This window comes from Cherax quadricarinatus, chromosome 40 (genome assembly GCF_038502225.1).
Source record: "Cherax quadricarinatus isolate ZL_2023a chromosome 40, ASM3850222v1, whole genome shotgun sequence".
Classification (NCBI taxonomy): Eukaryota; Metazoa; Arthropoda; class Malacostraca; order Decapoda; family Parastacidae; genus Cherax; species Cherax quadricarinatus.
This window is the reverse complement of record NC_091331.1, coordinates 41,378-185,556: the sequence shown is the minus strand read 5'-3', so window position 1 is coordinate 185,556 and position 144,179 is coordinate 41,378. Positions and strand designations below refer to the sequence as shown.

Below are 144,179 nucleotides of genomic sequence, written 5' to 3'. Positions count from 1 at the left end.
AGGTTACCTGACTGTTATAATTGTAGTTGTTCATACATGGGATGAAAATGTGTCCTTTGTTCAATATGTGTTGGATAGGTTTAGGACATTTAAAGTAAATGCAAATGACTTCAAGTCATATGTTGGCCATTTGAATACCACTTTGTTGGATCTGGAAGGTAGTGGGAAAGTGCCATGTAAATTTGCCAAAGTGTTTGTTATTAAAAAATAAACACTCTGCCTGTGTGTGTCCCTCCCTCCCTCAGCCTGTGAGTGTCCCACCCCCCTCTCTGCCTGTGGGTGTGTCCCTCAACCCCCCCTCTGCCTGTGTGTGTCTCTCCCCCTCATCTGCCTGTGGGTGTCCTTCCTCTCTCTGCCTGTGTGTGCCTCTCTCCTCCCCTCTCTGCCTATGTATGTGTCCCTCCCTTCCTCCACCTCTGACTGTGTGTGTCCCTCCCTCACCCCCTCTCGGCCTGTGTGTCTCCCACCCTCCCTCCCCCTCTGCCTGTATGTGTCCCTCCCTACCCCTTCTGCCAGTATGTGTCCCTCCTCCCTCTCTGCCTATATGTGTCCCTCCCCCCCTCTGCCTGTGTATGTGCCCCACCTCTCCCCCTATCTGCCTGTGTGTGTGTGCTTCCCTCTCCCCTCTCTGCCTGTGTGTGTGTGTGTGTGTGTCCCTGTCATGTGGGTTTTCGATACGTGGATAGGGTAAGACACGAACTAAGCCAGGAAGCTTTCCAGCTACCTCAAGTGTCCAAGGGTGCTCTGACTACCTTGAGTGCTGAGCCTATCCCTGCAATGTCTGCTAGTTCAAGTAGTAGTTTCTCCACAGGGGACGCCTTGTCGGAAAACAATTACTTGCAACTAGTAATGCCATCTCTTGTTGATGTCACATGCTGTCTGCAGAAAGACGTTTCTGTCGCAGCTAGTGCCCTCACTAGAGTGTCTGCTAGTTCACGATGTACCAGGTGTTGCACACCCTGGTATGGATCGTTCAGTAAAACAAGCCAGATTGAAATACTTTTGGCCTCTTATGGCAACTGATATTTCTGAGTATGTTAAGAAATGTAGCGTCTGCATGCAATATAAAGGTAATGCTAATGGCCCTAATCCAATCCAAGTGTATCCAACTACTAGCGAACCGTGGGGAAGAGTTGCGCTAGATTTGTTAACTAATTTCCAATGTTCCCTCCAGGGCAACAAACATCTATGTGTTATGGTAGACCATTTCACCAGATATTGTGAGTTAGTTCCTATTGCAGATAAGACTGCCGAGACAGTAGCTAAAGCATTTAACCCTTTGAGGGTTTTCGTCGTACTAGTACGTCTTACGAGTAGGCTTTTTTGACGTACTAGTGCTCATAAATTCTAGCGGCCTCAAATCTATTGGGAGAAAGCTGGTAGGCCTTCATATGAAAGAATGGGTCTATGTGGTCAGTGTGCACAGTCTAAAAAAAATCCTGCAGCACACAGTGCATAATGAGAAAAAAAAAACTTTGACCATTTTTTTTTAATAAATCAGCGACTTTGCAGTGTATTTTCGTATGGTATTTATTGTTGTATTCTAGTTTTCTTGGTCTCATTTTATAGAATGGAAGACATATTACAGAAATTGAGATGATTTTGACTGGTTTTACAAAGAAAGGTGCCTTGAAATTGAGCTCAAAGTAGCAGAAATGTTCGATTTTTACCAAACTTCAAAAGTAAACAAATCGTGCCAAGCGTGCAATACACGTCAACTGGTGAGTCTAATATTCTTTCACAAGTGCACCAATAATATTTATACCATTTTTTACACTAATGCAGTAGTCTGCATAACAGTAAATCTTATATTTTTTGTGAAAATAAAAATTCAAAGTGGAAAGCAAAAGAATATAAGAGGGGCCTTGAGACATGACTAATGACTAGAGGAAATGTCATTTTAGTGCCAGGAATGTCTTTCTTGTTTATTCTGGACCCTATTCGGAAATTGGCATCTTTTGAAATTTGTGTGAAATTGGCAAAATTGCTAAATTCTGACCACTGTACTGGATAGTTGAATTTCATAAATGAGTGGTTTCTTGCACCCATTTGATAGAAAAAATGGAGTTCTAGCGAAATATTCATGTTTTTTGTCGACTAGTACAGTGAAATTGGCTGAAAATGGGGCTCAAAGTGGGCAAAATCGCCGATGCGTAAACATCGCCGAGACCGCTAACTTTGCGAAAGCATAATTCCGTAAGTTTTCTATCAAATTTCAAACTTTTGGTGTCTTTATGATCGGGAAAAGATTCTCTATCTTTTCATAAGAGAAAATAATTTTTTTTTTTTTAAATTTGGCCGACCCTGAGAACGAGTTTCGGAGAGGGCCTGTCGACCCTCAAAGGGTTAAAGAACGCATTATCTGCAGGCATACCACCCCTAAGTCCCTAGTAACAGATAATGGAGGTGAATTCTTACATGTAATGAGATTCTTGAAAATTTGTGTACCTTGTACAAGATCTCTAAATCCACCATTGTTCCTCATCATCCTGCCAGCAATGGGTTAGCGGAACATACCAATAAGAAAGTACTTGATGTCTTGAGAGCCACTATCAATCCCAACAGTGAAACTTGGGATGAAGTTATACCTGATGTGCAGTGTGCTATAAATTCTGCTTATAATGTTTCCATAGGTGACACTCCACATTATGCATTGTACAGTGTAGATAAACGTTTGCCTTATGAGTTGTTATATTCTAATCCGAAACCAAATTACAACCCTGATGATTTCATAGCAACTCGTACCAGCTTAGCTCAAAGTGTTTTTAGAAGAATCCGTGAAACACTTCATAAATCAACAGCATATCATAAAAGTCTTTGAAAGGGTCCTAAGAAGCAAGATCACCACCCATCTAGAAACCCATCAATTACATAACCCAGGGCAACATGGGTTTAGAACAGGTCGCTTCTGTCTGTCTCAACTATTGGATAACTACGACAAGGTCCTAGATGCACTAGAAGACAAAAAGAATGCAGATGTAATATATACAGACTGCAAAAGCCTTCGACAAGTGTGACCATGGCGTAATAGCTCACAAAATACGTGCTAAAGGAATAACAGGAAAAGTCGGTCGATGGATCTATAATTTCCTCACTAACAGAACACAGAGAGTAGTAGTCAACAGAGTAAAGTCCGAGGCAGCTACGGTGAAAAGCTCTGTTCTACAAGGCACAGTACTTGCTCCCATCTTGTTCCTCATCCTCATATCTGACATAGACAAGGATGTCAGCCACAACACCGTGTCTTCCTTTGTAGATGACACCCGAATCTGCATGACAGTGTCTTCCATTGCAGACACTGCAAGGCTTCAGGCGGACATCAACCAAATCTTTCATTGGGCTTCAGAAAACAATATGAAGTTTAACGATGAGAAATTTCAATTACTCAGATATGGCAAACACGAGGAAATTAAATCTTCATCAGAGTACAAAACAAATTCTGGCCACAAAATAGAGCAAAACACCAACGTCAAAGACCTGGGAGTGATCATGTCGGAGGATCTCACCTTCAAGGACCATAACATTGTATCAATCGCATCTGCTAGAAAAATGACAGGATGGATAATGAGAACCTTCAAAACTAGGGATGCCAAGCCCATGATGACACTCTTCAGGTCACTTATTCTATCTAGGCTGGAATATTGCTGCACACTAACAGCACCTTTCAAGGCAGGTGAAATTGCTGACCTAGAAAATGTACAGAGAACCTTCATGGCGCGCATAACGGAGATAAAACACCTCAATTACTGGGAGCGCTTGAGGTTCCTGAACCTGTATTCCCTGGAACGCAGGCGGGAGAGATACATGATTATATACACCTGGAAAATCCTAGAGGGACTAGTACCGAACTTGCACACGAAAATCACTCACTACGAAAGCAAAAGACTTGGCAGACGATGCAACATCCCCCCAATGAAAAGCAGGGGTGTCACTAGCACATTGAGAGACCATACAATAAGTGTCAGGGGCCCGAGACTGTTCAACTGCCTCCCAGCATACATAAGGGGGATTACAAACAGACCCCTGGCAGTCTGAATCAAGCTGGCACTGGACAAGCACCTAAAGTCGGTTCCTGACCAGCCGGGCTGTGGCTCGTACGATGGTTTGCGTGCAGCCAACAGTAACAGCCTGGTTGATCAGGCTCTGATCCACCAGGAGGCCTGGTCACAGACCGGGCCGCAGGGGCGTTGACTCCCGGAACTCTGTCCAGGTAAACTCCAGTGGGGGGGGGGGTGTTGCCAGGGATGGGATTTAGTGATTATTCCTACTGCAGCTTTTTGTTGGTTATTATTGGCTTTAGGTGTGTTGCTGTAGTTGAACCCCAAGCACAGATAGCATAGGTGAGGTATGGATATATAAGTGAATGGATATATAAGTGTGGTAGTGTGGTTGGCTCACATATGAAAATCAAGGATCAAACCCTGGGTAAGGCAGGATGTAAGATAAAATTTGTTGGGATATTTAACACTGGGAAGGATTAGCCACCCAGGATAACCCAAGTGGCCTGTCTATCTTTTTTCCATTGGGGTCCTTCAGTCTTGTCCCCCAGGATGCGACCCACACCAGTCCATTAACATCCAGGTGTCCACTTGCTTGCTAGGTGACTGGGGACAGCAGGTGTAGGGAAACATGCCCAGTGTTTCCACCCTTGCTGGGGATTGAACCACAAACACTCAGTGTGTGAAGCGAGAGCGTTGCCTGCCAGGCCACAGGACGCTATCCACAGTACAGTAGGACCCCCGTATCCACTAGAGATATGTTCTGAGCATGTGCCATGGATGCTGAAAACACGGATTCAAATTCCAATATTTATTTCCTTGTAAAGCTTACAAAGTGTGGTTTACATGTTATAAAATCTTAATTACAAAGAGGACCACTATTGTGCCTAGGCACTTCAGGCAAACTAATACTAATTCTTACTCTATATTGATATAGGTTATAATTGAGCAGTACATTTGAACATATTAGATATGTAATTAGATACATATCCACTTAGGTACATACATAATTAGGTTTAAAATAATTAGGTAGTACAAATCATATAATAATATTAATAATAGTAATATTAGTATCAGACCCTATATAGGTCATTTTTCATTAACATGCATACCTATTATAAAGTTTAATTGATAAATTGCACACAGTAAGTGGAGAATTATCACTTTTTCACTGATGGGAAGCAATTCATGGCTTCTCTTAGGCTTTGAAGAACTTCCACCATCTCTACTTTTGCACTTTGAGGCCATTATTAAGCAAAATTAAGGTTTATTTTCAGGCCATGGTAAACCGCAGATGCCGGACCCTCTGATACAGGGGTCTTGCTGTATATTCTTTTCCAGATAGAAAACTATGCCAACAATAATGAAAAAAGATGTAGGTGCAGATGAAGATTTTACTTTGAAAACATTTCACTCTCCATATCATTTTCAAGTTAATGATATAATAAAGCTCATGTACATAGAGCAGAATGTTGCCACGATGAAAGCTCAATCTGTACATTAACAGACAAAAATATATAATGATAACAGTCTAGCTCAGTAGAATTGCCATATAAGTCAGAGTGAGTAGAGGCAAGTGGTTTTTATGACCTCACATGCTATGAAGGGATTCAATAACACTAGTTAACCAGACTCGAGTTCTGGAGATAGTAAGTACAGTGCCTGCACTCTAAAAGTGGTGTTAGGATGTTACCATCTGAACTGTGATGTCAGCACACTTCTGATAAGACAGCAATAGAATGAATGACGGTGAATGTGTTTCCTTTCATTTTTGGGTCACCTTTCCTTGGTGGGAAAAGCCAGTGCTAAATATAGTTTCATAGAAAATTTTTGATACTTAAATGTTTTGAAAATTATTACAGCTTTGAATTTTGACAGATTAAACATGTCATGGCTATTTGGTATGAATCAGCGACCAGAAGACTTTTCACAATTTGTGCCACCAGCTAGTACTGTTGGTGGAGGAGGGCTTGATGGATCAGGTGACTCGGGAGATGGCAAGAGAAAAAGCAGTGCAATGGAAGCTTATCATTTTGATTCTGCTGCTCTAGAGTGAGCTGATAAAGCTGCCAAGGATCTAGAATCTTCAAGTATGTTTTCATTACTGTACCTTGTTTAAATAATCTGGTTTTAGCCACTTTTCTCAAATATGGCCTCTCCTCACTTAACGACGGAGTTCTGTTCCTAAGACCATGTCGGTAAACAAATTCATCACTAAGTGAGGAACATACTATAATGGTAGTGGGTTTGTGTCAACCATCTTTGATATTATTTTAATGTCACCTCTGCAACATTTATAACATTTCTGGCATATTTTTAAATGTTAACTGTATATTGTAATAAGCAAAATAGAGGAAATCAGCTCTAATATACATTATTTAGGTATGCATACTGTTCAGAGAATCCGTCGTCAATCCAAGTCATCGGTAAATGAGTACGTACGTCACTAAGTGAAGAGAGACTGTATATGCAGTAGTTAAAAATATCTATTATTTCATGTCTTACATCTATGCAGGTTATGGTTCTACCCCATAGTTTGTGATGTTTTTTTAAAATCTCTATACAAATTGACTGCTATGTTCACTTAGTGTATAATCTTCCAGAATGAAAAGTAATGGCAGGGCTGAAATATATCCAAGTATTTTTAACATAGTCTTATATCTCTAATACTGTAAAAGTAACTGGCTAACCTATTGACCAGTTAAAATAACAGACAGATATACACCAATATTTTATAATTGTTTACGAATTTGGTTGCATATACTTGCTTCCATTGAAGCTGTGGGCATTATGCCATATATCACATAAAAATAGTACAGGTCCTCCATCACAAATCTGGCATCATTGGGACCTGTAGTGTGCCGGATTACTAAGTTTGCCGAATTACAGAGTGGTTAGGTTAGAATACACTTAATAAAATTAACCAACTTGACTTGCACAGTTCATTAAACATTGGCAAAAATCAAACTTTTCTGCTACTTTGAGCTTAATTTCAAGGTACTTTTCGTCATAAAAGCAATCAAAATCATGTCTGCTTCTGTAATATATCTTCCATTCTATCAAATGAGTCCAAAAAAATGAGAATACAACCATAAAAACCATATGAAAATATACTGCAAAGAGGAGGCTAATGGCTGAGAAGTTAACTCCCTTATTTATCGTCCATCTTTTTTTATTTTTGTTGTACGTTAAGAAGCATCTTTCCATTATACATTGCCCAAGTTTCAATGAGATTTTTTATTTTTATTATCACACTGGCCGATTCCCACCAAGGCAGGGTGGCCCGAAAAAGAAAAACTTTCACCATCATTCACTCCATCACTGTCTTGCCAGAAGGGTGCTTTACACTACAGTTTTTAAACTGCAACATTAACACCCCTCCTTCAGAGTGCAGGCACTGTACTTCCCATCTCCAGGACTCAAGTCCGGCCTGCCGGTTTCCCTGAATCCCTTCATAAATGTTACTTTGCTCACACTCCAACAGCACGTCAAGTATTAAAAACCATTTGTCTCCATTCACTCCTATCAAACACGCTCATGCATGCCTGCTGGAAGTCCAAGCCCCTCGCACACAAAACCTCCTTTACCCCCTCCCTCCAACCTTTCCTAGGCCGACCCCTACCCCGCCTTCCTTCCACTACAGACTGATACACTCTTGAAGTCATTCTGTTTCGCTCCATTCTCTCTACATGTCCGAACCACCTCAACAACCCTTCCTCAGCCCTCTGGACAACAGTTTTCGTAATCCCGCACCTCCTCCTAACTTCCAAACTACGAATTCTCTGCATTATATTCACACCACACATTGCCCTCAGACATGACATCTCCACTGCCTCCAGCCTTCTCCTCGCTGCAACATTCATCACCCACGCTTCACACCCATATAAGAGCGTTGGTAAAACTATACTCTCATACATTCCCCTCTTTGCCTCCAAGGACAAAGTTCTTTGTCTCCACAGACTCCTAAGTGCACCACTCACTCTTTTTCCCTCATCAATTCTATGATTCACCTCATCTTTCATAGACCCATCCGCTGACACGTCCACTCCCAAATATCTGAATACGTTCACCTCCTCCATACTCTCTCCCTCCAATCTGATATCCAATCTCTCATCACCTAATCTTTTTGTTATCCTCATAACCTTACTCTTTCCTGTATTCACCTTTAATTTTCTTCTTTTGCACACCCTACCAAATTCATCCACCAATCTCTGCAACTTCTCTTCAGAATCTCCCAAGAGCACAGTGTCATCAGCAAAGAGCAGCTGTGACAACTCCCACTTTGTGTGTGATTCTTTATCTTTTAACTCCACGCCTCTTGCCAAGACCCTCGCATTTACTTCTCTTACAACCCCATCTATAAATATATTAAACAACCACGGTGACATCACACATCCTTGTCTAAGGCCTACTTTTACTGGGAAAAAATTTCCCTCTTTCCTACATACTCTAACTTGAGCCTCACTATCCTCGTAAAAACTCTTCACTGCTTTCAGTAACCTACCTCCTACACCATACACTTGCAACATCTGCCACATTGCCCCCCTATCCACCCTGTCATACGCCTTTTCCAAATCCATAAATGCCACAACGACCTCTTTAGCCTTATCTAAATACTGTTCACTTATATGTTTCACTGTAAACACCTGGTCCACACACCCCCTACCTTTCCTAAAGCCTCCTTGTTCATCTGCTATCCTATTCTCCGTCTTACTCTTAATTCTTTCAATTATAACTCTACCATACACTTTACCAGGTATACTCAACAGACTTATCCCCCTATAATTTTTGCACTCTCTTTTATCCCCTTTGCCTTTATACAAAGGAACTATGCATGCTCTCTGCCAATCCCTAGGTACCTTACCCTCTTCCATACATTTATTTAATAATTGCACCAACCACTCCAAAACTATATCCCCACCTGCTTTTAACATTTCTATCTTTATCCCATCAATCCTGGCTGCCTTACCCCCCTTTCATTCTACCTACTGCCTCACGAACTTTCCCGACACTCACAACTGGCTCTTCCTCACTCCTACAAGATGTTATTCCTCCTTGCCCTATACACGAAATCACAGCTTCCCTATCTTCATCAACATTTAACAATTCCTCAAAATATTCCCTCCATCTTCCCAATACCTCTAACTCTCCATTTAATAACTCTCCTCTCCTATTTTTAACTGACAAATCCATTTGTTCTCTAGGCTTTCTTAACTTGTTAATCTCACTCCAAAACTTTTTCTTATTTTCAACAAAATTTGTTGATAACATCTCACCCACTCTCTCATTTGCTCTCTTTTTACATTGCTTCACCACTCTCTTAACCTCTCTCTTTTTCTCCATATACTCTTCCCTCCTTGCATCACTTCTACTTTGTAAAAACTTCTCATATGCTAACTTTTTCTCCCTTACTACTCTCTTTACATCATCATTCCACCAATCGCTCCTCTTCCCTCCTGCACCCACTTTCCTGTAACCACAAACTTCTGCTGAACACTCTAACACTACATTTTTAAACCTACCCCATACCTCTTCGACCCCATTGCCTATGCTCTCATTAACCCATCTATCCTCCAATAGCTGTTTATATCTTACCCTAACTGCCTCCTCTTTTAGTTTATAAACCTTCACCTCTCTCTTCCCTGATGCTTCTATTCTCCTTGTATCCCATCTACCTTTTACTCTCAGTGTAGCTACAACTAGAAAGTGATCCGATATATCTGTGGCCCCTCTATAAACATGTACATCCTGAAGTCTACTCAACAGTCTTTTATTTACCAATACATAATCCAACAAACTACTGTCATTTCGCCCTACATCATATCTTGTATACTTATTTATCCTCTTTTTCTTAAAATATGTATTACCTATAACTAAACCCCTTTCTATACAAAGTTCAATCAAAGGGCTCCCATTATATTTACCAAAAATCATATATGGCAAGCCCAAGCCAGGTACTGGAAATAAGTCACTTTGACTTTTCTGGGTTATCCTAGGTTCTCTATACATACACTGCTATGTATGATAATCTATGTAACTATATTTGTGTATACCTGAATAAACTTATTTACTTCTAGTCTGTCAACTGAGTACAAGAAACCGCCCATTCACTTATTTCAACTACCCAATAAAGTGGTCAGAAATTGGCAATTTGGCTGATTTTACACAAATTTCAACAGATGCCAATTTCAAAATAGGATCCAGAATAAACAATGCAGACATTCCTGGCACTAAAATAATATTTCCTCTGTTCATTAGTCATGGCTACAGGATCCTCTTATATTACTCTTGCTTCTCATTTGAAAGTTTTATTCACAAAAAAAAATAGAAGATTTACTGTTATGCAGACTGCTGCATTATTGTAATAATTGTATAAATAATGTCAAGCCATTCTTGAGTCCGTACTGGAATTTGGACTGGCAGGCGGACAGGTATTAGACAGTGACGTCATTTGTTTACTCTTGAGCTTCGCTAAAGAATAGAACATTTTCGCTACTGTGAGCGCAATTTCAAGGTACTTTTCGTCATGAAAACAATCAAAATCATATCTATTTCTGTAATATATCTTTCATTCTATAAAATGAGACCGAAAAAATGAGAATATAACCATAACAACCATACAAAAATATACCGCTAAGTGGCCGCTAATGGCTGAGAAGTGAACTCCGCTATTTATGGTTTGATTTCTTTCATTTTTGGTGTACGTGAAGAAGTATCTTTCCATCATACATTGCCCAAATTTGAATAAGATAACCCAACAAACAACTGAGAAAATAATATAATATAATGGGAGTTGACGTGTCGGCGGATGGATTTATGAAGGATGAGGTTAATCATAGAATTGATGAGGGAAAAAAGGTGAGTGGTGCGTTGAGGTATATGTGGAGTCAAAAAACGTTATCTATGGAGGCAAAGAAGGGAATGTATGAAAGTATAGTAGTACCAACACTCTTATATGGGTGTGAAGCTTGGGTGGTAAATGCAGCAGCGAGGAGACGGTTGGAGGCAGCGGAGATGTCCTGTTTAAGGGCAATGTGTGGTGTAAATATTATGCAGAAAATTCGGAGTGTGGAAATTAGGAGAAGGTGTGGAGTTAATAAAAGTATTAGTCAGAGGGCAGAAGAGGGGTTGTTGAGGTGGTTTGGTCATTTAGAGAGAATGGATCACAGTAGAATGACATGGAAAGCATATAAATCTATAGGGGAAGGAAGGCGGGGTAGGGGTCGTCCTCGAAAGGGTTGGAGAGAGGGGGTAAAGGAGGTTTTGTGGGTAAGGGGCTTGGACTTCCAGCAAGCGTGCGTGAGCGTGTTAGATAGGAGTGAATGGAGACGAATGGTACTTGGGACCTGACGATCTGTTGGAGTGTGAGCAGGGTAATATTTAGTGAAGGGATTCAGGGAAACCGGTTATTTTCATATAGTCGGACTTGAGTCCTGGAAATGGGAAGTACAATGCCTGCACTTTAAAGGAGGGGTTTGGGATATTGGCAGTTTGGAGGGATATGTTGTGTATCTTTATATGTTTATGCTTCTAGACTGTTGTATTCTGAGCACCTCTGCAAAAACAGTGATAATGTGCGAGTGTGGTGAAAGTGTTGAATGATGATGAAAGTATTTTCTTTTTGGGGATTTTCTTTCTTTTTTGGGTCACCCTGCCTCGGTGGGAGACGGCCGACTTGTTGAAAAAAAAAAAAAAAAAAATTGTAGGTAGTAGGTTGGTAGACAGCAACCGCCCAGGGAGGTACTACCGTCCTGCCAAGTGAGTGTAAAACGAAAGCCTGTAATTGTTTTACATGATGGTAGGATTGCTGGTGTCTTTTGTCTGTCTCATAAATATGCAAGATTACAGGTAAGTCTTGCTACTTCTACTTACACTTACGTCACACTACACATACATGTACAAGCATATATATACACACCCCTCTGGGTTTTCTTCTATTTTCTTTCTAATTCTTGTTCTTGTTTATTTCCTCTCATCTCCATGGGGAAGTGGAACAGAATTCTTCCTCTGTAAGCCATGCGTGTCGTAAGAGGCGACTAAAATGCCGGGAGCAAGGGGCTAGTAACCCCTTCTCCTGTATATATTACTAAATTTAAAAGGAGAAACTTTAGTTTTTTCTTTTGGGCCACCCCACCTCAGTGGGATACGGCTGGTACGTTGAAAGAATAATAATAATAATAATATCTTTATTTACTACACGTACATGTACAAGGTATACAGGCCTAGCTGACATCAGTGACATACTACTATATAGAAAGCCGCTTGTTATGCAGAGTATTTCAAGAAAATTAGGTCAGTGTTCCAGGATAACACCCATACTAGTCGGCTAACACCCAGGTACCCATTTACTGATGGGTAAACATAGACAACAGGTGTAAAGAAACACACCTAATGTTTCTACCCTGGCTGGGAATCGAACATTTACCAAAAATCATATATGGCTAACCCAAACCAGGTACTAAAAATAAGCCACATTGACTTTGGGTTATCCTAGGTTCTATACACATATGCTGTTATATGTAATAATCTATAGAGAGAAAATAACTTTTTTGTTTCATGTTTATGGTGGAGTACGAGTGTATATCACAATTAGTCCTGTGCTACACTCCGTTTTCTCTAATATAAGCCACCAAGACAGGGATAGGAGAATGGTATTTGTATACCATATCCTCTTCATACCTCCGTTGAACTGTTCGGTATTATGCCAAATATTATTTATTCTGGAGTATTTAACATGTTTAATGTTATTTATATTGTTTATGTCATATTAGATCAATTGTGATAGGCAAATAAGCTGTAGTGTTGATATTAGTATAATAAAGCATATTCTGCTTCATGAGACTGAATTCATGACAACTTATCTTTAATGGATAATGTACTGTGTAGGTGCTTTACATAATGAGAAGCATTTCTTTTATTCATTGGAACCATGGCTAGGGCTAAAAGCAAGCAGGTTAAAACAATAAATGGAGAAAAAGAAATTAGAATGACTTATGCAGCAAGTAGTGCCACCAAACATTACAAGCAGGTTGGTGTGGCGATCCTGGAAATTTGAAATTATGCTAGCCAAAATTAGTGCCGAATAACTGAAGGAACTGAATAACCGATTGCCGGATTTGTGATGGCGGACCTGTACCTGGAAGCAGTCCCTCTACATAAGATAACAGCTCATGTAGTCTTAAGAGCTTTGATGAAGTTCTTTTTTTCATGTTGGTTTTCCTCAAGAGATGCAAACAGACCCAGGGCCTAATTTTACCTCAGAGTTGTTTAGAAATGTCTCCTACAGGTTTAGTGCTTCCCCCTTGATTATAATAATAATAATGTTTAGAAATGTTTAAAGGGATTAAAAGTAGAGCTTAACTTTTCAGCTGTCTATCACCCTCAATCTCAGGGGAAAATAGAGAAATTCCATCAAACCCTTAAGACAATGCCACAATGAGAGGATCCCTCTTTTGGTATTTGCTGAGTGGGGAAGCACTCTGGAATCTCTGAGCTGTTGGCTTGGAGGGATGATGATGCTCCCCTCTAGGAGCTTTTTCTCAGTTCCAGACACTGGCTCGTATGAAGTGAATGGTACCAGTGAACGTGCCCATCAACCAGACCAGGATGATGATGAGAGACCGTAGTGCTCTGGAAGCCGGGGAGAAGGTGCTGGCATTGGAGCCAGTTCATGTGAAAATCTGTATGGCAAGTTGCTGTGACCTGAACATGGTGTGGGGAAAGTTCTCAGGTGTAAGGTATAAAACCCACACATACGAACAGGAAAAGAATGAGTGTAGAGTACACAGTAACCGGTTAAAGGGTTTAAAGTTATATTAGAAATCCAGAGAGATGAATATTTTAATGGAATGTAAAGGGGTGCAAAACAGTAATCTTATGTAATAGCAAAGGTGTCTTTAACCTTTTGACTGTCGCAAGATCATTTCTGAAACTGTCATTCTGTGAAAAAATATTCAAAATAAAAAAAAATTATTTTTTAACAAAAGGTTAGGATTATTTTGCTGCATAGCCCTTGTGGTTTAGTGCTTCTTTTTGATTATAATAATAATAATAATATTTTGCCGAGTGTTTTAAGCCTAAAAATTTTTTTTTGCGGTCAGTACTTGCTGAGATATAGAGGCATGAAGTTGGCAGAAAATGAACCACATATGGCAAAAGCGGTAAATTCTGCTCACCTGGTATACAATATTGTATACTGTAACTGATAGTAGTTTCACCCTCTATTTTCTTAATTCTTTGATTATATAATGTACAAGTATAAAGAAAGATTTAAAGAAAAAAAGATTCATTATATTAAATGTTATGGATAATATCTAGTGAAAATAGGGGTGCTGCAGTTCAGCAGGGACCCCACACGAGCTGCCACTGAATTTAAGCTTGACATCTCTTGGTGTATGTCTTTTCAGCATAAATGTTGCAAACCTCGACTTTTATTCACTATGCACAACACACACACATCTTTACTTTCCTTGGTCCAGGTTAGTGCTTAGTTTGACAATGTTATTATTACTGGAGGTCCCTGTTTTCATAGCTGTTATGCTCCTGAACCTTGCTGATAAGTGATAGTTGTTGGCGAATGGAATTTTTTTTTTTTTTAATATCAAAAGTGTCTAAAATGCCCAACAACATGCTTACGCTATAATAAGTGCTCAGTACAGCTAGGCATAAAAAAATCACATACAAAAGTAAAATAAGTATAAAATACATATACTTAAAACATGACACCGGTACTCTTCCCTGACACATCTGTTGTGCAAAGAAGCGGAAAAAGCACCAAAGAATAACTAAATTGAAAATGCTGAAAAAGCGAGAACAGTAAAGAGGGAACAGAAAACACAGGGCTTTCCTATATTACTTTCCTTTGTGTTTTGTAATACATAGTTCTTAATCCTATAATATTTCCTTTCCTACCTAGGAAGCCTGGTCTGTGACTGAGCCCAGGGGGAGATAATCCCCACAGCCACCATATAATTTCCAACTTTTTTTTATTCAGCTTTAGTGAATGATTAATTAGGCTTCCAGGCATTTTTGACATTGAAAGTCATCACAGGACACAACTTTAGATGTTATATTGATGGTAGAATTACCGACAGTATACTAGATAAATGGACACAAGTGCAACTAATGTGACATTTTATTTTAGCAACATTTTGCTCTCCAGGAGCTTTGTCAAACCATTACAAACAATACATGGACACAGAGAGTATATATAGGTAGAGTGTAAGGTGCAAAGCATAATATAATCATTGTAGGTGGTGGTAGTAGTTGTAGTACTATTGCTACCACAAATACTACTGCTATTACTTACAATGATTGTATTATGCTTTGCACCTCACACTATACCTATATATACTCTCTGTGTCCTTGTTCGTAATGTCTTAACAAAGTTCCTGCAGAGTGAAATGTTGCTACAATAAAAATGTTGCATTAGTTGCACTTGTGTCCTTATATCAAACACAACCTTAGATTCTGAAAATGCCTGGAACCTTGATTAATTGCAGTCGCTGCAACTGGACAAAAAAGCTGATTATAATATGTACATGGAAAACACTGACACATCTGATACTCAACCAAGACCTGTCCACTACATGATGTAATTGTCAGTTAACTTCAAAGGTTACCTGATGCTGTCTCCTACCTCACTGGTCAGGTCATCACCTTACACTCTTGCCAGTATGTGTTGTTCTCAAACCTGTGTTTATTAGAGACGATCATAGTCCCAGAGCACACATATTTTCTAGATATTCAAGTTTGCTTGTGTGTCTCCCCTCAAGGAAAGTTCCTTGATGCTGGTGAGGGGCTCTTGATCTAGGGAATTGGATGTGTTCTCCACATCCCTGAATTAAACCTGAATACCTTTCACATCCCCCCCAGGAGCTGTATAATCCTACGGGTTTAGCACTTGCCCCTTGATTATAATAATGCTCATGTCTCTTTCTCAACCACTTTCCTGCATCTACTGAAGTTGATGCTAGTGTTGGGCACTTGATGCAAGGAACTGGACTTTTTCCTCTCTTGGATCCTCTCAAGGAAGGTTCCTTGATACTGTGAGGGGCTCTTGATTTAGGGAATTGGATCTGTGCTCCAGTTCCCTGAATTGAGCCTGAATACCTTCAATCTTCCCCCCCCCCCTGTGTGCTGTATAATTCTACAGGTTTAGTGCTCCCCCTTGATTGTAATAATCCTTTCTTGGATTGAATTGGCCTGCTTCTCATTGACCCTTGTGGGTTTAGCTCTTAGTTATGATAATTGCCTCCCATTTCCCAGGCACACTATGACCTCTGTCGGTTTTGTGCTTCACCGTCGGTAGCAGCGCTGTATAGCCCTTGTGGCTTAGCGCTTCTTTTTTATTATAATTCGCCCTCGGTAACAGAACGAGTTAGCATCACTTGCTGCAATAGGTATCTAAGTAAAAGTTAATGAAAATGGCACCAGGCTGCCATCTACTGTAGGGAGACCCCTGAGGGAAGATTCCTTGATGTTGGTGAGGGGCTCTTGATTTAGGGAATTGGATCTGTGCTCCAGTTCCCAATTACATTTGGTGTCCCACAGGGAAGTGTCCTTAGCCCTCTTCTCTCTCTCCTATACATAAATGACCTACCAAATGCTTCGCAATTACTCAAACCCACACTATTTGCAGATGACACTACATATGTCTTCTCTCACCCGAGCCCAGTCATGCTAGCCAATACTGTAAATACCGAATTACAGAAAATATCTACCTGGATGAGGACTAACAAACTTACACTAAACATTGACAAAACCTACTTCATTCAGTTTGGTAACAGAGCTACAGATGTCCCTCTTAACATAATGATAAACGGATCACCTATCACAAAGCTAACAGAGGGAAAATTCTTAGGAATCCACCTTGATAATAGACTCAAATTTCATACACATATACAACAAATTTCTAAGAAAATTTCCAAGACCGTAGGCATACTATCAAAGATACGGTACTATGTTCCACAGTCAGCCCTCCTGGCCCTTTATCACTCTCTTATTTACCCCTATCTCACCTATGGAATTTGTGCATGGGGCTCAACAACAATTCACCATCTCAGACCACTAATTACCCAACAAAAGGCTGCAGTCAGAATAACAAATTCCCACTACAGGCAGCACACTCCACCAATATTCAAAACACTAAACCTACTTACCATACAAAACATCCATACTTATTACTGCACCTATTACATACATAGAACACTTAACTCTGATATTAACCCTCCCCTCAAACATCTTGCCAACCTCAACAGAACACATGACCATAACACAAGGCACAGATCACTCTTTGATGTTCCTCATGTCCATCTCATGCTATGCAAAAACTCAATGCACATAAAAGGCCCTAAAATCTGGAATTCATTACCTGTAAATATAAAAGAAACACTACCTGTTTATAAATTCAAGTCTCTTCTCAAACCATACCCCCGGCCGGGATTGAACCCGCGGTCATAGAGTCTCAAAACTCCAGCCCGTTTGTTTGCAATCGTGTCATTACGATTTCTTGAGTCTCTTCTCAAAGAACACTTTCTCACCCAAAACCAAATAATGAATAACTGAACCTTATAAATTGTATATCTTAATGTTTCTCACAATTATATCACATAAATGTTAAACCTAAGTCCCAATCTAACTTTATTTTTTAAATACACTACCTAACAGAATACTCCATTCGACTGAATGTACAGCAATGCATGCAACCATATGACCTGTCTTTGTAATACTCATTTGTGCTTTATTGTTATCTGTTTACAATAATGTTTTATCACTGATTACATCATTGCTTAGTTAATCTTAAGTTAATTGTAAGCCAGCCCATAATGCTATGCATACAAGTGGCTTTGGCATGCTGCTCTTACCTGTATTTTTTTTATTTTTTTGTACCTCTGTATGTATGCTCAAATAAATAAATAAATTAAGCCTGATTGCCTTCCACATCCGCCCCAGGCGCTGTATAATCCTACGGGTTTAGTGCTTCCCCTTGATTATAATAATACTGTAGGTAGAATAAACTAAATTTTTTGCACAATACATGGCACTAAAAATTGAAAATGGCACTTGGATGCAATCTATTGTAATTATTTACTTAATTGCCATCTATTGTTTTAATTATTTACTAAAATCTAGTTCAGTTTTTGCATAATAGATGGTGCTTATGTTAATGAAAATGGGAAGATAAACTAAATATTTTTTTAGTTCACTTTTTGCTCAACAGATGGCAAAAAGAAAAATTGAAAATGGGAAGATTAATTAGGGGAGACTGAATAAAATATTTTTAGTTCATAATTCTCACACTAGATGGCATCCAAGTGCCATTTTCATTAGTAATTTTCAGCACCATCTATTGTGCAAAAAATGAACTAAAAGTTTAGTTCATATTATTATTATTATTATAATCAAAAAGAAGCGCTAAGCCACAAGGACTATACAGCGCTGCAGGGCAGGAAGGAAGCGAGGGCATCAGGTGGCAAAAGGGAGATGGATGAGTAATAGGTTACGGATAACAGCGGGGCAGTGGATGGTGAAAGGGTAAAGGGCAGCAAGAGACTGAAATAGAAAGGGCTGAGGGGAGTGCGAAAAGCATCATCAGAGTTTGTGGAGTAAATCAGTCGTTGTCAAGAAGTCAATGAGAGAGTCAGGATTAAAGGAGGGTCCATCAGCAAGAAGGGAAGGTAAAGAGAGAGTAGTAGAACGAAGACGACATTGGAGGTAAATTCTGCGTGCTCGTTGATAGAGAGGGCAGTCTAACAGAATGTGGCTAATCGATACTGGAACTTGACACTGCTCACAGAGAGGAACAGGGTGCCTCTCCATGAGATACCCATGAGTAAGACGAGTGTGACCAATGCGAAGGCGGGAGAGAGTGGTCTCCCAACCTCAGCACTGATGACAAGAAGACGGCCAGTAACCTATGCTCGGTTTAATAGAATGAAGTTTGTTACCGAGCAGAGTTGACCAACGGGTGCGAAGGTGGGTAGGTATTGCAGCAAAATAGTCCAGAAATGGAACACCTCGATAGGAAATTGGTAGGTCATATACTGCTGACCGCGCAGCAGTGTCTGCCTGTTCATTGCCCTGTACGTCGACATGACCAGGGACCCAACAAAAAACAATATCTTTATGTTTGGTAGAGATACTGCGTAGCCAAAGTTGGATACGGAGAACTAGGGGATGAGATGTATCAAATTTTCGTATAGCCTGTAGAGCACTAAGGGAGTCTGAGACTACTACAAATGATGACACAGGCATAGATGCGATACGAATATGTGCTGCAAGAATGGCATACAGTTCAGCAGTAAAAATGCTAGCTGAAGATAGTAAATGTCCCCGCACGACGCTGTCCGGAAACACTGCTGCGAATCCGACGCCGTCTGAAGACTTAGAGCCATCTGTGTACACAGCGGTGGCATGAGAATGGGAGTGGAAGTGATCAAGAAAAAGAGAGCGGGAAGCCACCGTAGGCAGTTGAGCTTTCGAGCAAGGGAGTGAGAAAGAACAGACCCGAACAGCTGGAACTTCCCAGGGGGGTAGGTAAAAGTGAGATGCTACATGAACATACAAAAGGTGGTAACTGAAGGGAAGACAAGAGTGAATGTAGGCGAAGAGAAAAGGGACGGAGCAAACAGGGGCGGCGAACGAATAAAGAATGTCTACTAATATCGGTGACCATTCTATAAATGGAAGGATTGTGTAGATCGTGAGAGCGTACATAGTAGCGAAGGCAATGGGCATCACGGCGATCAGACAAGGATGGAACATTCGCTTTTGCATAGAGACTCTCAACAGGGGAAGAGCGAAAAGCACCAAGGCACAAACGTAATCCTTGGTGATGGATAGAGTTAAGGCCAGAGAGAGTAGCAGGAGAGGCCGCGGAATAAATCTGGTCACCATAATCGAGTTTCGATAAAACGAGGGCTGAATGTAGGCGAAGCAGAGTTCGACGATCAGCTCCCCAGGAAAGATGAGCAAGGGTTTTAAGAAGGTTTAGCCGGCTGTGACAAGTTGCCTTCAGAGAGGTTACGTGAGGTTTCCAGGATAACCGACGGTCAAAGAGAAGGCCTAGAAACCTGACTATCACGTTCGGGGATACGGGAGCCATAGAGATACAAAGGATGATCGGAGATAACAGAGCGTCTAGTGAAAGTAATTTGGTGAGTTTTGGTACTTGAAAATTTAAACCCATGCGTGGTGGCCCAAGTGGAAACACGGTCGACCGCATGCTGGAGAGAAACTGCAATAAGATGACAGTCAGCGCCTGCACAAGCAATAGCGAAGTCATCAACATAGAGTGATGACCAAATATTGGGTGGAAGAACAGAGGCCAAATCATTTATAGCAAGGAGAAAAAGTGTTGTGCTTAGAACACATCCCTGAGGGACACCTTCAGCTTGGACGAAGTCCGGGGAAAGAACATTATTGACTCGAACACGGAAATGTCTGTCAGTTAAAAAGTTCTTAAGGAAGGATGGTAGATTGCCTCGGAGGCCTAAGGAATGGGCCTGGGTCAAAATATTATACCTCCAAGTTGTGTCATATGCCTTCTCAAGGTCAAAAAATATGGCAATAACTGAGTGATTATTCGCAAAGGCATTACGAACATACGTATCCAAGCGTAGTAAGGGGTCTATGGTAGAACGACCCTTACGAAAGCCATATTGACTAGCGGAGAGACTGTTGTGTGTCTCTAAATACCACATTAAACGTCGATTTACGAGACGTTCCATCACTTTGCAAACTGCACTAGTAAGAGCGATGGGGCGATAGTGGGAGGCATCATGTCCTGTAGTACCCGGTTTGCGGAAAGGGAGAACAATGGCAGATTTCCACAGCTGGGGAAGAACTCCTTGTGCCCAAATAAGATTGAAGAGGTGTAAGAGGACTACAAGGGCTGACCGATGTAAATGTTGTAACATACGAATACGAATGTCGTCAGGCCCAGCTGCCGATGATCGGCAAGCTGAGAGCGTTGCCTCCAGTTCTTGAAGTGTAAAAGGCACATTATACTGTTCTTCTCTGAGAGAAGATAAGTCCAAGGGTACTAACTCTCTGGCAGACTTTGAGGAAAGAAACGAGGGGCATAGATGGAGCCCTCGGGAAATACGGACCAGATGTGTGCCAAGTTCAATGGCAACGTCGAGAGGGTTTGCTACATCAACACCAGCGACCCGTAGAACAGGAGCTGGGTCAGGAGAGTATTTACCACTCAATTTCCTCACTTTTTTCCAGACTGCACTCATAGAAGAAGTAGAGGTGATGGTGGAAACATAGTCTCGCCAACAAGTGCGTTTAGCTTCACGGATGACACGGCGAGCGATCGCACTCTTCTGCTTAAAATCAAGAAGTCTCTCAGCGGTTCTATTGTACCGGTACCTGCCCCATGCAGCACGTTTCAAATGTACTGCACGAGCACAAGCGGGAGACCACCAAGGCACGCACTTCTGAGAATGCCTGCCTGAGGTTTGGGGTATAGAATGAGAAGCTGCGGTATAAACTGACGTCGAGAAGATGTGTAGGAGCTCATCAATGGAGGATGAAGAAGGAACCTCACTAAAAGCAGTGAGGTGTGAGTAAAGATCCCAATTTGCCCAATCAAATTGCCAGCGAGGGCTACGGAAAGGTGGTGAATAGGAAGGAGAAGTAAGAATGATCAGAAAATGATCGCTGTCATGTAAGTCTGGTAGAACAGACCAGGTGAAGTCTAGTGCAGTGGAGGAAGAGCAGACTGATAGATCGATGCAAGAGAGAGTATGAGTACGAGGATCAAAATGGGTGGGAGTACCCGTATTTAAAACATGAAGGGGGTGAGAGGCGAGAAAAGCCTCCAACTGAATGCCACGTGAGTCACAATGAGACCCCCCCCCCCAGAGGAAATGGTGGGTATTAAAATCACTAAGTAACAGAAGTGGTGGTGGTAAGGATGAAACAAGAAAGGCAAAGTCTGGGATAGAAAATGCTCGAGAAGGAGAGAGATATAAAGAACATATTGTAAACCACTTATTCAAGTGGATACGGGCTGCAGTGTAATGCAGCGAGGTATGGACAAATAGTTGACAGTACGGAATATCATTGCGTAGAAGAAGGGCACTTTCATTAAAGGTCCCATCTGAGAAAGGATCCGAAGAATACAATAAATTATAGCCTGAGATAGGTTGGAAAACAGCCGAGTGTAATTTTGGTTCTTGTAAGCAAGCACCAACAGGGGAAAACCTGGAAAGCAACATCTGAAGCTCACCCCGATTACCCCTGAGGCCGCGGATATTCCACTGTAAATAGGCCATGATTGGCGATGAAGAAAATATCAGGAATCTGTAGGTAAAGGCACCTACGGACTAGAGGGGTTAGAAAAGTCAAAGTGTGGTGGCATTGGAAGACGTTCAAGTAGCGAAGGAACGGAGCATTGCGAAGAATGGGGTTGTGAAGATGGAGGAGAGGGAAGAGAAGGAACAGGAAGTGAATCAGTGTCCATTGAAGGTTTAGTCTCTGCAATATATTCTGAAATGGCTTCAAGTGTTTCTGAATTCAAAGATGTATGGGAGACCATATTGGAGATAGAAGGAGGAGGGTGAGTAAAGATTGGGACAGTAATGGACTGTACCAAAGTAGAGGGGGAGGGAAGAGTGTAAGGGACTGGAGATGAAGTGTGGGGGGGGGGACAGAAGAGGCAGAAACCTGGGAGGTGGTAGAAGAGGGAGAAACTTGGGAGGGGACGGGGGTGGAAGGCATAGTACGAGGAGGAGGGTGAATCTCCACACTTGTAATAGAGCCAGAGAGAGGGGAAGAACTAGGCAGAGACTGGAAAGGTAAAGTGTGGAGGTGGAAGAAGGGAAGGAAGGGGCAAAGAAGATTTGAGCAATGTGGATTTTTTGGACTTCTGAGTAGAGGGGCGATTGGTATTAGGTGTCGTACGAGGTCTTGTCGATACTGGGGCTTGTGAGGAAGGACGCGAAGATGTGAGAACAGACTGAGTTGTAGTCGGGACGTCAGAGCCAAGGACAGCAAAAGGATTAGATGCCGTAGTGGCTATGGGAGGGGTAACAACAGAGGAGGCTGCAGAAGATGGGACCCCAGAAGTGGGGGGATGTTTGGAAACACGAGAATAAGAAACACGGGGTAGTCTCCCTTGGAGGCGGAGATAAGTAACTGCCATAGCATAAGGGAGACCTTCTGCCTCTTTGAGGCAACGGATTTCACGTTCATTTAAGTAGACCTGGCAACGGCGGGAGTACGAAGGGTGAGCTTCATTACAATTAAGGCAAGATGGAGGTTGACTACAAGATGTATTAGAATGGTCGTCGGCGCCACAGACTGGGCATTCGGCGATAAATCTGCAATATTTCGCTGGGTGACCAAAACACCAACAATTTCTACATTGTTGTGGTGTAGGTATCACCTTTCGAACTTGTAACCGATGTCCCGCGACATATACAGAGGACGGGAGTTCTCGACTGTCAAAAGTTAAACGAGCCACATTGCAAGGGTAACGTCTCCGCCCCCGGGCAGGAAGGACATAAGTGTCTACTTTGAGGATTGGTAGATCCTGGAGTTCCAGCTGTTCAAAAATGTCATTGCCACATGACTGGAAATTCTGTTGGACTATGGTATGGGGCAGAATGACAGTACCACTACAAGAATTGAGAGAAAGATGTTTTTCAATAGTGATAGGAGTAGTATCGATATTCGAAAGGAGAGAAAGATCATGAGCTTGGGTAGCATTCTGGACAGTGACGATGCGCGTACCGCTCTTGAGAGCATGAAATGAAATATCTCTGCCAACATGACGCAGGAGCGCTTTGCCAATACTATGGTCAGAAAGGTAGGCAGAAGAAGAAGTCGGTCTTAAAGTAAAGAATTTAGTCCATTGTGTGGTCTGAAACTGAGCGTGGAGAGGGAGTGCTTGACGTGTCGGTCTTTTCCGAGTAGAATGGGAAGGTAACGAAGGAGCATCATCAGGAGATTGACGTTGGCGTTTAGGAGTAGGACCGGAGTTGGTCCGGCGTGAAATGGGCGGGCGATTCAAAAATTGCTGTACCGTAGAGGGAGAAGCCGGAAGCATAGTTAACCCTTTCAGGGTCCGTCCCGTAGATCTACGGCTTTACGTTCAGGGTCCAAACCGTAGATCTACGCCATGAGCTCAGCTCACTCTGATAAACTGTGAGTTTTACATTTGGGCCTAGATATGAGAGAATACATCTATGTGGTATGTGTGCACCACATAAAACAGATCCTGCAGCACACTGTGCATAATGAGAGAAAAAAAATGAAATCATGATTTTTCGATTAAAACAGCAACTTTGCAGTCTTTTTTCGTATGTTTTTTATAGTTGTATTTGCGATTTCTTGGTCTCATTTGATAGAATGGAAGACATATTACAGAAATAGAGATGATTTTGATTGGTTTTAGCATTGGAAATGGCTTGAAACTGAGCTCAAAGTAGCGGAAATGTTAAATTTTTGCCGATATTCAAGAGTAAACAAACGACCTCACACGTCTAATACACATCAGCTGGTGGGTCTAATATACATTCACAAATATGGTGATGATATTTATACAATTATTACAGTATTGCATAACAGTAAATCTTCTATTTTTTGGTGTGAATAAAAATTCATTATATGAATAAAAAATCAAAATGGAATTTATTTGTAAAGCCTCAAAACATAACTAATGAACAGAGGAAATGTTAGTTTAGTGCCAGGAATGCCTACATTGTTCATTCTGGACCCTATTTTGAAATTGGAATATTTTGAACTTTGTGTTAAATTGGCCAAATTAACAATTTCCGATCACTTTATTTTGTAGTTGAAACAGTTGACTTGGTGATTTCTTGTGCTCAATCGATAGAATAGAAGTAATACTAGTGAAATAGCTAAGAATTTGGTTGATTGGAATAATGTACTTGGCGTAAAATGGGAGTCAAAGTAGGCAAAATCGCCGATTCGTAAATATCGCTGACACATCAAAATTCGCGAGAGCATAATTTCGTCAATTTTCCACCAATTTTCGTACTTTTTGTTTTATTACCTTCACAAAAAGATTCTCTACGATTTCATAAGAAAAAATAACAAATTTTTTTTTTGAAATATCTTGGACACTGGTGCGTGACTCCAGATTTGGGCCTTGGACCCTGAAAGGGTTAAAGGAGAGCGGAGTTCAGACAAATCGAAGGAGTCAGTCGAAGCCCCGGTACCTGAAGCAGGTGAGGAAACAGCACCAGCAAGAGGTACAAGGGCATCAGGAGTGTCCGAAGAGTGGTCTAAACACAAGGCAGGGTCAGAATGGGGTGCGGTATCAAGAAGGGGCCCGGGGGTAGTGGGTTCATGGACTAGGGCTGCCATGGTTAGGTTACTCCTTTGCTTTTTGTTTTTAAGAAAAAAAAAGAAAGAAGAAAATAAAATAAAAATAAAAAAAGAATAAAAAAAGGGGGGAGCGGGAGGAATAGTTCCCAGGAGGAATGAAAGGGCCGGAAATCTCCCTCCGCACCCAAGAGGACCTCAGCACCGCTAGTAGCGCAGATGCAGCATGGAACCCGTGCCATACCCTACCCTTCATGCCAGTAAACCAGCAATCCGGGATAGCAACCTCACATCTGCCGAGCTACCTCGGTGGACAAAAGAGAGGGCGGCCGGATATCCGCCACAAAGCATACCTCCTTTGGCCACCACCCCCGGAATCCGAAAGGTGGCTTCCAGAGATACACCCGTCGCCCGAAAGACACCCAAAGCTACTCCGGGATACCGGAGAGGGATCGGGACATCCCCAGGCAATCCAGATTCCACGGCAAACTACGCCACCGCCAAGAACCTCAACGGAATGGGATGGACCCCGGTGTCCTTTCCCCTACCTAGGAACTAGCGCGCCTGTGGGAGAAATCCCAAAGGCCAAAAAGAGGAAGGGCAAAAGGGAGGGGTGAGGAGGAGGAGGATGGGATAGGGGAGGGGAGAATGGGGGGTAATTAGGTTCGGTCTGAGGAAGAAGACCGACAGGGCTAATTCCTCAGACCAAGAGCCTCTTCACCACGCCAAGGAGCCCCCCTTGAAGAGGAGTTTAGTTCATAATTCTCACAATAGATGGCAGCCAAGTGCCATTTCCATTAGTAATTTTTAGTGCTATCTATTGTGCAAAAAATAAAGTATTTTATTTAGTCTCCCCTAGTTTATCTTCCCATTTTTCAATTTTTTTCACCATCTATTGAGCAAAAAGTGAACTAAAAAAAAACTTAGTTTAGTCTACCATTTATCTTACCATTTTCATTAACTTACAGTGCCATCTATTATGCAAAAACTGAACTAGATTTAGTAAATAATTACAACAATAGATGGCAGCCAAGTGCCATTTTCATTAGTAATATTTAGGGCCATCTATTACCTGGAGTTTACCTGGAGAGAGTTCCGGGGGTCAACACCCCCACAGCCCGGTCTGTGACCAGGCCTCCTGGTGGATCAGAGCCTGATCAACCAGGCTGTTGCTGCTGGCTGCACGCAAACCAACGTACGAGCCACAGCCCGGCTGATCAGGAACTGACTTTAGGTGCTTGTCCAGTGCCAGCTTGAAGACTGCCAGGGGTCTTTTGGTAATCCCCCTTATGTGTGCTGGGAGGCAGTTGAACAGTCTCGGGCCCCTGACACTTATTGTATGGTCTCTTAACGTGCTAGTGACACCCCTGCTTTTCATTGGGGGGATGGTGCATCGTCTGCCAAGTCTTTTGCTTTCGTAGCGAGTGATTTTCGTGTGCAAGTTCGGTACTAGTCCCTCTAGGATTTTCCAGGTGTATATAATCATGTATCTCTCCCTCCTGCATTCCAGGGAATACAGGTTTAGGAACCTCAAGCGCTCCCAGTAATTGAGGTGTTTTATCTCCGTTATGCGCGCCGTGAAAGTTCTCTGTACATTTTCTAGGTTGGCAATTTCACCTGCCTTGAAAGGTGCTGTTAGTGTGCAGCAATATTCCAGCCTAGATAGAACAAGTGACCTGAAGAGTGTCATCATGGGCTTGGCCTCCCTAGTTTTGAAGGTTCTCATTATCCATCCTGTCATTTTTCTAGCAGATGCGATTGATACAATGTTATGGTCCTTGAAGGTGAGATCCTCCGACATGATCACTCCCAGGTCTTTGACGTTGGTTTTTCGCTCTATTTTGTGGCCAGAATTTGTTTTGTACTCTGATGAAGATTTAATTTCCTCATGTTTACCATATCTGAGTAAGAGAAATTTCTCATCGTTGAACTTCATATTGTTTTCTGCAGCCCACTGAAAGATTTGGTTGATGTCCGCCTGGAGCCTTGCAGTGTCTGCAATGGAAGACACTGTCATGCAGATTCGGGTGTCATCTGCAAAGGAAGACACGGTGCTGTGGCTGACATCCTTGTCTATGTCGGATATGAGGATGAGGAACAAGATGGGAGCGAGTACTGTGCCTTGTGGAACAGAGCTTTTCACCGTAGCTGCCTCGGACTTTATTCTGTTGACGACTACTCTCTGTGTTCTGTTAGTGAGGAAATTATAGATCCATCGACCGACTTTTCCTGTTATTCCTTTAGCAAGCATTTTGTGCGCTATTATGCCATGGTCACACTTGTCGAAGGCTTTTGCAAAGTCTGTATATATTACATCTGCATTCTTTTTGTCTTCTAGTGCATTTAGGACCTTGTCGTAGTGATCCAATAGTTGAGACAGACAGGAGCGACCTGTTCTAAACCCATGTTGCCCTGGGTTGTGTAACTGATGGGTTTCTAGATGGGTGGTGATCTTGCTTCTTAGGACCCTTTCAAAGATTTTTATGATATGGGATGTTAGTGCTACTGGGCTGTAGTTCTTTGCTGTTGCTTTACTGCCCCCTTTGTGGAGTGGGGCTATGTCTGTTGTTTTTAGTAACTGTGGGACGACCCCCGTGTCCATGCTCCCTCTCCATAGGATGGAAAAGGCTCGTGATAGGGGCTTCTTGCAGTTCTTGATGAACACAGAGTTCCATGAGTCTGGCCCTGGGGCAGAGTGCATGGGCATGTCATTTATCTCCTGTTCGAAGTCATTTGGCGTCAGGATAACATCGGATAGGCTTGTGTTAATCAAATTTTGTGGCTCTCTCATAAAAAATTCATTTTGATCTTCGACTCTCAGTCTGGTTAGCGGCTTGCTAAAAACTGAGTCATATTGGGACTTGAGTAGCTCACTCATTTCCTTGCTGTCATCTGTGTAGGACCCATCTTGTTTAAGTAGGGGCCCAATACTGGACGTTGTTCTTGATTTTGATTTGGCATAGGAGAAGAAATACTTTGGGTTTCTTTCGATTTCATTTATGGCTTTTAGTTCTTCCCTGCCTGCACTCTGAAGGAGGGGTGTTAATGTTGCAGTTTAAAAACTGTAGTGTAAAGCACCCTTCTGGCAAGACAGTGATGGAGTGAATGATGGTGAAAGTTTTTCTTTTTCGGGCCACCCTGCCTTGGTGGGAATCGGCCGGTGTGATAATAAATAAATAAAAAATAGTTCTTCCCGTGATTCCTGACTCCTAAAGGATTCTTTTAGCTTAAGTTCAATGCTTTCTATTTCTCTGACCAGTGTCTCCCTACGCATTTCAGATATATTGACCTCTTTTAGCCGCTCTGTTATTCTTTTCCGTCGCCTGTAAAGGGAGCGCCTGTCTCTTTCTATTTTACATCTACTACTCCTTTTTCTTAGAGGAATAAGCCTTGTGCATACATCGAGTGCCACCGAGTTAATCTGTTCTAGGCATAAGTTGGGGTCTGTGTTGCTTAGTATATCTTCCCAGCTTATATCAGTTAGGACTTGGTTTACTTGGTCCCACTTTATGTTTTTGTTATTGAAGTTGAATTTGGTGAATGCTCCCTCGTGACTAATCTCATTATGTCGGTCTGGGGCTCCACACATACATGTCTGAACCTCAATTATGTTGTGATCTGAGTATATTGTTTTTGATATGGTGACATTTCTTATCAGATCATCATTGTTAGTGAAGATGATTATTATTATAATCAAGGGGGAAGCGCTAAACCCGGAGGATTATACAGCGCCTGGGGGGGAGGATGTGGAAGGCATTCAGGCTTAATTCGGGGAACTGGAGCACAGATCCAATTCCCTAAATCAAGAGCCCCTCACCAACATCAAGGAACCTTCCTTGAGGGGTAGTGAAGATGAGGTCTAGTGTATTCTCCAGTCTAGTAGGCTCTATTATTTGCTGGTTTAAATTGAATTTTGTGCAGAGATTTAAAAGCTCGTGTGAGTGTGAGTTTTCATCAGAGCTGCCTCCTGGTGTTATTACTGCAACAATATTATTTGCTATATTCCTCCATTTTAGGTGCCTTAAGTTGAAATCCCCCAGGAGCAAGATGTTGGGTGCAGGAGCTGGAAGATTTTCCAGACAGTGGTCAATTTTTAACAGCTGTTCCTGGAATTGCTGGGATGTTGCATCCGGAGGCTTGTAGACTACCACAATGACTAGGTTTTGGTTCTCGACCTTTACTGCTAAAACTTCCACTACATCATTTGAGGCATTAAGCAGTTCTGTGCAAACAAGTGACTCTGCAATGTACAGGCCAACCCCCCCCTTTTGCCTGTTCACTGTCACATCTGTATAGGTTGTAACCTGGGATCCATATTTCGTTGTCCAAGTGATCCTTTATGTGGGTCTCAGTGAAAGCCGCGAACATTGCCTTTGCCTCTGCAAGCAGTCCAGGGATGAAAGGTATTTTGTTGTTTGTTGCTGGCTTTAGACCCTGTATATTTGCAAAGAAGAATGTTATCAGACTGGTAGTATTGTTGGTACTGGGGGTGGGATTTTTTTTCCGGCATTAGTATCTGTATCTGTTGGTTTGGAGTGGAGGCCATCGACTGTGGTTCCACTCCAGGAATGACTGGATTTGGTGTACGATTTCTGCCATTTCCTGCCATTTTTTTTTCCTTCCTGGCACTAAAAAACCTCTCCCTCTTGAGTGGCTGTGGCTACCAGGTTTTCCCATGGCCTGGATGTTTTGTATCTTTTTGTCCCCTTTAGATGGTATGCCTGGCAATTTAAGTTATAGCACAGTCTTTCCTATACTGAAGAGGTACACAGTTCAGAAAAAAATTAACTGTTTATTCTTCCAACAGATGGCAACCTAGTGCCATTTTCATTAACTTTGTGCCATTATCAAAACTAAGCGCTAAACCCACCCGGGTCATACAGTGCTGTCTCCCTGCACTAGGTGGCACCCCGAATGCAGTATAGCAACTAACTCCAAGCACTATCATTTTCCTTATACCTGGAGGAGGCTTCAGGGGTCAACATCCCCGCGACCCAGTCCGTGACCCATACAGTAAATCCTCAATTAACATCATCGATAGGTTCCTGGAGACTAAGCGAAACAATTATTGTATGATTATCACATACTTTATGAATTCTAGGGTTACAATAATTTATAATTATATTCATTCAATTTTATTATCACATCAACGTTATAAGAAAACGATGTTATTCGAGAACCTGCTGTATTCTCATCCTGGGCCATTTATTTCCTTCTACCGACCCCATCACTCATAAAAACCACAATATTTTAGTCACAGAACATGCAAAATCTGTAAGAGAGGCAGCCATGTTGTATATGAATGGTATACAATACCATGTACATGAATGGTATACAATACCATGTTGTACATGAATGGTATACAATACCATGTTGTACATGAATGGTATACAACAATACCATGTTGTACATGAATGGTATACAATACCATTTTGTACATGAAAGGTATACAATACCATGTTGTGCATGAATGGTATACAATACCAACAAGATAAAGAATTAGATCATACCATGGGCGGGATTTGAACCCGCGGTCAGTCTCAAAACTCCAGACCGTCGCATTAGCCACTGGACCAGCTAGCCACAATAAGATTCGTCCAACAGGTATATTTCTACACCATAGGAAGGTTAGCATAGGCACCACTGTGACCACAAATGCAAGTTTTTACAGACGAATCTCCAGCTAGCATGGCCGTGACGAGCTCTAGCTCAAGTCCCCTCACTGCCGTCAACATGACTAACGAAATTGTAATAACACGATTGCAAACAAACTATACCATGGGCGGGATTTGAACCTGCGGTCAGAGAGTCTCAAAACTCCAGACTGTTTACGATTTCGTGAGTCAAGAATTAGATATTCAGATGTACAACATCCGGGTATCTTTATTTGTAAATGTTGCACCATCCAGTGTCTTTATCAATACAAGAACATATGTCCTTGCATTAATAAAGTCACTGGAAGGTGCAACATCTACAAATAAATATAATCATATGTTGTATGTGTGTCTGATTCTTTCATCTACAAATAAATATAATCATATGTTGTATGTGTGTCTGATTCTTTAACAATAATGTCATGTTTGAGCTGAGGACCGGACACACCTTCAATAACATACATTACAATAAAAGCTAAAACCACATGGGTTATATAGTGACAAGGTGGATATACAGTGGACCCCCAGTTAACGTTATTTTTTCACTCCAGAAGTATGTTCAGGTGCCAGTACTGACCGAATCTGTTCCCATAAGGAATATTGTGAAGTAGATTAGTTCATTTCAGACCCCCAAACATGCACGTACAAACGCACTTACATAAATACACTTACATAATTGGTCGCATTCGGAGGTGATCGTTATGCGGGGGTCCACTGTATGTGGTAGCGGATAAAGGAGTGGAGGGTTAGTGCAAGTGTCAGGTGGGTATCACAGTGAAGGGTTAGTGCGAGTGTACAGTGGGAAGCACAGTGGAGAGTTAGTGTGAGTGTAAAGTAAGAAGCACAGTGGAGGGTCAGTATACAGTGGGAAGCACAGTGAAGGGTCAGTATACAGTGGGAAGCACAGTGGAGGGTCAGTATAAAGTGGGAAGCACAGTGGTGGGTCAGTATAAAGTGGGAAGCACAGTGGTGGGTCAGTATAAAGTGGGAAGCATAGTGGAGGGTCAGTATAAAGTGGGGAGTACAGTGGAGGGTCAGTATAAAGTGGGAAGCACACTGGTGGGTCAGTATAAAGTGGGAAGCACAGTGGAGGGTCAGTATAAAGTGGGAAGCACAGTGGTGGGTCAGTATAAAGTGGGAAGCACAGTGGAGGGTCAGTGTAAAGTGGGAAGCACAGTGGAGGGTTAGTATAAAGTGGGAAGCACAGTGGTGGGTCAGTATAAAGTAGGAAGCACAGTGGTGGTTCAGCATAAAGTAGGAAGCACAGTGGAGGGTCAGTGTAAAGTGGGAAGCACCGTGAACATAAGAACAACTTAAGAAAGAACACTGCAACAGGCCTACTGACCTATGCAGAGCAGGTCCATGCACCCCCCCCCCAGATTAACCCAATGACCCACCAAGTCTGGTCACCTCCACTCAAGGAAGGAGCATGGCACCAGACCCAGCAGCACAAGCTAGTCAGGTCCAACTCACACCCATCCACACCCACTCATGTATTTATCTAACCTATTTTTAAAACTACACAACGTTTTAGCCTCAATAACTGTACTCGGGAGTTTGTGAATGAGTGGAACAAACTCTTACCAAAACAGTGCTTTTTCTATATCCTTCCTGAATCTGAATTTTTCCAACTTGAAAACACTGCTGCAAGTCCTGTCTTGGCTGGAAATTTTCAGCACGCTATTTACCTCCCTTTTATTTATTCCCGTTTTCCATTTACACACCTCGATCATATCCCCCCTAATTCTACGCCTTTCAAGAGAGTGCAGATTCAGGACCCTCACTCTATCCTCATAGGGAAGATTTCTGATACATGGGATCATCTTTGTCATCCTCCTCTGTACGTTTTCCAGAGCATTTATATCCATTCTGTAATACGGTGACCAGAACTGAGCAGCATAGTCTAAATGAGGCCTAACAAAGGATATATAGAGTTGAAGAACAACCTGGAGATGGGAAGTACAGTGCCTGCACTCTGAAGGAGGGGTGTTAATGTGGCAGTTTAAAAACTGTAGTGTAAAGCACCCTTCTGGCAAGACAGTGATGGAGCGAATGATGGTGAAAGTTTTTCTTTTTCGGGCCACCCTGCCTTGGTGGGAATCGGCCAGTGTGATAATAAAAAAAAAAAAAAAAAAAAAAAGAACAACCTGAGGACTTCTATTACTTATACTTCTAGATATGAAGCCAAGAATTCTGTTAGCTTTATTGCAAACACTAATGCACTGTTGTTTTGGTTTTAGATTACTGCTAACCAGAACTCCTAAATCCTTTTCACAATCAGTAGTATTAAGATCTACATTATTTAGTTTATATGTCGCATGGTTATTTTCCTGTCCAACATTTAGAACTTTGCATTTGTCTATATTAAACTGCATCTGCCACTTCTCCAACCATTGCATCAGCCTATTCAAATCATTCTGGAGTGCTCTAGTGTCCTCATTAGAATGAATTGGAGTGGAGGGTCAGTATAAAGTGGGAAGCACAGTGGAGGGTCAGTATAAAGTGGGAAGCACAGTGGAGGGTCAGTATAAAGTGGGAAGCACAGTGGTGGGTCAGTATAAAGTGGGAAGCAGTGATGGGTCAGTATAAAGTGGGAAGCACAGTGGTGGGTCAGTATAAAGTGGGAAGCACAGTGGTGGGTCAGTATAGTCCTATGGTTCTAGTCCTAATCAAACGGTTAATTACATTTACATTAAAAATATTTTGGGAACTTAAATAATTGCAAACATAAAAAAAGATTCTAACATAACATTTTTACTGCTATTTATTACCATAGGTCAGTATATAATGTCTTTCTAACTTCCTGGTACTGTTATACAGCCTCTCATCACTTAACGATGGAGTTCCGTTCCTAAGACCATGTCAGTAAACAAATTTGTGCCTAAGTGAGGATCATACTATAATGGTAGAGAGTCTATGTCAACCATCTTTGATATTGTTTTAATGTCGCCTCTGCAACATTTATAACATTTTTAGTATATTTTTAAATGTTTATACAGTAGTGTACTGTATACTGTAATAAACAGAATAGAGGCAATCAGGTCTAATATACATTATTTAGGAATGCATACTGGACACAGAGCCTGTCATAAGTCCGAGTCGTCAGTAAACAAATCCTACCATCCGACTTACGACCGAGTTCGGTTCCGAGAAACCGGTTGTAAGTCGAAATGGACACAAGTCGAACTTTACTACCGAATATCAACATCACATTTTTTTAATGACTTTATTTTATTGTTTTATTTTGGTATTTCATGTTTTACGTACTTTACTTTTTATGCTGTTAGTACTGTATTTTATACTGTAAGGTTTAGGATAAACACTGTGTACAACACAAATAGTGGTTTATTTCCAAGAAATTTGGCATAAAAACCACGGTCGTAAGTCGAGTGGTCGTATGTCGTACAGGTCGTAAGTCGGATGGTAGGTGTACATCGCTAAGTGAGGAGAGGCTGTATTCTTTATCGTCTTAATAAAGTTGGGTAAAATTCTAATAGATCTTTAATCATGTTTATTCTGCTCAGTATTTTAGGGACATATCAACACCACTGTTATATACAAACCTCATAATTAATATTATATAATACTGATATTAAAATCTGTGGGCCTACTAGATCCACACTAACCAAAGTACAGTGGTACCTCGGGATACATACATTATACAGTGGTACCTCGGGATACAAACATTATACAGTGGTACCTCGGGATACAAACAGCTCAAAATTCGAATAATTATGCAAGTGTATTTATGTAAGTGCTTTTTGTAAGTGTATTTTTGGGGGTCTGAAACGGATTAATCTAATTTACATTATTCCTTATGGGAACAAATTCATTTGGTATCGGCACTCAAACAGCCTTCTGGAACTAATTAATTTCATATCCCAAGGTCCCGCTGTACTGTACTATATTGTATACGTCTATACCATTACTATGACTTGTAAATGATAAATGTATAGGTAATCCTGGTTTTATACATCATTGTTCCATGACTAAGACAACTGTACCACACTGCTATGCCAGCAACATCTAAGCATAAGAAAATAATTTTTCCTCTGCAAGTCATGCATGTCATAAGAGGCTACTAAAATGCCAGCAGCTAGGGGCTAGTAACACCTTCTCCTGTATACATCACTAAATATAAAAAAAAAAGACTTTTGTTTTTCTTGTTAGGTCACCCTGCCTCAGTGTGATATGGCTGACACATTGAAAAAAGCTTCTGAAAATTGTGAGACGTTTACCCACTCTACCTGAGGCATCCCAGCCAGTGAACCTGTCTCCTGTATTATCCCAGTGCTTAACAGAACATGGAATGGCATAAGAGGGTACAAATAAAAATGGGAACTATGGCTATAGTTTACTTTATAACATAAAGAGTGAGAATACAACATATCCTGATGGAAAATTACATAATATAACAATTGACCTATGAAACTTATTACCAGGGAAAGGGTAGATGTTATCAGTAACACGGACTTGTACTCTTAATTCAATGACCAGCTGACCCGAGATTCGCAATGTGTGGTCCACTACACACATGACTGTCCAGGGCTCCCGCTCACTGGACCTGTCACCAACCTCCCTCCCTCTCTCTCTAGCTGTTTCCTTGAGCTTACATGGTCCTTAAAGCACCCCCCATCGCCATAAGGCATAGACCATGTGTTACGGCCTGACACCAATTCAAGAACTTACTTAAGCCAAGAGGCATGTCTAACAACTATTTGTCAAGGCAAGGTGTGTGACACTTTACTGGAGTTGTCTCCCTCAGTGACCTCACAAGCACTACATCACAAAATGGCACTGATTGTACAATGTTGTTGTATAATCCTGAATTATGAGAAAGGCAAAAGAATGCTGTTATTCATTACCTATATGAATTCAGAGATATACAGTGTCATGTTGATGCCCTGTAAAGCTTAATATATGGAAGATCCTCATCCTACATATTTATACACATTATCATGCACACAACTGTGTGGCTAAATAAATACATCATTGATTATCCAGCAATTAGTCATCTGCCATTCAAAACTGTGTGGCAGTCTTTTTAATACAGACACCCGAAAAATAATACAGGAAAAGAATATATATGTTTTGTTTACATATCAGTCGTCTCTCACCATGAAGGGGCAATGAAATAAAAGGGAAAGACATTCACCATCATTCATTCAATAGCAGTCTTGTCAGAAGGTATGCAATATCATAGTTAATGTGACCCCTTGAATTGTAACATCCTCACCCATCCTTCAGAATGCAGGTACTGTACTTCCCAACTCCAGAACTGTAACATCCTCACCCATGCTTCAGAGTGCAGGTACTGTACTTCCCACCTCCAGGACTGTAACAGCCTCACCCATCCTTCAAAGTGCAGGTACTGTACTTCGCACCTCCAGAACTGTAACATCCTCACTCATCCTTCAGAGTTCAGGTACTGTACTTCCCACCTCCAGGACTCCAAGTCCCACTAACCAGGTTCTCTGAATCCCCTGATTAATCCTACTTTGCTAACAATCTAACAACACCAGAACATCAAAAAAACAAAATGATGAAACTATCATGTTTTTGACTCTAGTTCAACCCCAGCCAAGGATGCTGCATAATCGAAGATCTATTCATTTGATCTTATATACAAACCATCTAGCAGACAATAACATTTGCCTGTTTGATGTGAGGACAGGGGAGCAGTGGCTACAGTACTCCAGAGATGAACATCCTAGCCAGGAAAAATTATGGAAAATGCTGAATCTGTAGAGATCATCTGAGTATAACCAAGCCAGGTGGTGTATAGTCCAGCCAGGTGTTTTATAGTTCAGCCAGGTGTTGCACAACCAAGCCAGATATTGCATAAGCAAACCAGGTATGTATTGCATAACCAAGCCAGGTGTTGTATAACCCCTACAGCATTTACAAATATACATGAACCACAAACAATAAATACATACATCGTTCTCCTTTTTAACTTTGAAACACATACAAAAAAATTCCTGTGATAAAATGGAGTGTCCTCAAACACATGTACTAGAGCAGTATTCCTGCAATAAATGGCTATTCTTTTATCACTACCATACACTACAAGTGCACCTCAACTTGCAATGATTCGACTCAGGATATTTCAATTTGACGATGGTGTGGCAGCAATTACTTTGTAGGTGAAACTTGAGATAATTACCCAATATGAAGGCAACAAATCCATAACGTCCCAGGTAGTAGGTTGGTAGACAGCAACCGCCCAGGGAGGTACTATCGTCCTGCCAAGTGAGTGTAAAACGAAAGCCTGTAATTGTTTTACATGATAGTAGGATTGCTGGTGTCCTTTTTTCTGTCTCGTAAACATGCAAGATTTCAGGTATGTCTTGCTACTTCTACTTACACTTAGGTCGCACTACACATACATGTACAAGCATATATATACACACCCCTCTGGGTTTTCTTCTATTTTTTTTCTAGTTATTGTTCTTGTTTCTTTCCTCTTATCTCCATGAGGAAGTGGAACAGAATTCTTCCTCCGTAAGCCATGAGTGTTGTAAGGGGCGGCTAAAATGCCGGGAGCAAGGGACTAGTAACCCCTTCTCCCGTATAAATTACTAAATTTAAAAAGAGAAACTTTCGTTTTTCTTTTTGGGCCACCCTGCCTTGGTGGGATACGGCCGGTTTGTTGAAAAAAAAAAGTATAAAATGTATAATATACTAAATTTCTAAAGTTCAACCTTATTTTTAACATTCAAACACGTATTTGGTTTGCTGTTTGTGTGGCTACACTTTTCTGTAACATCAAAAACATACCCAAGGATGCATCAGTAAGTTTCACAGTTAAGGATGACCATTTGGGCTTCTCCATTTTATTCTTCTCCAATTGGTTGAGAATTACTGAACAGGTTTGAGATTAAATACTTGAAAGATAAATTCAAATGTGGCAATTTTTGTTTTTTTGCTAGCTATGATTCTTGACACTGAAGTATTCAGTGCAAGACAAATACTACATCATCATCATCATCCTGTGATGAAATAACAATACAGTGGACCCCCGGTTAACGATATTTTTTCACTCCAGAAGTATGTTCAGGTGCCAGTACTGACCGAATTTGTTCCCATAAGGAATATTGTGAAGTAGATTAGTCCATTTCAGACCCCCAAACATACACGTACAAACACACTTACATAAATACACTTACATAATTGGTCGCATTCAGAGGTGATCGTTATGCGGGGGTCCACTGTACATGTAATTTTTTTTCTTTTTTTTTAACACACTGGTCATCTATCCACGTAGGGCAATCCGAAAAAGAAAAAACTCTTTAAACATTTAGAGTACTCTTATCACTGTCTGGCTAGTGGTATGCCAATACGACAGTTTAGATGCCTCTCCAAACTGTAAATATTCCTACCCATCTCTTAGAGTGCAGGCATTTTACTTTCCACCGCCAGAACTCAGACTCCGCTGTGTCAGCTCCAAATGTAATGAACAAAATCCAATTGGGTAAATCGTACTTTTAACTCCTTTATTTTCAATGTTTATTGCAATATAACTGAAAATTGTGTGCACAATACAATGTCAGGTATACAGTATACTTTCTAATATAATTCTGATTTAACAGAAATTTGGACACTCCCCCCCCACCTCCTCAGTAGTTCATTATATTGAGGATTTAACACAACTTGCTTAATCCTTTTGCTGTCTTGCATAGATCTACATCACTGAGACCAGTGTTGCTTATTCAGATCTACATCTTAATCATGGCTCCCACAAATATGATGTGATCGGTAAATCTGGACCATGACATGAGAGAATGGGTCTGTGAGTTGGGCATACACAGCATATAAAACAGCTAATCTCTGACCCCTGTGTTTGGATTAAGATAGGAACTTTGAAGTATTTTCTAGAGTGGTTTTCATGGGTTTATTGGCTGTTTTGTTGTGTCAGTTAATACACCAGAAATTAAAAAGATTTTGCCTGGTTTCAAAATGGAAGTGACCTCAAAGCAAAAATATTAAATTTAAATCAATTTTCCTGAGTAAGGGAAAGTGCCCATCAAATCCCACCTTCCTTCTAATATGATTTTGTATTTTATTAGGTCTTCCTCATTTATTTTAATAACTTAAACCACGAATAATTATTTCTGGTTAAATTTTATTAGCTGAGATCCAGGGTAAAACTTAGATTCTTTTGTGATGATGGATTCAAAATGGAGGGCAAGTTATATAGGAGAGGCCAGGGAATGTGATTAATGAACAGAGGAAAGATTCCTTTAGTGGTTGGAATGCCTACAGTATTTATTTTGGACTGTTTTTAAACTGGAATTTGTTGAATTTTGTGTAAAATCTGCAAACTTACTGAATTCTTGGCACTTTATAGGGTAGTGTTGACAGCTGAATGGGCAGGCAGTTCTTGTGGTCAATCAATAGAACAGAAGGCATACTAGCAAAATAACCAGGAAGTGAGAACTGGAATTAGCATAAGATAGGCCTTAAATTAGACAAAATCACAATTGTATAAATTGTTCCCCGACCTCCAATTTACACCAGAGTAATTCTGTAAGTTTTCCATCCAGTTTCACATTTTTGGTGTCATCATCTTCAGAAATAGAATGTTTTCAGATACTTGGGAGTTGACGTGTCGGCGGATGGATTTATGAAGGATGAGGTTAATCATAGAATTGATGAGGAAAAAAGGTGAGTGGTGCATTGAGGTATATGTGGAGACAAAAAATGTTATCTATGGAGGCAAAGAAAGGAATGTATGAAAGTATAGTAGTACCAACACTCTTATATGGGTGTGAAACTTGGGCTGTGAATGCAGCAGCGAGGAGGCGGTTAGAGGCAGTGGAGATGTCCTGTCTAAGGGCAATGTGTGGTGTAAATATTATGCAGAAAATTCGGAATGTGGAAATTAGGAGAAGGTGTGGAGTTATTAAAAGTATTAGTCAGAGGGCTGAAGAGGGGTTGTTGAGGTGGTTTGGTCATTTAGAGAGAATGGATCAAAGTAGAATGACATGGAGAGCATTTAAATCTGTAGGGGAAGGAAGGCGGGGTAGGGGTCGTCCTCGAAAAGGTTGGAAGGAAGGGGTAAGGGAAGGTTTGTGGGCGAGGGGCTTGGACTTCCAGCAAGCGTATATGAGCGTGTTCGATAGGAGTGAATGGAGACGAATGGTATTTGAGACCTGACGATCCGTTGGAGTGTGAGCAGGGTAACATTTAGCGAAGGGATTCAGGGAAACCGGTTATTTTTATATAGCCGGACTTGAGTCCTGGAAATGGGAAGTACAATGCCTGCACTCTAAAGGAGGGGTTCGGGATATTGGCAGTTTAGAGGGATATGTTGTGTATCTTTATACATATATGCTTCTAATATGTTGTGTTCTGAGCACCTCTGCAAAAACAGAGATTATGTGTGAGTGAGGTGAAAGTGTTGAATGATGATGACATTATTTTCTTTTTGGGGATTTTCTTTCTTTTTGGGTCACCCTGCCTCTGTGGGAGACGGCCAACTTGTTAAAAACAAAATATATATATATATATACATATACATATACACAGTGGACCATCGGTCATCGGCTGTAATCCATTCCAGAAGGTCGGCCGATAACCAAAATGGCTGAAAACCAAATTAATATTTCCCATAAGAATTAATGGAAATACAATTAATCCGTTCCAGACAAAAATATTCACAAAATAATAATTTTTTTTAACAATTATGTAAGTTTTACATACCTTTATTGAAGGCTAATGCTGGCTTCTGGAAGATACGGAAGAGGAAAGAGGGAGGAGTTAGTGTTTGGAAGGGAAATCCCCCTCCATAAAGACTTTAGGTAGCAAAGCCCTCTCTGGGGTTACTTCCCTTCTTTGTCTTTTAACCCTTTCAGGGTCCGTCCCGTAGATCTACGGCTTTACGTTCAGGGTCCAAACCGTAGATCAACGTCATGAGCTCAGCTCACTCTGATAAACTGTGAGTGGTACACTTGGGCCTAGATATGAGAGAATACATCTATGTGGTATGTGTGCACCACATAAAACAAATCCTGCAGCACACTGTGTATAATGAGAGAAAAAAAAACTGAAACCAAGATTTTCGATTAAAACAGCAACTTTGCAGTGCTTTTTTGTATGTTTTTTATAGTTGTATTTGCAATTTCTTGGTCTCATTTGATAGAATGGAAGACATATTACAGAAATAGAGATGATTTTGATTGGTTTTAGCAATGGAAATGGCTTGAAACTGAGCTCAAAGTAGCGGAAATGTTAAATTTTTGCCGATGTTCAAGAGTAAACAAACGACCTCACACGTCTAATACATGCCAGCTGGTGGGTCTAATATACATTCACAAATGTGGTGATTATATTTATACAATTATTACAATATTGCATAACAGTAAATCTTCTATTTTTTGGTGTGAATAAAAATTCATTATGTGAACAAAAAATCAAAATGAGATTTATTTGTAAAGCCTCAAAACATAACTAATGAACAGAGGAAATGTTAGTTTAGTGCCAGGAATGCCTACATTGTTTATTCTGGATGCTATTTTGAAATTGGAATATTTTGAACTTTGTGTTAAATTGGCCAAATTATCAATTTCCGATCACTTTATTTTGTAGTTGAAACAGTTGACTTGGCGATTTCTTGTGCTCAATCGATAGAATAAAAGTAATACTAGTGAAATAGCTAAGAATTTGGTCGACTGGAATGATGTAATTGGCCTATAATGGGAGTCAAAGTCGGCAAAATCACGGATTCGTAAAGATCGCTGACACATCAAAATTCGCGAGAGCATAATTTCATCAATTTTCCATCAAATTTCGTACTTTCTGTTTTATTACCTTCACAAAAAGATTTTCTACCATTTCATAAGAAAAAATAACAAATTTTTTTTTGGAAAATTCTTGGACACTAGACACTTCAGATTTTGGCCTTGGACCCTGAAGGGGTTAATGCTACTAGGACCAGCTTGAGAGTCACTGGACCCCTGCCTCACAACAAATCTGTCCATAGAGGTCTGTTTCTGGCATTTCTCTAAGATTTCCCTGAAGTGGGACAAGGTTTTGTCACTGAACATGTTACAGATATGGCTTGTTTCAGCTTGGTCAAGGTGGTGTTTCTCTGCAAAAGCTTGCACCCTAGTCCACATTGCACACACCTCTTTAAAAATAACTATGGAGTTCTTACTGAAAAAGAGAATGAAATGTGCTCTATTCTTAACCCTTTCAGGGTCGAGAGGCCCTCCCCTAAACTCGTTCTCAGTCGAAAATTTTTCGGAAAAAAACAAAAAAAAATCTTATGAAATGATAGAGAATCTTTTCCCGATCATAATGACACCAAAAGTATGAAATTTGATGGAAAACTTACGGAATTAAGCTCTCGCGAAGTTAGCGGTCTCGACGATGTTTACGCATCGGCGATTTCGCCCACATTGAGCCCTATTTTCGGCCAATTTCAGTGTACTAGTTGACAAAAATCATATCTATTTTGAAAGAATTCCATTTTTTCTATCAAATGAGTACAAGAAACCATCCATTTACCAATTTTAACTATCCAATAAAGCGGTGAGAAATTGGCAATTTTGCCAATTTTGCACAAATTTCAGAAGATTCCAATATCCAAATAAGGTCCAGAATAAGCAAGACACACATTCCTGGCACTGAAATAACATTCTCTCTGTTCATTAGTCATGTCCCCAGGCCCCTCTTACATCTCCTTTGCTTTACACTTTGAATTTTTATTCTCACAAAAAAATAAAAGATTTACTGTTATGCAGACTGCTGCATTACTGTAGAAATGGTATAAATAATATCAGCGCACTTGTGAAAGAATATTAGACTCACCAGTTGACGTGTATTGGACGCCTGGCATGATTTATTTACTTTTGAACTTTGGTAAAAATTGAACATTTCTGCTACTTTGAGCTCAATTTCAAGGCACTTTTCATTATGAAACCAATCAAAATCATCTCAATTTCTGTAATGTCTTCCATTCTATAAAATGAGACCAGGAAAACTAAAATACAACCATAAATACCATATGAAAATACACTGCAAAGTCACTGTTTTAAACCAACAACACAGTTGGAGTTTTTTTTTCTCATTATGCACTGTGTGCACACTGACCACACAGACCCATTCTTTCGTACGTAGGCCTACCAGCTTTCCCTCACTAGATTTGAAGGTGCTAGAGTTTAGGCGTACTAGTACGTCAATAACCCTGGTGCGTAAGCCATACTGAAAGGGTTAATAATTATTTTCTCTCGGATTTTACTCAGGAAGACACTAATAATATCCCAATAATTAGGTTTTTTAGTGGGCCTGAAGAAGATAAATTATGTAATATCACAGTCACTAGCGAAATGGTTATCAAGCAGATAGATCGGTTGAAGCAAAATAAATTGCCTGGTCCTGATGAGCTTTTTGCAAGGATTCTTAACCCCTTCAGGGTCCAAGGCCAAAATCTGAAGTGGTGCCCCAGTGTCCAAGAATTTTCCAAAAAAAAAATTTGTTATTTTTTCTTATGAAATGGTAGAGAATCTTTTTATGAAGGTAATAAAACAAAAAGTACGAAATTTGATGGAAAATTGACGAAATTATGCTCTCGCGAATTTTGATGTGTCAGCGATATTTATGAATCGGCGATTTTGCTGACTTTGACTCCCATTTTAGGCCAATTACATCATTCCAGTCGACCAAATTTTTAGCTATTTCACTAGTATTACTTCTATTCTATCGATTGAGCACAAGAAATCGCCAAGTCAACTGTTTCAACTACAAAATAAAGTGATCGGAAATTGGTAATTTGGCCAATTTATAACAAAGTTCAAAATATTCCAATTTCAAAATAGCGTCCAGAATAAACAATGTAGGTATTCCTGGCACTAAACTAACATTTCCTCGGTTCATTAGTTACGTTTTGAGGCTTTACAAATAAATTCCATTTTGATTTTTTATTCACATAATGAATTTTTATTCACACAAAAAATGAATTTTTATTCACACCAAAAAATAGAAGATTTACTGTTATGCAATATTGTAATAATTGTATAAATATCATCACCACATTTGTGAATGTATACTAGACCCACCAGCTGGCGTGTATTAGACATGTGAGGTCGTTTGTTTACTCTTGAACATCGGCAAAAATTTAACATTTCCGCTACTTTGAGCTCAGTTTCAAGCCATTTCCAGTAATAAAACCAATCAAAATCATCTCTATTTCTGTAATATGTCTTCCATTCTATCAAATGAGTCCAAGAAATTGCAAATACAACTATAAAAAACATACGAAAAAACACTGCAAAGTTGATGTTTTAATCGAAAATCTTGGTTTCAGTTTTTTTTCTCTCATTATACACAGTGTGCTGCAGGATTTGTTTTATGTGCTACACACATACTACATAGATGTATTCTCTCATATCTAGGCCCAAGTGTACCACTCACAGTTTATCAGAGTGAGCTGAGCTCATGACGTAGATCTACGGTTTGGACCCTGAACGTAAAGCCGTAGATCTACGGGACGGACCCTGAAAGGGTTAAGGAATGCAAAATGTAACTCTGTGAACCTTTAACTAATATTTTTAATTTATCTCTTCAAACAGGTGTAGTGCCTGATATGTGGAAGATGGCTAATGTAATTATTATTTTTAAAGCAGGAGACAAGTCGTTACCATCAAATTACCGCCCAATAAGCCTAATCTCAACTGTAGGCAAATTACTAGTCAATTATAGCCAATAATATAAGAAGCCATCTTGATAGGCATAATTTGATTAATGATACTCAACATGGATTCACCAGGGTCCGTTCCTGCCTAAATACTTTATTAACCTTCTTAAACAAAGCTTTTGAGGCTGTTGATCAGTATAAAGAATTCGATATTGTTTATTTAGATTTTAGTAAGGCTTTTGATAGAGTACCACATCAGAGACTGTTGAAGAAAGTGGCTGCTCATGGCGTTGGGGGAAAAGTGTTGTCATGGATCGAGTCATGGCTCACTAATAGGAAGCAGAGAGTGTGCATAAATGGGGTTAAATCTGAGTTGGGGATCTGTAACAAGTGCCGTTCCACAGGGAACAGTTTTAGGGCCATTGTTGTTTATAATATATATATAAATGACCTTGATGAGGGAATTACTAGTGACATAAGCAAATTTGCTGATGACACAAAGATAGGTAGGATAATCGATTTAGACCTTGATGTCTCGGAACTTCAGGAGGATTTAGACAAACTCAATTCGTGGTCAGAAAAGTGGCAGATGCAGTTCAATGTAGATAAATGTAAGGTTTTAAAGCTCGGAAATGTTCATAACCCTAGCACCTACCAGCGTAATAATGTTGAACTTAGCCGTATAGAATGCGAAAAGGATTTGTGGGTTATGGAAAGCAGCAACCTTAAACCAAGACAGTAGTACTACCTAAGCATGCGTAATAAGGCAAATAGATTGCTGGGATTTATATCAAGAAGTGTAAGCAACAGAAGTCCAGCGGTTATACCTCAGCTTTATACATCATTAGTAAGGCCTCACCTAGATTATGCAGCTCAGTTCTGGTCTCCATTTTACAGAATGGGCATAAATTTGTTAGAAAACATTCAGCGACGAATGACAAAATCATTTCATTGAATTAGAAATCTTCCGTATGAAGAGATATTGAAGTCCCTTAAATTACATTCACTTGTAAGACGAAGAATGAGGGGAGACATGATCGAAGTGTACAAGTGGAAGATGGGTATTAATAAAGGGGATATTAATAAGGTCTTGAGGATATCTCTCCAAGAAAGAACCCGAAATAATGGATTCAAATTAGGCAAGTTTAGATTTAGAAAGGATTTAGGAAAGTATTGATTTGGAAATAGGGTAGTTGATGAGTGGAACAGTCTGCCTAGTAGGGTTATTGAGGCTAAGACCTTGGGTAGTTTGAAATTTAGGTTCGATAAATACATGAGTGAGAGGGGTTGGATTTGAGTGGGACTTGCACATGAGTTAATAGAATTATCAAAGCTTATTCCTTGGGTAGAATTGAAAATTGAGTTGGGCAAATATTCTGTTAGTGGGATGGATTGTGAAGGGCCTGCCTAGTATGGGCTAACAGGCCTGCTGCAGTGCTCCTCCTTTCTTATGTTCTATTCTAGAAGGGACTCTGAAACATGCATTCTCAAATCCATCCACATACATTTGCCTAACCTATTTTCTATGCTACCCAAGCCATATCTTTCATAACCTTTCTTTCTTATGTACCAGCTGACTTTTCCACCACATGTATAACTACTACTATTACTCAGTACATGGGCAATATTCTAAGATTCGACTTACATCCATTTTGATTTACAACCGGTTGGTCGGAACCAAGCTTGGGCATGTCGGAAGGTACCTGTATACTGTAATTCATGCAACCCAGTTTTCTTTGGTATACATATAGTAAATACATGGTAATAATTTAATTTAGTAAAAGTAAACTTAAATGTATGGGTACTCACCAATAATGAATGATACCAACTGAATAAATTTATACAGTATTATATTTTACTTGGAAATTTTGCTGAATTTACATTAATATTTACGTTACAAAATTATTAAATTATATTTTTCTTAATATTTAGCATTGAAACACATAAAAAGTTATATTTTGCCACAGGGATTCCTGCAAACGAATATTAGTTAGTTTCTAAAGAAAAATCTGCGAATTACTGAAGCCGCGAATTCGCGGTTCTGAATTTGCGGGGGTCCACTGCATAGTACACTACTGTATAAACATTGAAAAATATACCACAAATGTTATAAATGATGTAAAGGTGACATTAAAAAAAATCTAAAGATGGATGACACAAATGCACTATCAGTATAGTATGCTCTTCGCTTAACAACCAATTCACTTACAGACCTACTCTTAGGAATGGAACCCTGTCGTTAAGTGAGGAGAGGCTGTATACAGTACTTACTTTTCCACTACTTATTCAAAGGCGAATTCTGAAAGAACTGAAAAAAAGAAATAGTGAATATTTCATATCTATTAAGTGTATCTGTAATTAAACTCATCAATATTTTTCTGTTATACATGCGTGTACATAATACAGGTATTATTTTCTATCAGAGAATTTAGTATATTTCAGTTATCTGTAGCAGATACATGTATCTCATTGAATAATTAGTGAAAATGACATGATGCAAACATGAACCCTTCAACTGTGTAATAATTGTAATGCATTTAAAATACAAGACTTTACTCTATTTAGAACTTACTCTGCAAAGTCTGGAGATTTGGAGATGACATGCTCAAACTCAGCAAAGGCCAGCATACCATCATCATCTAGATCAGCTTCCTCTAAAACTCTTGAAACCAGTGCCTGGAGAGAGAAAAATAAGAGTGAAGACATACAGTAGGACCCCGCTTTATGGCATTCCGCTAATACAGCGATTTCAAATTATGACCAAAATTTGCTATATGCCAAGTGGTCTTTCAAATACGGCACCCCCACCTGGTTTGTTTACATTCTTCGTGAGCACATCTATTTGTCTGGAAACTTTCCAAAATTTCAAGTGTTTTAAAGTTATTGCGCATTTTATATGTACTCTGATAATTATGCTTATGTGTACCTGTACCTAAATATACTTACACACTGTGCTGGCATGTAGGTACACATTAAAATCACTAAGAGTCTCCCTACTCATGATGCCATAGTAATACTATGTAATATTAATCTCTCTTGGGCACATTAAATGTCTTATTTTACATTAATAAAGACATTTTCATTAATCCATCTATGATACTTTCTTCAAAATTATATAAGAAACACGTTACATAGCATATAAACATTATACATACACCCACAGAATAAAAATTGACATAAATACGAGATTTGTTTACAAAGCGGCTCTGTAGGAGTGTCGGAAGAATGACGTTTTCTCTAGTCAAACACTGGGGGGATAACTGTAGATAAATATTCCTTTCGTATGCCTTCCCTCTATATATATAGCAATTCATGACTCTTGTGGGTTTAGTGCTTCTTTTTTATTATGATTATAATAATAATAACTTGCAATAATAATTTGTAATAATAACTTGTAATAATAATAATTTTTAATAATTTGTAATAATAATAATAATATCAATAATTTGTCAGAGCATCATTCCTTCTAAAAATTACATAAGAATGGAAGTGTTGGTCTTTATTTATTCTACTGTATCATTGTGGAAACAACTTGTACACAATGTAAGGCGTTTGTATGAAGGTTTACGAACCACAACCAGACGCATCGTCTGTTGGTTTATATAGTGGGTGGGGTGGACAGGCTGGCTTCCCTACACTACCTTACCTACCACACCACTTTCTACAAATAAATACTTTTCACCTTTCACCCTACATTAAGACTACAAATATTTTAAGGTAAGTAATGAGTGTACTGTATATGCATTTTATCACTCTATTTAAGCATCGTCGTAGTATGTGTGGTTGGGGGTGGCCAGGAGGGCTTCCACACCTAACTTCTTATAGTAAATGGTACTCACCTTTTGCCCTACATTAAGACTACGAATATTTTGAGGTAAATAATGAGTGTACTGTGTGTGTATTTTACTTCTTATTGTTTTTTAATGCATAAGTTCTATTGCTAACTTAACCCTTAAACTGTCCAAACGTAGATCTACGTCTTTTCAACATTTGAAAGTATGTAAAAGAAGTAGATCTTCTTTTCTTTTTTTACATTTGAAAACGTGTAAAAAACTTTGATCTACGTTTTTTTTTTTGTTATATTTGAAGATATGTAAAAAAAACGTAGATCTATGTGGTAATCAGTCCCTCAGCCTTGAGTCGATGTGGTCAGTCCATCAATCTTGAAAAGAATACAGCATATCTTCTTCGTATAGACTGATGAAGCCACTGTGTGGCAAAACGTTTCCTCAATAAGATACCCAAGTGTTGCATATGTATCTAATTAATCAACTTGTCGGTTCTCTGAACCATTCATCTACATTCCTGTCTGACACAGCAACATCTTGTGATCTTAATACAGGGAATTCTTCACTCGCCTAACCCTTGGGCATGACCTACTTCCACACTGGACAAATGTGATACCACCTACAACTGCTGCACCTCTCTTGCCTACGGTATATAAGCTACTTCTCCGGAGATATGCTGCATTCTTTTCAAAATTGATTGACTGACCACATCGACTCAAGGCTGAGGGACTGATTACCTCATACTCCTCCTGTTCTTCACCATTCTTCTTTGTATGGACTGATGAAGCCACTGTGTGGCAAAATGTTTCCTCAATAAAGATACCCAAGTGTTGCATATGTGTCTAATTTATCAAGACAAAATTTACACTGGTTATGAGAAATGACCATGTTCAGTTTCCATAATGCCAAAGTCATCACTTTGAGTGGAATGCCCAAATACTTTGCATAATGAGGAGCTTTCCTTAGAATATGCAATTCCACTGCAACCTCCATATATTCTAATGGAAATACAGTAGGGTCCCACTTATACGGCAGGTTAGGCTCCAGGCTACCACCGTAAAGTGGAACACCCTTTTTTTCCACTTATAAATGCATACAAACACTAGATAACAAGTTTACACTAACATATATTAAGTTAGCAATAGAACCAGGCATCAAAAAACAATAAAAAAGTACAATACACACATAGTGCACTCATTACTTACCTTAAAATATTTATAGTCTTAATCTAGGGTGAGACAAGTAGTATTTATTGTAAGAAATCAAGTGTAGTATGTATGGTAGTCAGCCGGGCTACCATACCAGGCCACATAATATTCTATTACATTTAAACATCCTAGAGCGATAAAATGCATATACAGTTTACTCATTACTTACCTTAAAATATTTGTAGTCTTAATCTAGGGTGAGATGAGTAGTATTTATTGTAAAAAATCAAGTGCGGTATGTATGTAGTCAGCCGGGCTACCATACCAGGCCAACCCACCCACACATACTATTCTATGATATTTAAGCATCCCAGAGCAATAAAATGTATATACAGTTCACTCATTACTTACCTTAAAATATTTGTAGTCTTAATGTAGGGTCAGGAGTAAGTAAATGAGATAAAACGTATAAATGAGAGAGAGAAAGAATGAGTGCATGAGAGAGGACAGGCGCAGAGTTATGTAAACAAACCAGGCGAACGTAAGTTTTGTAAACCAAAAAAGTGTACACGTCTGGTTTGTGTACAAGTTACATTGTGTACAAGTTGTCTCTACATTGATACGGTAGAATAAATAAAGAACACTCCCATTCTCATGTAACATCATTTTGAGAAGAAATAATGCTCTGAGTGAAGGCAATGGAAATAAGTCACTCTGACTTTTTTGGGTTATCCTGGGTTCTCTACACATATATTGTTATGTATGATAATCTATGTAACTGTATTTGTGTATACCTGAATAAACTTGCATACATACGAAAGGAATAATTTTCTACAGTTACCCCCAGTAACACATTTTCTCTTATGTTAGATTAGAGAAAATGTTATTCTTGGCATCACATGTACAAGTTATCTGGCTACCACATCTCATATTTATGTTTATTTATTCTATTGTGGGGTGTATTTATCATCGTTTTATGTTATGTATAGTGTTTATTATATAATTTTGAAAAAAATATCATGGATGGATTAATGAAAATGTATATATTAACGTAATATACGACATTTAATGAGACTCGGTGATTATTATTATTATTTCTAATATGGCGTCACTTGTGCAAGTCGTCTGCTACCACATCTCACATTTATGTTTATTTATTCTACTGTGGGGTGTAGTGATCATATTTATATGTTATGCATCGTGTTTATTATATAAATTTGAAAAAATATCATAGATGGATTAACGAAAATGTGTATATTAACGTAATATACGACATTTAAATGAGACTCGATGATTATTATCATTACTAATATGACGTCTGTAGACCTAAGAGACTCTTACTGATTTTAATGTGTACCTGCATGCCAGCACAGTATGTAAGTTTATTTAGGTACAAGTATACATATGTATAATTATCAGAGTATATATAAAATGTAGGTAGTAGGTTGGTAGACAGCAACCACCCAGGGAAGTACTACCGTCCTGCCAGATGACTGTGAAACAGAAACCTGAAACTGTTTTGCATGATGGTAGGATTGCTGGTTTCTTTTTCTGTCTCATAAACACGCAAGATAACAGGGATATCCTGCTACTCCTACTTACACTTTGGTCACACTTCACAGACACGCACATGCATATATATATACATACATCTAGGTTTTTCCCCTTTTTTCTAAATAGCTCTTGTTCTTCTTTATTTCTTCTATTGTCCATGGGGAAGTGGAAAAGAATCTTTCCTCCGTAAGCCATGTGTGTCGTATGAGGCAACTAAAATGCCGGGAGCAATGGGCTAGTAACCCCTTCTCCTGTAAACATTTACTAAAAAAGAGAAGAAGAAAAACTTTATAAAACTGGGATGCTTGAATGTGCGTGGATGTAGTGCGGATGACAAGAAACAGATGATTGCTGATGTTATGAATGAAAAGAAGTTGGATGTCCTGGCCCTAAGCGAAACAAAGCTGAAGGGGGAAGGGGGGTTTCGGTGGGGGGAAATAAATGGGATTAAATCTGGAGTATGTGAGAGAGTTAGAGCAAAGGAAGGGGTAGCAGTAATGTTCAATGATCAGTTATGGAAGGAGAAAAGAGAATATGAATGTGTAAATGCAAGAATTAAGTGGATTAAAGTAAAGGTTGGATGTGAGAAGTGGGTCATAATAAGCGTGTATGCACCTGGAGAAGAGAGGAATGCAGAGGAGAGAGAGAGATTTTGGGAGATGTTAAGTGAATGTATAGGAGCCTTTGAACCAAGTGAGAGAGTAATTGTGGCAGGGGACCTGAATGCTAAAGTAGGAGAAACTTTTAGAGAGGGTGTGGTAGGTAAGTTTGGGGTGCCAGGTGTAAATGATAATGGGAGCCCTTTGATTGAACTTTGTATAGAAAGGGGTTTAGTTATAGGTAATACATATTTTAAGAAAAAGAGGATAAATAAGTATACAAGATATGATGTAGGGCGAACTGACAGTAGTTTGTTGGATTATGTATTGGTAGATAAAAGACTGTTGAGTAGACTTCAGGATGTACATGTTTATAGAGGGGCCACAGATATATCAGATCACTTTATAGTTGTAGCTACACTGAGAGTAAAAGGTAGATGGGATACAAGGAGAATAGAAGCATCAGGGAAGAAAGAGGTGAAGGTTTATAAACTAAAAGAGGAGGCAATTAGGGAAAGATATAAACAGCTTATGGAGGATAGATGGGCTAATGAGAGCATAGGCAATGGGGTCGAAGAGGTATGGGGTAGGTTTAAAAATGTAGTGTTAAAGTGTTCAGCAGAAGTTTGTGGTTACAGGAAAGTGGGTGCGGGAGGGAAGAGGAGCAATTGGTGGAATGATGATGTAAAGAGAGTAGTAAGGGAGAAAAAGTTAGCATATGAGAAGTTTTTACAAAGTAGAAGTGATGCAAGGAGGGAAGAGTATATGGAGAAAAAGAGAGAGGTTAAGAGAGTGGTGAAGCAATGTAAAAAGAGAGCAAATGAGAGAGTGGGTGAGATGTTATCAACAAATTTTGTTGAAAATAAGAAAAAGTTTTGGAGTGAGATTAACAAGTTAAGGAAGCCTAGAAAACAAATGGATTTGTCAGTTAAAAATAGGAGAGGAGAGTTATTAAATGTAGAGTTAGAGGTATTGGGAAGATGGAGGGAATATTTTGAGGAATTGTTAAATGTTGATGAAGATAGGGAAGCTGCGATTTCGAGTATAGGGCAAGGAGGAATAACATCTTGTAGGAGTGAGGAAGAGCCAGTTGTGAGTGTGGGGGAAGTTCGTGAGGCAGTAGGTAAAATGAAAGGGGGTAAGGCAGCCGGGATTGATGGGATAAAGATAGAAATGTTAAAAGCAGGTGGGGATATAGTTTTGGAGTGGTTGGTGCAATTATTTAATAAATGTATGGAAGAGGGTAAGGTACCTAGGGATTGGCAGAGAGCATGCATAGTTCCTTTGTATAAAGGCAAAGGGGTCAAAAGAGAGTGCAAAAATTATAGGGGGATAAGTTTGTTGAGTGTACCTGGTAAAGTGTATGGTAGAATTATTATTGAAAGAATTAAGAGTAAGACGGAGAATAGGATAGCAGATGAACAAGGAGGCTTTAGGAAAGGTAGGGGGTGTGTGGACCAGGTGTTTACAGTGAAACATATAAGTGAACAGTATTTAGATAAGGCTAAAGAGGTCTTTGTGGCATTTATGGATTTGGAAAAGGCGTATGATAGGGTGGATAGGGGGGCAATGTGGCAGATGTTGCAGGTGTATGGTGTAGGAGGTAGGTTACTGAAAGCAGTGAAGAGTTTTTACGAGGATAGTGAGGCTCAAGTTAGAGTATGTAGGAAAGAGGGAAATTATTTCCCAGAAAAAGTAGGCCTTAGACAGGGATGTGTGATGTCACCATGGTTGTTTAATATATTTATAGATGGGGTTGTGAGAGAAGTAAATGTGAGGGTCTTGACAAGAGGCGTGGAGTTAAAAGATAAAGAATCACACATAAAGTGGGAGTTGTCACAGTTGCTCTTTGTTGATGACACTGTGCTCTTGGGAGATTCTGAAGAGAAGTTGCAGAGATTGGTGGATGAATTTGGTAGGGTGTGCAAAAGAAGAAAATTAAAAGTGAATACAGGAAAGAGTAAGGTTATGAGGATAACAAAAAGATTAAGTGATGAAAGATTTGATATCAGATTGGAGGGAGAGAGTATGGAGGAGGTGAATGTATTCAGATATTTGGGAGTGGACTTGTCAGCGGATGGGTCTATGAAGGATGAGGTGAATCATAGAATTGATGAGGGGAAAAGGGTGAGTGGTGCACTTAGGAGTCTGTGGAGACAAAGAACTTTGTCCTTGGAGGCAAAGAGGGGAATGTATGAGAGTATAGTTTTACCAACGCTCTTATATGCGTGTGAAGCATGGGTGATGAATGTTGCAGCGAGGAGAAGGCTGGAGGCAGTGGAGATGTCATGTCTGAGGGCAATGTGTGGTGTGAATATAATGCAGAGAATTCGTAGTTTGGAAGTTAGGAGAAGGTGCAGGATTACCAAAACTGTTGTCCAGAGGGCTGAGGAAGGGTTGTTGAGGTGGTTCGGACATGTAGAGAGAATGGAGCGAAACAGAATGACTTCAAGAGTGTATCAGTCTGTAGTGGAAGGAAGGCGGGGTAGGGGTCGGCCTAGGAAAGGTTGGAGGGAGGGGGTAAAGGAGGTTTTGTGTGCGAAGGGCTTGGACTTCCAGCAGGTGTGCGTGAGCGTGTTTGATAGGAGTGAATGGAGACTTCTAGACTGTTGTATTCTGAGCACCTCTGCAAAAACAGTGATAATGTGCGAGTATATATAAAATATGAAATAACTTTTAAAAACACTTGAAATTTTGGAGATTCCGGACAAAATGGAGAGACTTAGTGCTTACAGATCTCACAGAGAATGTAAACAAACCGGGTGGGGCACGATGACCATATTAGAAAGTCAGGTGGGGGGAGCCATATATCGAATTTTGGTCATAATTTGAAATGACCGTATTAGCGGAACGCCGTAAAGCAAAACGCCGTAAAGCTGTATTTATCTTTTTCTTTTAAGATGTCACAAGCGCAGTAATATATACTATGGCAAGTGTCTGCAAAATTGGCACTGATGAGTTAATATTTGATAAGAATCAACCTAACTTTAGAGTCCTCTTAAATACCAATGATTTTTGAACTCATTTATCTACTGAAAATTATTTAATTTGCACTTACCTCCATATCTCCTGGTGAAAAACGCTGTGGGCTTACAAGCTTTGTAATGGTCTCTTCAAGGTCTCTCCGACCTAGATAATCATCACCATCGAAGTCTGAAACATCACAACAATTCCGAGTAATTTTTGTTCCATGCATCTACATGTATCACGAGTTAATTGAAGATAAAAATAACATCAAACTTCTTCTTTAACACACCGGCTGTTTTCCACTGATGTAGGGTGACCAAAAAAAAAATATTTTTCTTTTTTTTTTCATTTCGTAAGAGGTTACAAGCACCAAGTTTGTGGCCTTTTAGTTGCCTCTTTCAACATGCATAGCTCATGGAGGAAGGATTCTTCTCCATAAGCCATGGAGACATTCAACCTTAGATTAATAGAAAAAAAATTAAGACTTTATGCTTTCAACATTAGTACTTTTTTTATAAGGTATAGCAACATGCATCTACACAGTAATAATTAGTACAGCATTTTATTTTACAAATGTACGTAAAATAAACTACACATTTAGATCAATGCTGTATGACCCTTGTGGATTTAGTGCTTAATTTTTATTGTAATAATAATAATAATTTTTTTTTTTCAACAAACCAGCTGTATCCCACCAAGGCAGGGTGGCCCAAAAAGAAAAACGAAAGTTTCTCTTCTTAAATTTAGTAATTTATACAGAAGAAGGGGTTACTAGGCCCTTACAACACGCATGGCTTACGGAGGAAGAATTCTGTTCCACCTCCCCATGGAGATAAGAGGAAATAAACAAGAACAAGAACTAGAAAGAAAATAGAAGAAAACCCAGAGGAGTGTGTATATATATATGCTTGTACATGTATGTGTAGTGTGACCTAAGTGTACGTAGAAGTAGCAAGATGTACCTAAAATCTTGCATGTTTAAGAGACAGAAAAAAGACACCAGCAATCCTACCATCATGTAAAACAATTACAGTATTCCGTTTTACACTCACTTGGCAGGACGGTAGTACCTCCCTGGGTGGTTGCTGTCTACCAACCTACTACCTACAATAATAATAATAATAATAATAATAATAATAATAATAATAATAATACAAATTAACATTTTTTTATTAACAGGAAATAACTGACATCGAACAATAGTGTTCAAATACAGTGATGTATAAAAACCATTTCATACATTCATACATTTTTGCTGAACAGATATAAGAATAAATATCAAGTCAGTCATTCAGCAGTTCATATACAGAATCAAGTACATAAGTATGCCATTTAATTTTTGTTTTTATATATAAAAATGTGATTACATTAGAAAGTGTTTATAAAGGAAATTCAGTGCAATAAAAAAATAATAAGGAACATAAACTGGTTGAAGTTAGATCTAAAGACAAAGGTTTTGATTATTTATTCAACATGCACTGTGGGGGGGGGGGATATTGCAGTTACAAGGGTCATTTGCTGTGTGATGCCTCTGCATTTCTGTCAAGCCAGCTAGAGAATGAGCGATGGTGAATGGTTTCCTTCTTTGCATCACCCTACATTGCTGGGAAATGATGAAAGTGTTAAAACAATTTGGTGTACTAATATGTATATGAAGTACTGTACTGTTTACATTTAGTGTATGTGATGTCTATCTTTAACCCTTACAAGGTCTGTTCAGTAGTACTACAGCTTTGAGCTCAGGGTCTGTGTAGTAGAACTACATGAGCAGTTCAGCTTGCTCAGATAAGCAGTGAGCAGTAAATCTGGGCCCATATTTGAGAGAATGGATCTATGCAGTAAGTGTGCACCATATAAAAAAATTCCTGTGCCACACTGTGCATAATGGGAAAAAAAACAACTGTTTTTGGTTTAAAAAAGCAACTTAGTGGTATATTTTTGGGTAGTTTTTATTGTTGTATTCTCAGTTTGTTGGTATCATTTTATAGAATGGAAGATATATTACAGAAATAGAAATGATTTTGACTCCTGAATTCGTAATAACATGATTGCAAACAAACCACTGTACAAATGGGGCTCAAACTCATGCAAGTGAGTCATAAAACTCCAGGTCAGCATGTAAGCCACTTGCATTTATGGCCACAGTGGAACCCATGCTAACCTCCATATGGTGTATAAATATACCTAGTTGGATGAATCTTATTGTAGCCAGCTGGCCCAGTGGCTTATGTGCTGGCCTGGAATTTTATGACTCACCTGCCATGAGTTTGAACCTCACCCCTACCATGGTTTGTTTGCAACCATGTTATTAGGATTTCATGAGTCATGATGATGGCTTTGAGAAGACTTGAGCTAGAGTTCATCATGGCCATACTGGCGGGAGATTCATCAGTAAAAACTTGCATTTGTGGTCACAGTGGGACACATGCTAATTTCCCTATGGTGTATAAATATACGTACCTAGTTGGATGAATCTTACTGCAGCCAGCTGGCCCAGTGGCTTATGTGCTGGACTGGAGTTTTACAACTCGCTTGCCATGAGTTTGAGCCCCACCCATACCATGGTTTAAGAGATGATTTTGAGTGGTTTTAGGACTGTCAGTAGCTTTAAACTGAGCTCAAAGTAATGAAAATGTTTGATTTTTGCCGATATTCCAGAGGACACAAATTATGACGCTCGTCCAATACGAGTCCAATTGGTCAGTCTAATACACGTTCATGAATACGCTGACATTATTTATACAGTTATTACAATAATGCAGTAGTCTGCATAACAGTAAATCTTCTATTTTTTGTGTGAATAAAATTCAAAATGGAGAGGCCTAGGGACATAACTACAATAGACCCTTATATTACACGGCAGTTACATTCCTGAAAATGTTGTGTTAGATAAAATCCGTGTTAGATGAACTGAAGAACTTATGGGAAAAATAAGGTTACGTTCCTAAGAGCCCCAAAAAAGCCAAACAACTTTTTTAGAGACTTCCAGATCTTACAAAAATAAAAGTGAATATGTAATTGTTGTTCATTGTCATGACATATTATGTTGTTTTTACTGCTTAAGACTACAAATGCAACAGAAATAATAGTACAGGTACCATCTGACTTACGACCTAGTTCGGTTCCGACCAACCAGTCGTAAATCGAAATGGACGCAAGTCGAATCTTACTACTGAACATCAACATCACATTTTTGTAATGACTTTATTTTATTGTTTTATTTTAGTATTTCATTTTTTACTTTACTTTTTATGCTGTTAGTACTGTATTTTATACTGTAAGGTTTAGGATAAGCACTGTGTACAACACAAACAATTGTTTATTTCCCAGAAATTTGACATACAAAACACGGTCATAAGTCAAATGGTCGTATGTCGAGCAGGTCGTAAGTCGGATGGTAGGTGTACATGTATTTCTTACCTTAAATTGTGGGTGCTGGTGTTTGACGATGATTGTGAAGAGAGTGGAGAGTTATGCTGTGGCCCTACTGGGCTGAGGTGGATGGTAGAGGCTCTGGTACTGAAGTCAATGGTTGTACTGGAGTGTGTATAAATTCTGTAATGGATTTCTGGGCTATTTTACTCTGCAGTACATTATACAGCTGACGATAAGGCATCAGCTGCTTTAGACACCGTTTCAGAGCACTGCTTCTAGATTTCTCAGAGTCATCTTCAGTGAAAAAGTCTATGCCACTAAAGTCAGTCAGTAAGTTAATCAAGTCAGTCAAGTCAGTCATTCAAGTCAGTAAGTCATTCAAGTCAGTAAGTCATTCAAGTCAGTCAGTCAGTAAAGTCAATCAAATCAGCAAATTGGTCAAGTCAGTCAGTCAAGTAAGCCAGTAAGTCAATCATGTAAGTCAGTAATTCAGTCATGTCAGTAAGTCAGTCAAGTAAGTCAGTCAAGTAAGTCAGTCAAGTAAGTCTGTCAAGTAAGTCTGTCAAGTAAGTCTGTCAAGTAAGTCTGTCAAGTAAGTCTGTCAAGTAAGTCTGTCAAGTAAGTCTGTCAAGTAAGTCTGTCAAGTAAGTCTGTCAAGTAAGTCTGTCAAGTAAGTCTGTCAAGTAAGTCTGTCAAGTAAGTCTGTCAAGTCTGTCTGTCAAGTAAGTCCATCAAGTAAGTCTGTCAGTCAAATAAGTTAGTTATTCACCACACAAACTCATTCTTTTTAACTGTACAAACTGGAGACAGCGGTTTCACCCATAGCAAGGCGGTGGCTTGAGCTAGGGAAATATCCCCCAGGAGACACTACAAATATTTTCTCCTCCTGCAAACTGAACTGTGTTAATTTTATGAAGTGTTATATAAAATTATGCTGTGATTTTTCAATAGTGTAATAACCAAAACATGCCAAATAAATCTGTGTAATATAAGGGTCTACTGTAATGAACAGAGAAAATGTTTTAGTGCCTGGAATGTCTCCATTGTTTATTATGTACCCTACTTTTAAAATGGCAATTTTTCAATTTTGTGTAAAATTGGCCAAATTATATGCATATAATTACCAATTTCTAATCACTTTATTGGATAGTTGAAATAGGTAAATGGGAAGTTTCTAGTACTCAATCAAAAGAATGGAAATAGCGATGAATTTGGTCAACTGCTACAATGGAACTGGCCTAAAACAGGACTCAAGCGATAATTCCCCAAGTTTTCCATCAAATTTCATACTTTTGGTTTCATTACCTTGGAATTTTTTTTTTAAATTCTTGGATCCTGAAAGCAATTTTCAGATCAGGGGTCTGGACTCTGAAAGGGTTAATGCTTCTGTAAGTCTTCACACTTACCATACTAGTAAAACTAATACAGCAGGGCCGCACTTATACAGCAGGTTAGGTTCCAGGCTACTGCCGGAAAATGGTCATCACCGGAAAGCAGAACGCCATTTGTTTCCACTGATGAATGTCAGATAATAAGTTTACACTAACATATAATAAGTTAGCAATAGAAGACATTAAAAAACAATAAAAAGTAAAATATACACACAGTACACTCATTAATTACCTCAAAATATTTGTAGTCTTAGTGTAGGGTGAGAAGTGAGTAGTGTTTATTGTAAGAAGTTAGGTGTGGTAGGTATGGTAGCCAGCCAGGCCACCCCACCCTACCCACACATAATATACTTCGACATTTAACCCTTTGAGGGTCCTAACCGTAGATCTACTCTGATAAGCTGTGAGCGGTAAATTTGGGCCTAGATATGAGAGAATACATCACACAGTGCATAATGAGAGAAAAAAAACTGAGACCGTAATTTTCGATTAAAACAGTGACTTTGCAGTGTTTTTTCGTATGTTTTTTATAGTTGTATGTGCGGTTTCTTGGTCACATTTGATAGAATGGAAGATATATTACAGAAATAGAGATGATTTTGATTGGTTTTAGTAATGAAAATGGGTTGAAATTGAGCTCAAAATAGCAGAAATGCTAAATTTTTGCCGATGTTCAAGAGTAAACAAATGATCCCACATGTCTAATACACGCCAGCTGGTGGGTCTAATATACGTTCACAAATGTGGTGATATTATTTAGACAATTATTACAGTATTGAATAACAGTAAATCTTCTATTTTTTGGTTTGAAAAAAATTCATTATGTGAATAAAAAATAAAAATGGAATTCATTTGTAAAGCCTGAAAACGTAACTAATGAACAGAGGAAATGTTAATTTAGTTCCAGGAATGTCTGCATTGTTTATTCTGGACCCTATTTTGAAATTAGAATATTTTGAACTTTGCATTAAATTGGCTAAATTACCAATTTCCAATCAATTTATTTTGTAGTTGAAACAGTTGACTTGGCGATTTCTTGTGCTCAATCAATAGAATAGAAGTAATACTAGTCTTCTTCTTCTTGATGATTTGCCGGTACTTCCGACCCGGGTCTTCTCCAGATGGTGACCCGGCAGTAATACTAGTGAAATAGCTAAGAATTTGGTCGACTGGAGTAATATAATTGGCCTAAAATGGGAGTTTAAGTCGGCAAAATCACCGATGTGTAAATATCGACGACACATCAAAATTCGCGAGCATAACTTCGTCAATTTTCCATCAAATTTCGTGCTTTTTGTTTTATTACCTTCGGAAAAATATTCTCTACCACTTCATAAGGAAAAATAACAATTTTTTTTTTTTTAAATTCTTGGACACTGGTGTGCACTTTGAAATTTGGCCTTCAGACCCTGAAAGGGTTAAAGAGCTATAGAGCGATAAAATGCATATAGTGTACACTCAATACTTACCTAAAAATATTTGTAGCCTTAATGTAGGATGAGAAGTGAGTAGTGTTTATTTATTATTAGGTGTGGTAGGTATGGTAGCCAGCCAGGCCACCCCACCCTACCCACACATAATATACAGTAGGACTCCACTTTACGGCGGGTTAGGTTCCAGGCTAATGCCGGAAAGCAGACATCGCCGGAAAGCAGAACACCATTTTTTCCATTTATAAATGCATATAAATGCCAGACAACAAGTTTACACTAAATTAAATTAAATTAGTAATAGAATTAGGCATTAAAAACACACAAAGTAAAATACATTCACAGTACATTCATTACTTATCTTAAAGTATTTGTAATCTTAATGTAGGGAGAGAGGTGTGTAGTACTTATTTGTAGGAAGTCACGTGTAGGTAGCCCTGGCTCCCCGTCTCATACTTAATATACAATATTTACAACATCCCAGAGTTAAAATACACATAAAATTCACTCACTATTTACCTTAAAATATGTGTAGTCTTAATGTAGGAAGAGAGGTGAGTAGTATTTATTTGTAGGAAGTCAGTGTAGGTAGCCTGTAGGTAGCCGGTAGGTGTAGCCCGCCTGGGCTACATCTACCGGCTACCTACACCGTGGCCCAGAGCCATATTATTAGCATCGACATACCTTGTTCACTGAATTTAATCGTTTCTAACAACTACCTTTAGATGCCATCATAAACGGAGGGAGAAGTAATGAATAATTCATGCCGAAAATTGTAAACAAAATCGGAGTGGGGGAGTGGCTGGGCCAAACGCAAATTCATACACGTTTTCTCTGGTGGCTGAGCAGAGAAAACGTAATGTTATCCCTCCTCCCGGCTACCACACAGGTCCACAAGTATTATCAGAGCACATACAAAATATTCAATAAATCCCAGACAACAAGTTTACACTAACTTATATTAAGTTAGCAATAGAAATAGGCATTAAAAACACAATAAAAGGTAAGATACACACAGAGTACACTTATTACTTACCTAAAATATTAATATAAATGTGTGAGAGCTAAGTGGCAGGGTGTTTATTGAATAAAATCAGAATGGCACACTATCATCCTCTAACTTGGCACTTAAAGCAAGAGGCTTACGACTCCTCTTTTTATCACAGCTAAGCTTAGACACCATCGTCAATGAGAGCCAACTAGTTAACGAAAGAGTAAATGAGAGAGAGAACAAGATACAGAGTTTAGACAATGTGAAAACACAAACTGAACAGGTAGTGGGTGATCACTTTGCCAGGCGAAATAATGTGTATTAACCCCTTCAGGGTCCAAGGCCAAAATCTGAAGTGGTGCTCCAGTGTCCAAGAAATTTTGAAAAAAAAAAATAAATTATTTTTTTTCTTACAGAATTAACCCTTTGACTGTTTCCGACGTATAAATACGTCTTACGAGCCAATGTTTCTGACGTATTTATACGCACAAATTCTAGCGGCTTCAAATCGAGCGCCAAAGGCCTGGTAGGCCTACACGGGAGAGAATGGGTCTCAGTGGTCGGTGTGCACCCTGTGAAAAAAATCTGGGACCTAGCGGTGCATTGTGGGAACGCCATGTTGTCAGTCCATTTTCACCATGCCTCTCGGTAAGAAGTTCCTCACTCCTCGGCGGATTGGAGGTCTTTTGTTCCCAAGTGATAGCTCTAACAGCGATGAAAGTGTCAGTGACAGTGAATTCAAGGGTTTTCAAGTGAGTGTTACCGAAAAAAGTGCCCAGGATAACGTAAATAGTGACGAAAACCCAGATGACCCACAACCTTCGACCTCTGGTGCTGTGCCGGCTTGTTCACGTTCACGTTCGCCTGTACCAGGACGAAAGAGGAAACTATTTGGTCGTGTACAACACCCTGATGATAGCAGTGATAGTGATAGTGATTTCAAGGTCATTGAAAGCAGTTCTAGTGACAGTGAGAGTGAATATTCCCCAGTGAAGCGCCAGTATGTACGACGTAGCATGCGGTCTGGTAGTGTTTCATATGTTGTTCCAAGGGGAAGGAGAAACTCTGGGAGCACATCCCGTGGCCCAACACCACGACCTGATAGTGAAGATGACGATATTGTAACGATGGGTATGAATGGTGACAGTGAGGGAGGAGGCAGTGGTGGTGATAGTGAGGGTGGCACGGCCCATGTGGCACCATCACCGGGCCACGCTACTAGCCACGCGGCTGACTCAGCAGAACAACCAGCCTCACCCTACCCCACACTGCCACAACCTGCACCACCACAACCTGCACAGCCACAACCACGGTACAATATCCAGACCCCACCAGCAGACCGCATCTGGGATTGGCAGGACGGTGACGAGTTTGTTCCCAGTCCCCATGACTTTGATGAAACACAAAGTGGAATAAAGCCATCTTGTCCACTTAGGAACAATGCCAGTGAACTGGACTGCTTTGAGTTATTTTTCGATGAACCCCTGATGGACATCATTGTCAGGGAAACAAATACATACTGTGATTACACCATGGCAAATACAATTCTCTCACCAAAATCACGGCTACACAAGTGGAAGGAGACAACTGTGGCAGAGATGTACCTGTTTTTTGCCACAATAATGCTTATGCCACATGTGTATAAGCACACTGTCACCACATACTGGACAACAGATCGCCTGATTTCAACTCCAGGTTTTAGTGACATTATAGGTGTCAATCGTTTCCTGATACTGTTGCGTATGTTACACTTTTCAGACAAAACCAGGCCTGACAGAAGCGACAGGTTATATAAGATAAGAAATGTGTTTATGTACCTGAAACAAAAGTGCTGCATGTATTTTTATCCCTTCAGGAAGCTTGTTATTGATGAGTCCTTGATTTTATTCAAAGGAAGACTCTCATTCAAGCAATATATACCAAGCAAGAGGAAACGCTTTGGTATAAAGCTATTTGTACTGTGTGATTGCAGAAGTGGTCTTGTTTTAGATATTATTGTGTACACTGGCAGTAATACTTTGAGAGATACCATGAAGTTATTGGGTATCTCTGGTGATGTGGTTCGAACAATGATGGAACCATATCTTGGTAAGGGGCATATGTTATTTACTGATAACTGGTACACAAGCCCCTTACTCAGTGATTTCTTGCGAGTGAACTTGACAGACGTGTGTGGCACAGTGCGTGGTAATCGCAAACATATGCCAAGGTTCGACGCTGGCACTCGCAGAGGTGAGGTGCAAGCCTTTGCTGCCAATGACATCATGGCATTTCGGTGGCATGACAAACGTGATGTCACATTGTTGACATCAGTTCACACAAATGAAATGGTACCCAGTGGCAGGGACAACAGAGAGACCAATGAACCCATTCTAAAGCCTGCAGCTGTCATGGACTACAACCTCAATATGCGCTTAGTGGACAAATGTGACATACAGATTGGGTTTGCAGACTGTGTACGCAAGAGTTATAAGTGGTATATCAAACTTTTTTTCCATCTTGTTGATATCTCTATGCTAAATGCTTATAACATATACAAGTTGAAGACCAACAAAACACCAAAATATGGTGAATTTTGCCTGTCAGTAATCAGACAAATAATTGCAAAGTACAAAGGAGCAACTCCTGCAATAGACCAGCGCCCACAGACGTCATCTCGTATGAGGCCTGGTGATCACTACCCCATACAACTGCCTCCTACTACTGCCAAGAAAAATGCTCAGAAGAGGTGTTATGTATGTATGCATACCACAAAACGCCCACAAACACGCAGAGACACTCGTTTTATGTGTGAGGAGTGTGAAGTGCCCCTCTGCATATACCCATGTTTCAAAGAGTTCCACAAGCTGCAGCAGTTCTAGGAACGTGGTTAGTGACTGTACATATGTATATATATTATGGAACAATAGTAATAAACATTGTTTTGTATTGTTTGTTTGTGTAAACAAAGTGTATACACAAACTAATAGTGATAAAGTTTGTTCTGTTATTGTGTTGTAAATAATGAGTGTATATTTGAACAATGCACCTTACATTGGTCTCACAGGCCACATAAGTTACCTGGAAAAGAAAAATATTGAAAAATGCAAGAAACCTTTGAATTAGAGTAAATAAAAGAATACCGGGTGGGCGGCAGTCGCCGCTGTTGCCGTACGCACGTCAATTTCTGCAAACTTTGCGGCTCTATATCTCGGTAAGTACTGATGGCAAAATTTTTTTTTTAGGCTTAAAACACTAGTAAAAATATTCCTAACATTTTCATAAGAAAAAATTTTTTTTTTTTTTTCGAATATTTGGCGACATAGAATGACAGTTTCAGAGAGGGCCCTGAAACAGTCAAAGGGTTAAAGAGCATATTTTTGTGAAGGTAATAAGACAAAAAAAAAATTTCTGATCAGTACTTACCGAGATACAGTGCCAAGAAGTTTGTCCAAATGATGTGGTGGCGGCAACTTCGACGAATTCCACATACGCACATTACTTTATTTAGCGGTTTTTATAGTTTTTTCTTTTCTTTTCCAATTTTTTTCTTTTCCTACTAACATTTGGGGCCTGAGAGACCAATACTGTATATAATGTATATATATAAACTCACTGTATTGAACACAATAACCGCACTAAAGTTATTATCATATTATTGTTTACCACTGTTGTTTATTACAATAAACATGCACAAATCTTGTATAATACTAATGTTCTATCATATATTTACATATTTACAATCACTGGACATGGTTTTAGAACTGCTGGAGCTTGTGGAACTCCTTGAAACAAGGCACCATGCACAGAGGCACCTTACATTCCTCACACATAAACCGAGTGTCTTTGCGTCTTTGTTGCCGTTATTTTGTTTGTGCACAGACGATGCATCTCTTCTGAGCAAATTTCTTCCGAGTTGAAGGAAGCTGTATTATGAAATGATCACCTTCCCTCCTCAAACACTTGGGTATATCCTGAGTAATTCGAGGACCTTGTTGTATAGCAGGTGTTCTTACCTGGTACTTCATTATGAGTTGTCTGACAACAGAAAACAAAATTCACCATACGGTGGTCTCTTGCCAGTCTTTATTTGGTACATATTATATGCATTGAGCATTGAAATGTCCATGAGATGGAAGAAAAGTTTCATGTACCACTTGTACCTCTTACAAACACAATCAACAAAACCAATCTGCATGTCACATTTGTCAACCAAGCGCATGTTTTGTGTATAATCAATCACTGTCACTGGTTTTCGAATACGTTCATTAGTCACTCGATCAACTTTGCCACTGGCTTGCATTTCGTTATGGTGAATGGTTGTCAACAATGTGACATCTCGTTTGTCATGCCACCGTAATGCCATGATGTCATTGGCAGTAAACACCTGCACGTCATCACCACGAGCACCTGCGCTGAGCCTGGGCATATGTTTATGATTAGAACGCACTGTGCCACACACATCTGTCTTGTTCACTCGCATGAAATCACTGAGTAATGGGCTTGTGTACCAGTTATCAGTATATAATGTATGCCCCTTACCAAGATAAGGTGCCATCATGTTTCTCACTATGTCACCTGAGATACCCAATAACATCTTGGTATCTTTCAATGTTTTACTTCCCGTGTATACAACAATATCCAACACCAGGCCACTGTCACAGTCACAGAGTACAAACAGTTTTACACCAAAGCGTTTCCTCTTGCTCGGTATATACTGCTTGAATGACAGTCTACCTTTGAACAAAATCAAAGACTTGTCAATTACAAGATTCTTGAATGGATAAAAGTATATGCTGAACTTTTGTTTGAGATACATGAAAACATTTCTAATCTTATATAACCTGTCACTTCTGTCAGGCCTGGTTTTGTCAGAGAAGTGCAACATACGTAACAGTAAAATAAACCTGTTCACTGGGATGATTTCACTGAAGACCGGGGTAGAAATTAGCCGATCTGTGGACCCGTATGCTTTTATATTATGCTTATAGACATGAGGCATAAGCATTATTGTTGCAAAAAGCAAATACATTTCTGCAACAGTCGCCTCTTTCCACCTGTGTAATCTTGACTGTGGTGATATGATCGTATTTGCCATGGTGTACTCAAAATGCTTATTACTTTCCCTGACAATAGTTTCCATCAATGGCTGGTCAAAGAATAATTCAAAGAATTCCAGTTCATTGGCCGTGGTTCCAAGGGGACAAGTAGGTAGAATTCCACTTTGAGAGTCATCAAAGTGGTGGGGCTTGGGGACAAAATTAGGATTTTGCTGCCAATCCCAGATACGGTTTGCTGGTGGATACTGGACATCATAGGCTGGTTGTGCAGGTGGTTGTGGTTGTGGTGGGCTGGCGGCTGACGCTCCGCTTTGTCCTTGAACTGACGAGTCAGCAGCGTGGGTCCCAGCCTGGGCTGGTGAGTCACGCATGGCGGTGCCACTACCATCACCACTACCACCATCTACTGATGCCTGTGGTCTATCCATGCCAAGTGTAGCCACATCATCCTATCACTATCTAAACCTGGTGTAGGGCCATGGGATGTAGGGCCACGGGATGTAGGGCCACGGGATGTAGGGCCACGGGATGTACAGTGGACCCCCGCATACCGTCGGCATCACATAACGTTTAATCCGCATACCGCTCGCTTTTATCGCAAAAATTTTGCCTCGCATACCGCTCAAAAACCCGCTCACCGCTGTTCGTCCCAGACGCGTCCAATGTGCGCCCTTAGCCAGCCTCACATGTGCCGCCGGTGGCATTGTTTACCAGCTAGCCTCCGTGGTAACATCCAAGCATACAATCGGAACATTTCGTATTATTACAGTGTTTTTGGTGATTTTATCTGCAAAATAAGTGACCATGGGCCCCAAGAAAGCTTCTAGTGCCAACCCTACAGCAATAAGGGTGTGAATTACTATAGAGATGAAGAAAGAGATCATTGATAAGTATGAAAGTGGAGTGCGTGTCGCCGACCTGGCCAGGTTGTACAAGAAACCCAAATCAACCATCGCTACTATTGTGGGCAACAGAAAGGCAATCAAGGAAGCTGTTCTTGCCAAAGGTTTAACTGTGTTTTCGAAACAGAGATCGCAAGTGATGGAAGATGTTGAGAGACTCTTATTGGTGTGGATAAATGAAAAACAGCTAGCAGGAGATAGCGTCTCTCAAGCGATCATAAGCGAAAAGGCTAGGAAGTTGCATGAGGATTTAATTAAAAAAATGCCTGCAACTAGTGATGATGTGAGTGAATTTAAGGCCAGCAAAGGTTGGTTTGAGAGATTTAAGAAGCGTAGTGGCATACATAGTGTGATAAGGCATGGTGAGGCTGCCAGTTCGGACCACAAAGCAGCTGAAAAATATGTGCAGGAATTCAAGGAGAACATAGACAGTGAAGGACTGAAACCTGAACAAGTGTTTAATTGTGATGAAACAGGCCTGTTTTGGAAGAAAATGCCAAGCAGGACCTACATTACTCAGGAGGAAAAGGCACTCCCAGGACATAAGCCTATGAAAGACAGGCTTACTTTGTTGATGTGTTCCAATGCTACTGGTGATTGCAAAGTGAAGCCTTTATTAGTGTATCACTCTGAAACTCCCAGACCGTTCAGGCAAAAGAATGTCCTCAAGGAGAATTTGTGTGTGCTGTGCAGGGCAAACAGTAAGGCATGGGTCACTAGGGACTTTTTCTATGACTGGTTACACCATGCATTTGCCCCCAATGTGAAAGATTACCTAACTGAAAAGAAATTAGAACTTAAGTGCCTCCTGGTGTTAGACAATGGCCCTGGTCATCCTACAGACGTGGCAGAGTGACTTTATGGGGACATGAAATTCATTAAGGTGAAGTTTTTGCCTCCTAATACCACTCCTCTCCTGCAGCCCATGGACCAGCAGGTTATTGCAAACTTCAAAAAACTGTACACAAAAGCTCTGTTTGAAAGGTGCTTTGTAGTGACCTCAGAAACTCAACTGACTCTAAGAGAGTTTTGGAGAGAGCACTTTAACCCTTTGACTGTTTTCGACGTATAAATACGTCTTACGAGCCAATGTTTCTGACGTATATATACTCAATAATTCTAGCGGCTTCAAATCAAGTGGGAGAAAGCTGGTAGGCCCACATGTGAGAGAATGGGTCTGTGTGGTCAGTGTGCACCACATAAAAAAAATCCTGCAGCACACATTGCGTAATGAGAAAAAAAAAAACTGATCGTTTTTTTGGAATAAAACGCCGACTTTGAGGTGTATTTTCGTATAGTATTTATCGTTGTATTCGCGTTTTCATGGTCTTAGGTGATAAAATGGAAAACATATTACAGAAATAGAGATGATTTTCATTACTTTTACGATGAAAACGACCTTGAAACTGAGCTCAAAGTAGCGGAAATGTTCGATTTTTACCAATGTTCAAGAGTACATAAATCACACCACACGTCCAATACACGTCAACTGGGGAGTCTAATATTCTTTCACTAGTGCACTGATATTATTTATACCATTTTTACAATAATGCAGTCGTCTGCATAACAGTAAATTTTGTATTTTTTTGTATGAATAAAAAATCAAAATAGAAAGCAATAATAATATAAGAGGGGCCTAGAGATGTGACTAATGAACAGAGCATATGTTATTTTAGTGCCACGAATGTCTACCTTGTTTATTCTGGACCCTATTTTGAAATTGGCATCTTTTTTATTTTGCGTGAAATTGGCCAAATTGCCAATTTCTGACCACCATATTGGGTAGTCCAAATTAGTAAATGGGAGGTTTCTTGTACTCAGCTGATAGATAAAATGGAGTTCTAAAGAAATAGCTATGAGTTTGGTCAACTGGAACAATGGAATTGGCTGAAAATTGCGCTCAAAGTCGGCGAAATCGCCGATACGCATATGTCGCCGAGACCGCTAACTTCGCGGGAGCATAATTCCACGAGTTTTCGACCAAATTTCGAACTTTTGGTGTCATTACCATCGGGAAAAGATTCTCTATCATTTCATAAGAAAAATTTTTTTTTTTTTTTTCAAAAATTGAGCGACAAAGAATGACAGTTTCAGAGAGGGGCCTGAAACAGTCAAAGGGTTAATATCCTCAATTGTGTAAACCTTATAGGTAAGGCTTGGGAGGGAGTGACTAAAAAGACCTTGAACTCTGCTTGGAAGAAACTGTGGCCAGAATGTGTAGACCAAAGGGATTTTGAAGGGTTTGAGGCTAACCCTGAGAATCCTATGCCAGTTGAGGAATCCATTATGGAATTGGGAAAGTCCTTGGGGTTGGAGGTTAGTGGGGATGATGTGGAAGAGTTGGTGGAGGAGGACAATGAAGAACTAACCACTGATGAGCTGATAGATCAACTTCAACAGCAAGAGGCCAGACCTGAGGAAACTGGTTCGAAGGAGGGGAGAGAGAAATTGAAGAAATTGCCTACTACAAAGATTAAGGAAATCTGTGCAAAGTGGCTTGAAGTGCAAACCTTCATGGATGAAAATCACCCTCACACAGCTATTGCAAGCCGTGCTGGTGACTATTACACTGACAATGTTGTGAAACACTTTAGGGAAGTCATAAAGGAACGAGAGGTACAGGCCACTATGGACAGATATGTTGTGCGAAAGAAGTCCAGTGACTCTGAAGCTGGTCCTAGTGGCATTAAAAGAAGAAGGGAAGTAACCCCAGAAAAGGACTCGACACCTCAAGTCTTAATGGAAGGGGATTCCCCTTCTAAACACTAACACTCTCTCTCCCCTCCTCCCATCCCATCAATCATCACCAGATCTTCAATAAAACTAAGTGTCATGTAATTGTGCATGCCTTTTTCAGTTTGTGTGTATTAAAATTAACATTTCATGTGGTAAAATTTTTTTTTTCATACTTTTGGGTGTCTTGCACGGATTAATTTGATTTCCATTATTTCTTATGGGGAAAATTCATTCGCATACCGATCATTTCGCATAACAATGAGCCCTCTTGCACGGATTAAAATCGCTAAGCGGGGGTTCACTGTACTCCGGGATGTACTCCGTCCCCTGGGCACAGCATAGGGTACACTACCCGAACGCATGCAGCGGCAAACATACCGACGCTTCACTGGTGAATATGATTCCTCACTATCACTACTCAAATGCTCGTCAAGCGCAATAAAATCACAATCCACGTCACTATCATCATCATTACTGAAGTCAGAGGCCTGGCCACGCGAAAATATTAGTTTTCTCTTGCGTTGAGGTACAACCGACCGCGAGTCACGAGTGCCCACACCAGAGGTAGAAGGTTGAGGATCGTCAGGGTTTTCTGCACTATTATCGATATCCTGGTCATTCCTTTCAGTCACTAACTGATCAAAGCCATAGAATTCGTCTTCATTTCCACTTCCATCAGTGTCAGAACTATCAGATAGGAAGAGGAGAGTCCCAATTTTCCGGGGAGTGAGAGCTGACTTGCGACGAGGCATGGTGAACAAGGGTAACTGAGCCGGCGTCCCCACAATGCTATGCGGGCGCCTAGATTTTTTGTTTATGGCGCACACCTACCACGCAGACCCGTTCTCTCACATGTAGGCCTATGAGCGTTCGCGCTAAATTTGACGGCGCTAGAATTTTGGCGTAGATCTACGGTTTGGACATTCAACGTGAAGCCGTAGATCTACGGGACGGACCCTGAAAGGGTAAATATGTGTCTGCTTTTATTTAATTCACGTACGTTTGTAAGAGTTTGTAAAACTTTTACCCCACAATATTTTTTTTATTATAATAATAATTACCTCACAACACAAATACTCTTACATTGTGTACAAGATGTACAAGTTAGTACAGAATAAACAAACAGCGACACTCCCATTCTCATGCAACACACCATTTTTAGAGTGAAGATGATGATATTTTTATTTTTTATTTTATTATCACACTGGCCGATTCCCACCAAGGCAGGGTGGCCCGAAAAAGAAAAACTTTCACCATCATTCACTCCATCACTGTCTTGCCAGAAGGGTGCTTTACACTACAGTTTTTAAACTGCAACATTTACACCCTTCCTTCAGAGTGCAGGCACTGTACTTCCCATCTCCAGGACTCAAGTCCGGCCTGCCGGTTTCCATGAACCCCTTCATAAATGTTACTTTGTTCACACTCCAACAGCACGTCAAGTATTAAAAACCATTTGTCTCCATTCACTCCTATCAAACACGCTCACGCATGCCTGCTGGAAGTCCAAGCCCCTCGCACACAAAACCTCCTTTACCCCCTCCCTCCAACCTTTCCTAGGCCGACCCCTACCCCGCCTTCCTTCCACTACAGACTGATACACTCTTGAAGTCATTCTGTTTCGCTCCATTCTCTCTACATGTCCGAACCACCTCAACAACCCTTCCTCAGCCCTCTGGACAACAGTTTTGGTAATCCCGCACCTCCTCCTAACTTCCAAACTACGAATTCTCTGCATTATATTCACACCACACATTGCCCTCAGACATGACATCTCCACTGCCTCCAGCCTTCTCCTCGCTGCAACATTCATCACCCATGCTTCACACCCATATAAGAGCGTTGGTAAAACTATACTCTCATACATTCCCCTCTTTGCCTCCAAGGACAAAGTTCTTTGTCTCCACAGACTCCTAAGTGCACCACTCACCCTTTTCCCCTCATCAATTCTATGATTCACTTCATCTTTCATAGACCCATCCGCTGACACGTCCACTCCCAAATATCTGAATACATTCACCTCCTCCATACTCTCTCCCTCCAATCTGATATCCAATCTTTCATCACCTAATCTTTTTGTTATCCTCATAACCTTACTCTTTCCTGTATTCACCTTTAATTTTCTTCTTTTGCACACCCTACCAAATTCATCCACCAATCTCTGCAACTTCTCTTCAGAATCTCCCAAGAGCACAGTGTCATCAGCAAAGAGCAGCTGTGACAACTCCCACTTTGTGTGTGATTCTTTATCTTTTAACTCCACGCATCTTGCCAAGACCCTCGCATTCACTTCTCTTACAACCCCATCTATAAATATATTAACCCTTTGAGGGTCGACAGGCCCTCTCCGAAACTCGTTCTCAGGGTCGGCCAAATTTAAAAAAAAAAAAAAATTATTTTCTCTTATGAAAAGATAGAGAATCTTTTCCCGATCATAACGACACCAAAAGTTTGAAATTTGATAGAAAACTTACGGAATTATGCTCTCGCAAAGTTAGCGGTCTCGGCGATGTTTACGGATCGGCGATTTTGCCCACTTTGAGCCCCATTTTCGGCCAATTTCACTGTACTAGTCGACAAAAAACATGAATATTTCGCTAGAACTCCATTTTTTCTATCGAATGGGTGCAAGAAACCACCCATTTATAAATTTAACTATCCAGTACAGTGGTCAGAATTTAGCAATTTTGCCAATTTCACACAAATTTCAAAAGATGCCAATTTCGGAATAGGGTCCAGAATAAACAAGAAAGACATTCCTGGCACTAAAATGACATTTCCTCTAGTCATTAGTCACGTCTCAAGGCCCCTCTTATATTCTTTTGCTTTCCACTTTGAATTTTTATTCTCACAAAAAATATAAGATTTACTGTTATGCAGACTACTGCATTAGTGTAAAAAATGGTATAAATATTATTGGTGCACTTGTGAAAGAATATTAGACTCACCAGTTGACGTGTATTGCACGCTTGGCACGATTTGTTTACTTTTGAAGTTTGGTAAAAATCGAACATTTCTGCTACTTTGAGCTCAATTTCAAGGCACCTTTCATTGTAAAACCAGTCAAAATCATCTCAATTTCAGTAATATGTCTTCCATTCTATAAAATGAGACCAAGAAAACTAGAATACAACAATAAATACCATACGAAAATACACTGCAAAGTCGCTGATTTATTAAAAAAAAATGGAAAAAGTTTTTTTTTTCTCATTATGCACTGTGTGCTGCAGGATTTTTTTTAGACTGTGCACACTGACCACATAGACCCATTCTTTCATATGAAGGCCTACCAGCTTTCTCCCACTAGATTTGAGGTCGCTAGAATTTATGAGTACTAGTACGTCAAAAACCCCTACGCGTAAGACGTACTAGTACGACGAAAACCCTCAAAGGGTTAAACAACCACGGTGACATCACACATCCTTGTCTAAGGCCTACTTTTACTGGGAAATAATTTCCCTCTTTCCTACATACTCTAACTTGAGCCTCACTATCCTCGTAAAAACTCTTCACTGCTTTCAGTAACCTACCTCCTACACCATACACCTGCAACATTTGCCACATTGCCCCCCTATCCACCCTGTCATACGCCTTTTCCAAATCCATAAATGCCACAAAGACCTCTTTAGCCTTATCTAAATACATGTACTGTTCACTTATCATCATCATAATAAAAATGTGCTAAACCCACAAGGGTCGTGAATTGCTATATGTATAGAGTGAAGGCAAACGAAAGGAATATTTTTCTACAGGTATACCCCAGTGTTTGACTGAAGAAAACGTAATTCTTCCGACACTACCTACACAGCCGCTTTGTAAACAAATCTTATATTTACGTTAATTTTTATTCTGTAAGTGTATGTATCATGTTTATATGCTATGTAATGTGCTTCTTATATAATTTTGAGGAAAATATCATAGATGAATTAATGAGAATGTCTATATTAATGTAAAATAAGACATTTAATGTGCCAAAGAGTGATGATTATGTACTATTGGTCTCATGAGTAGAGAGACTGTTAGCGATTTTAATGTGTACCTGAACACCAGCACAGTGTGTAAGTATATTTAGGTACAGGTGCACATAAGTATAATTATCAGAGTACATATAAAATATGCAATAACTATAAAACACTTGAAATTTTTTAAAGTTTCCAGACGTAATAGATGTGGTTATGGAGAATGTAAACAAACTGGGTGGGGCGTGCCGTATTTGAAAGACCATTTGCCATATAGCAAATTTTGGTCATAATTTGATATCGACGTATTAGTGGAACGCTGTAAGGCAAAACGCCATAGAGCAGGGCCCTACTGTACTTCAACATTTAAAGAGCTATAGAACAATAAAATGCATATAGTGTACACTCATTACTTGCCTTAGCCCTTTCAGGGTCCAACGCCAAAATCTGAAGTGGTGCCCCAGTGTCCAAGAAATTTTGAAAAAAAAAAAAAAAAAAAAAAATCTTACAGAATTAAAGATAATATTTTTGTGAAGGTAATAAAACAAAAAAAAATTCTGATCAGTACTTACCGAGATACAGCGGCGGGAAGTTGACCCAAAATGACCGGGTGGCAGCAACATAAGTGACTTCCACAAAATCCCATTTTTTATTTTACGTTTTTTATACTTTTTTCTTTTCTTTTCTAATTTTTTTTCTTTTTCTAATAACATTTGTGGCCTGTGAGACCAGTATAATGTATATTGTATAAGTGTACACTCATTGTATTCAACACAATAACTGCACTAATTTGTTTATCATTATATTGCTTACAAAACTTGTTTACAACTTTATTGTAAACAAAATGATGAAAATATTAGTGTGGTTATTGTGTTGAATACAACGGTACCATATGGTACAATGGTGCCATAGGGTGCAATGGTACCATATGGTACAATGGCACCATATGATACAATTGTACCATATGGTACAATATGGTACAATGGCACATGATACAATGGTACCATATGAGACAATGATACCATATGGTAAAATGGCACCATTTGGTACAATGGTGCCATATACAATGGTACCATATGGTACATTGTACCATACAGTACAATGATACCATATGGTTTATTGTACCGTATGGTACTATATGGTACTGTTGTATTCAACACAATAAACACACTAATATTTTCATTATTATTTTGTTTACAATAGTTGTTTACAACAAAAATATGCTAAAATGTTGTATATTAGTAATGTTCTATTATATATTTACAAGTGTACAGGAACTTTACATGTTCCTTGAGGTGGATGACAAAGCACTTTGTCTCGGAAACTGGGGAGTCAGTAGCTAGCTTGCGTTGCCACTCACTCAGTCTTGGCTGATGTCTCATGCCACCAACACCTATTGACCATATGGTACACGATATCAAATGTTACAGGGTACCATATGGTACATTGTACTATATGGTACAGGGTACCATACAGTACAGGACACCATATGGTACAGATACAGGGATAACTATGGAAATAAGTCACCCTGACTTTTTTGGGTTATCCTAGGATTTTATACGTATGCTATGTATAATCTATGTAATTGTATTTCTGTACACCTAAATAAACTTACTCAAGTGCATGTGGCATCATAAGTAAGTTTATTTAAGTATACACAAATAAAGTTACATAGAATATCATACTTAGCAGCATATGTTTGGAGAACCTAGGATAACCCAAAAAAGTCAGACAGACTTATTTCCATTAGGGCCCCTGTACCCTGTACCATATGGTATAATGTACTATATGGCACATTGTACCATATGGTACCATTGTACCATATACCACTGTACCATATGATACCATTGTATGACATGGCACCATTGTACCATATGGTACCACTGTACCATATGGCACAATGGTACCATATGGTTCAAAACCTTAGAATTCGTCTTCAGCTCCACTTCCATCAGTCTTAGAACTGTAAGTTTTGAAGAGGAGAGTCAGAATTCACCCAAAGAGTGAGTGGGGAGTGAGAGCTTCCTTGCCACAAGGCACTATGAACAAAGCTACTTTGCCGGCGTTCCCACAATGCCATCCTGGCGTCCAGATTTTTTCTACAGTGTGCACACTCACCACCCAGACCCATTCTCTCAGATGTAGGCCTACCAGCCTTCTCGCGCTAGAATTTTGGCATAGATCTACGGTTTGGGCCCTGAACGTAAAGCCGTAGATCTACGGGACGGACCCTGAAAGGGTTAAAATATTTGTAGTCTTAATAGTCTTAATATAGGGTGCAATGTGAATAGTAGGGTAGGTAGGTACTGTAACCCCATCTGCCCACCCCCACTCACACATTATATACTAGGCATTTAACCCCTTGACTGTCGCAACCCCCAATCCTGAGGTGTCTCCTGGTGTCGCAAAATTAAAAAAAAAAAAAAAATTCTTATGAAATGATAGAGAATCTTTTCCCGATTGTAATGACACCAAAAAAAACGAAATTTGATGGAAAACTGACGGAATTATGCTCTCGCGAAGTTAGCAACCTCGGCGATATTTATAAATCGGCGATTTCGCCCACTTTCAGCACTATTTTCAGCTAATTCCGTTGTTCCAGTCGACCAAACTCATAGCTATTTCTATAGAACTCCATTTTTTCTAACGATTGAGTACAAGAAACTGCCCATTTACCGATTTCAACTACCCAATAATGTGGTCAGAAATTTGCAATTTGGCCAATTTCACGAAAATTAACCCTTTGAGGGTTTTGGTCGTACTAGTACGTCTTACGCGTAGGGGTTTTTGACGTACTAGTACGCATAAATTCTAGCGGCCTCAAATCTCGCAGGAAAAGGCTGATAAGCCTAGATGTGAGAGAATGGGTCTGTGTGGTGGGTGTGCGCAGTAGGAAAAAAATCTGGGTCCCAGTGGTGCATTGTGGGAATGCCATCATAGTACACAATTTCCACCGTGCCCTGCGGTAAGAAGTTCCTCACTTCTCGGCGAATTGGGACACTTTTGTTCCCCAGTGACAGTTCTAATACAGATGGAAGTGACAGTGAAGATGAGTTTCAAGGTTCTGGTGAGGTTTTGACCGAAACTAATGACCATAATATGGGTAATAGTGAGGATAACCCAGACAACCCACAGCCTTCCACCTCTGGTGCTGGGCCGTCTTGTTCACGTTCAGTTGTACCAGAATCAAAGAGGAAACTCCTATTTTCCAAAATCCCAGACTCAGATGTGAGCATTGGTGATGATAGTGATAGTGATTATGAACTACAAGCTCTTCAAACTTGTTTCAAGAATGGAGGAGGAGGAGGAGGCAGAGGAGGAGGAGGCAGAGGAGGAGGAGGCAAGAGGAGGAGGAGGCAAGAGGAGGAGCAGGCAGAGGAGGAGGAGCAGGCAGAGGAGGAGGAGGAGGAAGAAGAAGAGGAGGAGGAGGAGGAGGAGGAGGAGGAGGAGGAGGAGGAGGAGGAGGAAGAAGAGGAGGAGGAGGAGGAAGAAGAGGAGGAGGAGGAGGAGGAGGAGGAAGAGGAGGAGGAGGAGGAAGAAGAAGAATACGTAATGATAACAATAATACATAATAATAATAATACATAATAATAATACATAATAATAATAGGTAATAATAATAATAATATGTAATAATAAATGTTCACCCATGACAGTAACAAGATAAGGGGAAATAACATCTGATAAGTGCTGACGTTTGATGAGGGTAAATGAGGGTAGAGCTGATACCAAAAGATGAGATGAACATCGCCCTCCCTTTGTTTTTGCTGGTATACTAACATTTCTGTCTGTCTATTTGCCTGTCTGTCAAGCTCCCTGTCTATCCGTCTAGCTCTCTGTCTCAGAGAGCCACAAGACTGCGTCATCACTTTTACTCACATCTTCAAGCAGAGTATAGCACTTTGTCTGGGTTTCTTGGGTTATCCTAGGTAATTTATACTATGTATACTTGTATTTATGTGTACCTGTGAGACAGAGATAGACAGACAGATAGAAAGAGGGAGAAATATAATTAGATAGAATGGAGGAAGGGAAGCAGCATCTGACCCCATTGTTTTGACAGGCGGGAGGGGGTGTGAGTAATGAGACAATATGTCATTTTGACAGCTGCCGACTCCTGGTAATTTACACTATGGAGGAGGAGGAGAAGGAGGAAGAGTAGGGGGAAGAGGAAGAAGAGGAGGAGGAGGAAGAGGAAGAGTAGGAGGAAGAGGAATAAGAGGAAGAGGAGGAGGAAGAGGAATAGTAGGAGGAAGATTAGGGGGAAGAGGAGGAAGAGGAAGAAGAGGAGGAGGAGGAAGAGGAGGAGGAAGAGTAGAAGGAAGAGGAAGAAGAGGAGGAGGAGGAAGAGGAGGAGGAGGAAGAGGAAGAGTAGGAGGAAGAGGAAGAGTATGAGGAAGAGTAGGGGGAAGAGGAGGAAGAGTAGGGGGAAGAGGAAGAAGAGGAGGAGGAGGGTGGAACACTAGTACACTGGTACTGGTACACTAACATTTCTGTCTGTCTATCTGTCTGTCTGTCAAGCTCCCTGTCTATCTGTCTATCCGTCTAGCTCTCTGTCTCAGAGAGCCACAAGACTGTGTCATCACTTTTACTCACATCTTCAAGCAGAGTATAGCACTGTGTCTGGATTTCTTGGGTTATCCTAGGTAATTTATACTATGTATACTTGTATTTATGTGTACCTGTGAGACAGAGATAGACAGACAGATAGAAAGAGAGAGACAGATTGAAAGAGATAGAATGAGGGAGAAAGATAAAACACCATTGTGTATGACACCATGTTTCAGAGTTCCACAAGCTGCAGAACTAATAGGAATATGTTCAGTGACTGTATATTGGTATATATATTATAGAACAATAATAATAAACATTGTTTTGTATTGTTTGTTTTTGTAAACAAGTTTTGTAAACAATATATTGATAATTATGTTTGTGTGCTTATTGTGTTGTATACAACGAGTGTATATATGTACATTGCACCTTACTTTGGTCTCATAGGCCACATAAGTTATGTGAAAAAATAAAATAGTGAAAAAAACAACAAACCTTCAAATACAAGTAAACTAAAGTTTACCGGTGAGCGGCAGTCGCCGCTGTTGCCATACGGGGCTCATTTTCTGCAAACTTCATGCATCCATATCTCCGTAAGTATTGATGGTAATTTTTTTTTGTTTATCCTATAATGTTTAGAAAAAAAAATCTATTTTTTCATAAGAAAAAATATTTTTTTTTTTTTTAAATTTGGCCGACCCTGAGAACGAGTTTCGGAGAGGGCCTGTCGACCCTCAAAGGGTTAAAAAATATGACAATTTCAAAATAAGGTCCAGAATGAACAATGCAGGCATTCCTGGCTCTGAAATAACATTTTCTTTGTTCATCAGTCATGTCTCCAGGCCCCTCTGATATTACTCTTGCTTTCTATTTGGAATTTTTATTCAAACAAAAAAATAGAAGACTTACTATTATGCAGACTACTGCAATACTGTAATAATTGTATAAATAACATCAACCCATTCATGACTGCATATTAGAATGGCTAGTTGGACATTTATTGGACAATGACATCATTTGTTTACTTTTGAACATTGGCAAAAATCAAACATTTCCCCTACTTTGAGCTCTATTTCCAGGTTCTTTTTATAGTAAAATCAATCAAAATCACCTCTATTTCTATAATGTTTTCCACTCTATCAAATGAGACCAAGAAAACGAGAATACAGCCATAAATACTATACGAAAATAGACCACAAAGTTGGCATTTTAATTAAAAAACGGTCAGAGTTTTTTTTTTCTCATTATGCACTGCGTGCTCCAGGATTTTTTTTATATGGTGCACACTGACCACACAGACCCATTCTCTCACATGTGGGCCTACCAGCTTTCTCCTGCTTGATTTGAAGCCGCTAGAATTTATGAGTATATACAGTATACGTCAAACACGGTACCTCATAAGACGTATATATACGGCCGCGACAGTCAAAGGGTTAAAGTGCCTTGGAGTGATAAAATGCACATACAGTACACTCGTTTCAAATTTCAGATTTCAAATTCTTTTATTTCCTTGCAAAGTTACAATGTGGTTGACACATTATAGGAAGTATATTTACATAGGTAGTTTACAGTGAGGGTTTACAATGATTTGTAGTGCAAAGAGAGCCACTATCATGCCTTGGTATTAAGGGCAGTCTAAACTTAATAGATTACTGATTACTTAACACTAGACGCACCTTAAAATATTAGTAGTCTTAATGTAGGGTGAGAGGTGAGTAAACAAGATTAACCCTTTGAGGGTCGACAGGCCCTCTCCGAAACTCGTTCTCAGGGTCGGCCAAATTTAAAAAAAAAAAAATTATTTTCTCTTATGAAAAGATAGAGAATCTTTTCCCGATCATAAAGACACCAAAAGTTTGAAATTTGATAGAAAACTTACGGAATTATGCTCTCGCAAAGTTAGCGGTCTCGGCGATGTTTACGCATCGGCGATTTTGCCCACTTTGAGCCCCATTTTCGGCCAATTTCACTGTACTAGTCGACAAAAAACATGAATATTTCGCTAGAACTCCATTTTTTCTATCGAATGGGTGCAAGAAACCACCCATTTATGAAATTCAACTATCCAGTACAGTGGTCAGAATTTAGCAATTTTGCCAATTTCACACAAATTTCAAAAGATGCCAATTTCCGAATAGGGTCCAGAATAAACAAGAAAGACATTCCTGGCACTAAAATGACATTTCCTCTAGTCATTAGTCACGTCTCAAGGCCCCTCTTATATTCTTTTGCTTTCCACTTTGAATTTTTATTTTCACAAAAAATATAAGATTTACTGTTATGCAGACTAGTGCATTAGTGTAAAAAATGGTATAAATATTATTGGTGCACTTGTGAAAGAATATTAGACTCACCAGTTGACGTGTATTGCACGCTTGGCACGATTTGTTTACTTTTGAAGTTTGGTAAAAATCGAACATTTCTGCTACTTTGAGCTCAATTTCAAGGCACCTTTCATTGTAAAACCAGTCAAAATCATCTCAATTTCTGTAATATGTCTTCCATTCTATAAAATGAGACCAAGAAAACTAGAATACAACAATAAATACCATACGAAAATACACTGCAAAGTCGCTGATTTATTAAAAAAAAATGGTCAAAGTTTTTTTTTTCTCATTATGCACTGTGTGCTGCAGGATTTTTTTTAGACTGTGCACACTGACCACATAGACCCATTCTTTCATATGAAGGCCTACCAGCTTTCTCCCACTAGATTTGAGGCCGCTAGAATTTATGAGTACTAGTACGTCAAAATCCCCTACACGTAAGACGTACTAGTACGACCAAAACCCTCAAAGGGTTAAATGAATAGAGAGGGAGAGAGAGAATGAGTACATGAGAGAGGAGTGACGCGGAGTTACGTAAACAAACCAGCCGAACACGTATGGTTTTAGTTCACTCCGGTTAAGTTCACTCCACCTTACTACTTCTCATCTGTATTAGGTTCAAATAAGATTGTAAAACAGTTAACCTCTTCTTCTTGTCTAGTTTTAAGTATAGTTACTATGTACTATTAACTTATCTAGTTTTAATTAGTTACTATGTACATGTATTAGGATTAGTCTGCCCAAAATGCCTCGGCATGATAGTGGCTATCTTTGTACTTAGCAAATCAAAATTGTAATTACACATTGTAACCTTTACAAAAAAATAAACTTTACTTATTTACTATATTAACCCTTCAACTGTCCAAACGTAGATCTACGTTGACACTGCTAGTGCTCTGCATGTAGATCTACATTTCATTTTACACGCTTTTAAATGTAAAAAAAAAAAAGGTAGAGCTACGTTTGGAGCGCTACCACTGCAAATGTAGATCTACGTTTGGACAGTTTACGGGTTAATGTTTTATACGACATTTAATGCACCTCACAGTGATTATTGTGTTATTATTATTATCATTATTAATATGGCATCTTGAAGACTAATAAGACACTCTTAGTGATTTTAATGTGTACCTGCATGCCAGCACAGTAAGTTTACTTAGGTACAGGTACACATAAAAATATAATTATCCGAGTACTATAATACATAAAATATGAAATAACTCTAAAACACTTGAAGTTTTGGAAAGTTTCCAAATATAATGGAGAGACGCGGTGCTCACGAAGAATGTAAACAAACCGGGTGGCGTGTGCCGTGTTAGAAAGACAGGGAGCCATATAGAGTTTTTTGGTCACAATTTGAAATCGCCATATTAGTGGAATGCCTTAAGGCAAAACGCCATAAAGTGGTGCCCTACTGTACATCAAATCAGAGAGGAAATATTTGTCCATTTGTTTATTTTTATATTTTATTAATTTTTTTTTCAACAAGTCAGCTGTCTCCCACTGAGGCAGGGTGACCAAAAAAGAAAAAAAATCCCCAAAAAGAAAAAACTTTCATCACTCAACATTTTCACCTCACTAATACATGATCACTGTCTTTGCAGAGGCGCTCAGATACGACAGTTTAGAACTCCTTCCAAACTATTAATATCCCAAACCCCTCCTTTAAATTGCAGGCATTGTACTTCCCATTTCCAGGACTCAAGTTAGGTCTCAAAAACCATTCATCTCCATTCACTCCTATCTAACACACTCACACATGCTTTCTGGAAGTCCAAGCCTCTCGCCCACAAAACCTCCTTTACCCCTTCCCTCCAACCTTTTTGAGGACGACCCCTACCCCTCCTTTCCCCTACAGATTTATACGCTCTCCAAGTCATTCTACTTTGATCCATTCTCTCTAAATGACCAAACCCCCTCAACAACCCCTCTTCAGCCCTCTGACTAATACTTTTAGTAACTCCCCACCTCCTCCTAATTTCCACACTCCGAATTCTCTGCATAATATTTACACCACACATTGCCCTGAGACACAACATCTCCACTGCCTCCAGCCACCTCCTCGTTGCAGCATTTACAACCCAAGCTTCACACCCATATAAGAGTGTTGGTACCAATATTCTTTCATACATTCCCTCCTTTACCTCCATAAATAACATTTTTTTGTCTCCACAGATACCTCAATACACCACTCACCTTTTTTTCCTTCATCAATTCTATGGTTAACCTCATCCTTCATAAACCCATCTGCTGACAAGTCAACTCTCAAATATCTGAAAACATTCACTTCTTCCATACTCCATCTCTCCAACACGATATCCAATTTTTCTCTATCTAAATCGTTTGATACCCTCATCACCTTACTCTTATCTATGTTCACTTTCAACTTTCTATCTTTACACACCCTCCCAAACTCGTCCACTAACCTTCGAAACTTTTCTTTAGAAGCTCCCATAAACACAGTATCATCAGCAAGAAGTAACTGTATCAACTCCCATTTTGTATTTGATTTCCCATAATTTAATCCCACCCCTCTCCCCAACAACCTAGCATTTACTTCTTTTACAACTCCATCTATAAATATATTAAACAACCATGGTGACATTACACATCCCTGTCTAAGACCTACTTTTACTGGGAAGTAATCTCCCTCTCTCCTACACACCCTAAGCTGAGCCTCACTATCCTCATAAAAACTCTTTACAGCATTTAGTAACTTACTACCTATTCCATATACTACTTGCAACATCTGCCCATTGCTCCCCTATCCACTCTATTACAGTGGACCCTCAGCTAACGACATTAATCCATTCCTGAAAGCTCATCGTTAGCTGAAATTATCGTTAGCTGAATTAATTTTCCCCACAAGAAATAATGGAAATCAAATTAATCTGTTCCTGACACCCCAAAGTATGAAAAAAAAAAATTTTTACCACATGAAATATTAATTTTAATACACACATACACACAAACTGACACTTACCTTTACTGAATAAATACCTGAAGATCTGGTGATGATTGATGGGATAGGAGGAAGGGAGAGTGTGGATATTGTTAATGTTTAGAAGGGGAATCCCCTTCCATTAGGACTTGAGGTAGCAAGTCCTTCTCTGGGGTTACTTCCCTTCTTTTAATGCCACTAGGACCTGCTTCAGAGTCACTGGATCTCTGTCGCACAACATATCTGTCCATACAGGCCTGTACCTCCCATTCCTTTATGACTTTCCTACAGTGGGTCGCAACATTGTCAGTGTAATAGTCACCAGCACAGCTTGCAATAGCTGTGTGAGGGTGATTTTCATCAAAAAAGGTTTGCACTTCAAGCCACTTTGCACACATTTCCTTAATCTTTGAAGTAGGCAACTTCCTCAATTTCTCTATCCCCTCCTCCGAAGCAGTTTCCTCAGGTATGGCCTCTTGCTGTTAAAGATGATCTTGCAGCTCATCAGTGGTTAGTTCTTCATTGTCCTCCTCCACCAACTCTTCCACATCCTCCCCACTAATCTCCAACCCCAAGGACTTCCCCAATGCCACAACTGATTCCACAACTGGCATACACTTCTCAGGGTTAGCCTCAAATCCTTCAAAATCCCTTTTGTCTATACATTCTGGCCACAGTTTCTTCCAAGCAGAGTTCAAGGTCCTCTTAGTCACTTCCTCCCAAGCCTTACCTATAATGTTTACACAATTGAGGATGCTAAAGTGATCTCTCCAAAACTCTCTTAGAGTCAACTGAGTTTCTGTGGTCACTACAAGGCACCTTTCAAGCATAGCTTTTGTGTACAGTTTCTTGAAGTTAAAAATGACCTGCTGGTCCATGGGCTGCAGGAGAGGAGTGGTATTAGGAGGCAAAAACTTGACCTTAATGAAGCTAATGTCCCCAGAAAGTCGCTCTGCCACGTCTGAGGATGGCTAGGAGCATTGTCTAATACCAGGAGGCACTTAAGGTCCAATTTCTTTTCCATTAGGTAATTTTTCACAGTGGGGGCAAATGCATGGTGTAACCAGTCATAGAAAAGGTCTCTAGTGACCCATGCCTTACTGTTTGGCCTCCACATCACACACAAATTAGCCTTGAGGACATTGTTTCTCCTGAACACTCTGGGAGTTTCAGAGTGATACACCAATAAAGGCTTCACTTTGCAATCACCACTAGCATTAGCACACATCAAGAGAGTAAGCCTGTCTTTCATAGGCTTATGTCCTGGGAGTGCCTTTTCCTCCTGAGTAATGTAGGTCCTGTTTGGCATTTTCTTCCAAAACAGGCCTGTTTTGCCACAATTAAACACTTGTTCAGGTTTCAGTCCTTCACTGTCTATGTACTCCTTGAATTCCTGCACATATTTTTCAGCCGCTTTGTGGTCCGAACTGGCAGCCTCACCATGCCTTATCACACTATGTATGCCACTGCGATTCTTAAATCTCTCAAACCAACCTTTGCTGGCCTTAAATTCACTCACATCACCACTAGTTGCAGGCATTTTTCTAATTAAATCCTCATGCAACTTACTAGCCTTTTCACATATGATCGCTTGAGAGATGCTATCTCCTGATATCTGTTTTTCGTTTATCCACACCAATAACAGTCTCTCAACATCTATCACTTGCGATCTCTTATTCGACAACAAAGTTGCACCTTTGGCAAGAACAGCTTCCTTGATTGCCATTTTCTTGGCCACAATAGTAGCGATGGTTGATTGGGGTTTCGTATACAACCTTGCCAGCTCGGAGACACGCACTCCACTTTCGTACTTAGCAATTATCTCTTTCTTCATATCCATAGTAATTCTCACCCTTTTTCCTGTAGGGTTGGCACTAGAAGCTTTCTTGGGGCCCATGGTGACTTATTTTGCAGGGTAAAATCACTAAAAACGCTGTGATAATATGAAATGTTCCGATTGTATGCTTGGATGCGACCGCTGTGGATGGCTTGTAAACACTAGCACCCACGGGACAAGTGAGGCGCACTCAGGCCACACATGGACGCGTCTCGAACGAATCGTGTTTGGCAAGTTTTTCAGCACTGAGGCAAAATTTTTGCGCTAAAATGTATCGTTAGCCGGATTTAACGTTAGGTGAAGCCATCATTAGCTAAGGGTCTACTGTATATGCCTTTTCTAAATTCATAAATTTATTTAATATGCACATTTATAATTGAGCACCTATATATAGCTTGCCATCTCGCATTTCTTCCCTTGGCCTGCTCACCTACTACCTCTCTAGACTCTCTGCTTCCTTCTTTTCACCCATGAATACAGACCCCTCTAGCCCATTTTCTTTCTGCTAGTTTCTCTTACTTTCCTACCTGCCTCCTTCTTTTCCCCTTCCTGCCTTTTTTTTTTTTTTTTTTTTAGGAATATATCTTTGGCAAAAATGGATGGCATTATTTGAATAACATAAATTATATGTACATTTAAACAGCAACACTTTCACTCCATTAAACCATACCCCCGGCCGGGATTGAACTTGCGGTCATAGAGTCTCAAAACTCCAGCCCGTCGCGTTAGCCACTAGACCAGCTAGCCACAATAAGATTCATCCAACTAGGTATATTTCTACACCATAGGAAAGTTAGCACAGGCACCTCTGTGACCACAAATGCAAGTTTTTACAGACGAATCTCCAGCTAGCGTGGCCGTGACGAACTCTAGCTCAAGTCCCTTCACTGCCGTCAACATGACTTAAGAAATCGTAATGACACGATTGCAAATAAACCATAACCAATCGTGTCATTACGATTTCTTAAGTCACTCCATTAAAATGGTTGAGTATAAAAGTTAACTATCTTGGATCACAAAGACAGTAATTATATGGGTGGGGTTATGAATCAGTTAAAGTTGACTTATTCTAAAATTTATCCATCATATTTAGTTACTTTTCTGTAGGTTAACTTTGGCAGATAAGCAAAACAAGAGAAGTAAACAAGAAGATATGATAATGGTCATAAATCTACAGCAGAGTATTTGAATTTTAGTAAACTCTCATAACACCTGGGTTATTCAGGAAAATCTGTAACCTAAAATAAAGTGTTTATAGTAAATGACATACCAAAAATGCGGAAGGCATACTCGGCTTTGACAGACTTGGGTGCTGCTTCACTGAACACTGACATCATGTCCAAGAAATCTTCAAAGGTGCAATCACCATCCTAGAAATCATTACATATTTAAGCCAAATACTGTATATTAAGTCTGTACCATCTAACCAATACACTGTACACATAGTACAAGACTTAAAGATAATTAACATCCTAAGATGTTCCTTAAGAGACATTTACAAAAAATTTCTCTGATTGTACATTTATTTCCAGTAAATATTACATAGTATGAAGTAACATGCACTACAAAATCAAATTAACTTAGTAGTTCCCTAATGTGCTTTATATTTAATCTAGAGTGTATTTTCTTCTTTTAACACACTGGCCGTATCTCACCGAGGTCGGGTGGCCCAAAAGGAAAAACAAAAGTTTCTCCTTTTACATCTAGTAATACAGTGGAATCCCAAGTTTCTAATTGCTCCCAACACAACCAATTATGTAAGTGTATTATTGTAAGTGCTTTTGTAAGTGTATTTTTGGGGGGTCTGAAATGGACTAATCTAATTTACATTATTCCTTATGGGAATAAATTCGTTTGGTAACGGCACCTGAACAGCCTTCTAGAACAAAGAAAGTTTGAAACTCAGGGTTTCACTGTATGTACAGGAGAAGGGGTTACTAGCCCCTTGCTCCTGGTATTTTAGTCGCCTCTTACAACATGCATGGCTTACAGAGGAAGAATTCTGTTCCACTTCCCCATGGAGATAAGTGGAAATAAACAAGAACAAGAACTAGAATGAAAAATAGAAGAAAACCCAGAAGAGAGTGTGTGTGTGTGTGTGTGTGTGTGTGTGTGTGTGTGTGTGTGTGTGTGTGTGTGTGTGTGTGTGTGTATATATATATATATATATATATATATATATATATATATATATATATATATATATATATATATATATATATATATATATATATATATATATATATATATATATATATATAGTCGAAGAGGTATGGGGTAGGTTTAAAAATGTAGTGTTAGAGTGTTCAGCAGAAGTTTGTGGTTACAGGAAAGTGGGTGCAGGAGGGAAGAGGAGCGATTGGTGGAATGATGATGTAAAGAGAGTAGTAAGGGAGAAAAAGTTAGCATATGAGAAGTTTTTACAAAGTAGAAGTGATGCAAGGAGGGAAGAGTATATGGAGAAAAAGAGAGAAGTTAAGAGAGTGGTGAAGCAATGTAAAAAGAGAGCAAATGAGAGAGTGGGTGAGATGTTATCAACAAATTTTGTTGAAAATAAGAAAAAGTTTTGGAGTGAGATTAACAAGTTAAGAAAGCCTAGAGAACAAATGGATTTGTCAGTTAAAAATAGGAGAGGAGAGTTATTAAATGGAGAGTTAGAGGTATTGGGAAGATGGAAGGAATATTTTGAGGAATTGTTAAATGTTGATGAAGATAGGGAAGCTGTGATTTCGTGTATAGGGCAAGGAGGAATAACATCTTGTAGGAGTGAGGAAGAGCCAGTTGTGAGTGTGGGGGAAGTTCGTGAGGCAGTAGGCAAAATGAAAGGGGGTAAGGCAGCCGGGATTGATGGGATAAAGATAGAAATGTTAAAAGCAGGTGGGGATATAGTTTTGGAGTGGTTGGTGCAATTATTTAATAAATGTATGGAAGAGGGTAAGGTACCTAGGGATTGGCAGAGAGCATGCATAGTTCCTTTGTATAAAGGCAAAGGGGATAAAAGAGAGTGCAAAAATTATAGGGGGATAAGTCTGTTGAGTGTACCTGGTAAAGTGTATGGTAGAGTTATAATTGAAAGAATTAAGAGTAAGACGGAGAATAGGATAGCAGATGAACAAGGAGGCTTTAGGAAAGGTAGGGGGTGTGTGGACCAGGTGTTTACAGTGAAACATATAAGTGAACAGTATTTAGATAAGGCTAAAGAGGTCTTTGTGGCATTTATGGATTTGGAAAAGGCATATGACAGGGTGGATAGGGGGGCAATGTGGCAGATGTTGCAAGTGTATGGTGTAGGAGGTAGGTTACTGAAAGCAGTGAAGAGTTTTTACGAGGATAGTGAGGCTCAAGTTAGAGTATGTAGGAAAGAAGGAAATTTTTTCCCAGTAAAGGTAGGCCTTAGACAAGGATGTGTGATGTCACCGTGGTTGTTTAATATATTTATAGATGGGGTTGTAAGAGAAGTAAATGCGAGGGTCTTGGCAAGAGGCGTGGAGTTAAAAGATAAAGAATCACACACAAAGTGGGAGTTGTCACAGCTGCTCTTTGCTGATGACACTGTGCTCTTGGGAGATTCTGAAGAGAAGTTGCAGAGATTGGTGGATGAATTTGGTAGGGTGTGCAAAAGAAGAAAATTAAAGGTGAATACAGGAAAGAGTAAGGTTATGAGGATAACAAAAAGATTAGGTGATGAAAGATTGAATATCAGATTGGAGGGAGAGAGTATGGAGGAGGTGAATGTATTCAGATATTTGGGAGTGGACGTGTCAGCGGATGGGTCTATGAAAGATGAGGTGAATCATAGAATTGATGAGGGAAAAAGAGTGAGTGGTGCACTTAGGAGTCTGTGGAGACAAAGAACTTTGTCCTTGGAGGCAAAGAGGGGAATGTATGAGAGTATAGTTTTACCAACGCTCTTATATGGGTGTGAAGCGTGGGTGATGAATGTTGCAGCGAGGAGAAGGCTGGAGGCAGTGGAGATGTCATGTCTGAGGGCAATGTGTGGTGTGAATATAATGCAGAGAATTCGTAGTTTGGAAGTTAGGAGGAGGTGCGGGATTACCAAAACTGTTGTCCAGAGGGCTGAGGAAGGGTTGTTGAGGTGGTTCGGACATGTAGAGAGAATGGAGCGAAACAGAATGACTTCAAGAGTGTATCAGTCTGTAGTGGAAGGAAGGCGGGGTAGGGGTCGGCCTAGGAAGGGTTGGAGGGAGGGGGTAAAGGAGGTTTTGTGTGCGAGGGGCTTGGACTTCCAGCAGGCATGCGTGAGCGTGTTTGATAGGAGTGAATGGAGACAAATGGTTTTTAATACTTGACGTGCTGTTGGAGTGTGAGCAAAGTAACATTTATGAAGGGATTCAGGGAAACCGGCAGGCCGGACTTGAGTCCTGGAGATGGGAAGTACAGTGCCTGCACTCTGAAGGAGGGGTGTTAATGTTGCAGTTTAAAAACTGTAGTGTAAAGCACCCTTCTGGCAAGACAGTGATGGAGTGAATGATGGTGAAAGTTTTTCTTTTTCGGGCCACCCTGCCTTGGTGGGAATCGGCCGGTGTGATAATAAATAAATAATAATAATATATATATGCATGCTTGTACATGCATGTGTAATGTGACCTAAATGTAAGGATAAGTCACAAGACATACTTGAAATCTTGCATGTTTACGAAACAGAAAAAAGACACCAGCAATCCTACCATCGTGTAAAACAATTACAGGCTTTCGTTTTACACTCAGCAGGACAGTAGTACTTCCTCCCTGGGTGGTTGCTGTCTATCAACCTACTACATAGGGTAAACAGTATGTTGTTCAAAATTATCTTCAATGTAACACAAAATATTACAACTCACAAAATAATATACAGTAGACCGTTATTTAACACGGTAGTTACGTTCCTGAAAACACCGTGTTAGGTAAAAAAAACCGTGTTAGATGAACTAAAGAACTTATAGGAAAAATAGGGTTACGTTCCTGAAAGCCCCAAAAAAGCCAAACAACTTTTTTTTAGGCCTCCACATCTTACAAAAATAAAAGTGAATATGTAATTGCAGTTCATTGTTGTGATGTATTATGTTGTTTTTACTGCTTAAGACTACAAATGTAACAGAAATAATAGTATTTCTTACCTTAAATTGTGGGTGCTGGTGTTTGTGAATGATTGTGAAGAGAGTGGAGTTATGCTGTGGCCCTACTGGTCTGAGGTGGATGGTAGAGGTTCTGGTACTGAAGTTGATGATTGTACTGGAGTGTCTAACTTTGTTATTCAGTCAATCAAGTCATTCAGTAAGTCAGTAAAGTGATTCAGTAAGACAGTCAAGTGATTCTGTAAGTCAGTCAAGTTATTCAGTAAGTCAGTCAAGTCATTCAGTAAGTCAGTCAAGTCATTCAGTAAGTCAATCAAGACAGTATGTCAGTCAAGCCATTCAGTAAGTCAGTCAAGACAGTAAGTCAAATCATTCAGTAAGTCAGTCAAGTCATTCAATAAGTTAGTCAAGTCATTCAGTAAGTCAGTCAAGTCATTCAGTAAGTCAGTCAAGTCATTCAGGTTGCCAATCAAATTATTCAGTAAGTCAGTTAGGTCATTCAGTTAGTCAAATCATTCAGTGTCAGTCAAATCATTCAGTAAGTCAGTCAAATCATTCAGTAAGTAAGTCAAGTCACTCAGTAAGTCAGTCATTCAGTAAGCAGTCAGTCAGTCAGTCACACAAACTTATGTTTACATTTTTTTCGTTAATTCTAAGACTTAAATGTTTACACCTTTTCTTGCCACTTTGAGCAACACTGGTATGCTTACTGGGTGTCATGATTGCTTGGTAGATATAAGATCATGATACATGATTGCTTGGTAGATACAAAAGATCAAAACACAATTCACAATCACAAGCTTGTAGCAGAGAAGTTGGACTGGACAGGTATGAATTACAATGCTTTGATGGTGGGGTGGTGTCAGGGAGTTGCTGGGGACGGCCCGAGGTCTTCCCAGCTGAACCACAACAAGGCGGCCGCTTGAGGAAAAGAGAAGTTTTTTTTGCCTTCCCACAAACTGAACCGTGTTAAATTCATCATACGACGTGTTACATAAAATTGTGCCGCAATTCTTCAATCGTGCTATGCTCAAATTGTGCCAAATAAACTCGGCCAATGGCTTTAATCCGTTCCAGAGAGCTAGCCTTTAGTCGAATTAATTTTCCCCATAAGAAATAATGGAAATCCAATTAATCCGTTCCAGACAGCCAAAAGTATTAAAAAAATTCTACATGAAATATACATTTCCCTACACAGAAAACAATGAGACATGCCCAATACATACATAAATAAATACTAAACTGACACTTCCTTTATTGAAGAGTATTGTTGAGTGATGAGACACTGTTTTTCCTGAACACTTTGGGATTTTCACAGTGATACACGAGTAAAGGCTTCACTTTGCAATCCCCACTAGCATTACAACAAAACATGAGAGTTAGCCTGTCTTTCATAGGCTTGTGTCCTGGGAGTGCCTTTTCCTCCTGAGTAATTTGTAATGTAGGTCTTGTTTGGCATTTTCTTCCAGAACAGGCCTGTTTCGTCACAATTAAACACTTGTTGGGGTTGGAATTTTTCAGCTTCGCCATGCCTTATCACATTGTGTATGCCACTACGATTCTTAAATCTCTCAAACCAACCTTTGCTGGCCTTAAATTCACCAATATGAGCACTAGTTCCAGACATTTTTTCCTGTTCACCTGGGTGTTAGTTGGCTGGTGTGGGTCGCATCCTGGGGGACAAGATTAAGGACCCCAATAGAAATAAGTTAGACAGTCCTCGATGATGCACTGACTTTCTTGGGTTGTCCCGGGTGGCTAATCCTCTGGGGTTAACTGTTTCTCTGTATTCTCGATCAGCCACACCAACAACAGTATCTCCACATCTTTAAGTAGTACAGCTGGCCATGGTGCAGCAGCAGCTGACGGTGGTGCAGCAACAGCTGATGGTGGTGCAGCAGCAGCTGACCGTGGTACGATAGTATTTCTCACTCTTTTTACCACAGGGTTAACACTAGAAGCTTTCTTGGGGCCCATGGTGGCTTATTTAGCAGTTACAAGCACTAAAAACACTGGAATAATACAAAATATATCACAGGTACATGTGGAATTGACCGAAACGGCTTGTAAACATTGGCACACTGAGTCTAGGAGTGGCTGGGCCCACTCCGGCCACATGGACACGTTTGGGACGAAAGCCATTAGATGAGTTTTTCGCCATTGGTAGAGCCAATATTTTTACGCCAAAGAGCACGGTTAGGCGTTAGTCGATGCCGCCGTTGGTCAGGGATCCACTGTATTCCTATGTCATGAGCCTACCTACCACATAAATTCTAATTAGACAGTCAATTTAAGCGAATAGTGTACAGTAAACTCTCCATATAATGGACTTCGGAAATACAGAACAAAATCCACTGGGTCAACTGCTATTTAAATAATGGACAAAGTCCTTTGGTTGCAGAACTGTTCATTATTGTTATAATCATAGCAAAACAATCTTATCTCTATCCACAATAATTGCCATGTACTAGCCATCCGCTCCCTCAATTCATCCATTATATGGAGGGTTTACTGTACTGTACCTAGACTTCTTCTTTCTTCTTTCAACGCACCGGCTGCATCACACCAAGGCAGGGTTTACCTGGAGTTTACCTGGAGAGAGTTCCGGGGGTCAATGCCCCCGCGGCCCGGTCTGTGACCAGGCCCCCTGGTGGATCAGAGCCTGATCAACCAGGCTGTTACCGCTGGCTGCACGCAATCCAACGTACAAGTCACAGCCCGGCTGGTCAGGTACCGACTTTAGGTGCTTGTCCAGTGCCAGCTTGAAGACTGCCAGGGAGGCAGTTGAACAGTCTTGGGCCCCTGACACTTATTGTATTGTCTCTTAACGTGCTAGTGACATCCCTGCTTTTCATTGGGGGGATGTTGCATCGTCTGCCAAGTCTTTTGCTTTCGTTGAGAGTGATTTTCGTGTGCAAGTTCGGTACTAGTCCCTCTAGGATTTTCCAGGTGTATATAATCATGTATCTCTCCCGCCTGCATTCCAGGGAATACAGGTTCAGGAACTTCAAGCGCTCCCAGTAACTGAGGTGTTTTATCTCCGTTATGTGCGCCGTGAAGGTTCTCTGTACATTTTCTAGGTCAGCAATCTCACCTGCCTTGAAAGGTGCTGTTAGTGTGCAGCAATATTCCAGCCTAGATAGAACAAGCGACCTGAAGAGTGTCATCATGGGCTTGGCATCCTTAGTTTTGAAGGTTCTCATTATCCATCCTGTCATTTTTCTAGCAGATGCGATTGATACAATGTTATGGTCTTTGAAGGTGAGATCCTCCGACATGATCACTCTCAGGTCTTTGACCTTGGTTTTTCGCTCTATTTTGTGGCCGGAATTTGTTTTGTACTCTGATGAAGTTTTAATTTCCTCGTGTTTACCATATTGGAGTAATTGAAATTTCTCATCATTGAACTTCATATTGTTTTCTGCAGCCCAATGAAAGATTTGGTTGATGTCCGCCTGGAGCCTTGCAGTGTCTGCAATGGAAGACTGTCATGCAGATTCGGGTGTTATCTGCAAAGGAAGACACGGTGCTGTGGCTGACATCCTTGTCTATGTCAGATATGAGGATGAGAAACAAGATGGGAGCGAGTACTGTGCCTTGTGGAAGGAAAAACAAATTTTTCTCCTTTTACATTTACTAATATATACAGGAGAAGGGGTTACCAGCCCCTTGCTCCCGGCATTTTAGTCGTCTCCTACGACACGCATGGCTTACGGAGGAAGAATTCTGTTCCACTTCCCCTAGACATTAAATATTATTGATCAGTATAAAGCCTATATTTATAATCATTCCTATACACATAGTACTGAAGAAAGAAAATGTACTTTTAACCCTTTCAGGATCGAGAGGCCCTCTCCTAAACTTGTTCTCAGGGTCGGAAATTTAAAAAAAAAAATTATTTTTTCCTACGAAATGATAGAGAATCTTTTACCGATCATAACGACACCAAAAGTATGAAATCTGATGGAAAACTTACGGAATTATGCTTTCGCGAAGTTAGGGTCTTGACGATGTTTACGCATCGGCATTTTAATAGGGTCCAGCATAAACAAGACAGACATTCCTGGCACTAAAATAACATTTCCTCTGTTCATTAGTCACGTCCCCAGGCCTCTGTTACATTTCTTTTGCTTTCCACTTTGAATTTTTATTCTCACAAAAAAATAGAAGATTTACTGTTATGCAGACTACTGCTTTAGTGTAAAAATACAGTGGACCCTCGACCAACGATGGCATCGATTAACGATAAATCCAACTAGCGATACATTTTATCGCAAAAATTTTGCCTCGACTAGCGCTAAAAAACCCGACCAACGCTATTCATTCCATTCGAGACGCGTCCACTTTGGCCTGAGTGCGCCTCACTTGTCCCATGGGTGCCAGTGTTTACAAGCCAGCCAGCCACTGCGGTCGCTTCCAAACATACAATTGGAACATTTCATATTATCACAGCCTTTGTAGTGATTGCACCTGCAAAATAAGTCACCATGGGCCCCAAGAAAGCTTCTAGTGCCAACCCTACAGCAAAAAGGGTGAGAATTACTATGGAGATGAAGAAAGAGATCATTGCTAAGTATGAAAGTGGAGTGCATGTCTCCGAGCTGGTCAGGTTGAAGTCTTTGTACCAAGATCCCATGATGTTGCAGTGTCTGACAGATGTGGTGAATGGTTTTGAAAACCGACAAGTTGAAGAATTGAGACACTTGTGCAACACATGGGAATCTTTATTGAAGAAACGTTTCGCCACACAGTGGCTTCATCAGTCCACTACAAAGTAGAAATGGGTAGGAGAGGAGGAGTTCGAGGTAATCAGTCCCTCAACCTGGAATCGATGTGTTCAGTCCATCACTCTTGTGATGGGATCTTGGTACAAAGACTTCAACACTTGCCCAACCTTTGGACAATGACCTACTTACACAAGTGGCAGGTCCCACTGTGATCCCGCCTCCTCCTGCTTCAACTCATCTGACTGCCGTATATAATCCACCTCTCTGGCCCTATGCTGCACTACCTACAAGAGTGATGGACTGAGCACATCGATTCCAGGTTGAGGGACTGATTACGTGGTTAGAAATTTGCAATTTCACCAATTTCACGCAAACTAAAAAATATGCCAATATCAAAATAGGGTCCAGAATGGACAATGCAAACATTCCTGGCTCTAAAATAACATTTTCTTTGTTCATCAGTCACGTCTCCAGGCCCCTCTGATATTACTCTTGCTTTCTATTTTGAATTTTTATTCAAACAAAAAATAGAAGATTTACTGTTATGCAGACTACTGCAATATTGTAATAATTGTATAAATAATGTCAATCCATTCATAACTGCATATTAGAATGGCTAGTTGGGCATTTATTGGACAATGACATCATTTGTTTACTTTTGAACATCGGCAAAAATCAAACATTTCCCCTACTTTGAGCTCCATTTCAAGGTTCTTTTCATAGCAAAACCAATCAAAATCACCTCTATTTCTATAATACGTTTTCCAGTCTATCAAATGAGATCAAGAAAACAAGAATACAACCATAAATACTATACGAAAATACACCACAAAGTCGGTGTTTTAATCCAAAAACACGGTCAGATTTTTTTTTTCTCATTATGCACTGCGTGCTGCAGAATTTTTTTTATGTGGTGCACACTGACCACAAAGACCCATTCTCTCACATGTGGGCCTACCAGCTTTCTCCTGCTTGATTTGAAGCCGCTAGAATTTTTGAGTACATATACAGTGGACCCCCGGTATTTGATGGCATCGGTATACGTTAAATCCGGTATTCGATACATTTTAACGCAAAAATTTTGCCTTGCCACTCGTTAACCCTTTGAGGGTCGACAGGCCCTCTCCGAAACTCGTTCTCAGGGTCGGCTAAATTTCAAAAAAAAATAAAATTATTTTTTCTTATGAAAAAATAGAGTTTTTTTTTCTAAACATTATAGGATAAACAAAAAAAATTTACCATCAATACTGACGGAGATATGGATGCATGAAGTTTGCAGAAAATGAGCCCCGTATGGCAACAGCGGCGACTGCCGCTCACCGGTAAACTTTAGTTTACTTGTATTTGAAGGTTTGTTGTTTTTTTCACTATTTTATTTTTTCACATAACTTATGTGGCCTATGAGACCAAAGTAAGGTGCAATGTACATATATACACTCGTTGTATACAACACAATAAGCACACAAACATAATTATCAATATATTGTTTACAAAACTTGTTTACAAAAACAAACAATACAAAACATTGTTTATTATTATTGTTCTCTAATATATATACCAATATACAGTCACTGAACATATTCCTATTAGTTCTGCAGCTTGTGGAACTCTGAAACATGGTGTCATACACAATGGTGTTTTATCTTTCTCCCTCATTCTATCTCTTTCAATCTGTCTCTCTCTTTCTATCTGTCTGTCTACCTCTGTCTCACAGGTACACATAAATACAAGTATACATAGTATAAATTACCTAGGATAACCCAAGAAATCCAGACAAAGTGCTATACTCTGCTTGAAGATGTGAGTAAAAGTGATGACACAGTCTTGTGGCTCTCTGAGACAGAGAGCTAGACGGATAGACAGATAGACAGGGAGCTTGACAGACAGACAAATAGACAGACAGAAATGTTAGTGTACCAGCAGAAACAAAGGGAGGGCGATGTTCATCTAATCTTTTCTAATCAGTTCTACCCTCCTCCTCCTCCTCTTCCCCCTACTCTTCCTCCTCTTCCCCCTACTCTTCCTCATACTCTTCCTCATACTCTTCCTCTTCCTCCTACTCTTCCTCTTCCTCCTCCTCCTCTTCCTCCTCCTCCTCTTCTTCCTCTTCCTCCTCCTCCTCTTCCTCCTCTTCTTCCTCTTCCTCTTCTTCCTCTTCCCCCTAATCTTCCTCCTACTATTCCTCTTCCTCCTCCTCTTCCTCTTATTCCTCTTCCTCCTACTCTTCCTCTTCCTCCTCCTCCTCTTCCTCCTCCTCCTCTTCTTCCTCTTCTCCCTACTCTTCCTCCTTCTCCTTCTCCATAGTGTAAATTACCAGGAGTCGGCAGCTGTCAAAATGACATATTGTCTCATTACTCACTCCCCCTCCCGCCTGTCAAAACAATGGGGTCGGATGCTGCTGCCCTTCCTCCATTCTATCTAATTATCTTTCTCCCTCATTCTATCTCTTTCTATCTGTCTGTTTATCTCTGTCTCACAGGTACACATAAATACAAGTATACATAGTATAAATTACCTAGGATAACCCAAGAAACCCAGACAAAGTGCTATACTCTGCTTGAAGATGTGAGTAAAAGTGATGACGCAGTCTTGTGGCTCTCTGAGACAGAGAGCTAGACGGATAGACAGGGAGCTTGACAGACAGGCAAATAGACAGACAGAAATGTTAGTATACCAGCAAAAACAAAGGGAGGGCGATGTTCATCTCATCTTTTGGTCTCAGCTGCACGCTCATTTACCCTCATCAAACGTCAGCACTTATCAGATGTTATCTCCCCTTATCTTGTTACTGTCATGGATGAACATTTATTATTACATATTATTATTATTATTATTACCTATTATTATTATGTATTATTATTATGTATTATTATTATTATGTATTATTGTTATCATTACGTATTCTTCTTCTTCCTCCTCCTCCTCCTCTTCTTCCTCCTCCTCCTCCTCCTCTTCTTCCTCTTCCTCCTCCTCCTCCTCCTCTTCTTCCTCCTCCTCCTCCTCCTCTTCTTCTTCCTCCTCCTCCTCCTCCTCTGCCTCCTCCTCCTCTTGCCTCCTCCTCCTCTTGCCTCCTCCTCCTCTTGCCTCCTCCTCCTCTGCCTCCTCCTCCTCCTCCATTCTTGGAACAAGTTTGAAGAGCTTGTAGTTCATAATCACTATCACTATCATCACCAATGCTCACATCTGAGTCTGGGATTTTGGAAAATAGGAGTTTCCTCTTTGATTCTGGTACAACTGAACGTGAACAAGACGGCCCAGCACCAGAGGTGGAAGGCTGTGGGTTGTCTGGGTTTTCCTCACTATTACCCATATTATGGTCATTAGTTTCGGTCAAAACCTCACCAGAACCTTGAAACTCATCTTCACTGTCACTTCCATCTGTATTAGAACTGTCACTGGGGAACAAAAGTGTCCCAATTCGCCGAGGAGTGAGGAACTTCTTACCGCAGGGCACGGTGGACATTGTGTACTATGATGGCATTCCCACAATGCACCACTGGGTCCCAGATTTTTTTCCTACTGCGCACACCCACCACACAGACCCATTCTCTCACATCTAGGCTTATCAGCCTTTTCCTGCGAGATTTGAGGCCGCTAGAATTTATGCGTACTAGTACGTCAAAAACCCCTACGCGTAAGACGTACTAGTACGACCAAAACCCTCAAAGGGTTAAAAAACCCGCCATATGCAATTCGTCCGGGAAGCGTCCACGTGAGGCCTGAACTGCCCCAGGTGTGCCAGTGTTTACAAGCCAGCCAGTGTGCTCGCATCTAAGCATACATTCGGTACATTCCATATTATCACAGTGTTTTTGGTGCTTGTTTCTGCAAAATAAGTCACCATGGACCCCAAGAAAGCTTCTAGTGCCAACCCTGTAGTAAAAAGGGTGAGAAATAGTATGGAAATTAAGAAAGATTTTGAAGGGTTTGGGGCTAACCCTGAGAAGCCTATGCAAGTTGTGGAATCCATTGTGCCTACTTCAAAAATTAAGGAAATGTGTGCAAAGTGGGTTGAACTGCAAACCTTTATGGATGAAAATCACCCTAACACAGCTACTGCAAGCCGTGCTGGTGACTATTACAATGACAATGTTGTGGCCCATTTTAGACAAATCTTAAAGGAACGGGAGGTACAGAGCTCTATGGACAGATTTGTTGTGCGACAGAAGTCCAGTGACTCTCAAGCTGGTCCTAGTGGCATTAAAAGAAGATGGGAAGTAACCCCGGAAAAGGACTTGCTACCTCAAGTCCTAATGGAAGGGGATTTCCCTTCTAAACATTAACAACTTCAACACTCTACCCTCCTCCCATCTCATCAATCATCACCAGATCTTCATTAAAGGTAAGTGTCATGTATTCTATTGTTAGTAGAGTACTACTAACTGTGCATGTCTTCTTCAGTTTGTGTGCATTAAACTTAATATTCCATGTGTTAAAACTTTTTTTTCATAGTACTTTTGGGTGTCTTGCACGGATTAATTTGATTTCCATTATTTCTTATGGGGAAAATTAATTCGCCTTTTTGGCATACAATGAGCTCTCAGGAACGGATTAATATCGTATACCGGGGGTCCACTGTACGTCAAACACAGTGGCTCATAAGATGTATATATATGACCGAAACAGTAGGTAATGAATTCCAGATTTTTGGGCCTTTTATGTGCAATGCATTTTTACATAGTGTGAAATGGACATGAAGAACATCAAAGAGTGATCTGTGCCTTGTGTTGTGGTCATGTGTTCTGTTGAGGTTGGCAAGGAGATGTTTGAGGGGAGGGTTTATATCTGAGTTCAGTGTTCTATGTATGTAGTAGGTACAATAATAAGAATGGATGTTTTGTATGGTGAGTAACTTTAGAGTTCTGAATATTGGTGGAGTATGCTGCCTGTAGTGGGAATTTGTTATCATTCTGACTGCAGCCTTTTGTTGGGTAATTAATGGTCTGAGATGGTTTATTGTTGTTGAGCCCCATGCACAAATTCCATATGTGAGATAGGGGTAAATGAGTGAGTGATATAGGGCCAGGAGGGCTGACTGTGGAACCTAGTACCGTATCTTCGATAGTATGCCTACGGTCTTGGAGATTTTCTTGGAAATGTGTTGTATATGTGTTTGAAATTTGAGTCTATTATCAAGGTGGATTCCTAAGAATTTTCCCTCTGTGAGTTTTGTGATAGGTGATCCATTTATCATTATGTTAAGAGGGACATCTGTGGTTCTGTTTCCAAACTATATGAAGTAGGTTTTGTCAATATTGAGAGTAAGCTTGTTAATCATCATCCAAGTAGATATTTTCTGTAATTCAGTATTTACAGTATTGGCTAGCATGACTGGGCTTGGGTGAGAGAAGACGTATGTAGTGTCATCTCCAAATACTGTGGGTTTGAGTAGTTGCGATGCATTTGGTAGGTCGTTTATGTAAATGAGAAAGAGGAGAGGGCCAAGGACACTTTCCTGTGGGACACCAACAGTAATTGGCTGTGTGGAAGAGTCTGCTCCATTTGTGTACACATATTGGCTTCTGTTGCTAAGGTACGACTTTAGGTAGTTGAGGGAGTGCCCTCTTATACAATAGTGTGATAATTTTATGTGCAGCAAATCATGGTCAACTGTATCAAAAGCTTTACGTAAATCAATGAAGATCCCCAATGGGACTTCTTTTTTCTCGAGTGTAGTGTATATCTGTTCTAGCACATGTATAATAGCATCATTCATATTTTTATTAGGCCTGAACCCAAACTGACAGGGGCTGAGTATGTTGGGGGAGATGAGATAGGAATAGATTCGCTTATGAATTAATTTTTCAAAGATTTTAGAGAGAGGGTGTAAGTTGGATATTGGCCTATAGTTATTCAAGTCTATTTGATCTCCTCCTTTATGTATCGGGGTGACCATCGCTATTTTGAGAACTGTGGAGAAGGTAGAGGATTCGATGGATTTGTTAAAGTGTGTTGCAATGATTGGTGACACCACTTGCAAAGCTTTTTTGTATATAAAGGGTGGTAAGGTATTTAAATCTCCTGTCTTTTTTTTTAGTGTGTTGATAATAAGGGAGACTTCTGTTGGGTTAGTTGGAGCTAGGAACAGTGTGTTCGGGTAGCTGCCAGTGAGGTAGTCATTGGGTGGGGTATTTGAGCTTGGGATTTTATTGACAAGGTTTTTTCCTATGGTGGAGAAGAAAACATTGAGTCTGTTTCAGTTGGTGGGAGTTGGGGTTCATCTGGTTTTGTTAGTTTGATTGCTCTGTGTCCTGATATCTTTTTTGTTCCTAGAATTTTAGATAGGGTTTGCCAGGTCTTTTTTATATGACCTTTTAGGTTGGATAATCTGTTCTCATAATACAATTTTTTTGCTCTTCTTATCAGGCTGGTTAGGACTGATGAGTAATGTTTTGTTTGGTCTCTTGTTATGTGACCCATTCTATACTGTTTTTCATATAGACAGACAAACAGATAGACATGTTTATATGTAACAGTGAAAACAAACAAAGCCAAGGCAGTGCACTATCATCAAGTGTCACTCATTGCTGCACTGTCAGCAATGGAGTGACACTCGTCTTACACAATGCTTCAAGGAGTTTCATGTATACTCCAGCACGTCTAAAATATTGCTGGAACCTATAAAAACTATATATATATTTTTAGACAATAGTAGGTGACCAAGGCAGGTGAAAATGTTCACCTGTCAGTGTGCTGGTGACTGAGTACCTAATATTAGCGTCAGAACAAACATTGGCTATGAAATCACAAGAACTACTACAATTTGTAATTATCAGAACAAAAAAAAATATATAAATTAAAAACAAAAAAAACAAAAAAAAAAAGAGATAAAAAAGGTATATTGGCAACACTTCTGCAAGTGGCAGGACTCCATGTTGTCATCAGGTAAGCATCCAGCACCAACTTCGCAGTCTTATATCTCGGTAAGTACTGATTTTAAAAATTGTTTTTGGTCTTATTACACACAAAAAATTGCCTTCTTTAATTAAAAAAAAAATCAAAACAGTCAGAGTGCTGGCAGTGAAAATGTAGATCTACGATCGGACAGTTTAAGGGTTAAGAAAAAATGCTAATAATTTCAGAACTTTAACTACATACCTTTGTTGATGAGAAAATAAAACACATACGTTCTCCAAATGGGTTGGCTCGCAGTTCTGGTAGAGTCAATAACTTGTCCATGGGAAGTTTGGCATTACGGTTGTGTCCCACCTTCTCCAAGGCCAGATTCTTAAAGCGTTTGTGTGCACTATAGTTAGAAACAATCTAAAATGAATAAACTGTATTGAAATATAGTTTGTGGTTTAAATGAAAAATGAAAACTTAATGAGATTAGAGGGAGTATTTGTTTTGAAAGCTTTATTAATGTTCACAGTTCTTAATTACAGTATTTGCCCAGCACAGAAATCAAACCCAGGCTATATCAGTTATAAGCTGAACATTCTACCCCTGAGCCACTGGTCATCTTCTGTATGAAGACATCACCATGCTTATGTACATTGGTTTATTATTTTAAGGCTACATCACCACTCAAATATATTTTAAACCCCTAAAACAGGGATTAAAATAAATTCTCAGCATATACAAACACAAATACACACCTTTCAATTAATGTATAAAACTATGCCATTTATATTGTACAGCAATACAGTACTCACTACACTATATTAAGAACTACAGATTTAAAATAATCAATATAATGTATCTAAAAGTTGTTCAGCCCTTTTTTAGGGTTTACTGCTTCTTATTTATAATAATAATAATAAGCCCTTTTATTTAAACTTTTACCAATATTATAAAATGAGAAGGCATGGAGCAATACTGCTGACACGTAAGTACCGTAATACACTACCAGGCCATACACAACTCTACCCTCCTCACATGGTTGCTATCCATCTGACAATCCAGTGTACTATATGCATATATTAATCCTTAAACTCTCCAAACGTAGATCTACGTTCACGTGTGGGGGGCTCCGAACATAGATCTACTTTTTTTTACATGCTTTCAAATGGGGAAAATCAAAGTCGGAGCGCTACGCACGTAAACGTAGATCTACGTTTGGACAGTTTAAGGGTTAAACATTACCTGGAGTATACCTGTAGAAGGTTCCAGGATCAATGCCCCTGCAGCCCAGTTTGTGACCAGGCCTACTGGTGGATCAGGATCTGATCAACCAGGTTGTTATTGCTGTCTGCATGCAGACCGACATATGAACCACAGCCTGGCTGATCAGGTACTGACTTTAGGTGTCTGTCCATGAAGGCAGCCAGGGGTCTACTGGTAATCCTCCTTATGTATGCTGGGAGGCAGCTGAACAGTCTTGGGCCCCTAACACTTATTGTCTCTTAGCATACTTGTGGCACCCGTTTTTCATTGGGAGGATGTTGCATATCTTGCCAAGTCTTCTGCTTTTGCAGGGAGTGATTTTCGTGTGTAAATTTGGAACTAGTCCCTCTAGAATTTTCCAAGTGTATATTATCATGTAGCATTCTCGTTTGTATTCTAGGGAATACAAATCAAGGGACTTCAACCGTTCCCAGTATTTTAGGTGCTTTATTGTACAGTGGTACCCTGAGTTTCAGCCATAATTCGTTCCAGAAGGCTGTTCGAGTGCTGTTACCGAACAAATTTGTTCCCATAAGGAATAATGTAAATAACATTAGTCCATTTCAGACCCCCCAAAAATACACTTACAAAAGCTCTTACAATAATACACTTACATAATTGTTCGAGTTGGGAGCTGTACGAAACTCGGGGTTCCACTGTATTTATGCATGCCGTGAAAGTTCTCTGCACATTCTCCAGGTCTGCAATTTTGCCTGCCTTGAAAAGGGCTATTAGTGCACCGCAATATTCCAGCCTAGAGAGAACTAGCAATTGAAGAGAATCACCATGGACTTGGCAGCCCTAGTTTTGAAGTTTCTCATTATCCATTCTATCATTTTCTTAGCAATGTGATAGAAACATTATTGTGATCTTTGAAAGTGAGATCCTCTGACTTTATCACTCCCAGGTCCTTCACATTAGTGTTTTGCTCAACTGTGTGGGTGGAATTTGCTTTATAATTTGATACGGTTTTAATTTCCATATCAAAGTAATTTAAAATTCTCTTCATTGAACTTCAAGTTGTTTTCCACGGCTCATTTAACCCTCTCACTGTTGGTGCTGTAGTAATACAGCTTACAAGCCAATGTTGGTGCCGTAGTACTACGCCAAAATTCTAGCAGCTTCAAATCTAGATGGAGAAAGCTGGTAGGCTTACATGTGAGAATGGGTCTGCATGGTCAGTGAGTGCTGTAAAAAAAAAAAAATCAGGGAGCCAGCGGTGCATTGTAGGAACGCCATTTCAGTAGTCCTTGTTCAGCATGCCTAGCTGTAAGAAATATCTGACTCCCTGGCAAATCTGAGACTCTTCTCCTCCCAAGTGATAGCTCTAACACAGATGGAAGCATCAGTGAAGATGAATTTCATGGTTTTGAGGAGTTTGTGACCAAAAGCAGTGCCCAGGATACCAGAAGGAAAGAAGGAAGAAAGAAAGGAAAGAAGGAAGAAAAAAAAAGAACAAAAGAAAGAAAGAAGGAAGGAAGAGATGAGAGGAAGGAAGGAAGGAAGAGATGAGAGGAAGGAAGAGATGAGAGGAAGGAAGGAAGGAAGGAAGGAAGGAAGGAAGGAAGGAAGGAAGGAAGGAAGGTAGGAAGGAAGGTAGGAAGGAAGGTAGGAAGGAAGGTAGGAAGGAAAGGACGATGACTCAAATGATCAACTTAGGATAACCCAAAAAAAAGTCCAAGTGACTTACAGTAGGGCCCTGCTTTACGGCGTTTTGCCTTACAGCGTTCCGCTAATACGGCGTTGTCAAATTATAACCAAAATTTGCTATACGGCAAGCGGTCTTTCAAATACGGGGCGCCCCACCTGGTTTGTTTACATTCTCAGTGACCACATCTATTATGTCAGGAAACTTTCCAAATTTTCAAGCGTTTTAAAGTTACTGCGTATTTTATATGTAATCTGATAATTATACTTATGTGTACCTGTACCTAAATATACATACACACTGTGCTGGTGTGCAGGTACACATTAAAATCGCTAAGTCTCTCTACTCATGACGCCAATACTACATAATAATAATCACTCTTGGGCACATTAAATGTCTTATTTTACATTAATATAGGCATTTTCATTAATCCATCTATGATATTTTCCTCAAAATTATATATGAAACCCGTTACATAGTATGTCACCATTAAAGACACAGCCTCATCAATACGGCCACTTGATACTGGAGTTCCGCAGGAAAGTGCCCTTGGACCCCTGCTCTTCCTCATTTACATCAATGATCTTCCAAACATATCCCAACACCTGAAACCCATTCTCTTTGCTGACGACACGACTTATGTCATCTCCCACCCTAATCTTGCCACCCTCAACACCATTGTTAACGAGGAGCTGCTCAAAATATCGACTTGGATGACAGCCAATAAACTTACACTTAACACTGGCAAAACCTGCTATATTATGTTTGGTAGCAGAGCAGGTGTTGCGCAACTTAACATTAAGATCGACAACACTCTAATTGCCAGACATAATGAGGGCAAATTCCTTGGCCTATACCTCGACAACAACCTAAATTTCAGCACCCATATCCAACACATAACAAAAAAATTATCCAAAACGGTGGAGATCCTCTCCAAGATACAATACTACGTGCCGCAAACTGCCCTTCTCACACTATACCATTCACTTATATATCCATACCTCACCTATGCTATCTGTGCTTGGGGTTCAACTGAAGCAACACATCTAAAGCCAATAATAACCCAACAAAAAGTCGCAGTAAGAATAATCACTAAATCCCATCCCTGGCAACACCCCCCCCCACACTTCATAGATCTAAACTTACTCCCTGTTCAGAACATCCACACTTACAACTGTGCAATCTATATCTACAGGACCTTAAATTCCAATATTAACCTTGACCTAAAATGCTTTCTTGATAGTTGTGACAGGATCCACAGGCATAACACCAGACACAAACATCTCTATGACATTCCCCGTGTTCGACTAAACCTTTACAAAAATTCAATGTATTTCAAAGGACCTAAAATCTGGAACACCCTACCTGAAAACTCTAGAACTGCAGACACATTCATCACTTTCAAAACTACAGTTAGAAAACATCTTATCTCCTTGATACACCCCGACAACTAACTGCATGATAACCACCTGGTGGTTCACAATTACACTCACCCACTGACTATAAACCCAGAAATACTAATCTTAATCTTAAAATAATAAATCCTAACTAGTCATAAGTTTGCCTATGATACTCCAATATGGACACCTTGTATTGTGCCAAAACAAAAGCATTCACATTGCTAAACTCACAAATTATGATGTAGTCACTTAGCCTTAATACCATAATCTGTAAGGATTTAATGTTAAGAATTAATCTAAGTCTGCCCGAAATGCCTAGCCATGCTAGGTGTCCTAGTGGCCCCCTCTGTAATTAGTATTTTATAACATGTAAACCACACAATACCCAAAACCTGTAAACCCCACATTGTAACCCTTATAGAGAATAAACTTGAATTGAATACATACACTCACAGAATAAAAATTGACATAAATATGAGATTTGTTTACAAAGCGGCTGTGTAGGTAGTGTCGGAAGAATTACGTTTTCTCTAGTGAAACTGGGGGATAACTGTAGAAAAATATTCTTTTTGTATGCCTTCACTCTATATATAACAATTCATGACCCTTGTGGGTTTAGTGCTTTTTAGTATGATAATAATAATAATATCTTCATTCACTCTAAAAATGGTGTGCTGCTGTTTGTTTATTCTGTACAACTTGTACACAATGTAAGAGTATTTGTATTGTGAGGTAATTGTTATAATAAAAAAATATTGAGGTAAATGTTTTACAAACTCTTAAAAACGTACATGAATGAACTAAAAGTAGACACACATTAATACGCATTTATTTCACCTGACGAAGTCATCACCCACTACCTGTTCAGTTTGTGTTCTTACATTGTCTGAACTCTGTATCTCGTTCACTCTCTCGTTTACTCTTTCATTAACTAGTTGGCTCTCATTGACGATGGCGTCTAAGCTTAGCTGTGATAAAAAGAGGAGTTGTAAGACTCTTGCTTTAAGTGCCAAGTTAGAGGATGATGGTGTGCCATTCTGATTTTATTCAATAAACACCCTGCCACTCACCTCTCACACATTAATATTAATATTTTAAGGTAAGTAATAAGTGTACTCTGTGTGTATCTTACCTTTTGTGTTTTTAATGCCTATTTCTACTGCTAACTTAATATAAGTTAGTGTAAACTTGTTGTCTGGCATTTACTGCATATTTTGTATGTGCTCTGATAATAATACTTGTGGACCTGTGTGGTAGCCAGGCGGAGGGACGGCATTACGTTTTCTCTGCTCAGTCACCAGAGAAAACGTGTATAAATCTGCGTCTGGCCCAGCCACTCCCCCACTCCACTTTTGTTTACAACTTTCGGCATGAATTATTCATTACTTCTCCCTTCGTTTATGATGGCATCTACAGGTAGCTGTTAGAAACGATTAAATTCAGTGAACAAGGTATGTCGATACTAATAATATGGCTCTGGGCTACAGTGTAGGTAGCTGGTAGGTGTAACCCAGGCGGGCTACACCTACTGGCTACCTACATTGACTTCCTACAAATATATACTACTCACCTCTCTTCCTACATTAAGACTACACATATTTCAAGGTAAATAATGTGTGTACTGTATGTGTATTTTAACTCTCTGGGCTGTTTTAAATATCGTATATTAAGTATGAGATGGGGAGCCAGGGCTAACTACACCTGACTTCCTACAAATAAGTACTACTCACCTCTCGCCCTACATTAAGATTACAAATACTTAAAGATAAGTAATGAGTGTACTCTGTATGTATTTTACTTTTTGTGTTTGTTAATGCCTAGTTCTATTACTAACTTAATATAATTTAGTGTAAACTTGTTGTCTGGCATTTATATGCATTTATAAATGGAAAAAAATGGCATTCTGCTTTCCGGCGATAGCCTGGAACCTAACCCACCGTATAAGTGGGGCCCTACTGTATTTCCATGTTGGTGGTGGGGAAGACAAGCATGCTTGTTGTGGAAGACGGTGTGGGTAATGGGTGGTGGTAATGTGTCATTGTGACACCAGCCACGCCACTCTCAGCGCATCCATAACAAGAACCCACACACAACAACAACATTCCACAAGCTTTAGCAGTTCTAGGAATATGTCCAGTGACTATATATGTGTACAGTGGAACCCCGACTTGCGATATTAATCTGTTTCTGAAAGCACATCGTAAGATGAATTTTTTTTTTTTAACACACTTCATGAAATTATCGTGTCGAATTAATTTTCTCCATAAAAAATAATGGAAATAAAATTAATCCATTCAAGACACCCAAAAGTGTGAAAAAAAACATTTTACCACATGAAATATACATTTTCCTACACACAAAAAAGGATACATGCACAATATTGTGCATGTACTAGTGTACTAAATGAAGAATAAATGACACTTACCTTTATTGAAGATGTAGTGATGAGTGATGAGACACTGCGTCCTGGGAGTGCCTTTTCCTCCTGAGTAACGTAGGTCCTGTTTGGCATTTTCTTCCAGAACAGGCCTTAATCATGCTGTGTATGCCACTACGATTCTTAAACCTCTCAAACCAACCTCTGCTGGCCTTAAATTCACCAATATGAGCACTAGTTCCAGGCATTTTTTCCTGTTCACCTAGGTGTTAGTCGAGTGGTATGGGTCGCATCCTGGGAGACAAGATTAAGGACCCCAATGGAAATAAGTTAGACAGTCCTCAATGACACACTGACTTTCTTGGGTTATCCTGGGTGGCTAACCCTCTGGGGTTAACTGTTTCTCGGTATTCTCGATAAGCCACACCAATAAGAGTCTCTCCACATCTTCGAGTAGTACAGCTGACCATGGTGCAGCAGCAGCTAACTGTGGTGCAGCAGCAGCTGACCATGGTGCAGCAGCAGCTGACGGTGCTACAGCAGCAGCAGCAGCTGTCCATGGTGCAGCAGCAGCTGTCCATGGTGCAGCAGCAGCTGACTGTGGTGCAGCAGCAGCTGACCGTGGTGCAGCAGCAGCTGACCATGGTATGATAGTATTTCAATAGTATTTCTCACCCTTTTTACCACAGGGTTGGCACTAGAAGCTTTCTTTGGGCCCATGGTGGCTTATTTAACAGTTACAAGCACTAAAATACTGGAATACAAAATTTATCGAATGTATGCGTGCAACAATACGTAAACAATGTCACACTAGCTCAGCTGAGGTGCTCAGTCCAGACAGACACGTGGACGTGTACGGGACGAATGATGTAAGCTGAGTTTTTCAATGTATATTGGGGTAAAATTTTTATGCTGACAAGCATCATAAGTCAGTTTTAACGTAGGTTGAGGACATCATAAGTTGGGGTCCACTGTATATACGTACAGTGGACCCCCGGTTAACGATATTTTTTCACTCCAGAAGTATGTTCAGGTGCCACTACTGACCGAATTTGTTCCCATAAGAAATATTGTGAAGTAGATTAGTCCATTTCAGACCCCCAAACATACACGTACAAACACACTTACATAAATACACTTACATAATTGGTCACATTTGGAGATAATCGTTATGTGGGGGTCCACTGTATATTATAGAACAATAGTAATAAACAACTTTTTTTATTGTTGGTTTGTATAAACAGGTTTTGTAAACATCGTAATGATAATAATATTTGTGCAGTTATTGTGTTGCATAAGAGTGGATATACGTACATTATGCACTATACTGGTCTCACAGGCCACAAAAGTTACTTGAAAAAATTAAATATTAAAAACTAAAACAAAAAAGTACAATACAAGTAAAAATAATATTACCGAGTGAGCAGCAGTTCCCGATGCTGCCGTAAACGGTTCACTTTCTGTCAACCTCACGCCTCTATATCTCGATGGCAAAAAAAATTTTTTTTTTTTGGCTTTAAAACACAAAAATATTCTTAAGATTTTGGCAAGAAAAAGTAATTTTTTTTTCTAATATTTTTCGACACAGAACGAGACTTTAGAATCAGGGTCCCAACAGTCAAAGGGTTCAAGATTTGGTTGATGTCCACTTGGATTCTTTCAGGTGTCTTTGATGGATGACACCATCATGTAAATTCAGGTGTTATCCACAAAGGAAGACATGGTGCTGTGGCTTTACTCTGTTTGTGACTTGAAGCCCACTGTGTGGGCAAAACATTGTCAATAAAGGATCACATTATACTGCATATGTGGCTTTAATATTAATCTTAATCCATATTTTCATATTTGTTAGTGATTACCAGTACAGTGGACCCCCGAGTTGCGTGAGCCTCACACTTCGTGAATTTCAAGTTTCAGCAACATTTTTCGTCAAAATAAAGCCTCGTGGTTCGTGATTTGCCTAGCAATTCATTCGTCGTATGGAACGCGTCAGTGCAACCGGGAGAGGCTGGGCATACACAAAGGCTCCCACAAAACACTCAGGAGTCAGTGTGGCATTGTTTGTGGACAAGTGACCATCACCCCACGCGTTCATACGATACATTTCGTAATAATCCATTGTTTTTTGTGCTTGAAACTGCTAAATATGCCACCATGGGCCCAAAGAAAGCTTCTACTGCCAGCCCTTTGGTAAAGGTGAGAAACTTGATAGAATTAAAGAAAGAAATCATCGCAAAATATGAAAGTGGAGTGCACGTGGCCGAACTCAGCAGGATATACGGGAAGCCCCATTCAACGATCACTTCCACCATGTTGAAGAAAAAGGAAATCAAGGAAGCCGTTGTTGCGAAAGGGGCAGATATGCTCACCAAAAAGAGATCGCAAATACTCGAAGATGTTGAGAATTTGTTGTTGGTGTGGATCAACCAAAAACAATTAGCAGGACAATTACCAGTCAATAATTTGTGGAAAAGCAAGGCAGGTGCATGCCAATCTCGTAAAGAAAATGCTTGGAACAAGTGCTGATGTTAGTGAATTTAAGGCCAGCAAAGGCTGGTTTGAGAGATTAAGAAGCATAGTGGCATACACAGTGTGGTAAGGCATGGTGAGGCTGCCAGTACTGACAAGCGTGTGGCTGAAAAATTCGAGCAGGAATTCAAGGACTATGTAGAGGCTGAAGGATTCATCCCCCAACAAGTGTTCAATTGTGATGAAACAGCCCTCTTTTGGAAGAAAATGAAAAAGAGGACCTACATCACATAGGAGGAAATGGCACTGCCAGGACACAAGCCTGTGAAAGACAGGCTAACTCTCACATTCTGGTGTATCACTGAAAATCCCAGTGTTCAAGAAAAATAGTGCTGCCAAGAGTAAATTGTGTGTCATGTGGAAGGCTAACAGTAAGGCATGGGTCACAAGGGAAATTTTCCTTGACTGGTTTAATGAAGTGTTTGGCCCGAGTGTAAAGAAATACCTCCTGGATAATAAATTGCCACTCAAGTGCCTCCTGGTAATGGACAATGCTCCTGCTCATCCTCCAGACTTGGATGACTAAATGGTGGAGAAGTTTAGTTTCATCACACTGAAGTTCTTGCCCCCTTAATACCACTCCTCTCATCCAGCCCATAGACCAGCAGATCATTTCCAACTTCAAAAAACTCTACACCAAAGCAATGATTCAAAGGTGCTTTGATGTGACCTCAGACACTCGACTGACCCTAAAAGAGTTCTGGAAAGATCACTTCAATATCCTCCATTGCATAGGCCTTATAGATAAGGCTTGGCAGGGAGTGACTTCCAGGACTTTGAACTCTGCTTGGAGAAAATTGTGGCCAGATTGTGTACTTGACGAAGATTTTGAAGGGTTTGAGGCTGACCCTGACAACCTTATGCCAGTTGTGGAATCTATTGTGGCATTGGGGAATTCCATGGGGTTGGGTGTGAGTGGCCAGCATGTGGAAGAGTTGGTGGAGGTCCACAGTCAAGAGCTAACCACTGAAGAGCTGCAAGACCTTCATCTGCAACAGCAACAGACCACAGCTGAGGAAATTGCTTCAGAGGAGGAGGAAGAGAGATGGAAGGTGCCTTCTTCAAAGCTCAGGGACATTTGTGCAAAGTGGAGTGAGGTGCAAACATTTTTGGAGGAATATCACCCTGACAAAGCTGTTGCAAGCTATGTCAGCAACATGTACAATGACAATGTCTTGTCCCATTTGAGGCAAATTTTAAAGAGATGCCAGAAACAGAGCAGTCTGGAACAATTTTTTGAGTGACAGGGTATAGGTTTTTAGTGCAACAGGGGTCCAGTGCCAGGGAAGTAACTCCGAATAGGGCCTTGATACCCGAAGTCCTTATGGAGGGGGATTTCCCATCCAAACAATAACCTTTCCTCCTCTTTCTCCTCTCCTCACCGTCTTCCATACGCCAACAAGTCTTTAATAAAGGTAAAAGTGACGTTAAATGTTCATTTATCCATTTCATTAATCATTTATATTTATTTCCCATTGTTTTCTGTATGTAAAACTATATTCTCTATAAAATGTATTTTTTTGTTAATATTTTTGGGTGTCTGGAATGGATTAATTGGATTTACATTATTTCTTATGGGAAATATTGCTTCAGTTTTCATACAATTCAGTTTTCATCAGACTTTCTGGAACGAATTAATCACGAAAATCAAGGTTCCACTGTATATACAGCCCTCGATAAAAATGAATATCCCCTGGGGGCTCTTCATTGACCTATGGAAAGCATTTAATACAGTGGACCACAATCTCCTGCACCTAAAACTAAATGATTACAGCATCAGAGGACATTCCCTCGATTACCTAAAATCTTATCTTAATGATAGACACCAGTATGTACACGCAAATGGAGTCAACTCCACTATCCAGCCTGTAGGTGTCGGAGTGTCCCATGGTAGTGTAATTGGCTCACTCCTCTTTCTCATCTACATCAATGATCTCCACAAAGCATCCCAACTCCTTAAACCAGTTCTATTCACAGATGACACTACTTATGTCTACTCCCACTCAAACCCAGATATACTTAGAGACACTGTAAACAATGAGCTGCTAAAAATATATATTTGGATGATGACCAACAAACTCACTCTCAACACAGAAAAAACATACTTCATGCTGTTTGGAAACAGAGCCTTAAATATCCAACTTAATATATCAATAAATGGTTTCCCTTTTACAAGACACACTGCGGGTAAATTTCTAGGTCTTCTCCTTGACTGTAATCTTAAATTTCATTCCCACATCAAGTATATATTCAAGAAAATTTCCAAATTAGTAGGCATCCTTTCCAAGATATGATACTACGTACCCCACACGACACTCCTTACCCTATACCACTTTTTAATAAATCCCTACCTCACCTATGGTATTTGTGCTTGGGGATCAACCACAGCCAACCACCTTAAACCTTTAATAACCCAACAAAAAGCTGCTGTGCAGACGATTACCAGCTCCTGTGCTAGACAGCACGCCCCACAACTTTTCAAAAGCCAGAAATTGCTAAATATGCGAGACACACTCATTGTGCCTACTCCAGGTATACAGATTATTAAACTCAAATATAAATCCTCCACTTAAACTTCTCCTTGATAGCTACAACAGAACGCATAGTCACAATACAAGGCTCCTGGCCCCACAAGGGGCCTGGAGCCTTGCAACCACAATTAGGCGAGTACAATTAGGTGAGTACACTATGGAAAAATGCAATGCACATAAAGGGCCCGAAGATCTGGAATTCACTACTTGAACTGGTAAAGGATCACCTGACTATTTATAAATTTAGGACTTTGCTTAAAAATCATCACACCTCTCAATACTAAACAAAACAACTTCAAATCAGTTGTTATATTACATGACCTCTAGTCTATTAAACATCTGCCAATCCATGAAATATTACTGCTTGAACCATTAGAACAATTAAAATAATGAATCCTAACTAGTCATAAGTTTGCCTGTGATACTCCAATATAGAAACTATGTATTGTACCAAAACAAAAGCATTCACATTGCTAAATTCACAAACTATAATGTAGTCACTTAGCCTTAACACCAACTTACTCCACAATCTGTAATAATTTTGAGTTAAGAATTACTCTAAGTCTGCCCGAAATGCTTAGCCATGCTAGGTGTCATAGTGGCCCCCTCTATAATTAGTATTTTATAACATGTAAACCACACAATATCCAAAATCTGTAAACCCTGCATTGTAATCTTCATAGAAAATAAACCTGACTGACTGGTTGATTGATTGATTAATTGTGATACAGTAATGCTTTTATTATGTGCAACTTCAAGATTATTATTCTTATAAACCTCCACCTTGACTACCTTGCATTAGTATTAAGATTAAATAAAGATTTTAATAAAAGTTAACTACTCTCATCTTGTCTAGATTTAAGTAGTTATTATGTACTAGGATTAATCTACCTGAAATGACCCGGCATGATAATGGTTTTCTTTGTACTTAGCAAACCAAAATTGTAATTACACATTGTAACCTTTACAAAGAAATAAAATCATTACCATTATCATTTATTTGCTGGCACTAATATCTGTTGTTCTGGAGTGGAGGCCAGTGATCGTGCTTCCACTCCAGAAGTATTTTGAGTTGGTTTAAGATTTCTGCCATTTCTTGCCAGTTTTTTCTTCCTGGCACTAAAAACCCACTTTCTCTTGGGTGGGTTTGGCTCTCCTGGTTTGTTTCCCATGGCCTGGGTGATCTGTATCTTCTTGTTCCCTTTAGATGGTGTGCTTGACAATATATGCTGAAGCACTGGATTTCATGGAATGATGAGTGACACATTTCTGGGTGAAATAAATTACAAGAAGAGTTGCATTCTCCTGTTGTCATGTGGGTGCAGCATTTTTTTGGATGATCAAAATTGCACATCCTACCTGTTTTTCCAGATATTCCACAACTGCAGATACCCAAGGCATAGAATTTGCATAAATTTAATTTCTGTTTGCCAGGATTTTTTTGTAGCTGCATTCATTACTGGTGTATTTTTTTTTTTTATCTCCCCATTATGTACAGCCCCTGTACTAACATCAGTGCCTCCACCAGTTTTTACAAGTGATGCATCAACACAATTCCCCAAAGCATCATCCCTTTTATTTCATCTCCAGCAGTATTGCTACTTTGTATCTCTGTTATTACATATCTAAACATTTAAACATAAATACATGTACATATGCTGTAATTAGCATAACTGTATACTGATAAAAAAAAATCTATGATTACCATAAAAATACAATGGGAGAATCCAAGTTGCTCTAGTTTGCATACAGATGAATAAGAGCTATAAGCACTTACTAAAGTATCTCCTTCTTGGTGAAGTATGTCAGTTCCTGGAAGAAAGCAAGCTGCTGTTACTACAATACTAAAATTATTAAAACACCTACCAGTAAATGAAAATTATTAAAATTACAGTGGTACCTCGGGATACGAACAGCTCAAAACTCAAACAATTATGTAAGTGTAATTATGTAAGTGCTTTTGTAAGTGCATTTTTGGGGGTCTGAAACGGACTAATTTAGTTTACATTATTCCTTATGGGAACAAATTCGTTTGGTATTGACACTTGAACAGCCTTCTGGAACGAATTAAGTTCGTATCCCGAGGTACCACTGTACTGAGAAATTTATAAATATATAAGTACAGTACAGAATTAATGTGCTTTTGAGTCCATGTGATTTGCTTACTGAACATTTTCAAGTGAATTTTGTTTAAAGTTCAAGAAACTGCAATCTTGATTCCAGATTTCATCAACAGATTGAAAATCTGAAGGAAAAATCACATTTAATACAATATTAGGGCCCACCTCAGGTGCAATATATGGAGTCCCTTTGTCTCGGAGAAGTGAAATCATTTCTAGGAATGGTCAAGGGACCCTTCTTAGAATCCACACGTGTACTAGTCTTCTCCTACCACCCCATATACAGTGGAACCTCGGTTGTCAAACTTAATTCAGTTCGATAACCAAAATGATCAACAATTAAACCAATTTTTCCCCTAAAGAATAATGTTAATAGAATTAATCCTTCCAGACCAAAAATGACAATACAGTACAGGTTATCCACCAGTAATCCGGCAATCAGTAATCCAGCACTAATTTCGGCTAGCATAATTTCAAACTTCCGGGGTTGCAACACCAACCTGCCACTACTGTTTGGTGGCATTACTTGCTGCATACCTGGGGTTTACCTGGAGAGGGTTTCGGGGGTCAATGCCCCCCGCGGCTCGGTCTAAGACCAGGCCTCATGGTGGATCAGGGTCTGATCAACCAGGCTGTTACTGCTGGCCGCACACAAACTGACGTATGAACACAGCCCGGTTGGTCAGGTACTGAATTTAGGTGCCTGTCCAGTGCCTTCTTGAAGACACCCATAATCCCCTTTATGTATGCTGGGAGGCAGTTGAACAGTCTTGGGCCCCAGACACTTATTGTGTTCTCTCAATGTACTCATGGCACCCCTGCTTTTCATCGGGGGAATGTTACATCTCCTGCCGAGTCTTTTGCTTTCATAGGGAGTGATTTTCATGTGCAGGTTTGATACCAATCCCTCCAGGACCTTCCAAGTGTATATTATCATGCATCTCTCTCGCCTGCATTCCAGGGAATATAGATCAAAGACCTTCAACCGTTCCCAGTAATTTAGGTGCCTTATCGTACTTATGTGTGCCTGTTGCGCTTAGGGCAATAAGAAAGCCTATTAAGCCCTTCAAGCAGCAAGGAACAGGAAAACATATCCTGCTCAAAGTCAAATTCATTCAAGGGTTCAATTGGAAATAATTTTTAAGGTTCTTTCTGATAATTATCAAGTTGCTTAATAAACCGCAGAAGTGTTTCATGCTATTTCTTTACAAGGCAACACTATAAAATATAACATTCATAAGATATTTACACTGAGATATTGACACAAACATAACAGCCTTTTTCTAGAATACATCTCAGTGGGTGTGGAGTCTTAACACGTTCAAATTCACTAACACTTTACTTTTCTCAGAACATAGTGTATCCACTACTCTCATCCAACTTGCAATGGTCTCCACCAAAACATTTAATACACATATCGATAGTCTCTACACTCAATACACATATCGGCACTGTCAATATGAAATGAGTTTGTTGATGCAACTGACTGCGAGGGGTAACTCCTTGAACTCCTCACACTAAAGACACTTAAGTGCTTCTTGAGGATATAGTGACAATCAAGAGTGCCTTAATACAGCCATCCACACTCCATCCGAGGAACTCTGGTACAAGGCTGACCAGTGTTGGAGGATCATGAAGGAACCTCAAGAGGCGCCCAAGGTTAGCTCCAGTAAGCAAGGTGTGACACTCCAAAGGTGAGGGTGAACTGTGTCGTCTATGAGAGACCAGCTGATGACTCAGTGAGGTCAACCCCCACAGCCCCAACATTGGGTGTAATGACGTTGGCTCACAGTGGTATGGTAGACACTGGCAGGTAAACCAGTGAACTGATAGTTAACCGAACATTTTCCCTTTTGGAGAGCTAACCACAATTCTCAAACATAAAATGTAAATGTTGCATCCTACCTAAGACATAGCTAAATAAAATAATAGTATAAAATAAGATATTTTCATTTTAGTTAATAATGAAAATATCTCCAATATACAATTATGATAAAATAAACACAGACTATTAACCCTTTGACTGTTTCAGGCCCCTCTCTGAAACTGTCATTCTATGTCGCCAAATATTCAAAAAAAAAAAAATTATTTTTTCTTATGAAAATGTTAAGATTATTTTTCTGAGTGTTTTAGTCCAAAAAAAAATTTTTTGCCATCGGTACTTACCGAGATATAGAGCCGTGAAGTTTGCAGAAAATGAGCCGCGTATGGCAACAGCGGCGACTGCCGCTCACCCGGTAAACTTTAGTTTACTTGTAATTGAAGGTTTTTTGTTTTTTTCACTATTTTATTTTTTCACATAACTTATGTGGCCTATGAGACCAAAGTAAGGTGCAATGTATATATATACACTCGTTGTATACAACACAATAAGCACACAAACATAATTATCAATATATTGTTTACAAAACTTGTTTACAAAAACAAACAAACAATCATCCTCCTCCTCCTCCTTCTCCTCCTCCTCCTCCTCCTCCTCCTCCTTCTCCTTCTCCTTCTCCTCCTTCTCCTCCTTCTCCTCCTCCTTCTCCTCCTCCTCCTCCTCCTCCTCCTCCTTCTCCTCCTCCTCCTCCTCCTCCTTCTCCTCCTTCTTCTCCTCCTCCTTCTTCTCCTCCTCCTTCTCCTCCTCCTCCTTCTCCTCCTCCTTCTCCTCCTCCTCCTTCTCCTCCTCCTCCTCCTTCTCCTCCTCCTCCTCCTTCTCCTTCTCCTTCTCCTTCTCCTTCTCCTTCTTCTCCTTCTTCTCCTTCTCCTCCTCCTCCTCCTCCTTCTCCTCCTCCTTGTCTTGTGTGCGAGTGTGTGGCTTATAATTGTTTTGAGTCAGAAGTCGGCAGCTGTCAAAGTGACATATTGTCTCATTAGTCAGTCCCCCTACCGCCTGTCAAAACAATGGGGTCGGATGCTGCTTCCCCTCCTCCATTCTATCTAATTATCTTTCTCCCTCATTCTATATCTTTCAATCTGTCTCTCTTTCTATCTGTCTGCCTATCTCTGTCTCACAGGTACACATAAATACAAGTATACATAGTGTAAATTACCTAGGATAACCCAAGAAATCCAGACAAAGTGCTATACTCTGCTTGAAGATGTGAGTAAACGTGATGACACAGTCTTGTGGCTCTCTCTGAGACAGAGAGCTAGATGGACAGACAGGGAGCTTGACAGACAGACAAATAGACAGACAGAAATGTTTGTGTACCAGCAAAAACAAAGGGAGGGCGATGGTCATGTAATATTACCCTCCTCGTTTACGCTCATCAAAGTCAGCTCTTATCAGATGTTATCTCCCCTTATCTTGTCACTGTCATGGGGTGGACTTTTTTTTTTCTTGCTTCAAGGGAACAATATTATTACATCTTCTTCTTCCTCCTCCTCCTCCTCCTCTTCTCCTCCTCCTCCTCCTCCTCCTCCTCCTCCTCCTCCTCCTCTTCCTTCCCTCCTCCTCCTCCTCCTCCTCCTCTTCCTCCCCTCCTCCCCCTCCTCCTCCTCCATTGCTTTTGGTCTCAAACTCCTCCAAATCATGAAATTGATCTTCACTGACACTTCCATCTGTGTTAGAGCATCACTTGGGAAGAGAAGAGTCCCAGATTTACTGGGGAATCACATATTTCTTACCGCTAGACATGCTGAAAAAGGACAACTGAAATGGCATTCCCACAATGCACCACTGGCTCCCCGATTTTTTTTATATGGTGCACACTGACCATGGAGACCCATTCTCTCACATGTGGGCCTACCAGCTTTCTCCTACTTGATTTGAAGCTGCTAGAATTTATGCGTATAAATACGTCAGAAACATTGGCTCGTAAGACGTATTTATACGTCGGAAACAGTCAAAGGGTTAAAGATACAGAATATTAAATAAACAGATTAGTTCAGGGTCCACAACAGTGCCATGAAAGTTCTTTGTACGCTCTCCAGGTCTGCAATGTCTCCAGCCTTGAAGGAGGCTGTTAGTGTACCATAGTCATTCCAATTTCTTTTTCTCCATTTGCTATAACTTGCTCACTTTTAGCCCTAGCCATGGTTCCAATGACTAAAAGAAATGCATCATGTTGTGTAAAGCACATACACCATACACTGTCCATAAAAGATAAGGTGGCTTTCAAGCCACTGTTGGTCACTCAGATAAGCTGTGACCAGTAAATTTAGGCCTACATACAAGAGAATAGGTCTGTATGGTATGTGTGCATTCTATAAAAAAATATCCTGCAGCACGTAGTGCATAATGAGGAAAATAGGCGACTGCTTTTGGTGTTAAACAGCAACTATGCGGTGTATTTTCATATGGTTTGTATGATTGTATTCTCGGTTTTTTGGTCTTATTTGATAGAATGCAAGATATACTACAGAAATATAGTACTATATAAATTTGATTGGTTTCATGCCGGGAAGTACCTTAAAGTTGAGCTCAAATTAGCGGTAATGTTCGATTTTTGCCAATGTTCAAGAGTAAATAAATGACATCTCCATCCAATGCATGTCCAACTGGCCAGTCTAATACACAGTCACAAATGGGTTGACATTATTTATATAATTATTACAATAATGCAGTAGTCTGCATAACAGTAAATCTTCTATTTTTTGTGTGAATAAAAATTCAATTTCGAAAGCAAGCGTAATATAAGAGGGGCCTGGAGACATGACTAATGAACAGAGAAAATGTTATTTTAGTGCCAGGAATGTCTGCACGGTTTATTCTGGACCCTATTTTGAAACTGGCATCTCTTGAAATTGTGAAACTGGCCAAATTGCCAATTTCTGACCACTTTATTGGGTAGTTGAAATAGGTAAAAGGGCGGTTTCTTGTACACAATCAACAGACAGAAGGAATAGTAGCAAAATAGCTATGAGTTTGGTAGACTGGGACAATGGAATGGGCCAAAGGTAGGGCATAAAGTGGTAGATATCGCCGATGCGTAAATATCACCACTGGGTTAAGCGTATTCTAATCTAACCACTCTGTAATCTGGCAAAATCACTAATCCGGCACCCTACAGGTCCCAAATGATGCCGGATTAGTATGGCAACCTGTACAATAATTTATTAATAATAATGTAGTACTACATAAAACAATTTATAAAATTATAAGCACAGGGAAACTGTAAAAATGAATACTAAATGAAAATTTAATTGAAATTACTGTACAGTAAATGAAAATTTAACTGCCTCTTACCTATCAGAGGAGAGCTAATGGCACACTGGGAGCAGGAGGTGGAGAAGAGGAGAGGATGATGTTACTGCTTGGAAGGAGAGCACCTTCTAATAATACAGCCTTTCCTCACTTAACGGAGTTCCATTCCTAAGGCCACGTTGGTAAACAAATTTATTGCTAAGCAAGGAGCATACATGTACTATAATTAGTTTTTCGCTCCACTGCATGGTTGAAATTTGCTTTATAATCCGATAAGGTTTTAATTTCCTTGAGTTTTCCATATTGGAGTAACTGAAATTTCCCTTCATTGAACTTCATGTTGTTTTCCGCAGCCCATTTAAAGATTTTGTTGATGTCCAGTTGGAGCATTTCAGTGTCTTCGATGGATGATACCGTCATGAAAATTCGGTTGTCATCTGCAAAGGAAGACATGGTGCTGTGGCTGACATCTTTGTCTATGTCAGATATAAGGATAACAAACAGGATGGGGGCAAATACAGGGCCTTGTGGAACTGAGCTTGCTACTGTAGCCACCAGGCCATGGGAAAACCTGGGTAGCCACAGCCACTCAAGAGGGAGAGGTTTTTTACAGGAAGGAAAAAAACTGGCAGGAAATGGCAGAAATCGTACACCAAATCCAGTCATGGCCAAACCAAACCAACAGATACAGATACTAATGCTGGAAAAAAAATCCCCCCCCCCCAGTACCAACAATACCACCAGTCCGATGACATTCTCCTTTGCAAATATACAGGGTCTAAAGCCAGCAACAAACAACAAAATACCTTTCATCCGTGGACTGCTTGCAGAGGCAAAGGCAATGTTTGCGGCTTTCACTGAGACCCACATAAAGGATCACTTGGACAACGAAATATGGATCCCAGGTTACAACCTATACAGATGTGACAGACTGAACAGGCAAAAGGGGGGCGTTGGCCTGTACATTGCCGAGTCACTTGTTTGCACAGAACTGCTTAATGCCTTAAATGATGTAGTGGAAGTTTTAGAAGTAAAGATCGAGAACCAAAACCTAGTCATTGTGGTAGTCTACAAGCCTCCGGATGCAACATCCCAGCAATTCCAGGAACAGCTGTTAAAAATTGACCACTGTCTGGAAAATCTTCCAGCTCCTGCACCCAACATCTTGCTCCGGGGGATTTCAACTTAAGGCACCTAAAATGGAGGAATATAGCAAATAATATTGTTGCAGTAATAACACCAGAAGGCAGCTCTGATGAAAACTCACACTCACACGAGCTTTTAAATCTCTGCACAAAATTCAATTTAAACCAGTAAATAATAGAGCCTACTAGACTGGAGAATACACTAGACCTCATCTTCACTAACAATGATGATCTGATACGAAATGTCACCATATCAAAAACAATATACTCAGATCACAACATAATTGAGGTTCAGACATGTATGCGCGGAGCCCCAGACCGACATAATGAGATTAGTCACGAGGGAGCATTCACCAAATTCAACTTCAATAACAAAAACATAAAGTGGGACCAAGTAAACCAAGTCCTAACCGATATAAGCTGGGAAGATATACTAAGCAACACAGACCCCAACTTATGCCTAGAACAGATTAACTTGGTGGTACTCGATGTATGCACAAGGCTTATTCCTCTAAGAAAAAGGAGGAGTAGATGTAAAATAGAAAGAGACAGGCGCTCCCTTTACAGGCGACGGAAAACAATAACAGAGCTGCTAAAAGAGGTCAATATATCTGAAATGCGTAGGGAGACACTGGTCAGAGAAATAGCAAACATCGAACTTAAGCTAAAGGAATCTTATAGGAGTCAGGAATCGAGGGAAGAACTAAAAGCCATAAATGAAATCGAAAGAAACCCAAAGTATTTCTTCTCCTATGCCAAATCAAAGTTGAGAACAACATCCAGTATTGGGCCCCTACTTAAAAAAGATGGGTCCTACACAGATGACAGCAAGGAAATGAGTGAGCTACTCAAGTCCCAATATGACTCAGTTTTTAGCAAGCCGCTAACCAGACTGAGAGTCGAAGATCAAAATGAATTTTTTATGAGAGAGCCACAGAATTTGGTTAACACAAGCCTATCTGATGTTATCCTGACGCCAAATGACTTCGAACAGGCGATGAATGACATGCCCATGCACTCTGCCCCAAGGCCAGACTCGTGGAACTCCGTGTTCATCAAGAACTGCAAGAAGCCCCTATCACGAGCCTTTACCATCCTATGGAGAGGGAGCATGGACACAGGGGTCGTCCCACAGTTACTAAAAACAACAGACATAACCCCACTCCACAAAGGGGGCAGTAAAGCAACACCTCAAGAACTACAGACCGATAGCACTAACATCCCATATCATAAAAATCTTTGAAAGGGTCCTAAGAAGCAAGATCACCACCCATCTAGAAACCCATCAGTTACACAACCCAGGGCAACATGGGTTTAGAACAGGTCGCTCCTGTCTGTCTCAACTATTGGATCACTACGACAAGGTCCTAGATGCACTAGAAGACAAAAAGAATGCAGATGTAGTATATACAGACTTTCCAAAAGCCTTCGACAAGTGTGACCATGGCGTAATAGCGCACAAAATGCGTGCTAAAGGAATAACAGGAAAAGTTGGTCGATGGATCTATAATTTCCTCACTAACAGAACACAGAGTAGTAGTAGTCAACAGAGTAAAGTCCGAGGCAGCTACGGTGAAAAGCTCTGTTCCACAAGGCACAGTACTCGCTCCCATCTTGTTCCTCATCCTTATATCTGACATAGACAAGGATGTCAGCCACAGCACCGTATCTTCCTTTGCAGATGACACCCGAATCTGCATGACAGTGTCTTCCATTGCAGACACTGCAAGGCTCCAGGCGGACATCAACCAAATCTTTCAGTGGGCTGCAGAAAACAATATGAAGTTCAACAATGAGAAATTTCAATTACTCAGATATGGTAAACACGAGGAAATTAAATCTTCATCAGAGTACAAAACAAATTCTGGCCACAAAATAGAGCGAAACACCAACGTCAAAGACCTGGGAGTGATCATGTCAGAGGATCTCACCTTCAAGGACCATAACATTGTATCAATCGCATCTGCTAGAAAAATGACAGGATGAATAATGAGAACTTTCAAAACTAGGGATGCCAAGCCCATGATGACACTCTTCAGGTCACTTGTTCTATCTAGGCTGGAATATTGCTGCACACTAACAGCACCTTTCAAGGCAGGTGAAATTGCTGATCTAGAAGAGAACCTTCACGGCGCGCACAACGGAGATAAAACACCTCAATTAATTTGAGCACTTGAGGTTCCTGAACCTGTATTCCCTGGAACGCAGGGGGAGAGATACATGATTATATACACCTGGAAAATCCTAGAGGGACTAGTACCAAACTTGCACACGAAAATCACTCACTACGAAAGCAAAAGACTTGGCAGACAATGCAACATCCCCCCAATGAAAAGCAGGGGTGTCACTAGCACGTTAAGAGACCATACAATAAGTGTCAGGGGCCCGAGACTGTTCAACTGCCTCCCAGCATACATAAGGGAGATTACCAACATACCCCTGGCAGTCTTCAAGCTGGCGCTGGACAAGCACCTAAAGTCGGTTCCTGACCAGCCGGGCTGTGGCTCGTACGTTGGTTTGCGTGCAGCCAGCAGTAACAGCCTGGTTGATCAGGCTCTGATCCACCAGGAGGCCTGGTCACAGACCAGGCCGCGGGGGCGTTGACCCCCGGAACTCTCTCCAGGTAAACTCCAGGTAACCTGTTATTCCTTCATCATGCATTTTGTGTGCTATTACACAATAGTCGCACTTGTCTAAGGCTTTCGCAAAGTCTGTGTATACAATATCTGCATTTTGTTTGTCCTTCAGTGCATCTAAGACTGTGTCATAGTGGTCCAGTAGTTGGGACAGACAGGAGCAGCCTGCTCTAAACCCGTGTTGCCCTGGGTTGTGTAAGTGATGTGTATCTAGGTAGGTGGCGATCTTCCTTCTTAGGTTCCTTTCAAATATTTTTATGAAATGGGATGTTAGTGCTATTGGTCTGTAATTCTTTGCAATTGCTTTACTGCCATGTTTGTGGAGGGGAGGCTATGTCTGCTATTTTATGAATATACAATAGACATTTGTGAGGGTACACTATAAGCACAATGCACATGGAATAGTTGCTATACAAAAAATTGCTTTCCTTCCTTCATGTACCTTCAATTTTAGGGACATTTTAGCACAATTACCCCAATGGCAATAAGTCAGTGGGTTTGACTCTGTTGGGTTATCCTATGATAGATGATAAACTTCATTCTACAAAGTATGGATTACAACTGATTCAAAAAAGGTGATATTACTGACATTAGACATGTTTCCTTGTACCTGCTGTCCCCTTTCACCTAGCAAGTAGATACCTGGGCATTAACCAATTAGTGTGGGTTGCATCCTGGGGCACAAAATTGAAGGACCCCAATGAAAATAAGACAAACAGGCTCCAATGACGCACTGACTTTCTTGAGTTATCCTGGGTGGCTAACCATCCGGGTTAAGGTTGCCTGAAATGCTCTGCATAACCAGGGGCTTTCAATAAAGTAGTGTAAGAGATAAGATTTTGTTTAGATATTTAACATAGACTTATAACTAGGTAACATACACATATATTACTATGTAAGGCAACTGTAATTACCCAAAACTAGTGTAATTGTACTTATGTGTAATTGTAACCTCTATAAGCTTAACTTAGCTCTCTTCCTAAACGGGTTATGAAGATATGCCTTATCCTAGGTAATTTATACATGTTACTATAAGTAAGTTTTTTTTTATGTACTGGTACACAATTATCATACATATTATATTCAAATGTACTGCTCCATAACCTGTGCCAATATAGAGTAAGAATTAGGTTTAGTCTGCCCGAAATGCTTAGGCATGCTAATGGCCTTCTTTGTAATTAATATTTTTGAATATGTAAACCATACATTGTAACCTTAGCATGGAAATAAACATTTTCATTTTCATTTTTCATATTGTAAATTACCTAGGATAACCCAAAAAAAAGTCAGTGACATATTTCTATTAAGGTCCGTGAGTTCCATTGTACTAATGTGTACTTGTAGTTACATGAACTTACTAAACTGGTTTATATTAAGATAGGCCATGACATGATCATGGAACCCGTTCCACTCGTTTATTCCTGTGTAATGTATGGTGTTTGAGGCCTGACCACCTACTGTTGGTATTAGAAAATTGCATCCACTTATCCCAATGGATATAAGTCTGACTTTTTTTGGGTTATCCTAGGTTCTCTACACATATGCTGCTATGTATGATAATCTATGTAACTATTTGCGTATACCTGAATAAACTTACTACCATCTCAGACCACTAATTACCCAACAAAAGGCTGCAGTTAGAATGATAACAAATTCTCACTACAGGCAGCACACTCCACCAATATTCAAAACTCTAAACCTACTCACCATACAAAACATCCATACTTATTACTGCACCTATTACATACATAGAACACTTAACTCTGATATTAACCCTCCCCTCAAACATCTTGCCAACCTCAACAGAACACATGACCATAACACAAGGCACAGATCACTCTTTGATGTTCCTCATGTCCATCTCACGCTATGCAAAAACTCAATGCACATAAAAGGCCCTAAAATCTGGAATTCATTACCTGTAAATATAAAAGAAACACTACCTGTTTATAAATTCAAGTCTCTTCTCAAAGATCACTTACTCACCCAAAACCAAATAAATACTGAATAACTGAACCTTATAAATTGTATATCTTAAATGTTTCTCACAATTATATCACATAAATGTTAAACCTAAAACCCAATCTAACTTTATTATTTTTTAAATACACTACCTAACAGAATACTCCATACGACTGAATGTACAACAATGCATACAACCATATGACCTGTCTTTGTAATACTCACTTGTGCTTTATAGTAACCTGTTTACATTAATGTTTTATCACTGATTTCATCATTGCTTAGTTAATCTTAAGTTAATTTTAAGCCAGCCCGTAATGCTATGCATAGTATAAGTGGCTTTGGCATGCTGCTCTTATCTGTATTTTTTTGTACCTCTGTATGTGTGCTCAAATTGTTAATAAATAAAAATAAATAAATAAATAAATAAATATTGGTTTTGGTTCCGAACCTTGACAAAATTTGCTGCGAGATATCCTGGACATTTTACATTGCCCTTATAATGCTTACCATTCCGTGATACTGGAAGTAATTACCTATTTTCTAGGGTGTGTAAAAGTCCTAGAGTTACCTGATATTCCTCAAGTTCAGCTTCGGTAAACTGACTGTTACCTTGACCCATAGTGGCGGCCTCAGCCTCCCTGACACAGATTCTTCTGTTGGGGTTTCAGGGCCACTGACAGCATACGCCTTATCGAGCCCGGCCGTCCAGTGCTAGGAGAGGAAATATCGACCAAAGTGGAAGAATGTCTTGACTAACATTATATGTCTCTGATACGTCCTGAAGCCAGCAGGAAGGAGCAGGTACAAGCCAATATCTCCTGACGGTCCGGAGAGCGAAACCCCTCCCCGTTGAGGAGGACAGGTAGAGTGAAAGTGTGCACCCCAAGTGTGCGCAAGGCCGCACGGAGAGTAGTCCGTGCAGAGTGATAACGTGGGCACCACATCAGGAAGTGTTCCACCGTCTCAGGCTGTGAGGGACACCACTGGCAGTACGGAGAGTTCGTCATCCGAAGGCGATATAGATGATCCGCCAGTCGCGAGTGCCCGACTCGAAGGCGAGTCAGTACAACGTCCACCGAGCGGTTGGATGGCGAGCCCAAGGGCAGGGGCCACCATTAAAAGTTCGGACAGAGCCCAACGCCGAAGAAGAGAGGGAGTGTGCAAGGCCCTCTTGCCACTGATGACGGATTCCCTTCCAGACAGCCCTTGTGAAATCCCTATGGCCCAGGGCAAGAGGGGTAACAGTAGGAAGTGTGTGCGCGAGGGAGGCCGCCCGATCTGCCACTTCATTTCCCCAGATTCCAACATGGGCAGGAACCCACTGAAGGGAGATGCTCCAACCTGGGCTCCTCAAGAAGCGCAGGAGAGATTGTGTCTGTCGAACGAAAACGCGCAGTGATCGTGGACGGGCAGAACACAAAAGTGCCAGGGAAGATTGGGAATCAGGGAAGAGGACCAGTGGTTGTGGGGGAATGTGATCTAGGACAAAAGCCAGAGCCTGGTGAATGGCGAAGAGCTCCCCTGCCAGAACAGAATGAGCAGGGTCCAACCGCCACGTTTGACACAGGGAGAGATTCTCTATATTCTCTATAAGGATTACAATGATGAGTTTACAGAATTTGGTTATTGTGTGGTTTACATGTAGTAAAATAATGATTACAGAGTGTACCACTAGAACACCTAGCATGGCTAGGCATTTCGGGCAGACTTAGTTTAATTCTTAATTTTAAAATATTACAAATTATGAGGTAAGTTGGTATTATGGCTAAGTGACTAAATACTAGTTTGTGAGTTTAGCAATGTGAATGCTTTTGTTTTGGCACAGTACATAGTTTCAGTATTGGAGTATCACAGGATTCATTATTTTAAGATTGAGATTAATATTTCTGTTTATGGTCAAATGGGTGAGTGAGTGTAAGTGTGAACCACCAGGTGGTATTCGTGTAGTTAGTTGACGGGGTGTATCAGGGAGATAAGATGTTTTCTAATGGTAGTTCTGAAGGTGATGAATGTGTCTGCAGTTCTAGAGTTCTCAGGTAGGGTGTTCCAGATTTTAGGGCCTTTGACATACATTGAATTTTTGTAAAGGTTTAGTCAGACACGGGGAATGTCGTAGAGATGTTTGTGTCTGGTGTTATGCCGCAGATGATGTAGAAGGGGGGGAGGACCGTGCCGAGCCATCCGTGTAGACGGAGAATGAAGAGCCATATGTAACAGTGTGAAACTCTTCAAACAGAAATGCAACTAACTGAGGGGGTTTCCTGTTCCTGTAAGGCCAATCCAGGTGGATGTATTGTGTCAGGTCCAGCCAGGGGGGTGCCGGAGAGTGGAGAGGGGAGGGAGTCACCACAAGTGCAGGAAGAGTAAGGCAGGTCAGAGAACGCTGGGCCCTGGCTACAAAGGAAGGCTGAACCAAACGTGGGGGGACAGAGGCTGTCTCCCACATCTGTGAAGAGAGGCGACAGAGGTGAGTACAAGGCAGAGAGGCCATATGATGGAGTCGTAAACAGTTCCTCGCTGTCCTCACCGACGAGAGAGGGACTATCCCCGACTCTGCCTCCAAGGCTGCGATAGGGGTGGAAGGGAATGCCTCCAGCATATTACGAATGGCTGAATTCTGGAGGATGTCTAAGCGATGAAGAGAGGAGGAAGAAGCCGAGCCATACACCTCACTCGCATAAGTGAGCTTGCTGCGAACCATAGCTATATAGAACTTATGGAGAAGGTCTCGATCCGCACCCCACTTGGTGCCAGTGAACTGGCGCATAAGTGCAATGCGATGTGCACATGAGATGTGGAGGGCCGCTATGTGTTTCTTCCATGTCAAGAATGGTGCATCTAAGGTGACTTCCAACCAACGATGAGAAGAGACCAAAGGGATTGGCGTCTGATTCAATGAGACTGATGGAAGAGTGGGGGGTCGGCGTCTAGTAAAGCATAAGTGCTTCGACTTAGTGTCACTAACCTTCAAACCCCAGGTGGTGGCGCATGATGTTATGCATTGCAGGGCACCCTGAAGTGTTTCCTGTGCTGTCAGTAAAGCTGGGGCACTGCACATAAGGGCCACATCATCCGCATATACCAGGGTATGCACTCCCTGGATGAAAGGGAGATCCGATAATAAGACGGAGAAAAGGAGTGAGCTAAGAACAGATCCCTGGGGCACTCTCGGGTATACAGGACAGGGTGAGGACAAAGCGCCACCCACTGCTACATGAAAGGTCCTCCCTTACATAAAGTTGCGCATCCAGCAGAGGGGAGCTCCTGTCAGCCTCATGTGGGCCAACTTGAAAACAATTGCTGTGTGTGATGCAGAGTCAAATGCTCTGCGTAGGTCCAAAAATGCAGCTAAAAGGAACTCCCGACATTCAAATGAAGTGTGCACAAGCTGTGTAAATTGAAGCAAGGGGTAGAGGGTGGATCGACCTTCTTGGAAGCCACTCTGGTTTTCAAGCAGGAGGCCATGTTCCTCAATCCACCAAGAGAGGCGAGTAGCCACCAGTCGTTCCAGCACCTTACCCAAGCAGGGCAGTAGAGCAATGGGCCGGTAAGAGCTCGGTTGGGTATCATCCTTGCCCGGCTTTCGAATCGGAACCAGAAGAGAGTGTTTCCACATATCAAGGAAGACACCTGTATACCAGCTGGTATTGAAAACCTCCAGCATAGCTTCTGTACAGGAGGGAGGTAGATGTAGTGTAAATGAATAGGGTAAGTTGTCCTCCCCCGGAGAAGAGCGGGAAGAAAGTTGGGAAAGTGCCTGCTGCAGTTCATGGGAGCTAAAGGGAGATGCCAACACTTGGCAGTGAACCTCGGGTACAGCAGGTGGCAAAGGGCCCCATTTGATCATCTTAGAGGGTAGAGGAGGAGGAGGAGAAAACATAGGACTGAAGAAATTTGCAAATGCCTCAGCCTTGTCCTGGGGTAAGAGTGGGGTTGCTCCTTTCCCCAGCATGGGAAAAGTACTTACAGAACGTGATCCCAACATGGAGTGGAATAAACCCCATGCCTGACTGGCAGAGGTACGAAAAGAAAGAGAAGAACAGAGTAAAGCCCAGGATGCACGTTTCGCCTGGAGGAGGGTTCGCGGACAAAGAGCGTCTGCCCTTTGGTAAGCCAACTGCTGAGTCCGAGAGGGTTGGCGCTGCCACCATGCCCACGCTGTCCGACGCGCCTTCACTGCTCGGAGGCACTCATCATTCCACCATGGAACTGGGGGCCATGAACGGGAGAAGCTCCCGGAGAGACAGAATGAACGCGAGCCCGCCTCAAGCATGGCCCCTTGCAGAGACGCGACAGCCTCATTCAGCAAGGAGTCCTGAGGCAGGCTCTAATCAGCAAGTGCCCGATTATAGGTTGTCCAACCAGCCTGGGTGATTTTTCCACCGTGAACGAACTGCCGTCACCGGCACTACTAAGGCTTCAGTTGTAGAAGTAAGTACTGGAAGATGGTCACTCCCCATGAAGGGGCCTACAGTAACAGTAGCCGCAGCCCGGATTATAGATCAGGAGTATGTTGCACCACTGAGTGCCTAAGGCAACTCTCACAGCCAGAGTTTCCAACACTCCACTCTCATAGGCTTGGAGAGAGAGGGTTGTACTCTGGAGCCGGTTGCATACAAGAAGAGCTAGGCCACCTCTGCTCCCTTCAAGGCGATCCCTATGGTAAACAGTGAAACCAGGCATCCGAAAAGAATGTCGAGGGCATAACCATGTCTCAGAGAGACCCACCACCAGTGGCTGTACCTCAGCCAGATACCTCTGAAGGTCTGGAAGCTTCCCCAGTACAGAACGTGCGTTCCAAAGAAGAAAAACAGAGGGGTGAGAAAGGTTCACGTGTGTGAACTAAGCAGCCCAATAAGGCGAGGGAGAACCGAGAGACATGCAGTCACAAAAGAGGTGCCCTGGAGGTAAGAATGTAGCACCTTCTCCACCAGGAGGAGGATAGGATGAGGGAATAAAGCCCAGGCAGGCAAGAGTGAGAAAGTGGGACCTTCAGACATGAAGGGTCCTGGAGTGGAAACAGGCCAAGACTGGGGTTGAGGAGAATTGGGGGGGGGGGAGTCGGCTGTGAGATGGAAGGCTCTGGGTCGGGTATGATGTCCATCTGAACTGGGTGGGGTTCTGAACAATGAGTCGATTTGGGAACTGTACCACCTCGACGGGAGGACGTGTATTGTGGACGAGGGGGGCATGTGCAATAATTTCCACAATGGACACCGGGTCTGAGGACACCCTAAGTTGATGTTGCCCCGGGGGTGGGGAATCCTCTAAAGGTAAAGAGAGGTCCACAAGAGCCCCAAACCGATTTGTAACATGGATATCAGCCCTCACAGCTGCAGAGTACAGATGCCCTGGCTGTGTTGGTGTTGGGGAGACTCCCTTAGTGGGGGGCACTGGAGGCGAAGGAGGTAGGGGCTGACTGACTGTGACTGGCTTTACGGACCGAAAGCAGGAGTTACATTCATCGAGTGTACAAGACCGGGCCCTGGCTGAGTTTGCCAGATCAAGAGCCTGGCGATATGCCGGGCAAGACCGGGAGGTAACCTTGTGGTTCCCCTTACAGAAGCAGCATGAAGCCAGGTGAGTACAGGTAATGCTGTTTTTAACTACTGGGTGAAACCCACTGCAGTTCGCACATCTTACCTTACCATGGCAAGACAACTCTCCATGCCCGAAAAGGAAACATTTCTGACACGAGTAAAGGAAAAGTATAAGGAAGAACAGGAAATCTTAGATTGCCAAAAGTCACAAATTTCGGGAGAGCACCCGAGAAACATACATGAACCATACGAGATAGGGTAAGATGATTCGAGAGGCTCCAAACCTCCCACAAACCTAAGTCGTCACCCCCCACTGTGAACCAATTCAGAGTGGATCTCATCTGAGAGGGATGTAGAAATCAGTCCAGTTCTGCCGTAATAACAGCCAGCGGCGAGGATTGAGGAGCAGACCTCCCAGCAAACAACATTCCACCTACCCAGAACATGAATGGCATTTAATGGCAAATTTCTAGCCAGAAAAGACTTACGATGGAGCCGGAGCCTTAGGGCTGCACCCCTACCGAGTTGTTGGACGCCCCCATCTATGCAAGCCTTGCCGAAAGGAGATCCACTGATGGCGTTGGTGACGTCCCGTGGGTTGGTGAAGGGTGTACCGCCATCCTTAGGATGCACAAGAACTACCATCACGTCTGGAGTAATATGAGGAGAAGGAGCATAGTCTGGACAAATGGTGGGTTGGCATTTTGGGCTAGACAGGGGCCTGGCACCATCGCCAACCTCAAGGGCCCGTTCGTTTATCCCAGTAGGGGGCACACTAGCCATATCTTGGTCCAACGGTAGTGAAACAGTTGTCAACTGAGTCGAGACAGGAGGGGGGTCCCTCCCTATGGGGGCAAACGACATCTCAGTCGAACCCCCCATAAATAGGTCACACAACACCACCTGAAGGAGAAGACAATGACAGCACAAGCACTCAAGAAAAGAAAGACGGTGAAGCAGAGCCTAAATAGGGCCTACACTAACTAACAGAACACAGAGAGTAGTCGTCAACAGAGTAAAGTCTGAGGCAGCTACGGTGAAAAGCTCTGTTCCACAAGGCAGAGTACTCGCTCCCATCTAGTTCCTCATCCTCATATCCGACATAGACAAGGATGTCAGCCACAGCACCGTTTCTTCCTTTGCAGATGACACCCGAATCTGCATGACAGTGTCTTCCACTGCAGACACTGCAAGGCTCCAGGCGGACATCAACCAAATCTTTCAGTGGGCTGCAGAAAACAATATGAAGTTCAACGATGAGAAATTTCAATTACTCAGATATGGTAAACACGAGGAAATTAAATCTTCATCAGAGTACAAAACAAATTCTGGCCACAAAATAGAGCGAAACACCAACGTCAAAGACCTGGGAGTGATCATGTCAGAGGATCTCACCTTCAAGGACCATAACATTGTATCAATCGCATCTGCTAGAAAAATGACAGGATGGATAATGAGAACCTTCAAAACTAGGGAGGCCAAGCCCATGATGACACTCTTCAGGTCACTTGTTCTATCTAGGCTGGAATATTGCTACACACTAACAGCACCTTTCAAGGCAGGTGAGATTGCTGACCTAGAAAATGTACAGAGAACCTTCACGGCGCGCATAACGGAGATAAAACACCTCAATTACTGGGAGTGCTTGAGGTTCCTAAACCTGTATTCCCTGGAATGCAGGTGGGAGAGATACATGATTATATACACCTGGAAAATCCTAGAGGGACTAGTACCGAACTTACACACGAAAATCACTCACTACGAAAGCAAAAGACTTGGCAGACGATGCAACATCCCCCCAATGAAAAGCAGGGGTGTCACTAGCACGTTAAGAGACCATACAATAAGTGTCAGGGCCCCGAGACTGTTCAACTGCCTCCCAGCATACATAAGGGGGATTACCAACAGACCCCTGGCAGTCTTCAAGCTGGCACTGGACAAGCACCTAAAGTCAGTTCCGGATCAGCCGGGCTGTGGCTCGTACGTTGGTTTGCGTGCATCCAGCAGCAACAGCCTGGTTGATCAGGCTCTGATCCACCAGGAGGCCTGGTCACAGACCGGGCCGCGGGGGCGCTGACCCCCGGAACTCTCTCCAGGTAAACTCCAGGTAAACTCCTTATAGTCATGTGTAAGGGTCTATATGTTAATGTTGATAATAATGATATTGTTGACAATCCTGACAGAGATTTTTTTTTAGATTTTGCCACCGAAGTGGCTAGTTTATTGTGCACCCCATATCCATCCTGTGGACGGTAGCGCGAGAGCATGTGGATACACAAAAGGCCTAGGAACTAGGCCCCAAAGGGTTAACAGGAATACATATGGATTTATATCTACATATCTATAGTTCACTTATCTGTTACAAGCAAATTTAGGAAATTTGCTTAGTATATCTGGTATCTTATTTTCATTAATAAGATATCTTGACATGTCACATAGGTTATTATACTGTCTGTCTCTGTATTCCTCAATAAGTGGACAATTAAGCACATAGTGTTCAAGACAGTGACCATATGCCTGATCACATAATTTACATTTAGTTTGATCATCATCTGTGTGTCTCCCAAACTGCCAGAAGTACTTGTAACCAAGCCTAAGCCTGGCCACTACAACATCAGTCAGTCTGTTCACATTGCAAGTTGCTCCATAAACATACTTATCTACGTTCATGTTATCATAGTGGGTTATAGATCTACTCAGGCTTCTAACTGCATTCCTATAACAATCATCTTCATTATTTACTTCTCTCCTAATATTATTCCTAATGCTAGACACAGTTATACCAAAGTTATATTCTACGTTCCCCTTCTGGATACTCTTCTTGGCTAACATATCAACTTTATCATGAAGGAGTAATCCAATGTGTGATGGGATCCATAGCAATTGTACATTAATTCCTTTGTCCCTAATTTTTGAGTATCTATACCTGGCTTCCCCAATGAGCATGTTGTTGGAGTCATTATATGAGCCAAGAGCCTTCAATGATGACATAGAATCAGTAATGATGATAGAGTCAAGCTCAGTGTCATAGGTTAGCTTTAGCGCCATTAGGATTGCAAACAATTCAGTTTGCAGTGTAGACGCCCAGTTGTTAATTCTTATGCCTAACTCAACAAATTTATTATCGTTCTTAACTAGGGAGGTGGCAACAAGAGCAGATGCAGCCCTGCCAGAAGACTCCTGTTTAGATCCATCAGTGTATATAACTTGTGATAACTTATTACTACCAGCTAGGCGAAAAATTTCTTCTTGAGCAGTTGCTCTAACAAGAGATTTAAGGAAGGGATTACTAGCAATGAGCTTCTTGGGAGGGACTTGTAGGTATGTGATATTAAATGAACACATCTTCCATGGAGGGGTGAAATGCTCTTGTTGCCTACAGTGATACAGTTCATGCAGGTTATAAAACTTAATGCAATTGCACGTTTTCACAATCCATTTAGATCTGTGTGTATTTACCTCTAGACACTTGGTAAGATTCACTGTGACAGTGTCTGGTTCGTTTCTCAACATTCTAATACCGAGTACAGTGTTAATTTCAACAATCCTATCACTGATACTAGAAATACCAAGCTCCTTCCTCATGTTAAGAACTTTTGTAGATCTGGGACAGCCAAGAATAATCCTGAGAGCTTCATTTTGCATTAACTCCAAGGGTCGGAGGGAACTTTCTCTAGCTAATATCAACATGGGAGCAGCATAATCAATTAAGGACCTAACATAGGCTATGTACATCATTCTCACGATTCTCACATTAGCACCATAGTTGGGATTGTAGCCAGCAACAGCTTTGAGAGCATTTAGCCTAGCTTTGCATTTCTTGTTTAGTTGTGGTATAGTGGATTTGTTAAAGGGTACATCTACACCAAGATATCTGTAAGTTTTAACGTAGCTAATGATTTCACCCTGCAAATAGATGGATGGGGGATGTCGTTTGCTTGTTAATATCTTTGTTTTAGAGGAAGATATTATAAGGCCTAGTCGATTACAAATTGCTTGAACTTACCTGGAGTTTACCTGGAGAGAGTTTCGGGGGTCAACGCCCCCGCGGCCCGGTCTGTGACCAGGCCTCCTGGTGGATCAGCGCCTGATCAACCAGGCTGTTGCTGCTGGCTGCACGCAAACCAACGTACGAGCCACAGCCCGGCTGATCAGGAACTGACTTTAGGTGCTTGTCCAGTGCCAGCTTGAAGACTGCCAGGGGTCTGTTGGTAATCCCCCTTATGTGTGCTGGGAGGCAGTTGAACAGTCTCGGGCCCCTGACACTTATTGTATGGTCTCTTAACGTGCTAGTGACACCCCTGCTTTTCATTGGGGGGATGGTGCATCGTCTGCCAAGTCTTTTGCTTTCGTAGTGAGTGATTTTCGTGTGCAAGTTCGGTACTAGTCCCTCTAGGATTTTCCAGGTGTATATAATCATGTATCTCTCCCTCCTGCGTTCCAGGGAATACAGGTTTAGAAACCTCAAGCGCTCCCAGTAATTGAGGTGTTTTATCTCCGTTATGCGCGCCGTGAAAGTTCTCTGTACATTTTCTAGGTCGGCAATTTCACCTGCCTTGAAAGGTGCTGTTAGAGTGCAGCAATATTCCAGCCTAGATAGAACAAGTGACCTGAAGAGTGTCATCATGGGCTTGGCCTCCCTAGTTTTGAAGGTTCTCATTATCCATCCTGTCATTTTTCTAGCAGATGCGATTGATACAATGTTATGGTCCTTGAAGGTGAGATCCTCTGACATAATCACTCCCAGGTCTTTGACGTTGGTGTTTCGCTCTATTTTGTGGCCAGAATTTGTTTTGTACTCTGATGAAGATTTAATTTCCTCATGTTTACCATATCTGAGTAATTGAAATTTCTCATCGTTGAACTTCATATTGTTTTCTGCAGCCCACTGAAAGATTTGGTTGATGTCCGCCTGGAGCCTTGCAGTGTCTGCAATGGAAGACACTGTCATGCAGATTCGGGTGTCATCTGCAAAGGAAGACACGGTGCTGTGGCTGACATCCTTGTCTATGTCGGATATGAGGATGAGGAACAAGATGGGAGCTAGTACTGTGCCTTGTGGAACAGAGCTTTTCACCGTAGCTGCCTCGGACTTTACTCTGTTGACGACTACTCTCTGTGTTCTGTTAGTGAGGAAATTATAGATCCATCGACCGACTTTTCCTGTTATTCCTTTAGTGCGCATTTTGTGCGCTATTACGCCATGGTCACACTTGTCGAAGGCTTTTGCAAAGTCTGTATATATTACATCTGCATTCTTTTTGTCTTCTAGTGCATTTAGGACCTTGTCATAGTGATCCAGTAGTTGAGACAGACAGGAGCGACCTGTTCTAAACCCATGTTGCCCTGGGTTGTGTAACTGATGGGTTTCTAGATGGGTGGTGATCTTGCTTCTTAGGACCCTTTCAAAGATTTTTATGATATGGGATGTTAGTGCTATTGGTCTGTAGTTCTTTGCTGTTGCTTTACTGCCCCCTTTGTGGAGTGGGGCTATGTCTGTTGTTTTTAGTAACTGAGGGACGACCCCCGTGTCCATGCTCCCTCTCCATAGGATGGAAAAGGCTCGTGATAGGGGCTTCTTGCAGTTCTTGATGAACACAGAGTTCCATGAGTCTGGCCCTGGGGCAGAGTGCATGGGCATGTCATTTATCGCCTGTTCGAAGTCATTTGGCGTCAGGATAACATCGGATAGGCTTGTGTTAATCAAATTTTGTGGCTCTCTCATAAAAAATTCATTTTGATCTTCGACTCTCAGTCTGGTTAGCGGCTTGCTAAAAACTGAGTCATATTGGGACTTGAGTAGCTCACTCATTTCCTTGTTGTCATCTGTGTAGGACCCATCTTGTTTAAGTAGGGGCCCAATACTGGACGTTGTTCTCGATTTTGATTTGGCATAGGAGAAGAAATACTTTGGGTTTCTTTCGATTTCATTTATGGCTTTTAGTTCTTCCCGCGATTCCTGACTCCTAAAGGATTCTTTTAGCTTAAGTTCGATGCTTGCTATTTCTCTGACCAGTGTCTCCCTGCGCATTTCAGATATATTGACCTCTTTTAGCCGCTCTGTTATTCTTTTCCGTCGCCTGTAAAGGGAGCGCCTGTCTCTTTCTATTTTACATCTACTCCTCCTTTTTCTTAGAGGAATAAGCCTTGTGCATACATCGAGTGCCACCGAGTTAATCTGTTCTAGGCATAAGTTTGGGTCTGTGTTGCTTAGTATATCTTCCCAGCTTATATCGGTTAGGACTTGGTTTACTTGGTCCCACTTTATGTTTTTGTTATTGAAGTTGAATTTGGTGAATGCTCCCTCGTGACTAGTCTCATTTTGTCGGTCTGGGGCTCCACGCATACATGTCTGAACCTCAATTATGTTGTGATCTGAGTATATTGTTTTTGATATGGTGACATTTCTTATCAGATCATCATTGTTAGTGAAGATGAGGTCTAGTGTATTCTCCAGTCTAGTAGGCTCTATTATTTGCTGGTTTAAATTGAATTTTGTGCAGAGATTTAAAAGCTCGTGTGAGTGTGAGTTTTCATCAGAGCTGCCTCCTGGTGTTATTACTGCAACAATATTATTTGCTATATTCCTCCATTTTAGGTGCCTTAAGTTGAAATCCCCCAGGAGCAAGATGTTGGGTGCAGGAGCTGGAAGATTTTCCAGACAGTGGTCAATTTTTAACAGCTGTTCCTGGAATTGCTGGGATGTTGCATCCGGAGGCTTGTAGACTACCACAATGACTAGGTTTTGGTTCTCGACCTTTACTGCTAAAACTTCCACTACGTCATTTGAGGCATTAAGCAGTTCTGTGCAAACAAGTGACTCTGCAATATACAGGCCAACCCCCCCCTTTTGCCTGTTCACTCTGTCACATCTGTATAGGTTGTAACCTGGGATCCATATTTCGTTGTCCAAGTGATCCTTTATGTGGGTCTCAGTGAAAGCCGCGAACATTGCCTTTGCCTCTGCAAGCAGTCCACGGATGAAAGGTATTTTGTTGTTTGTTGCTGGCTTTAGACCCTGTATATTTGCAAAGAAGAATGTTATCGGACTGGTGGTATTGTTGGTACTGGGGGGGGGATTTTTTTTCCGGCATTAGTATCTGTATCTGTTGGTTTGGAGTGGAGGCCATCGACTGTGGTTCCACTCCAGGAATGACTGGATTTGGTGTACGATTTCTGCCATTTCCTGCCAGTTTTTTTTCCTTCCTGGCACTAAAAAACCTCTCCCTCTTGAGTGGCTGTGGCTACCCAGGTTTTCCCATGGCCTGGATGTTTTGTATCTTTTTGTCCCCTTTAGATGGTATGCCTGGCAATTTAAGTTATAGCACAGTCTTTCCTGTACTGAAGAGGTACACATTTCAGGGTGAAAAAGTTTACAGGAAGGGAGTTTGCATTTTCCTGTTGTCATAAGGGCATGACATTTTCTAGGGTGGTCATAGTTGCATGTCCCATCTGTTTTTCCAGATTTCCCATGCCAGCAGATACCAAGTGCATAGTATGAGCACAGGCTTGGTTTCCGTTTGCCTTGGGTTTCTGTGACTGTATTCCCTGTTGGTGCATGTTTCCCTGTCTTACTCCTATCCTCCCTAGCACCAACAATGGAGCTCCCACCAGTTGTTTTTGGTAATTTATCCTCACTATTGCTATTGGAGTCCTCTTGTTTGCTATTTCCTGCGGTATTTCTAGTTTGCAATATTGGTTTTATCTTATCTTTGACTACACTTGTTTCCCTACTATGGCTCCTGTCCTCTATGAGGTCATTTATATGTATTCCTTCCTGCGTATAATTCCCGACTACCTGGACAAAATCTCCAGCTTCACCATTACTGTCTCCCAGGACAGTATCTCCAGCTTCACCATTTCTGTCTCCCAGGACAGCACCTCCAGCTTCACCATTTCTGTCTCCCAGGACAGCACTATCAGCCCCACATTTACTGACTACCAGGACATCACCTCCAGCCTTACAGTTTGTGACTACATGGCCAGTATCAAGGGCAGTATCATTCAGCCCAGCCTTTTTATGTTCCCATCTGTTGTAGAAAGCTTCCAGGTTTTCTATGAAAGCAGCTTTGATGTTATCCTCTTTTAATACCCTCGTTATTTTAGTCCACAGATTTTCCTCATTTGGGCATACCCAAAAACACTTCTCTGTTTTTGGTATTCATCTTCTTATGCCCTGTTGTATGGATCATGATATCATCAGCATAGCTTATAGCTATATGTTTAGGTGAGGCAGGTAGAGCATTTAGGAGAGCATTAATCAGAATATTAAATAGCATGGGACTAAGAACTCCTCCCTGCGGTGTACCTAAAGACATTTCTTTAGAATCACTTCTGAAGCCTTGGTAAAGGACAGAGGATACTCTATTTGACAGGTATCCTATTATCCAGCAGAGTAAGCTACCACCAATATTCATTTTGGCTAGTTCATGTAGTATAACTGTTCTGTTTGCAATATCAAATGCAGATTTTAGATCAAGAAAAGTGGTAAAACTAGTAGAGGTGTGTGCAGTGAGAAAGGTGGAAATACAGTTCTGCACACTTTTACCTTTCATGAACCCATAGAGGTAGGGGGAAAGTTGATGTCTGATTCTGTAGTACAATCTGTTAAGCATCATTCTTTCAAAAGTTTTGCAAAGACAACTAGTTAAGGAGATCGGCCTAAATGTATCAGGCTGTTGGGGCTTAGGGATAGGCACAATGAGACTATTGGTCCAGGAAGTAGGAAGAACGCCCTCAATGTAACTGAGATTATACAGTGCCAACAAAGGGTTATCAGGCACGTGCCTTAGAGTTCTGAGAATATCATAGGTTATACCATCCTCTCCAGGAGCAGTTGATCGACCTTTGGTTAATGCATTATCTAATTCATACTCGGTAAAGAGGCAATCACTCTCATCAATATTTTGGCTCATAAAATTAATCAGTTTCAACATTTCTTCAGAAGTACTCTCTAAATTTTTTCTAATATGAGATGGAAGGCTTTCATGCCTGGATGTTTTGGACCAGTCATTTATGAGGTCATTTGCTTTTTCAAGAGGAAAGGGATGAGCAACATTGCCAGTCTTTTTCCTGGTTATTTTATTTATACCTTTCCAAGCCAAACTCAAAGGGGTGGACCTATTTAATCCACTAACAAACTGTTCCCATTCCTGTTGCCTAAGTTCTTCCTTTCTATTCCTTGCATTTGTTAGTGCAGCTTGGAACGTTCTGAGCAGGTCTGGGGTTCTACATTCACGGTATGCTTTACCAATCCTCCTAGCTGCATGTGTTAGATTGCGCAGCTGTGGATCATTATAGTATTTACATTGGTTTTTATTGTTATTTATAGTGGAGGGTCTTTGTTTCCTATTCCTGCCCACTTGATCTGTGAGAACACTCTCAATACCTAACAGAATACTCCATTCTACTGAATTTACAACAATGCATGCAACCATATGACCTGTCTTTGTAATACTCACTTGTGCTTTATAGTAATCAGTTTACATTAATGTTTTTCACTGATTTCATCATTGCTTAGTTAATCTTAAGTTAATTTTAAGCCAGCCCGTAATGCTATGCATAGTATAAGTGGCTTTGGCATGCTGCTCTTATCTGTATTTTTTTTGTACCTCTGTAAGTGTGCTCAAATTATAAATAAATAAATAAATAAATAGTGGTAATTAAATCATCATTAAATTTTTGTGTGCCAGTGGGCTCGTAATTCTTATACCATTGATCCAAGTGGTTAATAAAGTTGTCTCTGTGTTCTGGTTTGAGAATAAGTTTCCTCCTTCTGTATTTAGCTCCTTGATTGCTGGAGATGTGATCAAGATTGACAGTTGTTAGTCTTGGGAAGTGATCAGATAGAAGATCATCAACTATGACAGAGTCATGCATCGTATATGATGTATTAAATCCAAGACACAGATCTAGTATGCCACCATATATGTGAGTAGGCTCAGTAGTGCCCACAATTCGAACATTATCATGCTCATTCAGCAATCTCACTAGTTTAGTTCCATTGGTGTTTGTAATAGACCCACCAATATTCTTATGTCTGGCATTAAAATCTCCAAGAATGATGGTAGGTTCACTATTGATGCGATCTGGTAAAGCATCAGGTCGAAGCTGGTTCGCTGGGGCATAGAGATTAAAAATGTTTATGGAAAAATCGCCTGCATATACTTTGACACCATGATACTGCATGTTAACTCGACTCTGCAAGGAAAGGAGTGAATGTGGCAAGTTCTTTCTGACATACATCACACAACAGTTGGTTGACCTTAGGTTATAAGCTGCATATCCAGGCAAGTTTGGTGGAGGTGCTCCATCTTTCAATCTACATTCCTGCAAACAGATGACATCAATATTCTTGGTTGCACTAATATGATGTAAGTCAGGCAACCGCTTCCTGATGGAAGCAATGTTCCATGAAAAGATTTGTAATGTATCCATTGTAGTGAGTTATTACAATCTCTTGCTCATAAGATGGTAAAACTATTATGCTTTGACTGCAGTGTGCAGACACTTAAGAGCAAATAGCATAGTTTGTACGTCTTTATCTTCAGAACCTTTATTTTTAAGCATTTTTCGGCATTTTGGCAGCCAGTTATAAGGCAATTTTTGAAGGCAAGAGTTATGGGCTTCTTTCTCACAAATTGCTGGAAGCTGAACGGAGATTGCTGCACTTTTGACATCATCACCATGCTCAAGAGCATCATCCTGATTACATATATTTATTAAACTTGTCAGGATCTGTTCAAGATGCTCAATTTTTTTCTGGAAATTTGTTATAATATGAGGAAGGTCAGGCGAATCCAATGCCTCTCCGGAGGATGGCACTTCTGGGTTAGAGCTTCCTTTAACACCTATCACCTTAACAGGTACCATGGTTACATTAGTGTTCTCTGTTTCATCATTCATTGCAGGTAGGTCCTGTGCATCTGACTCATCTCCAATTTCCAGGGGGGTTACCTGTGTGGTGTCCGTCTGACTGTTGTAGTTGTGTGTATTGGGAGAAATGACAAACTCATCCCCATATTCAGGTGTAGCCATAGGTATCTGTAGTGGCAGACCAGTAGTTCCATATGTGCTAGCAGGGATGGCTAGCTCCTCCACAGCTGGTGTGTGTGATGGCATTC

General features: G+C 40.5%; 1 protein-coding gene and 1 long non-coding RNA gene across 5 annotated transcripts in view; one reads left to right on the top strand and one right to left on the bottom strand.

Moving 5' to 3' along the window:
• Positions 1 to 6,215, top strand: part of LOC128705229 (uncharacterized) — an 8,062-nt gene extending 1,847 nt beyond the window's left edge. Inside the window, exon 4 of the long non-coding RNA XR_011392946.1 lies at positions 5,877 to 6,215. This is a non-coding gene — a long non-coding RNA (uncharacterized lncRNA). The remainder of the gene's footprint in view (positions 1 to 5,876) is intronic.
• A 24,202-nt stretch (positions 6,216 to 30,417) lies between these two features.
• Positions 30,418 to 128,333, bottom strand: LOC128687143 (calcium and integrin-binding protein 1). 4 transcript variants are annotated; one of them, XM_070092582.1, is made up of 8 exons: positions 118,257 to 118,421; positions 116,297 to 116,331; positions 103,027 to 103,174; positions 87,397 to 87,496; positions 54,739 to 54,833; positions 47,164 to 47,267; positions 46,863 to 46,899; positions 30,418 to 30,570 (listed from the first exon to the last, which is right to left on the bottom strand). In XM_070092582.1, exons 1-7 carry the CDS (start codon positions 118,404 to 118,406, stop codon positions 46,878 to 46,880), a joined length of 654 nt encoding a protein of 217 aa, XP_069948683.1. In that variant the 5' UTR covers positions 118,407 to 118,421; the 3' UTR covers positions 30,418 to 30,570; positions 46,863 to 46,877. The 4 variants fall into 4 exon arrangements, with proteins under 4 accessions (XP_069948683.1, XP_069948684.1, XP_069948682.1 ...); XM_070092583.1 differs by lacking the exons at positions 30,418 to 30,570; positions 118,257 to 118,421 and adding exons at positions 35,295 to 37,197; positions 128,085 to 128,333; XM_070092581.1 differs by lacking the exon at positions 30,418 to 30,570 and adding an exon at positions 35,295 to 37,197.
• Positions 128,334 to 144,179: the final 15,846 nt, after the last annotated feature.

Bases quoted from the DNA above. Each gene is read 5' to 3' on its own strand.
- LOC128687143 (XM_070092582.1), bottom strand. From the start codon at position 118,406: ATGTTGGGGCTGTGGGGGTTGACCTCACTGAGTCATCAGCTGGTCTCT. The intron at 54,834-87,396 runs GTATGTCATTTA...GTGATGTTTCAG, and splicing joins GTATGCCTTCCGCATTTTTG to ACTTCGATGGTGATGATTAT. The intron at 47,268-54,738 runs GTAAGTGCAAAT...TTCTCTCTCCAG, and splicing joins TTTCACCAGGAGATATGGAG to GCACTGGTTTCAAGAGTTTT.